This window comes from Gobio gobio, assembly GCF_949357685.1.
Source record: "Gobio gobio genome assembly, chromosome: 11".
Lineage (NCBI taxonomy): Eukaryota > Metazoa > Chordata > Actinopteri > Cypriniformes > Gobionidae > Gobio > Gobio gobio.
In genome coordinates this window covers 22284860-22400165 of record NC_137104.1, presented here as the reverse complement: position 1 = coordinate 22400165, position 115306 = coordinate 22284860, and the positions used below count along the sequence as shown (strand labels likewise).

The 115306-nt window shown below is 38.6% G+C and overlaps 3 protein-coding genes and 1 long non-coding RNA gene across 6 annotated transcripts; 1 reads left to right on the top strand and 3 right to left on the bottom strand.

Annotated features, from left to right (window-relative positions):
- Nucleotides 1-15119: 15119 nt before the first annotated feature.
- xkr8.3 (XK related 8, tandem duplicate 3) lies at nt 15120-26957 on the bottom strand. 2 transcript variants are annotated; one of them, XM_079828486.1, is made up of 4 exons: nt 26376-26912; nt 21521-21708; nt 17135-17491; nt 15184-16987 (listed from the first exon to the last, which is right to left on the bottom strand). In XM_079828486.1, exons 1-4 carry the CDS (start codon nt 26705-26707, stop codon nt 16692-16694), a joined length of 1173 nt encoding a protein of 390 aa, XP_079684612.1. In that variant the 5' UTR covers nt 26708-26912; the 3' UTR covers nt 15184-16691. The 2 variants fall into 2 exon arrangements, with proteins under 2 accessions (XP_079684611.1, XP_079684612.1); XM_079828485.1 differs by having other exon boundaries at nt 15120-17491; nt 26376-26957.
- A 10876-nt stretch (nt 26958-37833) lies between these two features.
- On the bottom strand, nt 37834-49941 carry ptp4a3a (protein tyrosine phosphatase 4A3a). The gene is made up of 5 exons (XM_079828782.1): nt 49572-49941; nt 49003-49095; nt 42085-42215; nt 39258-39332; nt 37834-38884 (listed from the first exon to the last, which is right to left on the bottom strand). Exons 1-5 carry the CDS (start codon nt 49674-49676, stop codon nt 38767-38769), a joined length of 522 nt encoding a protein of 173 aa, XP_079684908.1. The 5' UTR covers nt 49677-49941; the 3' UTR covers nt 37834-38766.
- LOC307133640 lies at nt 49929-92087 on the top strand. Of its 2 annotated transcripts, XR_013817461.1 has the most exons (4): nt 49929-50087; nt 50773-50852; nt 90140-90245; nt 90327-92087. It is a non-coding gene; the product is annotated as an uncharacterized lncRNA (long non-coding RNA). The 2 variants fall into 2 exon arrangements; XR_013817460.1 differs by lacking the exon at nt 90140-90245.
- An 8137-nt stretch (nt 92088-100224) lies between these two features.
- Nucleotides 100225-107077, bottom strand: rims3 (regulating synaptic membrane exocytosis 3; the record flags this gene model as incomplete). The annotated part of the gene is made up of 6 exons (XM_079828517.1): nt 100225-100999; nt 102562-102701; nt 102806-102907; nt 103508-103620; nt 106456-106597; nt 107026-107077. The coding sequence occupies 6 exons, from the start codon at nt 107075-107077 to the stop codon at nt 100787-100789; spliced, it is 762 nt and encodes a 253-aa protein (XP_079684643.1). The 3' UTR covers nt 100225-100786.
- Between the last annotated feature and the right edge of the window lie 8229 nt (nt 107078-115306).

Sequence of the window (115306 nt, the reverse complement as noted above, 5' to 3'; positions counted from 1 at the left end):
GCTAGTGAACAAAATGGAGGAGATTCGACTCAGCATCACACACAGCAAGAAACTTTTGAACTGTAACGTCCTAATCTTCACGGAAACCTGGTTAAATAGCGGAATACCGGACACCGCTATTGAGCTAGCGGGATGCCACATGCTCCGGGCGGATAGAACATTAGATGGCTCCGGTAAGACCAGAGGTGGTGGATTGTGATATACAATATCACAATCCACTAGTCCACAATCCACAATACAAAAGTTAAGTTGCGCATAACCTCCATTTTGAAGAATGTTGGTGGCCAAAAAGTTTTGGAAAATGGGCAAAAACACAGACATTTCTCAGAATATCCTTTTAAGTTCCACAGAAGAAACAGACATACAGTTTTGGAATGCCATGAGGGTGAGTAATGACTTGCTGTTGAACATGAACATTGAATGACTTGCTCCTTTTAACAGTCAAAGACAGGGTGGTTTCACTTTCATTATACAGTAGTCTTGATTCTTAGAGGATTTTTGTCTGATCCCATTGATTGACTCTAAATTATGACACAGATTCCATTAACATTCTGTAAACACTTTTGACAATTTTCAAAAAACTCGATGACAAACCTTATTACAATTGAACACAGATATACATGTACAAAAGATAGAAATAGTTTTGGCAAGATGACGAAGGATCAGTCGTTGCACATATTTCTATTCTACATCAAAGAACTGAAAGAACATTCACTGAATCATATTCCACAATAGTTGTGCTTCATGCGAGTACCTATACTACAACTTGAGTGAAATAAACAAAAAAATACACTTCAATTTAGGTTTGTTCCTTACACATAGCCATAACTTTATATGATTTGGAATAGAGTTCATATGACGTAACAAACCACCTTAATGACTCTTATGTTGTTTTGTCCTTTTTGGAGCTTGTCATCCCACCATCATCTTTTGTGTTCAGTGGAAGAAACAGAAATGTCATGTGGGTGTGAAAAGTCATGACGATTTTAGTTTTGGGTGAGCTATTCCTTCAATACAAACAACGAAATTAATTCAACTGTAATATCCAAAAACCGTTTGTAACAACAGTTCCCATTCAGTCGGTCACGTTCGACGTACATCGGACGTACCGACGAATTGGGATCACTTCAGGGAGCCCCTATCAGCTTCGAGATATAGGGAACAGGCCAATGGGCCATTGGCGTGCGAGATTTGCATCTCGCGCTCCGCCCCGCGCTGCGGGTATAAACAGGAAGCGAGAGCGAATGCACGCTGTCATTCACTTCGGAGCCGAACGGCGTTGATGAAGCAAGACTGCTTTTCTAAAAGAGAGCCTATCTGCAAGAGAGATGCTCCAGAGAACGAAAAGGACGCTCTGTGTTGGCGAAAAGGCACAATCAGCGCGACCGCATGTTCACCGCTGCATCAGCATAACAAACTGCTGTTCTCACAGCAACTGTCGGTTTGGTGAGGGCGTTTGTTTCAGTGAGTGCACCACAGGACTGCACTTACCACCTGTGTGTTGCCGCGGTCTTCCCCTGGGTGCTTCAGCACTGTTTAAAGAGCGCTCTCTCATGAGAGCAGAGCCATGTCGGCGCGCTGTTCGTCTTGCCTTTTTCATAAGGGCTTGAGTGTTCAGCGCGCCGTGTGCCGTCTCACGGCCACGCCCACTGTCTCACGTGTCTGCTGGTAGCTTACAGATGGGATTGCTGGTCCTTGAAAGGGGACCTAGCGTTTCATTTGGGGCTCTAGCAGAGGACAGATGTCAATCGCTGCATCGGAGAGAGGGCTGTTATGTGTTGAAAATGAAGATGATGCTGAGATTCCCATCGTAATAGTGGGCGCTCGTGCTGAATCAGATTCATACTTGACAGCCATGCTTTCCCGGATGGCTGAGGCATAGTGCAACGCGTAAATCGCCTTGCCTGCCCCTTGCCTTTTTTCGGATGTGCATTGGAAGGCTTTGGCATTGTGGAACTATTGGTGCCAAAATATGGAACACCAATAGGGCCATAATCTGTATAAAGTTTTCCTCTCTCTCACTACCCTCATCGGTGGGGTGGCAGTGCCACTGGCAGGCCACCTCCGCCCTGCTTAGTGCACGAGGGTAGTTCTGAGCCGAGGTTGAGCTGCGCACAGCGCTGGCCCTTGGCTAGACGATGTCCACCCTGGTCCAGAAACACAATTGACCCGGATTTGGTCTGGAACTGTTCTTCCCCGGAGGAGGGCCGGGTGGAAAACCATTAGTAATTCTGTTTCGCCACTGATGTTAAAAACAGCCAGTGGTACCCAAAAAAAAAAAAAAAAAAGAGCAGTTCCAATACCTCTGGGTCTCGGGAGTTCAGGAATGGCAGCGTGTGACGCTACAGAGCCTCGCCGCTTTCATTCCCCTCCCCACAAGAGGGCGAGAATGGCAGTGTGTGACGCTACAAAGCCTCGCCACTCTCATTCCCCTCTTCTCAGCGGTGCGTGGACAACAGTGCGCGACGCTATGCCTCGCCACTCTTGTTCCCCGCTGAGGAAGGAGGTGAGGCAGACCGTGCACAACGCCACAAAGCCTTGCCACGCTCAGCCCCTCCTTCATTTGGGAGCGTGCTTGGCGGTGGTCGACACTCCCATGCCTCGCCACCCTCAGACGCCTCTCCCTTCGCCAGCAGGGGGCGCCGGCTGTGGGAACGCACTCAAGCGGCCTCCCCACACTCGCCGACCCCCCGGGCGGACGCAGGTAAGTGTTGCACAGCACGCTCAGATCCCACTTCGGGCCGCTCCATGCCGTCTGAGTCGGATCCCTGCATTCCGCGTCGCTGCCCCGCTGCGGGTACGTCTGTGGTTAATCCCCTTGCTCGGTGTCTGGAAGCCTGGCTAGAGCTTCCCAGCCCGTCTCGGGGCCATATCATCAGACTCGGCTATGCGATTCAGTTCGCCAGGCGTCCCCCTAAGTTTGGGGGCGTTCACTTCCCAGTAGCGAAGGAGAACGCCCCCGTGCTCCGGGCGGAGATCGCAGTCCTACTGGCGAAGGACGCGATGGAGCCGGTCCCTCCAGCCGATATGAGGTCCGGGTTCTACAGCCCGTACTTCATTGTACCCAAGAAAGGCGGCGGGTTATGGCCGGTCTTGGACCTGCGATTCTTGAACCGGTCCCTTCACAGGCTGCCGTTCAGAATGCTAACGCAGAAGCACATCTTCAGGTGCGTCCCCCCCCCAAGATTGGTTTGCAGCGATCGGCCTGAAGGACGCGTACTTTCATTCTCGTTTCCCCTCGACCGGCCCTTTCTGCGCTTCGCGTTCGAGGGACGGGCATGTCAGTACCGCGTCTTGCCCTTCGGCCTGTCCCTGTCGCCCGCGTCTTTACGAAGGTTGCGGAGGTGGCCATTGCCCCCATGAGAGAGCATGGTGTTCGCATTCTCAACTACCTCGACGACTGGCTGATCCTTGCCCAGTCGTGAGAGCAGTTGTGCGAACACAGGGACAAGGTGCTCAGTCACCTCAGCCAGTTGGGACTTCGGGTCAACTGGGAGAAGAGCAAACTCTGTCCCACACAGAGGATCTCTTTTCTCGGTATGGAGATAGACTCGGTCGCCATGACAGCACGCCTCACCGAGGAGCGCGTCCAGTCAGTGTTGAACTGCTTGAATTCGTTCAAAGGCAGGACAGCGGTACCACTGAAACATTTTCAGAGGCTCCTGGGGCATATGGCATCCGCAGCCGCAGTAACGCCGCTCGGATTGCTTCATATGAGACCGCTTCAATGCTGGCTACACGATCGAGTCCCGAGATGGGCTTGGCACAGCGGTTCCCTCCGTGTCCAAGTGACTCCTAGGTGCCGCCAAACCTTCGGCCCATGGTCGGACCCTTTGTTTCTACGGGCGGGAGTTCCCTTAGAACAAGTGTCCAGGCACTACGTTGTCTCCACGGATGCCTCATCCACGGGTTGGGGTGCCACGTACAACGGGCTTGCAGTTTCGGGTCTGTGGACGGGGCCTCAACTGCAATGGCATATCAATTGCCTCGAGTTGTTAGCAGTTCGTCTTGCACTCAGCCGCTTCAAAGTTCCGCTCAGAGACAAGCACGTTCCGGTCCGTACGGACAACACTGCGACCGTTGCGTACGTCAAAAAACAGGGTGGTCTACGCTCTCGTCGCATATCACAACTCGCCCGCCATCTCCCCTTATGGAGTCAGAAGCATCTGAGGTCGCTTCGTGCCATTCACATTCCGGGCCTGCTCAATCGTGCAGCCGACGAGCTGTCACGTCAGCCGGTGCTTCCGGGAGAATGGCGACTCCATCCCCAGGCGGTCCAGCTAATCTGGAGTCGTTTCGGGGCCGCACAGGTAGACCTGTTTGCCTCCCCAGAGACGACCCACTGTCAGTGGTTTTATTCCTTGACAGAGGGAACCCTCGGGTCGGATGCCCTGGCCCACAGCTGGCCCCGGGAAGAACGCAAGTATGCGTTTCCCCCAGTGAGCCTTCTTGCGCAGACACTGTGCAAAGTCAGGGAGGACGAGGAGCAAGTACTGTTGGTCGCTCTATATTGGCCCAACCGGACTTGGTTCCCGGAACTAGTGCTCCTTGCGACAGCACCTCCCTGGCCCATTCCTCTGAGAAAGGACCTCCTGACTCAGAGACGGGGCACCCTATGGCACCTGCGTCCAGACCTCTGGAAATTCCATGTCTGGTCCCTGGATGGGACGCAGAGGTTCTAGGTGACCTACCGCAAGCGGTAGTTGACACCATCACTTCCGCTAGAGCCCCCTCTACGAGGCGCCTCTATGCGTTGAAGTGGAACCTGTTCGTCGATTGGTGCTCTTCTCGCCGAGAAGACCCCCGAAGATGTTCGATCGGTTCTGTGCTTGCCTTTCTACAAGATGGGTTGGAGCGAAGGCTGTCTCCCTCCACCCTCAAAGTCTATGTTGCCGCTATCGCCGCTAATCATGAGCTAGTAGATGGAAAATCTCTAGGTAAGCACGATCTGGTCGACAGGTTCCTTAGGGGGGCGAGGAGGTTAAATCCGCCTCGTCCTCCCTCCATACCCTCTTGGGACTTAACTCTGGTGCTAACTGCACTACAGAGAGAACCCTTTGAGCCTCTGCAGTCAGCTGAGTTGAAAATTCTGTCGTTAAAGACAATACTCCTGACTGCGTTGGCCTCCATCAAGAGGGTAGGGGACCTGCAGGCATTTTCGGTTGACGAATCGTGCCTGGAATTCGGGCCCGGTAACTCTCATGTGATCATGAGACCCCGGCCTGGATATGTGCCCAAGGTTCCCACTACTCCCTTCCGGGACCAAGTGGTGAGCCTGCAAACGCTGCCTTCGGAGGAGGCAGACCCAGCCCTAGCTTTTCTCTGTCCCGTCCGTGCTCTCCGGACTTACGTGGATAGAACGCAAAGCTTCAGGACCTCAGAGCAGCTCTTCGTCTGTTACGGAGGACAGCAGAAGGGAAAGGCTGTCTCCAAGCAGAGGATGGCCCACTGGATAGTGGATGCCATCGTCTTGGCTTATCAGTCCCAAGACGTGCCCTGCCCGCTCGGGTTAAGAGCCCACTCCACTAGGGGTGTTGCCTCTTCCTGGGCGCTGGCTCGTGGCGCCTCGCTGACAGATATTTGTAGAGCTGCGGGCTGGGCGACACCTAACACGTTCGCTAGATTCTATAGCCTCTGTGTACAGAGGTGTCAAAAGTATTCGCTTTCATTACTCAAGTAGAAGTATAGATACTGGGGTTTAAAAAGACTTCTGTAGAAGTTGAAGTATCAACTCAAGCTTTTTACTCAAGTAAAAGTGTAAAAGTACTGGTTTCAAAACTACTTAAAGTATAAAAGTAAAAGTAATGTAAGGGGAAAAAATTCCATTAAAGGGGTAGTTCACCCAAAAATGAAAATTCTGTCATCATTTACTCACCCTCAAGTTGTTCCAACCTGTATGAGTTTCTTTGTTCTGAAGATTGAAGAATGTTTGTAACCAAGCAGATTATATGCAACCATTGACTGCCATAGTATTTTCCCCTACTATGGCAGTCAATGGTTGCTCTATCTGCTTGGTTACAAATATTCTTCAAAATATCTTCAGAACAAAGAAACTCATACAGGTTTGGAACAACTTGAGGGTGAGTAAATGATGACAGAATTTTAATTTTTGGGTGAATTATCCCTTTAAGGACAAAAGACTAGGCCGCGCCACAGTGCATACCCCACCTCCTCAAAAAAAATTTTTTCTAAAGGCCATAATGACTATAATGTTATATTAAGAAGTTAATGTTGAACATTTTTAGATGCACTTGGCTACGCGTTTCAGCCGCATATATTCCCATTAAAAATGAACGCATTTTAGGACAATGCAAATACATTAAAGAACCATATACTACTGAGCATTAACGTGTTTCATGGAGCGGAAGATTTGATGACTAGTTGCCTATAAATATTGTAAAGGTGCAAAAAGTCAAAATTCAGAGGCATGTCATCAATAACCATTTTTTGAATCTGTGATCAGTGTGGCCAGATTGGGTCAAAGATTTCCAGCCCAAAAACCTCACCAAATGTACATTTATATTAAAAAAAATGGTTATTGATAACATGCCTGGTTATTGATAACAATTTTGACTTTTTGCACCTTTACAATAGGCTACTTATAGGCAACTAGTCACAAAAAAAACTTTAACTGCCAAAATAATGTATTATTTTATTGCCATACCAATCAATGTTGATAAGTAAGTTACCATTTTATCTCCTTAAAACAACATTGATGATTAAAAAAATTAAAAAAATAAATCCCAGTAAAACGGATCAAATATGACTATATGTCCAGGTAGAAACTGTCAAAACGGCTATCCCTCAGAAAAACACATACATAATTTTCAATGTCAACAGTAAGAAGCCAATTTACGTGCAAAAAGTGCCCAATATAGAGATTGGAAAAAGCAATGTAATAAACAGGCATTTCACACGTTAATGGATACACCACTGTCAAAATGCGTAATTCATTGATACTGTGTACAATAATCTGCCAACAAAAAATTACAACAATGCGCTTACCTTTGTGTTGCACTTTGCTTTGACAAAACTACAGTATGTCTTTCGTGAAGTACATGGCACATGCACTTAGCACAGTCAAAACGGATTAATCGTTGATTTTAACATCTTTCATTTTCAGCATCTGTCGGGGTTGCTAGTTGCAGATGTCCTGAGTGTATATGATGATGAACAGGAGTCACGGTTATATTTATAAAGAGTCTTCGAGTCACAGGTGTAATTCACGTTTGAGAGTTGAGTCACTCTCCCACTCTTTACTGTAGATACAATTTACTGTATATTTATGCCTCTGGCATAGCGATCACTGGAATATACAGCTACGAGTTATCGCGCTAAAACCCCGGCTAAAGTCATGAATGTGCACGTCTGCCTGCTGATCGCTGATTGGCTGAAAGTGCGTGCTCGTCGCGAGATCCCGCCCTATCTGGCAACATGGTGTGTGATTTGTGCAGGTGCAGGCGTGATTGATCGCCTACAACCCAATAGGGTGTCGGAATGGTTTGTGTTTATCCTTCTCATCCAACCACAATCAAATTCACTCTGTCCGGATGGAGCGATTTATCTGGATACAGTGGATAGTTTTTTTTTTTATGACAAGCCGGAATGAAAACATGCCGATATGGAATAGGAGTAACGAGGCTATTATTAAAATGTAAGGAGTAGAAAGTACAGATAATTGCTTGAAAATGTAAGGAGTAGAAGTAAAAAGTAGGCTGAAAAATATTTACTCCAGTAAAGTATAGATACTCAAAATTTCTACTTAAGTAAGGTAACGAAGTATTTGTACTTCGTTACTTGACACCTCTGTCTGTGTAGAGCCGGTTTCTTCCTGTGTGCTCACTTCCCATAGTCAGTAACACCGAAGTGCCCGTTCTAGTGTCGGCTTGCTGCGCCATTCCCTCCCCTATGGTAGACGGATGCGTGCGCTTATTCTGCTCCAGTCGAGTTCCCCGGATCGGCGAACCCTGTTGAGTCCTCCGCAACCCGCGGCAGTCGGACGTGGCGGAGCGTTCGACGCCAGGTCTAACACTCGTATGCATTGGTGGAACTTGTGTTAGGCTGGGTTCCATATGTAGTGACCCCCACGGCGGTCCCATATGTGTATTCTTCCACGGTACGGCTCCCTACGGCGAGCCCGTGTCTTTCCCTCGGCAGAGTCTCCTCTGCCGTCCCAGGTACGTGTTGTCCCCCTCCACGAATTGGCCGGGGCCACCCCTGGGACTTCCGTATGTTGTGCTGCCCACGGCCAGCCCATACGTGTATTCTCCACATGTTAACTCCCTCTGGGCATGATGTGGCTTCCGTAGCTGCCTTCACAGGCAGCTATCATAAACATGCTATCTGTCTCTGATGCAGAAAAGTTAGTTCATGCATTTATGACCTCTAGACTAGATAACTGTAATGCACTACTAGCTGGCTGTCTTGCCTCCTCAATAAACAAGCTACAATTAGTCCAAAATGCAGCTGCTAGAGTTCTTACTAGGTCAAGAAAATATGATCACATAACACCAATTCTAACATCTCTACACTGGTTACCTGTTAATTTTCGTATCAATTATAAAGTATTGCTACTGACCTATAAGGCCCTAAATGGTTTAGCTCCTGTGTATTGAACTGATCTTCTATCGCCTTATAACCCATTACGATCTTTAAGATCACTAAACTCTGGGCTTCTGGTAATACCGAGGATATCTAAGTCAACTAAAGGAGGAAGAATGTTTTCATATTTGGCACCTAAACTATGGAATAGCCTTCCTAATAATGTTCGGGGCTCAGACTCACTCCTCCAGTTTAAATCGAGATTAAAGACGCATCTCTTTAGCCAGGCATTCACATGATGCTTCTCCTAACCTTGTACTCTATAGTTATATCAATGCACATGATCGTCTTTGCTTAATGCCTTGAACAGCAGCTACGCTAATTATTTTTCTGTTCTGTTTTATCTCGGGACGCCCATCCCGAGGTAACTAGACAGTCCGTCAGCTCCAGTCTGGATCCAGCTTCTCGGAAAGACTTCAGATTACCAACACCTGTGAAGAGTCGACTCAACTCCTGCGAGGACTTCAGATGACGCAGCTGTGCATCAACACGCACTCATGCTCATCTCTATATACCATATTCATTGACAACATGTATTCTTATTTCTGTGCCATAGTTATTATATTAATTAATAATAGATAGTTAGCTAATCTGTGTGCTTTGTACATGTGCATTTCTGAAATGCATAACATGTACAAATCAATTTAAATTGTAATGTAGATGCATTTTCTGTGAAGCTGCTTTGAAACGATATGTATCGTGAAAAGCACTATACAAATAAATTTGAATTGAAATTTGAATTATTGAATATATAATATAATGTAATTTTCTCCCCTAGAGGTCGCTTATTCAAAACAAAGGCGTAACTTGATGACGCCTTCAGTTCCCAGAATTATGCAAGTTGTCGTCTTCACCTCTACAGCTGGTGGAAAAGAATCTGACGGGACTCGGGCAGAAATCATATTCATGGATGAGCTAATGTATTAAAGATTTATTAACTGTAGTATGAAGCAAGGTGGGGCTAAGAGCCGTTGGAGCAGAATGAGGCCGCTGGAGCGATTGCTAATGAGAGACAAGCACGACACACAGCTCGAGAGCTGGAGCTTTTATTATGCCACAGACGACCGTTTCTGCTTCTTCTGCTCATGCCTATGTGGGGTAACACAGCACTGTTTTATCATATAAGATACATTTATTATATTATGTGGGGTAACGCAGCACTGTTTATATACATTAGATAGGTAATTTGCCCTGGAATTTTTTTTACAAAGGTTGTGTAAGAAAAACACTGACTTGGCAGATTCAGACAGATATTTGTTTTGTGGACAAATGTTTTTTTCTAAAAAATAATAATAAAAGAATCTGTCAAACTACTTAATGTTTTCGTTTTTAAGAATTTAATTCTTGTATTGACGCTTTTTTCTTCATTATGATATTAAGATATATTATAACCTTGGCATTTTTGACTTAATGCACCCCTAACTCTACATAAGGAAGTTTAGTACTGCTTTGAATGTCCAATGTAAAATCATAAACCTGTTGATGTCTATGTAGGAAGATCAGATTTCTGCACTTCCATGTTAAGGCTCAAGTTTCTCAAATCTAACTAGATAAGAGGAAATTCTTTTTACCACAAACCGACAAGAGGTAATGGAGCATAAATTGGAGGAAGTGTTGTTTGGAGGTTTTAATGTAAATTAAAGCATTTACTAATAATGGGTGAATCTCATGTGGATGGTCATCCCTCGAGCTGATTGGATGTCATAAGTTTTATAGTGAAGTAGTTATTAGCATCATTAAAGCAGAAGCATAGTGGTTACCCACATTGTACCATCCTTGCGTGGTTGTTGCGTAGAATGATGTACATCATGAGGGTGAGCTGGGGAGCGCTCTCGCAGAACGTCTCAATGAGACGCAGCATGCTGAGGTCATGGGTCAGATAAACTGCATACTCAGACCCACGCCCCCCTTGCCACCACACACGAAAGCCCTGGCAGATAGCTGATACGTGCCTAAGGAAAAAAAAAGAGTATATTATGAACTAAACACTATGGAAAAAAGGAGACAAATAACTTTTTTTGTATATGACCATGTTTTGTAGACAATACTGTAGAATCCAGTCGTCTATGATAGCTTGGACTTTTATACTTACTTCCATTACATCCAAAACACATTACAAAACTCTGAACATACAGCATCAACAACATTCAAATCCACACACACACCATCAAGTGCTGAACTACTACCAAAGAAAACTGAATGCCACAAAAACACAGTGAGTTATTAAGCAGTAGTTTTGTCACCGTCTTAAATGAGATGACCCAACAGTGTGACAAACAACAAATGAGGAAATGTCAACATGACTCTGCAGTCACTTGGTTCAGGACGTGCTACCATAGTAATACTGTGTTTTTACACTGTCCATTTTAGTATCATATGAAGGTCTATGGATATAGATCTATACAGTTATCATCATGATATTATTATATCATGAATTATGATATAATTGCTTACTGATTTTGATGGCATTACACTGTATACTTGTCTCTCATATATTAAGGCTTGTTTTGAGGAAAATTATGTTGCAGCTCGTTGTCTACGTTAAAGAGGTGTCATTTGTGTTTTAACAACGTTTTTAGCTCACGAGCACAACTACTGAACTCCGAAGCACTGACTGTATTTATTTATACTTAAGTCCAAGTTCAAAATAACTCTAACAGCTCCATTAATGGATACAATATTGTTAACGTAGCCTACTGAGCTGTTTGAAACGGCCCGTGGGACATCTATCTTTGCGAGGGAACGCATATATGTTTGCGAGGGAACGCAAAGTTTTGCGTGGGAACGCAAATATCTTTGCGAGGGAACGCAAATATCTTTGCGAGGGAACGCAAAACTTTTGTGTGGGAACGCAAAGTTTCTCGGGGGAATGCAAATATCTTTGCGAGGGAATGCAAAGTTTCTCGGGGGAACGCAAAAGTTTTGCGAGGGAACGCAAACGATTTGGAAAAAAAATATCCTTCCATCCTAATTTTTTTCCACCACCACGTCCCTGTAGGGGCTCCGTAATAGGGCTGTTTCCAATCAAATTAAAAAGTTTCTACTGAAAAATTACAACTGTATTAAATAATGTTATGAGAAAGTTGTAAAGAATGTTTCAACATGAAACTAAACCGCCAGTAGGTGGCAGCAGGAGACCGTCTTAATGAGCGAGTCAATTGAGTCAATTCGTTCAAACGGCTGATTCATTCAAGAATTAGGTGGTCGTTTAGGGCCCTGTCCCAAATGGCACCCTTCATGTGCACTTTCGGTCTTGTGAACTTACAATGGTCACTGCGTGCGCGTGTCCGTTAAGTCCACGAGACCACAGGGACAGGGTGTCCCATTTGTCATTTTAGGTCTCAGAAGGGTGCTCGCGAGCGCCCCCTTTGAGGTCGATATGCGCACTTCTGCCGAGAACGCACTGGTGTGAGCTACGCAGCGGACTTCTTCCCGGCAGTCAAAGCGACATTACGGCGTGAAAGTGCGGACTCAGAGGAAGACTGTGAGGGTTTAGGGTGCCATTTGGGACAGGGCCTATGAATAGGTCATTGAATCTTTGATTCAACTGATTTGTTCAAAACACTGAATCATTCAGTAACACACTGCTGCTGTGAGATGCAACATGGTTCTGCTGTGATCTTTGTTTGGAACTATTTTCGCTGCTTAAATAGAACAAAAACAGTCAATATCGCATCTAAAATGTAAGTGACTTGATATTAATTAATTGTTTATGGAACTGTCATATGAAATCAGTGTCACATTTTCAGTCGTGATGGTATTCAGGAAAACAGCACTCTTGGCCGTGTGATGTTTTTAAACTGTATTTTTAGGTTATAAATATAAAAACTTCACATTTGGAATTTTTACCGCAGTATATTAACTGAGTTTCTCTGTTTGAGCGGCTGATTTGTTTTGATTTCTCCTCATGAGGCTGTGCTAGCCTCAACAGCGCAACCTTGTTACCTTCAGTACATTATACATTATATATTATTATCCACTATTGATCTAGGCTACTATCGATCACCACTTACACTAATTTAATGCAGAATCATTCTTGCATTTTGGTGATTCCCTAGATATTTTGTTTTGTTTTGGACGTTTTAATCAGGATACTTGTCCGGTCGGGCAAGTAAAATTATCTTTCACTTGCCCCTTCAAAAAATCCACTTGTTAAGCGTTAATGTCGAGCCCTGCATATATATATATATATATATAAACTGCTTTTGACTGAATCACTTTTGTATCTTTAAAGGAATAGTTCACCCAAAAATGAAAATTCTGTCATCATTTACACTGAAGTTGTTCCAAACCTGTATGAGTTTCTTTGTTCTGCTGAACACAAAAGAAGATAATTTGAAGAATGTTTGTAACAAAGCAGAGAGAGCAACCATTGACTACCATAGTATTTTCCCCCCTACTATGGTAGTCAATAGTTGCTCTATCTGCTTGGTTACAAACATTCTTCAAATGATCTTCTTTTGTGTTCAGGTTTGGAACAACTTGAGGGTGAGCAAATGATGACAGAATTTTCCTTTTTGGGTGAACTATTCCTTTAATATGCATCAATTTATGTCCAATTTATTCAGTTAAGAAGATTACACAATGTTTTATTTGTCAATGTGTTATTATTAAATCTATGAAGTATTTCTTACTACATGTTAAATAAACCTATAGGCTACTGAAAAACTAAAGTTGATTTAATTTGTATATTTTTTTATTGTAATTTTCTTATTGTTTGTAATTTGCTCCTTTGTTCCTATTTTTAATATTAAAAATAAAATAAAATTGCCTGCCTTGCTTTATTACAGGAGACTGCCAGTCAGTCATGTGTGTAATGGTCAGCTTAATGGCATTTGTATATAATTGGGTTGACTAAAATGGGAAGGTTAACATTTAATTTAGTAGTCAAATCGGAAAAGTAACACAAAACAGTAAACAACAATCAAATGTATGATATTTGAATCCAAATGCGATTCAAAATCGAGAATCAATTTTAATTTAAATCGTGACCTCAAGAATCAGTTTGAATCGAGAGATTTCCACCCTTATAAATCAATAAAATATTAGATTAAATAAACATTTTATATTTAATAAATAATTAAAAAAACAAACGTTAAATAAATAGAAAATACATAATGAAAATTTGATTAAACAAATACATATTAAATACACAGTACAGTAGAATAGTGAGTAGAACAAATATTTTGTTCTGTTTCACACATTTATTTTTCAGTTAACACATTACAAATTCTAACCTTGAAATAAAATTCTAACCCTGATCTAATACGTCACTGAATTTTGGTAATGCCACAATACTTTTTTGTTAGCAGCTCAAGATCTAAGGGTCTACTTTAAGGAAGGATGTAAATCTATGGTTTTTCATGTTTTGAAGAAAATTCCTTCAAAGGAAAGAGTCAACTCACTGACTAGGTTCATATAACAAAAGTCACTAGGCCATACACCACAAGCTGTTACTTGCCGTTATCAAGAAACGATTGCATGTCTGTTACACAATCGGAATGTGACAGATTTAGCCATAGAAAAAGCACAAATAATACAATTATATTATCAATAATTTATGACATGTATTTTTACATTGCTTTAACTCGTCAAATAAGTTAAGCAATTTTTTGGAATATTTCATGCTGGTGGCAGAGCACATAAATCGGGGCTGGGGTTAAAGTTGTTGTAAGCAGTGCTCGAATTGAAGGGGGTGGGGGTGGGGGGGTGGTATTGGGGGGATCCAGGACCCCCATAAGGGACGTCCATAAGGCATATCCACTCCCTGTCAGGCTATTACATTCCTTAAATTGCTAAATAAATTGAACACATTTAGGCTTACTCGTTTTTCATTATTACTATTTTAACATTTTGTAATTATTGGAAAGTCATCAAAACTGACTCATCGTGCATGACATTCTTTTACTACAAAGCAACCCTAATTGTCAAGATCTGTATTATTTCCCTTGTATAACAAGCTTGTCTTAATGCTTTAAATTATATTATAGGGTCTTTTGGGTGATTTTTTACTGGCCCAGAAATGTCAACTGCTGTGTCTAGATGATTTGATATTATGGTCTCAAACCCTCCTTCAGTGTAGATCTATGATATTGTTTGGCTCATTTGATCATCCACCAGGGAAAATCCTCATCTCCACAATAAGCCACAGAATTTGAGGTCTCATTCATGTCTGTAGCACAAACAAGTTAAGCAACTGAAGTTTAATACTTAAAATCCACAACCTTAAATAACAACAGTAATAGTGACACTTTCCTCAGAAAACACCACTAATAATTAAAAAGGCACATACCGGTATTCTCTATACTAAATGCTCAGTTATGGTTAGTGATACCAGAAGTACCAGTCATAATTTGAATTCTTTTAACCACCGCATAAGATTCAAGCCTACAGTAGCTGGAAAATGCCATTCCCAGCTGTGCTTCCCATCAAGCAATCCAACAGGATGTACTAGGCAATAGTTACTTGCAAACAACAAACAGTAAACAGACATTGATGCACAATAGAAGACATTGAATAGTCATAATGGCTGAGTTTATTTAATACATAGACAAAACATTCAACGGAGAACTGACTCAATATCATAACCCATGATTTATTAGATGGCACGGCATTCCACATGGCATGACAAGAGGACACATGTTTGAAAGAGCTTACCAATATCGAATCCTACAGGTTTGTGACCATGCATATGACATCCAACTCTAATGAAACTACAACCACAAACACCAAGTAGCCTACAGGAACCTACAGTAGGGAATATTCACTATTGGGTAATGTTACAATACTACAAGAACTTCTACTGTCAGACATTTGTGCTGAGTAATTGAATGTATTGAAAAATATATTGAAAGTGTAGGCCATAATCATTAACATTCAGATCATTCCAAAGTGAAACATTTTCACAAGATATAATAAAAGAGATAATAGAAGCTAGCAGGATGCTAGGATGATTTACGTACATTCAGATCCACGTTCATGTCTCTGAGGATTTACAGACCAGGCAAATTTGGGTGTAGTCTTCAACAAGTACCAACATGCTTTAGTCAAGAAATCCTGAGGAAATGCTACATGGAAATGATTTTTTTTTTTTTTTTTTTTATTTGTCAATCCTAATGAGATCAAACCCAGTTCATTGAAATTCTGACATTTCAATGAACAGTATAATTCTATATAATTCTGACAGTTTTACACAATACGAAAGTTAAGTTGCGCATAACCTCCATTTTGAAGAATGTTGGTGGCCAAAAAAGTTTTGGAAAAAGGGGAAAAAACACAGACATTTCTCAAAATATCCTTTTAAGTTCCACAGAAGAAACAGACATACAGTTTTGGAATGCCATGAGGGTGAGTAATGACTTGCTGTTGAACATGAACATTGAATGACTTGCTCCTTTTAACAGTCAAAGACAGGGTGGTTTCACTTTCATTATACAGTAGTCTTGATTCTTAGAGGATTTTTGTCTGATCCCATTGATTGACTCTAAATTATGACACAGATTCCATTAACATTCTGTAAACACTTTTGACAATTTTCAAAAAACTCGATGACAAACCTTATTACAATTGAACACAGATATACATGTACAAAAGATAGAAATAGTTTTGGCAAGATGACGAAGGATCAGTCGTTGCACATATTTCTATTCTACATCAAAGAACTGAAAGAACATTCACTGAATCATATTCCACAATAGTTGTGCTTCATGAGTGAAATAAACAAAAAAATACACATTAATTCAGGTCTGTTCCTTACACAAAGCCATAACTTTATATGATTTGGAATAGAGTTCATATGACGTAACAAACCACCTTAATGACTCTTATGTTGTTTTGTCCTTTTTGGAGCTTGTCATCCCACCATCATCTTTTGTGTTCAGTGGAAGAAACAGAAATGTCATGTGGGTGTGAAAAGTCATGACGATTTTAGTTTTGGCTATTGGATATTCCTCCAATACAAACAACAAAATGAATTCAACTGTAATATACAAAACCCATTTGTAACAACAACACTATGTACAGAGAATTCACAATTATAATAAAATATGTAACTGTCAAATTATGTTTTACAGTACCAATACATTATTTGCTTAACATTCATTTGTTTTAATTGCAGAGGAGGTGTTTGTTTTGTAAAAGTTAGCAGCATGTTGGTTCATCCTCTTGTTAAATCTTTGAGAAGCACCACCAATGGCCTGGACAACACTGTGTGGTTCCCCTCCATCCGAAGAACCATCGGCCTGAATAACGCTGTGCCTCTCCCCTCCATCCGAAGCGCCATCGGCCTGAATAAAGATGTGTGGCTCCCTTCCATCCGCAGGTTTTCCAAAATCCACAGGCCGCCACAATTTAGGGTGAAAACAGCAATAGTAGAAAACTTTTATCACTAAGCCCAAGACATAACCAAGAGGGATGGAGATAATCAGACTAATGGCATACGGCTGGGTCGTCTCTGCATCGCGGTAAAACCACCATGTGGCCAACAGGATGCCAGTGTCTGTGATCATAAATGTGTGGTAGATGAGACTCCTACCTCTGGTGTGTCCTTCAGCCACATTAAACCAGCTGAAGTACCAGATTAGACCTATGGTGGCCCGGTAGAGCCATTCTCCCTCTTTGCTGTCCATGAAATCGGTGCCCTGCTTCCAGGCCCAAATCACAAAGAAAGGCCACAAAAACAAGAAGTGAGCAGCAATGTAGGAGGGCAACACGGAGGCAAAGAGAGCAACCGCAGCTACACGTGGGCAAATTAGAAAGAGGTTCCAGAAGAAGTAGACCACAGAGGACAACCAACCCTGCTTGTCCTTGTCAGGCAGAAATGAACGAAGCGACCGATGATAGTCCACCACCATCCAGGCTATAGAAGTAGTGGAGGCGACCACACTCACACCTGTGGAACAGAAACACCAGTGTCAAATTTCAGTGTCTATTTACATCAGTTGTTCACTAATGCTGGGTCATAGACAGAAAGGATAAAAACAATGTGAAATGCATTTAATAAAATCTAACTAATATAAAATGTGCATAGCAGTGCATTATTATTATTAACTAAAACTATTAAGAATCATTTCAGTTCATTGAGCTAAAATATTATATGAAAATATGAAGTTAATATTAAGAAACTTAAACGAAAATTGCAAATGCCACCTTGGCAACTAACTGAAAAGTTAAAGTACTAAAATCACTAAAATTAAAAGTGAAATAAATATGAAATATAACTAAATAGAAATCTTAAAAAAAAAAGCACATCAAAATTATTAAAACTGAAAAATAAATTCAACATTAATAAATACTATAATAGTTTAATTAAATAATACTAGGATATAAAGAAAAATAAGCTCAGCAATATTTGAAAGATATGGTATAACCATCAAGAAAAAAAGAAAAAAAAAAACCTTTTAAAAATGTTAATACACAAGTTTACTTTACTCTAAAAAAAACAAAAAAAAAAACAAATGTAAAAGTTTTTTTTTAATATATATAAATATCTTAATTTTGGGGAGGTGCACCAAATTAAATATTACAACCTGAAATAACCTTAACACCGTGTCTACAGCAGATTCGACAGTTGTTCCGAACCGCACCAAAAAAAAGGCTGTCTACACTGGCGACAATTGCAAATCCACTTCGTATTTTCCTATTAGAAGTAGCGCGAGTACTCGGAGTATGTCAGAAATAGAACAAGCAATCAGTTTGATGTCAGGGATTTGTCGTGTCGCACTGCATCCAGTGTAGACAGCATCATTGATTATAATGGGTTCTATGAGCTTGTGTCACATCGCACTGCTCGCATCTGGTGTAGACACAGTCTGATATATTAAGAGATGATATACAGGGTCAATATAAGGTATAGAGGGTCAACAGGGGTCCTCTCTAAAGCCCTATTCGGACGGGACTAGTTTGAGTTACAATTCTTAACACTCAACGTCTGTGATTTAATGTACCGATTCGGACGGGACTGACATCTCTGATTATTACAGAGGTGGGAGTGTGTGTTTTCTAGAGATGGGCGTTAAAGGTGGTCATGTGCTGTGCTTGCGTGCATCCCGTATGACGTATATGTCTTTTAATTTATTATTTGCCAATATAAATTTAATATATAATGTAATGTAATTTTCACCCCTAGAGGTCACTTATTCAAAACAAAGGCGTAGCTTGATGACGCCTTCAGTTCCCGGAATTATGCAAGTTGTCGTCTTCACCTCTACAGCTGGTGGAAAAGTATCCGATGGGACTCGGGCAGAAATCATATTCATGGATGAGCTAATGTATTAAAGATTTATTAACAGTAGTATAAAGCAAGGTGGGGCTAAGAGCCGTTGGAGCAGAACGAGGCCGCTGGAGTGATTGCTAATGAGAGACAAGCACGACACACAGCTCGAGAGCTGGAGCTTTTATTATGCCACAGACGACCGTTTCTGCTTCTTCCGCTCATGCGTATGTGGGGTAACACAGCACTGTTTTATCATATTAGATACATTTGAGTGTAGAGGTCGACCGATTCATCGGTTTTGCCGATTTATCGGCACCGATAGATGATTGGTGGAGCAATCGGTTATCGGCAAAAATCAATACCGATAGTTTTTCCGGGTTGTGTCCGTTGCTGGAGCGGCTGAGAAGGGTGCGCTGTCATTACACAGTACGAGAGCTCTGAGAAGGGTCTGCTGGCATTATATAGCACGACAGCGGCTGTGCACTGAACGGAGAGCACGCGCTGCACAGAGCGCTGACACACCAGATGTGCGTTTAAAACACAGACAGCGAAACGGTATGAATACAGAACACTTCAGTACATGTTTCCAAATCATTATAAAGTAATTAATTTGTTGACTAGATGCTGCATTAGCATTGAAAGAACAGCAGTATGTATGTACTTTGTAGTCGAGGCTGAGAGGACGTTAGCAGTAGCCCGAACAGTTAAAACAATGTAACAACTCGTGACTAGAGAAAGCAAACTGTATCGTCAAGCATCCGACAGAAATATAAACAAATCAGAAACGTATTGGATTTCAAAACATATTTTGTTGTTTTGATTAAGATAATTGCCAAATGTTCTAAAAAGCTGACTGTTTGGATTTATGAAATGGTAACACTTTATAGAAATATTCCATTTGTAACATTAAGTATTGTTCATTGTTAGTTTTATCTATTAACCTTAGTTAATGCAATATGAACTAAAATGAATTATCAAGGTACAATTGCATTGATCAAATATTAATACATGCTGTAAAATGTATATTGCATAATGCATATAGTTCATGTGAGCTAGCTAAATAAGCTAATACCTCCTTGTTAACAAATGGGACTTGCTGTCTGTTACCGATGACATTTACATTAATTTTTCTATTATAGTTAAAGGAACATGCATTTCTAATATTTTTTTAATGTTAAAATTATTTTCTGTAGAATTTGTTCTGTTAGAACTTTTTTAAATGTATCCATATTTACATTTATAATTTAGCAATTTTCATGGTTTAGTACTATTTTTTTTTTAATTTCTTGTAATAAAGTTCAGCGCTGTTTTACTTAGAGTGTTATGTTTATTTATTTATTTATTGATTGATTGATTCATTTATTTTTATCCAGTACACATTTTAAAAACTATCGGTTGATTAATCGGTTATCGGTAAGTGTGGTCCAACCTAATTATCGGTAAAATCCACTATCGGTCTACCTCTATTTGAGTGTGTTGAAAGTTACGTTATAATGCTCTGTGTGTTTGCTCTGTGGCTACTATAAGACACTTGTTGCACACTGCAGTAGGCTAGATCGATATTAAGCATGGTAAAACATGGAACTCGCGGTAAATCAAGAAACCAAGATTTAAACAGTAAGACTAACTGTGTTGAGCTATATAACAATCATTCGCTTTCTGTTGATGAATGTATCCAAACAGTTGCTCACCTGTCTAATAAAACACATAATATCTTAAAGCGTCTTTGGCGTTTCCATGGGTTTTTACAAAATAAAATCAGAAATTGTGGGTAACGCAGGTATGATGAAATTGATAGGTGCCGTTTCTCTGGATTTAAACATTCTTGGAAACTTTGGGATAATGTATAACACAAATCAACAAAATATATAACATTCACGAGTTTATAGCAGTGGCAGTTTATGATAAACTTGCATAAGTGAGCAGAGGAATCTAGACAAGTATCTTATTCTTACCTGACACTGATATTAAAATGGGCAGTCTTCGCAGTTTCAGCTAATACAACATCAGCAATCAGAGACATTCGCATTCAGACAGGCTTACATTTCTCAGAGGATAGAGTTTGCTGAAAAACAGTAGGTCATTTGCCCTGGAATTTTTTTACAAAGGTTGTGTATGAAAAACACTGACTTGGCAGATTCAGACAGAAATATTTATTTATTTATTTTATTTTTTTGTGGACATTTTAAGTAGTGCACCACTAATTAAAAAGTTTTTTTCTAAAAAATAATAATAGAATCTGTCAAACTACTTAATGTTTTCGTTTTTAAGAATTTCATTCTTGTATTGACGCTTTTTTCTTCATTATGATATTAAGATGTATTATAACCTTGGCATTTCATGCACCCCTAACTCTACATAAGGAAGTTTAGTACTGCATTGAATGTCCAATGTAAAATCATAAACCTGTTGATGTCTATGTAGGAAGATCAGATTTCTGCACTTCCATGTTAAGGCTCAAGTTTCTCAAATCAAACTAGATGAACTAAGAGGAAATTCTTTTTACCACAAACCGACAAGAGGAAATGGAGCATAAATTGGAGGAAGTGTTTTTTTCAATTAAGAGGTTTTAATGTAAATTACAGCATTTACTAATAATGGGTGAATCTCATGTGGATGGTCATCCCTCGAGCTGATTGGATGTCATAAGTTTTATAGTGAAGTAGTTATTAGCATCATTAAAGCAGAAGCATAGTGGTTACCCACATTGTACCATCCTTGCGTGGTTGTTGCGTAGAATGATGTACATCATGAGGGTGAGCTGGGGAGCGCTCTCGCAGAACGTCTCAATGAGACGCAGCATGCTGAGGTCATGGGTCAGATAAACTGCATACTCAGACCCACGCCCCCCTTGCCACCACACACGAAAGCCCTGGCAGATAGCTGATACGTGCCTAAGGAAAAAAAAGAGAGTATATTATGAACTAAACACTATGGAAAAAGGAGACAAATAACTTTTTTTGTATATGACCATGTTTTGTAGACAATAGTGTAGAATCCAGCCGTCTATGATAGCTTGGACTTTTATACTTACTTCCATTACATCCAAAACACATTACAAAACTCTGAACATACAGCATCAACAACATTCAAATCCACACACACACACACACACACACACACACACACACACACACACACACACACACACACACACACACACACACACACACACACACACACACACACACACACACACACACACACACACACACACACACACACACACACACACACACACACACACACACACACACACACACACACACACACAATCAAGTGCTGAACTACTACCAAAGAAAAGTGAATGTCACACAAACACAGTGAGTTATTAAGCAGTAGTTTTGTCATCGTCTTAAATGAGATGACCCAACAGTGACAAACAACTCAAGTATTAGGAAATGAGGAAATGTCAACATGACTCTGCAGTCACTTGGTTCAGGACGTGCTACCATAGAAATACTGTGTTTTTACACTGTCCATTTTAGTATCATGTATCATATGAAGGTTTATGGATATAGATCTATTCAGTTATCATCATGATATTATCATCTAATACACATACATACACTCACCTAAAGGATTATTAGGAACACCTGTTCAATGTCTCATTAATGCAATTATCTAATCAACCAATCACATGGCAGTTGCTTCAATGCATTTAGGAGTGTGGTCCTGGTCAAGACAATCTCCTGAACTCCAAACGGAATGTCGGAATGGGAAAGAAAGGTGATTTAAGCAATTTTGAGCGTGGCATGGTTGTTGGTGCCAGACGGGCCGGTCTGAGTATTTCACAATCTGCTCAGTTACTGGGATTTTCACGCACAACCATTTCTAGGGTTTACAAAGAATGGTGTGAAAAGGGAAAAACATCCAGTATGCGGCAGTCCTGTGGGCGAAAATGCATTGTTGATGCTAGAGGTCTGAGGACAATGGGCCGAATGATTCAAGCTGATAGAAGAGCAACTTTGACTGAAATAACAACTCGTTACAACCGAGGTATGCAGCAAAGCATTTGTGAAGCCACAACACGCACAACCTTGAGGTGGATGGGCTACAACAGCAGAAGACCCCACCGGGTACCACTCATCTCCACTACAAATAGGAAAAAGAGGCTACAATTTGCACGAGCTCACCAAAATTGGACAGTTGAAGACTGGAAAAATGTTGCCTGGTCTGATGAGTCTCGATTTCTGTTGAGACATTCAGATGGTAGAGTCAGAATTTGGCGTAAACAGAATGAGAACATGGATCCATGCCTTGTTACCACTGTGCAGGCTGGTGGTGGTGGTGTAATGGTGTGGGGGATGTTTTCTTGGCACACTTTAGGCCCCTTAGTGCCAATTGGGCATCGTTTAAATGCCACGGCCTACCTGAGCATTGTTTCTGACCATGTCCATCCCTTTATGACCACCATGTCCCCATCCTCTGATGGCTACTTCCAGCAGGATAATGCACCATGTCACAAAGCTCGAATCATTTCAAATTGGTTTGTTGAACATGACAATGAGTTCACTGTACTAAAATGGCCCCCACAGTCACCAGATCTCAACCCAATAGAGCATCTTTGGGATGTGGTGGAACGGGAGCTTCGTGCCCTGGATGTGAATCCCACAAATCTCCATCAACTGCAAGATGCTATCCTATCAATATGGGCCAACATTTCTGAAGAATGCTTTCAGCACCTTGTTGAATCAATGCCACGTAGAATTAAGGCAGTTCTGAAGGCGAAAGGGGGTCAAACACAGTATTAGTATGGTGTTCCTAATAATCCTTTAGGTGAGTGTATATATAAATAATTAAACAGTGGAATTCCAAGAGCAATTCTTATTCTAAAAATTAAAATGAATAAAAAAAAAGATATTAAATCTGTCATTCACTTGTCAGAATAAAAACTGTGCTTGTCCGGAAATTTTTATTTTCGTGTGTGTGTGTAATTTATTCTGAAGCAATATTCTCACCAGTGTTTAATCAACTTTGACATATTTAAATTTTTTTACAACATTTTTAAACATTTTTTCCCATAATCTTATTAAATATAGGCTATGCTTCAGATTTAATTTTATATTCTTAAATTTGATCTATAAATTAAACTAGAGTAAGACACAATAGGGCTGTTTCCAATCAATTTAAATAATTTATACTGAAAAATTACAATTGTATTAAATAATGTTATGAGATTGTTGTAAATATTTTTTTAATATACAAATAAGTTGTAAAGAATGAAACAACTTATAAAAAAAAATCGTGTTTAAACATGAAACTAAACCGCCAGTAGGTGGCGACAGGAGACCGTCTTAATGAGTGAGTCATTGAGTCGATTCATTCGAACGGCTGATTCATTCTACTATCCCTTTAATATGCATCAATTTATGTCCAATTTATTCAGTTAAGAAGATTATACAATGTTTTTTGTTTTTATTTTTCCATTTGATTATTAAATCTATGTAGTGTTTCTTACTACATGTTAAATAGGCTACTGTACCTGAAAAACTGAAGTTGTTTTAATTTGTATATTTTTTTTAATTGTATTTCTTATTGTTTGTAATTTGCTTCTGTTCCTATTTTTAATATCAAAAACAAAATAAAATTGCCTGCCTTGCTTTATAACAGGAGACTGCCAGTCAGTCATGTGTGTAATGGTCATCTTAATGGCATTTGCATATAATTGGATTGACTAAAATGGGAAAGCTAACATTTAATTCAGTGAGAGTTTTTTCTTCAAGACCTATTAAACTGTCTACCGCAGTCAAATAGGAAAAGTAACAAAACAGTAAACAACAATCAAATGTATGATATTTAAATCCAAATGTGATTCAAAATCGAGAATAATTTTTTATTTAAATCATGACCTCAAGAATCGATTTGAATCAAATCATAAAAGATACCAAGAGATTCCCACCCCTATAAATTAATAAAATATTAGATTAAACAAATTTGATATTAATAAAATAAAAAAATTAAAAAATCTAACGTTAAATAAAAAAAAATAGATAATGAAAATTAGATTAAACAAATACATTTTAAATACGCAGTACAGTAGTATAGTGAGTAGAAAAAATATTTTGCTGCTTATTTTCAAGAATTTTGGTAATGCCACAGTTTTTTGTTAGCAGATCAAGATCTAAGGGTTTACTTTTAAGGAAGGATGTAAATATATCGTTTTGCATGTTTTGAATAAAATTCATTCAAAGGAAAGAGTCAGCTCACTGACTAGGTTCATATAACAAAAGTCACTAGGATATACACCACAAGCTGTTACTTGCCGTTATCAAGAAACGATTGCATGTCTGTTACACAATCGGAATGTGACAGATTTAGCCATAGAAAAAGCACAAATAATACAATTACATTATCAATAATTTATGAAAACATGTATTGCTTTAACTCAAATAAGTTAAGCTATTTTCAACTCAAGTTTAAGTCATACAATATTCAACTAATTTTTAAAAATTAGTTTAATGTAATTTAAGTTGAAATAACTTAAACATCCAAGTTGATTGTAAATAATTTAAGGCGGTATTTTTTATTTAATTTCGGAGTGCCTTGTTGGCAAGCGCTATTTACACTACCTCCACCCAACAATGCCTGGTTGGGCCACACAAGCTTAAAAAAGACGCATGCGTTTCAACGTCTTCAGTGGCGTAGTCAGCAGAGCGTAAGGCTCATGGAGCTGGCTCTTCTCCCTTTTCCCATCACATCACATAGGAAAGGCATTTACTTTGAATAAAAATGAAGAAAGTGTTCTAAAAGTGGATAAAGTGCCAAACGAAATGTATAATAATAATAAAATATGTAGGCTATTGGGTAGCGTTAGGGGGGTAGGTGTAGGGAGGGCTTTTATTGTCCCATTAAGGCATCCATTTAATAATTTTAATACATATAATCATTTACACTGTTATTATTGCATCCTGTTTACGTACAACAATTCTGAGGTGAAAATAATGTGTATCTGCCAAAAAGTATAAATAGCCTCTAATTACCATTTACACATATTGCAAAGAACTGCTACTTTTACATGGTGTTAAATAGAATATATATCACCATTTTCACTTAGTGTAAATAGCATTACTAAGAAAATGCATTAACTTGGATACATATATAACTATTTTCACTCTACTTTTCAATTTATTTCAAGTTTTTTTTAATAAAACAAATAAAAAAAAGATGCATATGAAAATAAAATAACGTGACGTTGCAAATTCTTATTAAACTATTTTAGATTTATTTAAAGTCAAGTAGGCTACACTGTAAAAAATGCTAAGTGTTAATAATAGCTTAGCATCTATCGCTATTTACACAGTGTAAATAGCAATTATCGCTATTTTCACTTAGTGTAAATAGAATCTAGTAGCTATTTACACAGCTTTTTTACAGTGTAGCCTACTTAACTTTAAATCTAAAATAAACATGAGTTTGTTAAGTTGCAAAGACCATGTTATTTTATTTTTTTGTGTGTTTTTTATTCATGTTTTATATATTTTTTTAAAAACTTGAAATAAATTGAAATGTTGAGCATCTGAAAATAAACAGCGACTGATTGAAGTAGCTGCAGTCTCACCTGATGAAGAAGCCCAGCTGACACACATGCAGGAGGAGCAACAATTTGACTCTTTTCGCTTCACTGAAGAGAACGGTGTTCCCAGAGGACGCTTGAGACTCAAACTCCTCCAAAGGACGATCATACTGAAGCCAAAACCAGCTAAACAGCTGAATTACGACAGATGACATCAGCATGAAGCCCACCAAGACCCCGAACCACATGAAATCTCCATGTGTGTAGAACTCCTTCGCCACCCACAGATCCGAGCCCACGTCAAACAGAAACGTGCACACGCCGATAACAGTAAAAACAAAATCCAGACAGGAATACTTGGGAAAACTCGACTCCATGATAGGATGAGCTTCAAAACAGAAGCAGCTGATTGAAGTTCAGCCACAGCATGCATTTAGCCGTGAACCGTTAGCATTCTTGAGGTAACAGGCAAAACACACAGCAGTTCCGTATCTTAGGTTAATCCTCATTATTTACGTAAACGACAAATCGGCGAGTAAATACTTCTCTTCAGAGCCATTTCTATTGCAGCAGATAGACGATGACATTTTTGAACAACCCACAAGTCACCCATACTTTCAGTGGTATAATTTAAGTCACGCCCACGTGACGTCACACTGCAACTTGGGTGGTAAATGTTTTATAACAACGGTAAAATGTTCACATACACAGATCAAATGTTTTTGCACATAATTGGTACATTTTAAATCAATGGCTTGTAAAAATTATGATGTATCAATTAAATTTCATGACTTTTATTCAGAAATGGCAAACCAATTTTTGTAGAAAATGCAATAATAATAGTTATTATTTATTAATTTTGTTTTCATTATTATTATAATTAATAAATACAAGTCTGGATGTTACAATTATTTTAGTAGTTACGTGAAACAAGTTTCAAATATTTTAATGAAATATATATTTCTTTTTGACCATCAGAGAGCAGTGTTGCACTGTAGTCCTTTAAAATTGACTGATCAACAACACATACAATAAATAAATAAATAAATAGTTACGATAGAGATATATAAATATAATATAATATAATATAATATATATTATATATATTATAAATTATAATATATATATATATATATATATATATATATATATATATATATATATATATATATATATATATATATATATATATATATATATATATATATATATATATATATATATTACATATATTATATTACATTGTATTATATATATATTATATTATATATATATATATTATACTAATTATATATAAATATAATATATATATATATATATATATAATATATATATAAATAATATAATATATATAAATAATATAATATATTATATTATTTATATATATTATATTTATATATATTATATTAATTTGATTATATATATATATATATATATATATATATATATATATATATATATATATATATATATATATATATATATATATATATATATATATATATATATATATATATATATATATTAAACACAATGGCACGAAAAAGTATGTGAACCACTTGCAGAATCTGTGAAAATGGGAATAATTTTAACTAAGAGGGATCATACAAAATGCATGTTATTTTTTATTTAGTACTGTCCTGAATAAGATATTTTACATAAAAAAATGTTTACATATAGTCCGCAAGACAAAAAAAATAGCTGAATTTATTAAAATAACCCTGATAAAAAGTTCATGAACCATTGATTCTCAGTGCTGTGTGTCGTTCCCTGGATGATCCACGGCTTTTTTTTTTTTTGTGATGGTTGTTCATGAGCCCCTTGTTTGTCCTGAGCAGTAAAACTTCCCAATGTTCTTCAGAAAAATCCTGCAGGTCCTGCACATTCTTCAGTTTTCCAGCCTCTTTTTCATATTTGAACCCTCTACAGCAATGACTGTATGATTTTAAGATCCATCTTTTCACACTGAGGACAATTGAGGGACTCAAACACAACTACTAAAAAAGGTTCAAACATTCACTGATGCTCCAGAAGGAAACACAATGCATTAAGAGCCAGGGGGTGAAAACCTATTGAATTTGAAAATCAAGGTAAATTGTACTTAATTAATTTGTCTTCCGGGAAACATGCAAGTATCTTCTGTTGCTTCTGAAGGGCAGTACTAAATGAAATTTTTTTTTAAAAACAAAATAAGAAAAATTTGGACATCTTCCTCCTGTTCAAAAGTTGTCAAAGTGAGGCCAAAATGAATGGGAGTCAATGGAATGCTAACAGCAGGTGATGGCTTGGTTAGCAATGGCTACCCCTATGGAAGGTACGCTTTCCGGGGGCTAGATTACCCCCTTGCTTTCACTTTGATATTTTAGCGCCGATATATACCTAGCCGAATTGCACTGTAGGGGGCAAGAGAGAACAAGTCTTCGAACCTGTGTGTATGCCTATTGCCTACTAGTGTTGTCGGTTGTGTGACCGGTCTGAATTTCGCGTGGGGTTGCACATAACGTTAATTCTATTAATTCCCGCAGATTTCATGCTCGCATCTGAAGCGCACACACACATACCGCAATAAAGCCGGCTCTGACATACAAGTGCAAAAATGAGCTCCTTTTTCCAGTTTATTAATGGTCAAATACACTCAAAAATGTCTCAATGCCCATCTTGGTGAGTTAAGTCGTAACCAGCTCACAGGAACAGTGTTTGGGATGTGCGTCAGGTTTTAAAGGGACAGAAGTTATTTATTATTCAAACTACAAAAAGACAAACGATCACTTACGAGCACACATATTCTGAATGCCTTCGGCAGAATTCAAATGAGCCATTTTAATCTAGATTAATTCCAAGATTACAGTGAGATTAATCTAGATTAAAAAAATGTATCTATGCCCACCACTAATATATATATATATATATAAATAAAATGTAACATAATATATATAATAAAATATAATATATATATAATTAAATGTAATTATATATATATATATATATATATATATATATATATATATATATATATATATATATATATATATATATATATATTTATATTTATATAATAAAATGTAATATATATATAATAATATGTAATATAATATATATATATATATATATATATATATATATATATATATATATATATATATATATATATATATATATATATATATATATATATATATATATATATATATATATATATATATATATATATATATAATAAAATGTAATATAAAATGTAATATATATATATATATATATATATATATTAGGGCTGTCAAAAGATTAATCGCGATTAATCGCATCCAAAATAAAAGTTTGTGTTTACATAATATATGTGTGTGTACTCTGTTAATTATTATTTATATATAAATACACACATTCATGTATATATTTAAGAAATATTTGCATGTATATACTGTATATACATTTATATAATCTATAATATATATATAAATATAAATGTTTTATATATAAAAATAATATTTTTTTCTTAAATATATACATGCTTGTGTGTGTATTTATATATAAATAATAATTAACAGAGTACACACACATATATTATGTAAACACAAACTTTTATTTTGGATGCGATTAATCGCGATTAATCTTTTGTCAGCCCTAATAAAAATGTAATTATATATATATATATATATATATATATATATATATATATATATATATATATATATATATATATATATTACATTGTAATTATATATATATGTGTGTGTAATTATATATATATGTGTGTGTGTGTAATTATATATATATATATATATATATAATTACATTTATATATATATAATTACATTTATATATATATATATAATTACACACACACACATATATATAATTACACACACACACATATATATATAATTACACACACATATATATATAATTACACACACACACATATATATATATATAATTACACACACATATATATATATACTACTGTTTAGCTTTCTGTTGTCAATACATTTGATAATTTCTTGTCCTGGCCTTTGCGCATATATATATATATATATATATATATATATATATATATATATATATATATATATATATATATATACTCCTCCTTGAACTGCCACCTTAACGTGGTGGAGGGGTTTGAGTACCCGAATTAACCTAGGGGCTATGTTGTCCGGGGCTATATGCCCCTGGTAGGGTCTCCCAAGGCAAACAGGTCCTAGGTGACGGGTCAGACTAAGAGCAGTTCAAAAAACCCTTATGATGACAAAAAAAAAGAGGACCGTGACGTCGCCCGGTACGGCGCAGCCGGGGCCCCACCCTGGAGCCAGGCCTGGGGTTGGGGCTCGTATGCGAGCGCCTGGTGGCCGGGCCTTCCCCCACGGGGTCCGGCCGGGCTCAGCCCAAAGGAGCGACGTGGGGACACCTTCCCGTGGGCCCACCACTCACGGGAGGGACCGTAAGGGGCCGGTGCAGAGAAGATCGGGCAGCAGTCGAAGGCAGGAGCCTAGACAACCCGATCCCTGGACACGGAAACTGGCTCTTGGGACATGGAATGTCACCTCACTGGCGGGGAAGGAGCCTGAGATTGTGCGTGAGGTTGAGAGGTTCCGACTAGAGATAGTCGGAATCACCTCTACACACGGCTTGGGCTCTGGAACCACACTCCTCTAGAGAGGATGGACTCTTCACCACTCCGGAGTTGCCCATGGTGAGAGGCGGCGGGCTGGTGTGGGTTTGCTTATAGCCCCCCAGCTCTGCCGCCATGTGTTGGAGTTCACCCCGGTGAACGAGAGGGTCGTTTCCCTGCGGCTTCGGCTCAGGGATAGGTCTCTCACTGTTGTTTGTGCCTACGGGCCGAACGGCAGTGCAGAGTACCCGGCCTTCTTGGTGTCCCTGGGAGGGGTGCTGGAAAGTGCTCCGACTGGGGACTCCGTCGTTCTACTGGGGGACTTCAACGCCCACATGGGCAATGACAGTGACACCTGGAGGGGCGTGATTGGGAGGAACGGCCCCCCTGATCTGAACCCGAGTGGTGTTCAGTTATTGGACTTCTGTGCTAGTTACGGTTTGTCCATAACGAACACCATGTTCAGGCATAAGAGTGTCCATCAGTGCACATGGCACCAGGACACTCTAGGTCGTAGGTCAATGATCGACTTTGTGGTCGTTTCATCTGACCTGCGGCCGTATGTCTTGGACACTCGGGTGAAGAGAGGGGCGGAGCTGTCAACTGATCACCACCTGGTGGTGAGTTGGATCCGATGGCGGTGGAGGAAGCTGGACAGACCCGGCAGACCCAAACGTACTGTGAGGGTCTGCTGGGAACGTTTGGCCGAGTCTCCTGTCAGAGAGATCTTCAACTCCTACCTCCGGCAGAACTTCGACCGGATCCCGAGGGAGGCTGGAGATATTGAGTCCGAATGGACCATGTTCTCCACCTCCATTGTCAAAGCGGCCGCTCGGAGCTGTGGCCGTAAGGTCTCTGGTGCATGTCGAGGCGGCAATCCCCGAACCCGGTGGTGGACACCGGAAGTAAGGGATGCCGTCAAGCTGAAGAAGGAGTCCTATCGGGCCTGGCTGGCTTGTGGGACTCCTGAGGCAGCTGACATGTACCGGCAGGCTAAGTGGACTGCAGCCCGGGTGGTTGTGGAGGCAAAAACTCGGGCCTGGGAGGAGTTCGGTGAGGCCATGGAAAAGGACTATCGGCTGGCCTCGAAGAGATTCTGGCAAACCGGCCGGCGCCTCAGGAGGGGGAAGCAGTGCCCTACCAACGCTGTTTACAGTGGCGATGGGCGGCTGTTGACCTCAACTGGGGATGTCGTCGGACGGTGGAAGGAATACTTCGAGGATCTCCTCAATCCCGCCATCACGCCTGCCATTGAGGAAGCAGAGGCTGGGGGCTCAGAGGAGGACTCGTCCATCACCCAAGCTGAAGTCACCGAGGTGGTCAAGAAACTCCTCGGTGGCAAGGCACCGGGGGTGGATGAGATCCGCCCTGAGTACCTCAAGTCTCTGGATGTTGTGGGGCTGTCTTGGCTGACACGCCTCTGCAACATCGCGTGACGGTCGGGGACAGTGCCTCTGGGATGGCAGACCGGGGTGGTGGTCCCTCTTTTTAAGAAGGGGGACCGGAGGGTGTGTTCCAACTACAGGGGGATCACACTTCTCAGCCTCCCTGGGAAAGTCTATGCCAGGGTACTGGAGAGGAGAATACAGCCGATAGTAGAACCTCGGATTCAGGAGGAACAGTCTGGTTTTCGTCCCGGTCGTGGAACACTGGACCAGCTCTATACCCTCTACAGGGTGCTGGAGGGTTCATGGGAGTTTGCCCAACCAGTCCACATGTGTTTTGTGGATTTGGAGAAGGCATTCGACTGTGTCCCTCGCGGCATCCTGTGGAGGGTGCTCGGGGAGTATGGGGTCCGGGGTCCTTTGCTGAGGGCTGTCCGGTCCCTGTATGACCGAAGCAGGAGTTTGGTCCGCATTGCCGGCAGTAAGTCAGACTTGTTCCCGGTGCATGTTGGACTCCGGCAGGGCTGCCCTTTGTCGCCGGTTCTGTTCATAATTTTTATGGACAGAATTTCTAGGCGCAGCCAGGGGCCGGAGGGTGTCAGGTTTGGGGACCACGCGGTTTCGTCTCTGCTCTTTGCGGATGACGTTGTCGTGTTGGCCCCTTCTAACCAGAACCTTCAGCATGCACTGGGACGGTTTGCAGCCGAGTGTGAAGCGGCTGGGATGAGGATCAGCACCTCCAAATCCGAGGCCATGGTCCTCAGTCGGAAAAGGGTGGTTTGCCCTCTTCAGGTTGGTGGAGAGTTCCTGCCTCAAGTGGAGGAGTTCAAGTATCTAGGGGTCTTGTTCACGAGTGAGGATGGAACGGGAGATTGACAGACGGATCGGTGCAGCTTCTGCAGTAATGCGGTCGATGTACCGGTCTGTTGTGGTGAAGAAAGAGCTAAGCCGTAAGGCGAAGCTCTCGATTTACCGGTCAATCTACGTTCCTACTCTCACCTATGGTCATGAGCTTTGGGTCATGACCGAAAGGACAAGATCCCGGATACAGGCGGCCGAAATGAGTTTTCTCCGCAGGGTGGCTGGGCGCTCCCTTAGAGATAGGGTGAGGAGCTCAGTCACTCGGGAGGAACTCAGAGTAGAGCCGCTGCTCCTCCACATCGAGAGGGGTCAGCTGAGGTGGCTCGGGCATATGTTCCGGATGCCTCCTGAACGTCTTCCCGGGAAGGTGTTTCGGGCATGTCCAACCGGGAGGAGGCCCCGGGGAAGACCTAGGACACGCTGGAGGGACTATGTCTTCCGGCTGGCCTGGGAACGCCTCGGTGTACCCCCGGAAGAGCTAGAGGAAGTGTCTAGGGAGAGGGAAGTCTGGGCATCTCTGCTTAGACTGCTGCCCCCGCGACCCGGCCCTGGATAAAGCGGAAGAAGATGGATGGATGGATGTGTATATATATATATATATATATATATATATATATATATATATATATATATATATATATATATAAAGGCCAGGACAAGAAATTAACAAATGTATTGACAACAGAAAGCTACAAAAAACTAAAAGATATAAACCTTAAAGTAAGGACTGGTGAGCAAACTAATCTAACCTCAGAGGAAAAACCTTCCTTAACTACACAGAAAAATAAATAAATAAATAAACACAAAAGAATCTTCCGGGTCAGCTTACTTATATGCTTTCCCTCGATTCTAACGTAACTAAACAAAGCTCTGGTGGGAAAAGGGAAAGTAGGCCAAACATGTGAGGTAGGCCAAACATGAAGTGCCATATTTTATGTGAAATATCTTTCTTTATATACATGGGTCAATGACAACTAAGATAATAAAACTGAGAAATCAAAATTAAGTTTAAAACATCTCCCAAGTAGAAATGTGAAGTTAATGTTGGTTTCATACATTTTGGAAAAATATTTATACCATTTGCCACAAGATCTTACATTTAATAAGTCCAAAAATGTCAAGTGATAATCAATTAAAAAGTAATTGAATACAAGTGTATACAAAATGTTTGTCGATTTTTATTTATTTATTTACAGATGGGCCTATCATGTCATGTTTGGGTCATGGATTATTATAATATATATTTATTATTATTATATTATGTTCAGTTTCAGGTAAGAAAAAGTTAATATTTTTAGGTTTTAGGTAGGGCGCACTTACCTATAATTATAGTATCTGGTATCATTATAAGGGGAAAAAAGCTGTTTCTTTGCCATTTCAAGTTTATTTCTTAATACTCTGATTGTAGAACTGATCGTCTTCATCCAATCAGCTTCTATGAATCACGTTGTCATTACAACAAATTGGCTCTTGCTGCTGCCCTCTGTGGTTTTCTCAGTGTGAAATTAATGACCAAACGAGAGTTTTCAATCATTAATTTGAAAGAAGTCGATTAATTTCTTTGCGAAACACGTGAAAATGCAAGTCAAGTTTAAGTTTTTTTTTTTTAAACCGTCACTCCAGCTTTTAATTTCCCATCGACCACAGAGGTGAATAGGATGACATTCGATCAGCTAAGACACTCTCACATTGTAAAATCACTTGACTATTCAGTGTTATACATATTTCGTTTTAAAATTATTTGAAATGTGTCTTGAAGTGAAGTTTTGAGTGTGTGTAGTTTCATGAGTGTAGGCTACGTTTGCATAACACCGATTCCCTAGTAGTCCAACTATATAGTATTAACATTCATTTTATATTTTATATAATCGTTTGTTTGTTTGTTTGTTTTTTGTAGACATGCGAGTAAGAAAAATACACGTGAGCAAGACAACGGCAAGCATGACGTGGAAAACTGATGTTCAGGTAAACAACAAAAGATCATCATAGGTGTCATAGAACACTTTCCGTTAGAACGTTGAAGGTGGAAAGATGAAGGAGATTTGAATCTTTCATGAGACCAGGGGCCTATACCATGAAGCCGGTTTAGCTGGCTAGCAAGATATGTTGAAGCTTAGTTTGTGCTAAGGCTGGGTTTTGGGTACCATTAAAATGGTTTGGCTTTTAGCAGTGTTCATCTCCATAGTAACTTAAGCTCCATGGCTAACCTGCTCCAGAGCAGGTTATGTTCTGGATAAGAGATCAAACTGAAATTGGACCAATCAGCTGTGAGCAAAGTGACACATTTATGATGCAATAAAGTCACTCCCCCTGTTTCTACTCCATATTAAAAGTCACTACATAGCAAATGGCTATTAAAGACTAAAGCGTCTGGCTTTTACAATGATTATTTATAATAATAATAATAATTTTGAATGTTTTAGATATCATTTATGTAATTATTATACCCATAATCAATTACACATGTATCATTTTAGTTAATCAATCATTAATAGGCACTTATTTGTATGACCTTTATATAGGCTATTTATATTAATTTCAACTAAGCTTTAAAATCAATAAATAAAGCTATGCAAATTACTACATGCAAGCTTTAATGTTCAATTCTCTATATATCAACTAAACTAACTTCATAACTTTTACTTGCATTGACGTAGTGAATATTTTCTTTAAGTTGTACTCTTTCATAGACAGCTCTTTTCTTCTTGCTGTGTAAATTTGTTTAAATTCTTAATATTTTTCAATAATGTAATATTCTGCAGAAGAGAGAAATGAATCTCGCTGCTTCTCTCGCGAGAAGTGAAACTCAGTTTTACTGATCCACAGCGTGTGATTGGCTGTTCACTACTGATGTCACAGCTAAACTGAGGATCAAAGCCTGAGTTGACAGAGAAAGCTGATGATCAGCATCATGGGACCAACAAAGCCTGAATAGATTGGTTTGGTTTTGTCAACTCTAAACTAATCCTGTAACTTTGAGTTTGTTAAACTACCATCATGGTACAGGCCCCAGGAATTAGGATGATGCTCAATTTCAGGTAAATAAAAGAGTACCTATTTTTTTAGGTTGTGCACTTATCAGGACTCATAATTAACTTTTTTTGTATTGAAACAAACTGCAAAACTTGGATGAACTCGAAAGGTGAAAAAGGCTTGAAAATAAATGTTCAGGTTATTCGTAGAACTAATAATTAACACTATTTTTTCTTTTGTAATTGATATGTTTCAACTTCTTCAAACTTCAACATTTGGTGAAATGTGGGAGGTGGAAAGTTGAGGCTTGAATCGTTCTTCAATTTCAACTACAGATACAAGATACAGTAAGTACAAATAATTGTAAGGAATTGAGCAAATGCACTTTGATTCTCATCTGATGAAATAGTCGGTTAAATTTAGAGTTTTATAAGGAGGATTTTCAATTTCAGGTAAGAAAAAATTATCTATTTGAAGGTTGAATATTTTTTTTTTGCACTGAAACAATAAACTGAAACACTTGGATGAACGTAGGAAGAGCGAGGTCTGAATCTTTCTTGGGATGATGAGTTTCAGGTAAGAAAACAGTCGCATTATGAAAAAAAGGTTTTTCTCCAAAACACGTTGGGAACAATCATTTGCCCCCTTTTATTAAACACTTGTTGCAACCTCCTTTTTCCAAGATAACAGCTCTGAGTCTTCTCCTATAATGCCTAATGAGTTTGGAGAACACCTGACCAGAGATCAGAGACCATTCCTCCATACAGAATCTCTCCAGATCCTTCAGATTCCCAGATCCATGTTGGCGCTTCTTCTCTTTAGTTCAGCCCACTCATTCTCTATAGGGTTCAGGTCATTTTTGTTTTGATTTTGATGTTTGTTTTTGGATCACTGTCCTGTTGGAAGATCCAAACATGGCCCATTATAAGATTTCTAGCACAGGCTGTCAGGTTTTGATTTTTGTTATCCGTTGGTATTTTATCGAATCCATGATGCCATGTATCTGAACACGATGTCCAGGACCTCTGGCAGAAAATTAGGACCATATATATACATATCAAGTGTATACCAAACCCATATCAAGTGTTTGCTGCCAAAAAGCAGCTATTTTCATCTGTCCCATAGAACGTTTGAAAAGTAACTGACACTACTGGAACTTCAAACGAGACGGGTTCTATGGTCAGATGAAACAAAAATAGTTTTTTTTGGCACAACATATTTTACAGGTTGAGGTTACCCATGTAAAAAGAAAAGAAAAATGCAGCCAAATACAAAAAAGGTAGAACATTTTCTGCGAGATCACTAGGTTACACTTTATATTTCAATGGTCAACTCTCATTAGAGTATTAGTAGACGGTTAGGTTAGGTGTTAGGGTTCGGGTTAGAATAAGTTGATATGTAGTTGCAAAGTTCATAGTGACTAGAATGTTGGAGGAGCATCAAAATAAAGTGTTAGCCAATATTAAGCAGACAGTCTACTAATACTCAGATGACAGCTAGTTGACTCACAGTTAGTAGAATGCCTAAAATGGACAATCGAAATAAAGTGTTACCGATCACCATTTAATCATGCGAGTCTTTGTCCTGCAGAGGGCAGTATGGCAATATTTTGACGGGCAGTGAACTTGCTACACATTATGAGGTCACCTCACTCACGACAAAACACTAACAGTCCTGATTCATTGCAACAGCCTTTATTTGTATTATGTAGCTGGAGGTGTGTTCTTAAAAAAACAGAAAAAACATCTTTAAACCACCGTCTTGTCTGGTAATTCATTCATATAGGGCCATTTTTTACCATCTGATCTCTGTTGACCTGAATGGACAAGTATCATAGACAGACCGCCTCCAGGGAGCCCTGAAGTCCTACCACATAAAAATTACTCCAACAAACACAAGGTTTGATTTTAAGCACATAAACACGCATAAGCATTTTCGCAGTTAAATTCATTGGCCTTCGCAGGTCTTCATATGTAGCTTTCAGAAACCCTTTCTTGTCTGGCACTCACCCTAATAGAAATAGCAAAGAGTTGCTTAATGAAACAGAAATATCTTTCACGTAAGCCCTTCATTAATCCACTTTAACTGTTGTTTGCTCATAATACAAAAGCATCATGGAAAAGGTCACCAGTAAAAAGATTTGTGCTGAAAACTGAAAGCGTTAAAGGAACCGTAGTCGTCTAAAAATCGGACTCTTGGCAGAGAAGAGAAGGAAAGCTGTAGAAAGAAAAGGAAGTAGTAGTAGAGGGAGTGAGAAAGAGCACACATTTTGTCCATGATTCACATTATCACACCGCCTGGCTCTTTCAGACAATTACAATCATTTGAGGCATGATTAGGGTGTCAGTCCTGGTGCAGGATCAAAGGTTGCCTTCGTCGTATCTCATTCACCTCAGAGATACGTCAGCCTTTCAGACCTCTCAGTCTTAGGTCTCGGAAAAGCCATGGCAGTATCCGCACCGCCATCAGAGTGAGGAGGATTTTAGGCACCAGTGGGGTTTTCATCCAGACCGAATCAGTTCATATTTTTATAGCAAATCAGCAAAGTGCATCAGTTGTGGCCCAGTCCATCAGGTTCAGCTCAGTTCAGAACAGCAGGGTGAGGGTGCAGTCACATGATGCAGCACTTGTTCTTGAAAATGTGCGGGTGCTTGTAGCGCAGTCTCTGTTTGGGCCGGTATTTCTCTAGATACGTCAGCTGCTTGCTGTTTATTGCACCCCTGCGTTTCCTGTGAAGGCAAAAAATGGCCATTAGCGTGTGGATTTACAATTTCATCGTGGTACAATTACATGACTTCTTTCAAGAAACACGGCAGATAAAAATGGCTGGCAAACTCATGTTTCACACCAGCCCACACTGGACTGAAAATAGCATTGAAAACGCAAGGAACAGTAACTGAGGGGGCCGAGCTTAAAAAAGGATCAATTGCGAATCTTTTTCTTATTGAAAGCTTTAAGCTTGGCCTTGCTATCAAAAGGCACTCTGGCAAGCGTAGCAACCGAGAACTAGCGTTTAAGATCCTCTTGCATGAATCTAGCAGTTGACGTCAAGCACTCGAGGTCTTTTGTCCTTGAGAGAAGTCAAGAGAGAGATGTACGTACTGTCGGATGAACTGGATGGCATCTTCGTACTTCATCCCACTTTCTATCAGTGCCACGGCCACAAGTACTGGAGCTCTACAGAAAAAAACACACACATTGAGAGAGATGGGGCATTAATTCAAACAGATTGATATACATGGGCGACCAATGTCAAAAGTATTTTTGTATTCTTGTGTTTTATAAGAAATATATTTGTATTTTGCATTTGATTACTTTTTTCCAGTTTTTCAACCAGTTCGGGAAAACCAGTGCAATTATAATGGGCAATTTTGGCAATATTGCAACTAAACTTTACCTAATGTAAACGCAATACTTCGATCAAACTAATGCGATGAAGCTCATAATCGTAGTAATCATATTCGCATTAAACTAGGTGGAGTACGCAGGTTTTAAATCGCAATGAACAGGCATGTAAACACCTTCATCGCATTATTACCGCTCTGACTAAAGTGTGCATGTGCTCGGTTCTACACGGATGCCATGTGTTGTTCACACAACTTCATGAAAGAACATTATTCTGAAGTTTCCTTTTTTTTTCAAATCGCTAAACTCTGTCAACAGAACTCGCTGCGCAGTCTCTGCTCCCTATCTTCATCCAGACATCGCAAAGAACGTGATGGCAGCATGGGCAGAAGCAGCATCGTGATGTTCAAAATAATATCCAGTGCGTCCATAAAAATGTGTTTTGAATTTGATGCGAGTATATTAAAACAATAGCCGGTAACAAACATACTGTATGCATATCTGAGTGTGGTACAACCATACTTGGCGCATAATCAGAAAAATGAAAATTGACTTCTGCTCGTGTCATGTTAACATCTTACTGTGGCATGTTAAGACCTTGCTCTGATTATTAGAAATAATCACATTTTTGGTGCACATGTAAACGTAGCCAATGTTTACTTAACTTTCCATTTTTAACAAAGATAAATTAAGAATTCAGTTATTGAAGTTCTATTGTGTTTATTTGCTATTTGTATAAGTTTTTTTTTATTCTTTATTTTATGACTGACTATTTTCTTGAATAATCACTTGAAAACAACACAAAACCTACATTGTTTCACTGGTAATGGTATGACTGCAGAACTTCTGTTATCGGAACACACACACACACACACACACACACACACACACACACACACACACACACACACACACACACACACACACACACACACACACACACACACACACACACACACACACACACACACACACACACACACACACACACACACACACACACACACACACACACACACACACACACACACACACACACACACACACACACACACACACACACACACAGGATTATTAGAGCAGCTCAATTGTTCCATGAGTTGTTTCTTAGATAGAAATGACTGTAGCTGTGCAGTGCACAACAGATTGAGCAATGCCTCATTAAATACAGTGGAAAAGAGGCATTACAATTAGTTAATCCATCATACAATAATTCATGTTTTACAATCCTAAAGGTCAAGATTCGGGAAAAGCAACAAAAAACAATTTCCAGAAAAGGTGAGTGGTGGAAAACAACTGTTGCTAGGTGGATACCTAGTCATATAAAAAGAGCCCACCCCCAAGACTCTACGATAATCTGGTCTTTGCATATCACTGGGGTCACATCCTTAATGTCCATGTAATCTTTTCTCTCTCTTTAGCGCCTGCCAAGTGGAAAATCTGATCTCTTACAAAAGTAACAGCACACCTCTCCTTAACAAGCAGCGACTGTGGTATCATTCATGTCTGTAGGGACAGCAGAGCAAATTTTAATACTTAACCCTCAATGCTTCACTTTCAAACATAGACTGTACAGTGAAGACAGTGAAATCTTACGCCATAGCCCCAGCTCTAAACAGTGTTGCCATCTGAAAATAAACGAGTCGGGCCAAAAAAACACTGGCACTCTTTCAAGATTTGAGGCCGATTCCCTTTGGAAGTGGATGAAGTGCGTCAGAGATGGAGTTTTACCGCCCAAAAGACGAAAGCAGCGAGGCCAGACTACCTCCTACTCCTCTTAAAGTCACTTGCTGTTTTATAGCCATCTATTGGGGTATTTTGTTTCTCTGTACGTGTACCAACCGAGAGCATAAATACATCATCTGTAAGAGATCCTTATGAGACACATACTGTTCAATATTTAGAACTTCAATAGTACATTGTTGTGCAATATTGCCGTTACCACGAAACTATATACCTATTGAACTTCAATGTAAAAAAAACAGCTAAGTGAGTTCCCATTCATGAATTAAATTCAACCACAAGGTAACTGGGAGCATCATGTATAGCTAAAAAAAAATCCCTGTCATGTGGGATAGACTGTCTGGCATAAAGGTCATGGATAGAGCACACGTTTGAGGACAATAATAACAAATGGTCGTAAAAAGCAACTTCCTGTTTTGTCTTCGGCCCTCACCCCGATGCCTCTAAAAACAGAGAGGGACTGCAGCAGAGTCAGTGCACTTTGGGGACTGTTGACTTTGGCGGAGCACTCTGTCCACTTTAAAGCCTCTGAAGAGGTACCTCTTGCTCGCTATGTACGTAGTATGGTTTCAGTCCACTGGGGACTATCAACTTCATCCAGAGTTAATAGAGGAGAAGGGGTCTCCTGGGAGACCAGAGGTGCATTATGTTCTATAGGGCACACAGTACACATTCTTTTCCAGATTAAGGTCTAGGGGCACCAAAGGTGGTCCTACTTATGGGCCACCAGACGAGAAATGAACCCATTTGCCCCCAGAGTTCCCAGGACTGAGCACAACCCAGCTAGTTAAAGATATGTTCTGGTCAGTACAATTCTCTATCTGTAAAGACATTTACTGACCTTCCTAAACCGGCCACGCAGTGCACAGCCACGCAGCAGCCGGGGTCTTCTATGAAGCGTCTCTTCAGGAGAGTCAACCAGTCCTCCACGACCTTAGAGGGAGGAGGAGCGCCGTCATCAAATGGCCAGTCCTAGGGAGAGAAGAACAAGATACCCCTTAACGTGAGCACATTAAATGTCTTCACACTGAAAGACAAGCTTTGGCTTTGAAACAATCCATTAATTCGGACTTCACATGATAAACTATTCAAATTTGTTGCATCTAACGGTTGCTTTTGGTCATGTTGCCGCAAGTTGGTGAAAATGAATAACATCCAGTCAGTTTGTTGCTGCTGCAAATCATGGTCAATGTGAATGTGCCTTTAAGGAATCAAAAGGCAAATGTAGTAAACACTTAAATGTATGGATGTTATTGCATTATACATCTACATATCAAACCAAGTGGCATTTATATGAAAGAAATATAGTACAAACTAGGGCTGCAACAACGAATCGATAAAATGGATAAAATTCGATAATTAAAGAGTTGCCAACAAATTTCATTATCGATTCGTTGTGTCACGCGACTATTATGCCCCTCAGATGTTTGAGTATAAAAAAAAACACGGTTGAACGCAGAGTGGAAGCGGGCGAGCCGTGCTGTACCCGTCGTACCACGCAGTGGAAAAGCAAACCGAGCCGAGCCGTACCAGTCGAAAAGCGCCATTAATAAATCGAAAAAGTGTGTTAATTGCAGTAAAAGTGACGCAACATGGCATGGCACAGGAGCACCATGGTGGTGATTCAGCACCTAAAACGAAAACATCTTGGAGTCCTTGATGAGGAGGAAGGGAGTTCAACAGCAGGGTAACATTAAGTCACTACAAAATCCCACTTTTGTTCCGTTTCGAAGTGAGGAGCGTGACGTCCCTCCAGTAGCTCTTCTGGTGCTTGTTTACTCTTTATCCAGCTTGACAAGCATGACAAGTTAGCGTTAGCTTGTTAATAACAGAAGTAAAGCAGGGGTGGTATAGTTTGTCAGACTAAAGACACGTTTTTATTCACTTGCCTTTTTTGGCCCATTCATTTTTCCATCTGTTGCTATGTTAATTTCGTTGACAAATAATTTTTCAATATTTTAATCAGCAACATTTTTCACAGACAAAAACAAGACGAAAATCAAAACCAGCTTTGAATGACAAAAACTATGACTAATATCTATTGTCATTTTCGGTCAGCATTCGGTCTTAAAGTGACAGCAGTCCATTAACCTGCTTCCATTTGTGCTCTTAATATTAATCAAACAACAAAAGACAGAGAAAATAACCTCTTTAGTTTTAATAAGGATTCATTATATTTATTATACATGAATTATTGAATCCATATTTAATCTATAAGGAATGTTGTATGCAAGTTGTTATAAAGAATGCGTATAATTCATTGAAAATAAGACGTGTTCTTCTTTAGGAGGAGTAGTTTTATTTAATTGTTACATAATATTTGTTATCACAGCAGTTAAATCTGTGTCTGTGTTGCATGTAAACTTTAATATCATTCATATTAATAGGTTAATACAGTAGATGTTTTCTCCAGGAGTATATAATGGGTTTGGACATTTTAGAGAAATTCTTAATGCATTACAATTTAACTAAACCCATCAAATTTTGTTTGTGAGTGTGTGCGTCTGAGTGTAGTGTAGAGAACAAGTTCTAACTTTCCTGTTAAGTTTTCTGATTAGTATTTTTCTTTATAAAAAAAAAAAGATTTATAGATTTATTGTAGCAACCTGTGCACTTTCGTAAGATTTTTTGCACTGTGAATTTGTAGTCAGTTCTGTTTTTGAATAAAGGATTGGAAATGAATGCTTTTTTAAATCGGATTCATCAAATAATCGAAAAAAAGAATCGACAGATTAATCAATTATTTAAATAATCGTTAGTTGCAGCCCTAGTACAAACTTTTAAACATTTCACAAAAAGAGCTTCAAAATGAAAGTACTGAAACACTCTGTGGTTGTCCAACGTTAGTGTTTCGTTCAAAGTTATTGTGATGAACACCTGTGGTTACTGCGAGTGGACACCTGGGTGAATTGCAAAAATGGCTCAGAAAGTGAAGTTACTTCTGAGAAGAGCTAGTACAGAATTTGTTTACAGATGCCACCAGATTTGCATTTAATGCAAACACTTCTTTTTAAATGTGACCTAAGTGTCCAAATAATGGTCGAGGCCACTGTATTAGATTTCACAGTCTAAGAGAGATCTGCTGGCTGTTGCTAAATGTTTATACACTGTGAAAGTGGGTTATCCAAATGGTGAAGGGACTGGGTTAGTGAGGACCTTTCAGAAATAACCATCCACGGGTGCATTTCCCGTACAATGGCGTAACTGGCTGCATTGTATGACGCATTGTTGGAGAAATGAAGTCCCGAATGTTTCCTGAAACCAAAGTAACTTTGACGCACATCTGTTGTTCAAGCCAAGTTGGTTCAACAACATAGAACTTTTGCTAATGATGTTGTCACGCACGTGGGAGTAATAACTTCTGCTAATTAATCGGTTCAAGATGTCAGATTATTGTCGTCCGAAGACTACTTCACCTTTTTGTTTGTCCGTTGTTTTGTTGTATTTCCAGATGTTTGATTCAATCATGGTTTCCTTCTTATGTCAAGGTATTCCTTCTTAAGGTATCTCATCAAAAATGGCGTTTTTGTGATCTTGACGAACTAAGTAGAGTAAAATATGTATATATATATATATATATATAAGTTTGTGAGACTGTGCCACAGTTCACTCCGACTCAACCAGAAAAATCAAGATTAACCAATACTCAACATGACATACAATCCATTCTTCTCTGAGGTGAATCTCTTTGAGGATTACTATGAATTGTATTTTATGTTGCATATTTATTCATCTTGATTTTTCACAACTTGTGTGCTTTTTCTGGCCGAGACGAAGTAAACTGCAGTGCTAATAGTCTCACGAATGCGCACATCATGTATTCGTGCACCAAAGACCAATGGCCAAGGTCAGGATTTTCGTTAAATAATAGGCCAACATTAAATTTCGGTTTGTTTAATCACGAAACCTTGGAATATATGACAAGTGTTGCATTCTGTGATACTTTTGCATCTTTTTTAAAAAGCTTGATGCTGGTCGCTTTTCACTGCCATTATATGGATGAACACAAACGGGACATTTTTTCAAATAATTCTGCTTTTGTGGTCCAAGAAATAAAGAAGGGCATACAGCATTAGAACACCAGGTTGAGTAAATGATGACTCTATTTTCATTTTTGGGTCTTTAACTATCCCTTTAAGGTCAGCGTTTTTAAAATAAAAACGATTCTCTTCTATAGTGACGTTTCTTTGTCTACACAGTACGACCGAAAACGCATGTCACATGACTGTTCATGCATGTATAAGTGTAAACAGTTGCCTCTTGCACATGTAGACAGCTGCAGTATTATAAAATATAGAGTTTAATAGCACAACCGCTGCTAAAAAGGACCACAAAGTCAGCAAAGCATGCCGTTCCGTCTCCGTGTTATTGTTTACACGGACGTCGAGGCTGGTATGTTACAGTGCCGTTGAGAGAGACGGCTCTGGGCTGCATTTCCCAAAAGCATTGTAACAATAGCTACCAACTACGATCAACTTAGGCGTACAATGCTTTTGGGAAACGCAGCCCTGGTCTGATATTGTAGTGTTCAGGTAGCGTAATGTGGGAAGCCACGCCATAATTTTCAAAAGTGTCCGAGTCTGCAGCGTTTTGAAATGTATCCGTTTTCGAGGTTTGAAAACGCCGGAGTAGTGTAGATGACAGGTGTAACGTAGCAAATGTTATGCATTTTAAGACGAAAATGCACTAGTGTAAACAGGGCCACATGTCGTTTTAACAAAAAATATGCTTCTAACTACAAGGCGAGAGCTGTAGTTCCAACCCAACAACTTTGCATTGCTGTTTGCAAATGTTCATTGGAACTATATTTTGGGAAACACCAAATTGTTGGAATGTCGGAACTTGTGAACAGTTGGCTAGCAATGCTTTTGGGAAACTTGTTCCAGAGCAAAAAAATTGCACTACAGAATCTGAGCTCACTGCTAAACACATGCATGGAGCCAAGGGGTCTCCTATCAACTGAGATTTTTTTTGGTACAATATGATTTGGGACTTTCATACTCTGATATAAACCCTTCAGCTTACTAACAATGTGTAAGTTCAAGGTTTGACATAAATATCAGTGATGCCACTAAAGTCATCCGCTACTGTTCAGGCGGTTTGTAAAAGCGGTCCACGCTTCTGTGTCAGTAAGGCAAAGCGTGAGGCCCGAGAGGCATGTGGAACACGACATAAATTTAGCATCCATGTGTATCTTTCCTGTGCTCTCGTGACCTCAAGGTGAGCGGTGAATCACAATCATGCTTAACAGGAGATCGGGAAAAATCCCACCCCATCTCTTCCGTTTTCCCGCCTAAACCACCACTGGGGGACTTTGATGCGGTTCAGATGCCGAGGGACGCGGCTCACATAGACAGCACGCTAACTGGCATGTCTTCACAGGCACAGATGCCCACACAAACACATACTCATGTGATCCAGAGAGGCTTGGCAGGGCAGGCCTTAATTATAAAGAGCTTTCTCACAGTACAGACACACAAGTCAGCATTCAGATGCCTCAAAATATCGCTTATCACATGGGACCAACGAGTGATATGCAGTCACACAACAGCCCCAGGGACAGGACGCTCAACACTAGCAGGTGTGAGTCTTTTCAAGTAAACAAGTCAGACCAGCAAGGCCTTTAGGAGGCCGGCTTTACAGAAAAGCCTTTGAAGCATGAATGACGCGCGACAATCGCTTCCTCTACTTCCCTCCAGCCCATCCTATTGATTTCCTGGGCAAACACACCTCAGAAACCTTTCGGGAGCGGATGGAAGGACACTGATGTAATGCAGGTTGGGTAAACAGCCGTGGCCTACTTTGGGAATCCAGAATTAGGTAGCGGGGTCACTTGCTCAAGCCTGCAGTCTTGCAGATCTCTGTACAGTTGTTCTGAGTGGGAAGGGTGTGGAATGGCACGTGCGCGAGTCGTTTACTCCCTTGTTGCAGGTGCTCACACACATACATGAGGCGAACAAAACTATTGATTGTTCCCACTGGGGTTTTTTGCAAAGTTTCTCAGCAACTTGTGCTGCGGACAACAACAAACATACGTCTTAAGACTGTGTATGACACCAACACAAGCAACTAATGTCCAATGCGTCATACATGTTGCAGTCTTTTGAATGCATCTTGAAAAAGAAGTCTTATTCACTGCAGGTGATCAACTTCTCTGAAGGACAAAATAAAAAACATCATGTTTGCGTAAATTATCAGGTTTGGCAAGCTGTCTGTGGGAAGGAAGAGGTGTATCGAGCTTCCAGCATATCCTTTATATTCACAGACGTCAATAAAAACAGGACTTATGCAACAGTTCGCCTTGGGTTCTCTTTACAGTTTTGCTGTGAGAAAGTCAAGAAGAAAAAGTATAAAAGAAAGGTTGGGTGGTGGGGGAAGGTAGGCGGGGACCGATCCGAGGCCACACGGAGAGACCAGGCTCTGCCGCTGCCATAGCAACAGTGAAACGTTGACGTCGGTAATAAGAAACACGTGTGGCTGCTTGGAAGAGAACATTTTCTATAATGAATTTAGTGTGTGTGTGTGTGTGTTAGAGAGAGAGAGAGCGCGAGTATACGGGGGTCAAGGGGGTCTGTGGGGAGCTGTTTCACTTTTCACTTCTAACGCAGAACACTTTCAATGACTGCCTACGTGCACCAGACGCTCTTACCTCTCCATCGTTTTCACCATCTGGCCCTTTAAATGTGAAATAAACAAGATTTTTTTTTGAATACTCTAGACTCTAGAATAGTTGATTCTGATTGGGTGATGGTTGCATTCTGGGGTCATATATTTTTGTATATTGACCACTAAACCGTATATCTGAACATTGTCCTGGCTAATCCATTTTCTAAAAAAGCAGTCCTAGTTTCATGCCACTCATATCACTCTGCTGTCTTTTTTTTCTCCATATGATAAAATTATTTTAAATCAAACCAATATTTTATGTCCCTTTAAGGTCTATCCGGTAAGCAGCGATGTATACTGCCAAAAATGGCTTCTTCATAAATGTATAATTATTCTTTTGGTTGTCTGGTTAAAATGCCTATAAATCCTTGAAACAAAACAAATTTACTTGAGAAGCAACTGCATATATTTTAAGACTTTCACATTTTGCATATGTTTTCTAGTGTATCTTGTCTTATTGCACTGGCAGATTTTTAAAAAAACTGGTTATAACTTGTTTACAAGTAATCTGCTAGTGCAATAAGACAAAATACACTTCTTTGTCAACAAGTCTTAATGTCTTATGAAGTGTTTCTTCTCACGTAAATGTATCTTGTTTTAAGGATTTGTAGATATTATAACAGGAAAATCAAGACAAAAATACTTATTAAGAACACTTTTGCTGTGCATTAAAGGGTTAGTTCTCCCAAAAAAGAAAATTATGTTATTAATTACTCACCCTCATGACGTTCCAAACGACATCCTGTAAGGCCTTTCTGGGCCTTGAAAGTGTTAATTACATTGCTGTATATGGAGGGGTCAGAGAGCTCTCGGATTTCATCAAAAATATCTTAATTTGTGTTCCGAAGAGGAACGAAAATCTTACGGAGTTGGAACGACATGAGGGCGAGTGATTAAAGACAATTTTTATTTTTGGGTGAACTAATCTTTTAAGTGAGATAACCTTCAGACGGTCAACATCGCAAAATAAACCCCTTCAGGGTGACAAGACCTTTCATATCTGGGTTCTGATCAACCTGTTGTTGTTGTTTTTGTTATGTTCAGCTGACAGTACATTATGGCTTACAAGGGCATCAAGAAGATGTGAACTTACCACGACAGTGATCCCATCCTTCTCCAGTGGGGTTTTGTCGTAGGTTATCTCACAAACTCTGACCACCGTTGTGGCACCATACTTCTTAAGATCCTAAAGTGTGATGTGAATATAAATACAGATGATAAAAAAAACCTCAATTCAGTACAATGACAAAAACAATCACCATTTGTTCAGACATAATTGTTCCACGATAAAATACAAACAATCATTTTAATGGGGTAAGAGCTAAGGTAAGCTGTCCATGAACACACTCTGTCCCTCATCCCTGCCATGTGACAGAGCACTGGGATCTGGGTTTCCATGGAAATGGAGGCTTTGTGGACGTGCTGTTATCATTAGAGGCTCTATGGTTCATGCACACTTTCCCAGCAAGATAAGAATGAGTGGGCCATGTGACATGGAGTTGTCTTAAGATAGACCATGTGAGCTGAAACGGGACGTGTTGCTAAAATGAGTGCGCGTTCAAGCGAGGGATAAAAGTAGAAGTGGAGGGTGGGAGGAAACAGACGACACAAATACATGCAGAGAGGGGACACACAGGGGAAAGACGGTGTACAAATGCTCACCTCTATGAAGCTGCTCAGAGTGGAGTTTGTTGGGTTGTGTGTGATTAAGAACCTCATGTTCTTGTAGCACACCTCCACAGGGGCTGGCCGGTTCATCCGAGCCATTGTGCTTCCTCCAAGTCACTGTCCAAATCGTTCACAAGCAAATTCACCCAATGGATGCCCTTCACTGTTTTGTTCAGCCTCTGATCTTTCTTTGTGAATAAAACGCAGCAAAACTCCTTGATGTTCAAAGTCCCCAATATCTTGTATTCTCTCTCTAATGGCTTGCTGTAGCCAGAGAGGTCAGATCACCCCATTAGATTTGGGAGGAGTTTTGGGTGGCAGGACCACAAGTAGTAGAAGGAAGAGCGTCTCAGTGCATCCAGAAATAAGTGGAAAGAGCGCAGCACATTCTCCCCGGGTTTAGACGTGCAGATGTTGTGCGTGGCAGTAGTCTCCAGTCCTCTGCAAGAACGCCATGGACAAAGCCACTACTGAAGGACAGAGCTGTTGGAAAGAGAATCGGAAAAAAAGGTAAGTGAGTTTTCTTCTCTGAAATAACCTGACATGCAGAACCAGGGCAGTCCGTTGAAGACAAACATGACGCACACATGACAGCGCAGCTCATGTTAACTATGATTGTGTGACCGCAGATTACATACAGTGTCCCCGAACCCACCCACACACAATCCCACTCACTCACACGCACTCAAAACATTGCGCAACATAGAGGCTGATAGGGACTTGATGTTTTACAGACAGCAGAAAATGAGAGTAAATACATATCCCAGGCTTCCCCTCCCCCCCCAGACATTTTAGGTACAAACATTTTAGGTTCCTTTTTGAAAAAGTGCTGAACTTGAAATTGTATTAAAACATTTGTTAAAAACATGTTTTAATGCATGCACTGCCTCTTTAAATGTTATATAGATTTTTTTCTTTAAAAGTTAGAAAATTGTTACAATCACTCAAATTAGCAGTGGGAAAAAAAAACTACAAAATTAAGGTATCATACTCTAAAGTGACATTCACACACAAAAATAAATAAATTCACATCTGAATGCAGCAATTCAGATAAAAAAAAGTGTTACTTACCCGTGCTATTGCTCTAAATACGTTTTTAGCATTATGGATTACAATTCAAACTGGTCAGACTCAGATGCACAGGCGAACTGTGAGAGATTCTGATGTATGAATGCTGCACTCTTGCGCTCTACAGTTTTACTGAGCGCTCCCCACAGATCTGCGACTGCAGGGACCTACACGAGTCTTCAGCAGTGGCATCTACAGCAGTTAAAGGTACAGAGACTCCCGAAAACAAATGTTCTGATTTGGCCGAAACTCTTGGAGTGCCGTAATCACTGACTGTTCAGACCAAAGCGGAAAAACTTTGTTTTGAACACTCTCTTGTCACAGAGAAGAAAACAATTCAAACAATATTTACACGATTTCTAAAAGGCATTCAACATCAAATCCTTAAACACTTTATATATATTTTCAAACATTTGTTTACACTGACTTGAGTTGACTAACGCATGCCAGCCTAGAAAAAAATATCTATATTACAATTGGAAATATTCCGATTCTTTATATTGTAAAGCGGTGTTGTTTTGCACTTTAATCTTTTTAAAACATTTGTTTACTTCATACATTTTAAGTGTATTACTTTATTGTATTTAAATGTTATTTATTAAAAACCTTATGAAAGGACAATATTGAATAAAATACTGTTTATCTATCTTTTAAACCTGTTTTTTTATAATGCAGTTCAATATTGTGATTCAATACCATGACAATATGAAAATTGTATAGTCACACTGAGTCATCACACTTTTTTCCATTTTTGTGCGTGTTGATTTTGGCATTAAGCGGAATACAGCACTTATTCGTAGCTGAAAGCCATATCAATAGCCAATGTTTTTTTTACATTTCCTTACCATTTATTCAAAATTACAATTTCAATACAAAAAAATGTTTTCGTTTCTGCAGTATTGAGTAAATGCTTCAAAATCAGGCACATAAAGACTTCATTTGGAAAGTTGTACTAAGCCTATAACTGCAATCCTAATACCCCATTTATGACTTGTAATTAATTGAAACAGAAGCTTAACCTAATTTGCCATTTCCTCTCTTCAAAATAAACATACTTTTTCTAAATGTAATCCACACTTCCAAAATTCCTAGTTGCTTAGACCCAAACTAATCATTTCATTCATTCACTTTGTGGAGCAACAGAAAGAACAAAACAATGACAACCAAACAACAATGACCTACTTAATTTAGTTAATATAAGCCTACTTTTGAACAACTTGACTGAGGACAAAATGTTTATATAGTAAGTCATTTCATATAATAAAATATGCTGAGCTAGATACTTTGGTTGGTTGGTGTTGCCATGCCAGCTTCCTTGTCTATTTTCAAGACGAGTAACAAATTACCTATATAAGGTTTTTACATTTTTCAGGGTTGACTCTTAAAACCTTCTTCAAAAGTGTCTGTGGAGTAAAAATTTTCTTAAGAGAGCTTAAACCAGCACCAGTGGATCTTGGTTTGATATTAAAGTGCCCCTATTATGCTATTTTAAAAGTTCCTAATTTTGTTTTGGAGGTCTCCTATAACGTATCAAAGGTATAAAAAAAGAAAGAAAGAAAGAAGAAAACACTTTCATTTTCTCATAATATACATTGCACATCACATTCAATGATCCTCAAACAACTCGTCAGTAGAGCTGCAACTAACGATTATTTTTTCTGTCGACTAATCTGACGATTATTTTTTCGATTAGTCGGCTAATCTAACGATTATTTTTCCGGGTTGATTTTATGATTCTTTTTTACTGATTATTGTATTTCAAAGAGGGTAGTGAATTTGTATATTATTTTAACATGAAATCAATGAATGATGACAATATTAATTGTATTTCAGGAAGGGTAGTGTACATAGTATGCCATTTTATAATGAAATATATGGACACAAGAAGCATTTTAAACATCATGTATAATGATACTATTCATCATAAAATGTAAACAGAGTAGGCCTAATTAGGAAAAGTTGTTTACTATAGTAGTTGAGTATGATTTACTTATTGATTTGTGTCAATAGTAAACGAAAATGCACTTGTATTTATCTGCAAAAGGTTCACATAAAGGAGCTTTCATCATAGTTTTAATGTATAACTAGTCGTCTATTTTGAAGATACATGTGCATAAACAACGACTAAAGCTGGCAGAAGTTTTTGGCCAAATTTCAAAGACATATTTAAATGATTAAAGCTAGAGGCATATCTTAACTTTAAAGTTACTTTAATCATGTAAACTACCTATATACAGCATGTTATTATGCATATGTGTTTGGGACAGAGGGGAACCAGGTCGCATTTACAGCAGATGCAGCCCATTATAAATAAAGGCACGAGACGTACTGGGGTCGCCGGGTCGGAGAAGAGTCTGTTGGAATACACGCGCCACAGACCGGTTCAGCTGCGCGAGAGAACACTGGCAGCAGGGTTGCCAGGTTTTGACAACAAAACCCACCCATTCGTTACTCAAAACTAGCCCAAAACAAGCCCAATCGCGTTTCGGGGAGGTTCTCCGGTAAACATCGCGTTCAGGGGGTTAAATATGTGGTTTTTTTTGCAGGGCTGCCTGCTAAAATTCTCATTCCCGGGGATAAATATCACATAATTGGGATCGCTTCAACCCGCGGACATGAGACAACAGTGTAGCAACAGTGTAGAAGTAGCCCAATTCCGCTGAAAAAACGCGGACTTGGCAACACTGACTGGCAGTGTGAAAGCTCTCGCTCTCCACGAGCACAGCTCCTGCTCTGCCACCGCGCGCAGTGTGAAACCGGCGTTACAGAGCGAACAAAGCACAGTTTTAAGGCCTGTACACACCGGGACGAATATCGCGCGCTTATCGCCAGCGTTTTTCGTGCCGTTTTTCGGCGCGTCTTGAGTGTTCACACCCAAGCGATTTTCACTGGCGCTGCGCGGAGTGAACGTGTACATTCTGTCTATGCGCTCCCGGTACACAAGATGGTGCTGCGGCACTTTAAGCCTCTGACACTCGCTTGTCACACAGAAGGAGAAGAGAGACAGTATTTACGTGCTTGCCAAAACCATAGACATATTATGTATATGGACAAAACCATTCACACACTTTTTGCTAACTGGCAAGCAGCATTAGCAGTTCATCTTCTTCTTTGTCTACTTACTACTTCTTCGTCGTATCAATGTGTGCTCGGCAAGACCGTTTTGTGCTTGAGCGCCACCAAGTCGTGTTTTACTGTCACTTCAGCAGCTCCAGGCACGTGAACAAAAGCGCCGATCTCATTGGTCGGACAGTTTTTTACGCGCCGCGTCAAAATAAAAAAACGAACCCGAGGCGTTTTTTTAAAAAATGACGCTTTTACGCCTGGCGTTTTGCGCGTCGGTGTGAACACTCACATTGGCGCCCATTGTTTAGTCCCGAGGCGTTAAACGTCGGCGATAAACGCGTGTGAAAATCGCCCCGGTGTGAACAGGCCTTTACTCGGCTTCTGTTTAAAGTACTCCCACACTTTTGAATGTCGCGGTCTGGCTTTATATGATAAATGATCATTTTCACTATGTCCGGGAGCAGAAGCTGCCATTATTCTAGATCTTCTGTTCTATTCTAGAACGTAAATAATGTGCCGCCGACGCATCGACGCATTTAACGCACGTCGACGTATTTTCGATGACGTCGACGCGTCGTTGCAGCCCTACTCGTCAGATGATTCAGTCCCTCCTTTCCATGAGCCTACTCTGCTCTGATTGGCCAGATGGCCCAGTTTGTTGTGATTGGTCTACCACGTACAGCGCATATTTTGGAAGCTAAATACCATTACCATAACTGAACTTCAGCTCCGTCCGGAGGCTTCCTTAAACTCAGCGATTGTACACACAGCAAAGACAATAACGATGACGTCGATTTTACCATATCAATCTCCGATGATGAAACATTGAAAGAACTAGTTATTCAAAACGAAACTCCATTGCAAGGACGACTTGAGCTGGATGTTTCTCAGTGATACGCTACTCAGTTTGAGGTAAATTGAGATGTTACAACTGTAATTCCTCACCATCAGTATTAACAAGTGTATGCCCATCAACAACCTCAAGTGTATATTTCTAATTTACAGCGGGGACTGTATCAATAACGGTGCATACGTTAGCCGAGCACTAGTGTGAATGACTGATTTAACATTAAAGTTTGCAAAACAAATCTTGCTCCATCCTTTATCTTTCCTCAAAGTAGTAAGAACGACAGACAATCTGCATTAATAGACACAGTTTTGGGTAGTAGTGTTTAGTCACACAGCTAGTTAGCACTGGTATTTAAGTAAGACAGTAATAACTTGAGTTAGCCGGAGACCTACACAATGTAAAACACAAAACTACGTATATTGAAAAAATATATATATCAATAACTATACTTACAGGTTGTGATTCTGAGAAGCAAGCTGGTCCAAATAAACTGGGTACTGTCCCATCTTTCAAGAGCAAACGGTTCAAATCCCGCGTTGAAGGGCGGGTCAAGTTGTTTGCGAGCGGCAAATGTAGAACATAGACGGGCATTTTGCAAATGTGTTAGTTTGTGATATGTAGCCATAACTGATTGGGATTCGAATTTCCGACGACTCGTTTATGCGCTTCAGAGTCTATTCTTTCTTTTGGGAGACAATAACTATATTGTGCACTTTTGACATTACAACTTTGCAGACCGTTTACATTCACAGACGGCTATACTACACGCTGCATGAAAGGACATATTTGAAAAACCATAATAGGGGCACTTTAAGAACTTTGTGTGTGTGTGTGTGTGTGATTATGGAATGTCCTATTCAGCATCATGTACATATGATCTGATCCCAGTGATTATTGAAAGTAAAGACACAACTTTCACCCACAGAAGGGTTATTTTCATACAGTTTGTTGCTTGTACACTGATCCCATTAATTTCAAATTTTTTGATAATGCAAGATTAAGATTTGATTCCTGGGATTCCACAGTGTCCAGGTACCCTACAAAAAAAGATAAAGTTCCCTGTTTCTAGTTCCGACAATATGGAAAAGATTTGTCTGAGCTGGATATAAATCTATGTCTGTGTGGAGCAATGAGCTATGAACTTCAACATGAAGACCAGCATGTAAAACAAACAGAAGAATACTTCTGACACCAAGTCCACTGGGGGTCTGACCCTGAGGTACTGTACTCGTTTACTCCATGCAGAGTAAGGTTAATTGGGTGATTCTGTGCTATGTCAACAGCACACAGGGGTCACACACATCAACCGATACAAACAGAGACTTGTGAATATCAGTAAACAATTGCTGTCGAGGTAACAACAGCACAACCAGCATTTACTGGTAAATCCGCAGCAGTACCATTAACTTCAGCACTGAGGGTAACCATGACAGTGTTGTGCTCGTCTTCACAGGCCAATTACCAGCCCTTGTCCCTTAAGACCACAAATTCTGGTTAAATATTTGTGCTGACAATTTTAAGTGCTATTGTGGGCATCTGGGACCTCTGTGTGGTGTGGCACTAACAAATAATCTATGGCAAAAACAGGATGGGGAGGAAAGGAGAAAGAAATTACACTTATGTTTGACAGCAAAAGAGGAATTTGTCGAGGACGAAAGGCCCATGGGTTGGAAATAGATGAGGGACCAACTGGGGCTCTTTACACGTGGCCCTCCTCAGTCACGTTGTTGACCCATAAGAAAAAAAACACACAACAACTACTTAGATATTGATTTCTACACATAAACTGGCGCCATGATTCTTCACGTGTTATCCGAACTGGCCCTCAGAAGCTTCTTGGACTTCAATCGGTTGAGTTGCTATATTCAGTCACAGAGTGTATGGACAGTGCCAAAAAAATGGCCTCTTCTGAATGTCAGGCTGTAAACATGGGGACATCTTGAAGCATGCGACTACTAGGGCTGGGTACCGTTCACATATTAACTGGTACCTGAATTTCATTACCGGTACCATTTTTCTGTACTTTAGGGATGTTTACCTCAATAACTGTAAAGAAACTAAGTCATTTATTAAAGTGTTATTGACATTATGCCAGAGCTGCCTTGGTCTCTGTCTGCCATTGTCTGTGATGTTTGTATACGGTAATATTTACCAGTAAATAGTAGGCTACTAGCTACTTAATTTATTTATTTAATTAATTTAATTCATAAAATCAACTATTTTAATTATTTTTTTTATTTCATTTCTTTGAAAAGATTTCCCACAAATTCTGTGATGTGTATTTTCTGGTAATCAAATGAAGACATAAAACATTAAATTTAATCTTTTAATTTAATTAAACAAATTTTTTTTTGTCAAACAAAGTGCTGCACAACTGAGCTTTATACTGTTAAAATTAAAACATGGAAGAACATTTTTGATTTATAACTTCAAGTTTTGATAATTTATTATTATTACCTTAGTGTTATTATTATTATTACATTGAGACATATCTAAATTCTACTGTACAACAGTAACATATTTGTCAAGTTAAACCAAACTTTTATTGTGACGGGTTGCCGTGAAGACCTTTGAGTTTCTGTGTGTTTATGATAGGACGGTAGTTTTGCTCGGTAACTTTAAAGTAAACTTTAAAGTAACTTTAAACGGTAAAATGCTCATGAAGTGACTCTCAGAGCGGCTCTGGAGATGACATTCATGCGTTCATGTCCTCATATGAGACAGCAGAGATAGAAACGTGCAATTATGTGTGAGGTAAACCCTAGCGACTACTTAACTTGTCCTGTTTAATCAGTGAGGTTTTATGGACACGTTTTTTAGCAATATATAGACACTAAGCAAAGATATTCAATAGCATAACTATATATTAAACAATCATATAGCTAAATAAATGCAACGGAATTTCAGCAACCCAAAATATTTCAACAAAAACAAAAAAATATTTTAGACTTTGGTTGAAATAGTTTTGGAAGGCCAAAACCATTAACCGAAACAGTGACGTTTAATTTCTTCATTGATGTGTTTCGACTGTGTAATGTCTATTTTGTGCACACAAACGATAAGCTACAACAAGAAAAGCAGCCGTGTCAACGTACAACCCAATTCCGATTTTTTTCCTCCTGTGGCAGAGAACGGATATGACCCACGAACGTGTAAACAGGAAAAACATGGAAAAAATGCCGTGGCGAATGACGGCAACTACGTCACCAACCAATAGAGGACGAAGGCTCAACCAAATGTTTTGCTGACCTTTAAAGATAATAATTTTGTCTGCGTCCATTGCAACACACACCATTTTTCCTTATTTTTTGGCCAAGTTTTTCCGGGTCTGTACGTCTACCTTGGGTTGTTTCGCCAAGTGTGATTATTGGATATGGGTAACTTTTAAAAGAAGATGTCAGCTGGTCGTTGGATATAGTCAACAAATCGTAATTAGGCATCAAATCCTGCAGTGTAAATACAGCCAAAGAGACAAGCCTAAGTTCTGAATCTATAGATATGCAAGCCAGGCAAATAGTATCTCACAAACAGCTCAGAGTGATGATGTGACTGACCCATGTGCTGCGTGTCACCTGCATGTTATAAATAGGACCGGCAGCTGTTTTCTGATGCATTTAGCCCTGACTGGACTGGGCCACTGGATATGAGATAACAGCAGTTGGGGGTTCGTTTCCAACTCAGTCTAGCTTAGTGAACTGTCTTTGAGAGACCAACCTCTATCCTGAGCGATGGAAAATCTGTAATTAATTATGGATTCATTGGGCTGTTGAACTGGAAAAAACGGCATCATAAAGTTGTTGTGGAAAGTACAAGATGAAGTTATCCAGGAAACATGAGATCAGAACAGAAACGCACAAGCGGACTTATTTAAATGTCCATTAGCTTTTGGTGTGCTACTGAAATTGGTATCAAGAATCGTGAAATTTCTCTGGAATTGACATTAAAATGGGGTTCTGACATATCCTATGATTTTCAGTGATGCGGAAAACGATGACGGAATCACAGAATCCAGTCAAAATTTTGTTGAATAATTCAAAAGATTGCTGTATACATCGCAATATCGACTAATATCTGTGAATATTAAGCACAAAAAGACTGGTGCTGAAAACTATCGTCAGAATCTCAAGGTCTTCATTACAACCTGCCAAAATAAAAGTTTGATTTTATTTTTAAAATAGTGACAGAAATATATTGCTATTGTACAGTGTTTAAAGCTACACTGTGTAACTTTTTTAGTTTATTCTTAGCTACAAACACTTAGTTCTTTCAAAAATATATGTGCTCATTAGACATGTGCCGGTAAACGGTAATACGATATACCGCAATAATGAACATGCACAATATTGTTATCGTGGGCACTTCAAAATACCGTGAATAATTATTTATTACGAATTATTCCGATTTTTAGAATGCATTTTAAGAATACTTTACCCATCAACCGTTTAAAATGAACAACACGTCAAAGAGGAACGCGCACTGATGTAAACAAACCCAACGTGCATGAATGGACTGAGCACATGGCGGAATGGGTGACGCTGAAGTGCACGTTCACTCTTTGACAGCAGAGGGCGCTGACGGAACAGCAGAAATGCAGCCGTTTCCCCGGTAACCCTCATAAACAAAACGATACTGTGAAAAGACTCGAGGCTATTCATTTTCAAACTTAAACATTTTATATTTTAATCTTGACTAAATTACATGCCCTAGATATTGTTTGAATATATTCTGACTGTTGTTCAGTCACACACTTTACAATAAGGCTCCATTATTTAACATTAGTTCATTCATTAATAAACTGACAATGAAAAATACTTCTAAAACATGTATTAATCTTAGTTAAATGTACATTTCAGCATTTAACAACACGTTATTAAAATCAAAAGTTGTAACTGTATTATTTAATGGACCTGAGCTAACACTAACTAACAGTTGCTTTTTTAAATTAACATTATCAAAGAAGAATAACTTCTGTAAAAATGTAGCTATTCATTCTTTGTTAATGTTAATGCATTAACTAGTGAGACATTATTGTAAAGTGTTATCTGTTGTTCTTTATAATACTTTTGCACTTAATCTGTTTTAAATATTTTTTATTTTTTTTTGTTTACTTTATACATTTTTGTGTATTGCTTTATTGTATTTAAATGTTTGGTTCTTTTGTTATAAGAAAGTTATTAAACCTGTTATAGTATGACAACACTTTTTTTGCAACTTATTTCAATATCGTGATAATACCGTATACCGTGATAAAAGCTTCAGCAATTAATCGCAACATGAAAATGTGATACCGGCACATGCCTAGTGCTCATTAATGTATATTTACTTCTTTCAAGTAATAAAGTATTCTCGTAAGTTTATAATATGCCATTGAAAATACATACGGGTAAGGGGTTCGAATGCGGGTCGGCATGTTGCCCCTCCATCTTGAAAGTACATTAGCCAAAGAGGGACATACCCGTAAATTCAAGCTTCGCCTTTCGCGTTTTTACACTCAATGGCACCGTGTCTAATGTGGACGAGGTCAAACTGGAAGCCATGTTAATCTTGGACTAAATCAGCCACCGTAGGAGTTAAAACTAAATTGGAATTGAGAGGAACAGAAACTGAAACTCACTGGATGGTCATATACCTTTTCACCATTAGATGGGGGAAAATAGCACACAGTGTAGCTTTAAGGAATATCACAAAAAAAGCTACATGGTGGCATAACTTCAAAACCCAGATCTGTGGTGATCAACAAATTAGATTTGGAAGAGGTATTGTTTTCTTGTGTTGCAGCAGGTGATTGGCCCTTAGGGGCAAATCGGCACCTCTACATCTATGTACAGAACTATGTACTTCCCACAGGGATAGTGCAGTTGGTCTCCAATAATCTCAGAAGCATGGATCACCCTAGCAGGAATTTGTCCAGCTACGTGCGAGTCATGACTGTGGTGCCATGAAAGCAAGAGGCCCCTTCACTTAGCGCCATTGTGATGTATATCATATACTACCCTGCCTGCATTGGTCTTGAGAATATTGGTTTACATATTTCATCATGTCAGCTTCAAGATCACATTCCTCAGTCTGATTGAACTGGCCAAAATTGACCTTTCACCTCTCAACTAAACCTGCATCGCAGTAGGGTTGTTCATTTAACTTATTAATTCTTTCATGCAAAAGTGGGAATTATGAGCTGTTTTTGTCACTTTAATCATCCTTCTAGTGCTAAGACTACTGTTCAAAGCGTATTAACTTATTCTGGTTATGCATTACTTACATCATCCATGTACATTGTAAATAGACAAGTCACTTTACTTTCTAGCATATAATGTGAAAAGGTGATATATTACGTTAAATGTACTTTTATATTGTTTAGGGCTGCAACAACTAGTCAATAAAATCGATAATGAAAATGATCGACAACGATTCTCATTATCGATTAGTCGGGTCCAGTGTTGGGTACGTTACTTTAAAAAAGTAATTCGTTACAGTTACTAGTTACTTCTTACAAATAGTAACTGAGTTAGTAACCGAGTTACATCATTATAAAAGTAACTAATTACCAGGGAAAGTAACTACTGTGTTACTTTTTTTTCTTCTTCAAATGTTCAAATATTTCAAATAACTTGGATGCCCCCAATATTAAATATGTTAAATGAATGAATTGTTAATGTTGCCGTGGGACAATGTGAGAGACACCTATCAAATTTAATACATTAGGTATTGTAAATATTATCAGTAGGCCTACTATAGTGTAAATATTATCAGTAGCCTGCTATACTACTCCTTTAGTAGTGGATCTCACTTTATCACCTGGGATTTTAGCCACTAATTTTGTGGTGGCATGTGATGATGTGAGGTGCTTCATTAGATTAAAATTACTTTTAACCGACGTGGAGAGACTCTTTCTTCCTCTGCATAAATTGCACGTTACATAAACATTCTTACCTTTCACCTCAACGAGGGAAAAGTAGTGCTTATACTTCCAGTTTACGGAGTCAAGTCAAGTTTCAAGTCATTGGACTTGCCATCGCTCTGACTCCTCCTGGACTGGTCGTTGGTGTGTGTGACTGTGCATACACGTGCGTGTGTGTGTGAACTCAACCTTGTCTCCCACCCACCAATCATCATCAGTAATGTGTACCAAAACACGCATGGCAAGCACGCAGGCCGGCACGTGCACACGCACATGTGCACACACACACACACACACACACACACACACACACACACACACACACACACACACACACACACACACACACACACACACACACACACACACACACACACACACACACACACACACACACACACACACACACACACACACACACACACGGGAAAAAAAACGTTATTCCCATAACTGGTCGGGACAACATGCATCTAAAAATAGTGGAGGAAACAGAATAAAGGAAATGTACGTGATCCAAGCACCCAAAAGTCTTTATTTTAAGCTTCAAGCGAACACAATAGTGTTTAACATACTCTGTCATGCACTTTGACAGATGCGCGTGTGTCCTCAGTGCAAAATGTTAATTTTACTGGTTATATCCTTATTTTTAAATGCTACTAATTCACATGAGTATCTCCATTTTTGCCTAAAAGCGTGTCCTGACAGTCTGTCTGCATTTTAAGCTTCAAACTTCACTGAACGAGCAGCGGTGCGGCGGGCGCGCGCATGCGTGTCATACACACAGAACGCTGTCGAGAGGGAGACAATTAATTTTCAGCGCAAAAACTTTAATTTAGCTGAAATATCTGCTGTTGGACGCTAAAATTAGTTGTAAAAGTCAACATGTAATTCAAGCATTTTATGAGAGTGGTAACTGTAAAGAGATAACAGCGTGTAATGTAAATGTAAGACGTTTCTACAGGATGAAGAAATGACAGCAACAGGTTACTGTATCCATAGCGAATGTGTGTGTGTTCCTGCAGAACATTCCTCTAATCTGGTTATTAATTTTACACTTTAAAATGTACAAAATGAGGGGCAGAGGTCCACCCACCACAGTTTCACAAAATCCTGTGGAAATTACGCTTACATATTGTGAAAAAGGGACATAATAGGTCCCCTTTAATGGCTTTACATGATCATGATAGGAGCTTAAAATATATTGACTTTTTACAGTCAAGGTTGGTAAGTGACAAAATGTATGTTTTGTGGCTATACTGACACATTAGGTGCGTTCAAAATCGCATACTGCCTGCTTAGATATTTCATTTAACGAAAAATACTAAAATAGTATTCTATATAGTACTATATGTGTTCTATATAGTATGAATGTGGATGAAATTCATGCAGACTACATTCATCATCCTGTCATTACCATGTGACTTACGAGTTGCACTCACATAGTACTCTATATGTACAGGTACTATATAGTAGAGAGGAAGGCATATTCAAACACAAGGATTTTGAAATTTAACTTTACAGTTTTATTTTAATTTGTGTGTGTGTTTTGAATATTTTAACTGAGGGACAGAATCGACACTCCTGGCATTTTCCTGCTGCAAGGAAATGGACTCATTCAGATGTACCTACTGGGTCTCGCCGCTAACGGTCTTTAAATGCAGCTGAAGTTGTCGAGTAGGCCCACTTACAGGAAATCAGGAAGAGGCCAACAACCTCCAGGTGCCTTTGAGCAGAGCCGCATGTGTATGTGTATGTGTATGAGATGGGTGATTGGTTTCCTTATGAAAAATACGTTATTTCAGCAATCAACAAGTTAAGAACAGCAGGTAACATCATGCAAACACCAGCTGTAAGCAAGCTGGGCTGTGTTAAGAAAACACATACAAATTATATTTTCCACACCACTCATCTCCTTTTTTGATATGTTAATGTTTACACCATTTTGATGTTTTAGTAAAAGTTCTGATGAAAATGTTGTTTACATTTCAATATTTAATTACGTCATATTTATTCAATTTTAGTCCATTTTGTTCTGATTGAATGTCCTATAATTGCACTACTTAGTGAAAACAACATAATTTAATGAATCTCATACATAGCCTATGAAGTACTGAATTGAGCTTAAGTACTTCATTAAACTGCAAGCAAAGTGTTTCACTGATTTTCAGCTCAAGTGGATAAATACACAACACACCTCTTACGTCAATAGTATGTTTTAATTACAATTACATTGAATCATTTAGCAGACGTGTTTGTCCAAAGTGACTTACAAATGAGGAGAACAATAGAAGCAGTTGAACTATGTAAATATGTACTTTGACTGTGCTGTTCTAGTTAGTCTAGCACAGTACATGTAGCAATGTTTAGTTTTTGTTTATGTTAACAGAAAAATAGATAGAATAGAAATAGAAAGGTCAATTCTCACTATTAACCAACTATTAACTACAACTTTTGCCTCAGACTCCTACTTACTGCTTATTAACAGTTTGTAAGGTAGTTCTTAAATTTTGGTATTGGGTAGGATTAAGGGATGTTCAATATGACCATACAGAATAAGGTATTAATATGTGCAAATAAACAGCCAATATCCTAGTAATATCCATGCTAATAAGCAAAAAGTTGATTAGTGAGAATTGGACCCTAAACTAAAGTGTTACCGAAAGTGTAAGTATTAAAGGGTCAAGTGTTGACAAATTAAAATTGTTTCATTGTCAACACAATATGCGTTTTTCCTTTACAGTTGACAAAACTACTACTACTACTATAAAAAAAGAACTCTTCAACAGACATTTTTGTCAGTAATTTCACTGATGAGATCAACACTTACAAAAGCACTAAGAAAATGTCTAGAGCCCAGTCATTATAACGGAATTTACAGTATAACGTGGAACATCTCAGGATTTGGCAAATTTGTATTAATAAATCAAGAGTAGGACTGTATATTACGAAACAATGTGTTCTCTGTGTGAATCTTTATATAGTAAACTTCTGTTGTGCAGCACTTAAAAAAAAAAAAAAAATGCAATGTTTTGTTGTAAAAGAGTTGTATTTTCATTTGACTACAAGTTTTATAAATGTCTTTTTATTACCAGTTTCAAAGATAAATTTGCATTTATAAAATATATAAAGATGTAAACCAAATTTGTAACAAAAAAATAAATAAATAATAAAAATTATTTATATTTATATATATCTATATATCTATCTATCTATCTATCTATCTATCTATCTATCTATCTATCTATCTATCTATCTATCTATCTATCTATCTATCTATCTATCTATCTATCTATCTATCTATCTATCTATCTATCTATCTATCTATCTATCTATCTATCTATCTATCTATCTATCTATCTATCTATCTATCTATCTATCTATCTATCTATCTATCTATCTATCTATATATATATATATATATATATATATATATATATATATATATATATATATATATATATATATATATATATATATATATATATATATATATATATTATTTATTTATTTATTTATTTATTTTTTCATCAGGGCCTTATTACTGTTAACATTTTAATAAATTATGAAATTGATATTTTCTCATTTTAACTTTTGATTATTAAAATATTATCAAAACATTTATATGAAATCCAGAAATTTAAAATGAAAAACATTACATTTTTGGGGGAAATTAAGTAGAATTTGGTAACAAAAATAAAGCTTAACAAAATGAACAGGGCTTTAACATTTCTCAGTGCTTTGAATTAGCATAATTTTGCATTAAAAACATCACAATCCTCTGAGAGCTTTCACAAGAAGCTGGACCATTTGGCCTTCCTGTAAACCCCTATGAGACCACCAGCGGTCTGGTCTGGAGGTCTGTCTGAATGCAGGAATCTAAATTCTCACAGAACTCTGAAAGGTCAGGACTGCCAAAATTTGGCAGAGCAGGGTAGGGGATCACAACACAGGAAATCCCTCATCCTGTCTCGCAAGTATCAATGAAACACACATACTTGAGTGTGCAATGAACACTGGTCAGCAAGAGGAGAGCATAACCCTGTGTCAGTACATTAACATTCATACACCTGCATTATCATAGTCTTAAAGTTCATAAGAGATTATGAATTTATAAGAGATTATTATTATTATTATTATTAGTACATTATCTAGTCAAAATGAATATTTGGGATTTTTTTCATGGGACATTCCCTTTGTCTGCAGCTGTGAGTTTTCAAACAACACACAAACCGTATGCTGATGTCAGAGGGTTTCCTGTCTGAGAACTGCAGCTGGACCGTCAGTATCATAAAAAAAAAAAAAAGTAAAGACAAACACGGGAGGAAAAAAAAACTGTCAACCAACATGACACAAATACTCAAAACGCTAAATTAAATTTATCAGAAACAATTTTGGGACTTCCCTACAAATTTTCACACTGCATATCCTGTTTGACGTGCAAATACATCACATTACAAATGTAAAATGGGCTGCGAATGCCATTTCATGATGACTTTAAAGTCAAAATAAAATTGAAATCGATCTTACTTTAGCACTAAACATTTCATTCACACACTAAAACTTATGCACTGACATGAAATCAAATCCCAATGGAAAGTTATTTTCAAATCTTTCGAATAGAGCTGCTTAATTCATAGTAGAGCAAAAATCATAATCATGACTATTTGTTATGAATGTCTTTGTTCTTTTTTTTGAACATTTTCCAACTGAGAGTGGTATTCATATAATAGCCTACAACAAAAAATGTAATAATCAAAAAATAACACTTCATAGTCTTACTGTACACAATAAATATAGGTTAATCTTTATTGAAGCTACTTAAGTTATTCAGTGAAGAGCAGTGAGTGAGTGAAGATCAGTGTGATTTTCCTGTCATTTGTTGTTTGATTCTGCAGCAGGTTTATTAGGCTACTGTTACTTTAAGAGAGGATGCCCAGATCCAATATACTGTTGCACAACCGTTTACTTAACTGTGTACACTTAACAAACTAATGGTTTCTATTCTCTGTGGTTTCTATCATTTTAGGTCGTTTTTAATCACACTGATTTAAGTTCAAGCGTCCGTTTTTTAAATAAGTTCGGTTTTAGTTAGTTATTTGATGCTATAAAAACAGCAAGTGTAACGTTATGATTGACAGCTGTGATTGACAGCTTCTCAGAGTGAAGTTGTCACTGAGGCACTAATAGACTTTTTTCTGGATTTTCGGGAGGAGTTTGGAGTTTCAACTAGAGATGCTCCGATCAGCATTTTTGGGGCCGATCACCGATTACCGATCACCAAGATCATGATCTGCCGATTGCCGATCACTGCCGATCACAGAATGGCAGGGGAATGGCAATCTTTTATCTATAATCTTGCAGAGTTTGCACCATTTGTAGAAATGAAACTAACTCTAAATTAACTAGATCAAGATCTTGAAGAACGATTTTAGTGCACATGCGATGCGCGGCTGATGTGAAGCCATTTAAGCATTTTGAAAGGGAGAGAGAGCGCGCGCGCGCTGTTTGTGAACTTGCGTCCCACAGAAAGTTTTCAAATGACTGCGTAAGTTATTTAATATAGAAATATGAATTGTACCTCACCTTCAGCATTATAATTATTTTACCCGCGCTGGAAAGAGAATGAGACGGTGTCGCTGCGTATCATGCCCTAGCTCTCACGGCAGGCACGGGGTTTATGTGTCGTCAGCATGCGATCGGTTCATGAGATCGGCCTTTTTGGAGACCGCCGATCAATCATCCCAAAGCGATTATCGACGATCGAGATCGGTTGCAGATCGATCGGAGCACCCCTAGTTTCAACTTTAATTTGTACATTTCCATAACTGTTTATTTCACACCAACATAATGAGCTGTTCTGCAGTAAACTGTACTAACAGAAACTGCGGGAGTGTGGGCAGCTCTACTTCCTGCTCTCTACTGCACAGACTCGGTCCCAAATGAGCGCAAGATGTCAGCGCCATATTGGGACATTAGCGGCTTCACTTTTCTTCAGTGGAAGAGAGTGAAGGTGCGCCGTTAACGGACTATGATATACACTCACGATATGATGTAATTCTACCAAAAAATTATAATCCTAACCTTTATCTCCACAACGAAATGCCAGATGGCCAGACAGGGATAACTTTTTAATAAATCGTTAAAATATTTGTGTCTATTAGCACGGAGACTGTAGTGTACACCATACGTTTTTAAATGCTTAGCTTATGTGTAATATGAATAAATAGTGTTCATAAACTGCTGTTGAGAAAGTATTCTCAAGTGAAACGAGTAGAGGCTTGGACACGGAATGAGCATTCCTTACGTCATGACCTAACAAGCGGACATTCTCCAAAAAGACATTTTGACATTTTTGTGTGTATGCATTTAGGCGCGTATTCGAAGCCCATTTGCTTATCCGCATTTGGCTCCGACTTGCACTAGGGGTGCACCGATCCGATATTAGGATCGGATATCGGCCGCGATACTGACAAAATAGCTGGATCGGGGATCGGAAAAATTAACAGATCCACAAGCCGATCCAGGTGTTTTTTTCCGTCGCAGCAGAACCTACGTCATTCGCCAGCTTCACGTGTGTCGCATGCTAGAAGGGAGCGAGCCAGAGATTCGGCTGTGTGGAGGAGATATTTCACGCTTGCCACGCCAACTAGTTCGTCGCTGTTTCGAGGGTATTACTGCAAAGTAAGGGTCTTTCCTGCATTGACATTTTTTTGACGGCCAAAGCCTAATTTGATGAGTTATTGTGATTTACGAGTGATGTAGAACAGATGCTGCGCTGACTGAGTGACAGAGAGACCGATCTGAGAGCTCCTCCCCCGCGCGCGCTCTCTGGGTCTTCAAAATAATCAGTGTTCGCTCTCATATTTCACATATTAATCCAAATCAAAAGCTCGGAAGACCGAAACCATGTTGCACGTGACACATTCGGACAATTTTGTCCTTGAATTATCACTGGGTGTGAATTGCGCTCAAAAAACATTGACTCTTCTCTGACCAGCTGACATAAAGCATACTTTCAATAAGCGGGAGACAAATTATATCCAGTTATGAAGTGTTTTCTGTGTGTTGACATCTTTCGCGATGTTCTAACAGACGGGATTCGCACACAACGCGTCTGCTAATGTCCGATTCGTGACCTAATGACTCCTTTGAACCGAATCATTTTAACGACTGGCCAGAACAACTGATCTGTCCAACACTGAACTCATGAACTCAGTTTATTAATTTACTCAGAACGCAACTGAAATGAGAACACAAGTGTGCTTACCCATTTTAGCAAGAGTGGGTAGTAAGAATTATTTTTAATTATCAACAGTATTTCATCTTATTTCTGTTGACAATGTGTAGTAAAATAAATAGGCCTAGCCTACAATCATTTAATCTGGAGTGAGGTGAAACCAGAACAAAGTTGTTATTAGCTAGCTGAAAATTTTTATTAAATTGCATATGGTAGAAAATTAGACTATTTGTTAATTTGTAATGCTACTTTTTAATATTGATATGATTATATACCAAAACAATTATCTGTAGTGTAAAAAATGTTTGGTAACTGTCAGATTACTATTGTATGTTTGACCAATACACTGTTTTTTGTTTCCACTGCTACATTTTATTTATTTAAAGAAGTTAGATTACATTCTATTTTAGATTTGAATGCACAATTGTTTTTTAAATAAATAAGAATTCAACACCTTACATACATCTGTTATTTTGTCTTAGTTATGTTTAGTTAGTAAAGTCTGGTGCCTTTAGTCTCTTCAAGGAAGGTATAAGGTGGAAGATATACAGTTTATTATTAATTCAACAATATATTGGATCGGTATCGGGTATCGACAGATACACAAAGCCCAGGCATCGGTATCGGTATCGGGACTGAAAAAGTCGGATCGGTGCACCCCTAACTTGCACACAGAAAGCCGCATGGGGAACAGTGTTTAATATCAAACCTGTCCTGCAGTTTGGCTACAGTAGACTGAATTTTACAACTCCCACTTATTTGGCTGACTTGGATTTTTTTTTTGGTAGGGACACACAAAATTCACGCCACAGAATTAGCGCTGATAATAGCCGTTTTGAATATCAATCGTGTTGATCACTTTCTTTATTCCACTCCGCTCATGTTCCTATTAAAATATTCGCCCAGGAACACTCACTTGCTGGCTGTTTTGCTGTTATTCTGAACAGCCAATCAGAGTTCTCTGCCTCACCGACGGCCCAACGGCGATTCTACATGTTGAATCGGCCCAAAAAAAACAGACGTGGTTTTCTGACTAAAACCAATGGTGTGTAACACACCGAAAAAACAAGGCTGGTCGACGTTCAAAACGGCCGATCGTCAGCTTGGTGTGTCCCTGGCTTTAGAGAGCATACGAAAGCGCACCGCTGTACAGGAAAGGAAGGTGTGCTGGACTGAATGCGGCAGCGGCACAATAATCGTTTCATATAAAAAATATGTTTTACTAATCTACATTTTCTGCACCTTTAAATGCAATGTGAAGTGAGATGGACACTTCCATCATGATAATGTCTGTGTGTTCAGTTAGTGACCCAGAATCCTCCGTGAAGTAGAGGGGAAGAGAGTCTGGGAAGTCTGTTCAGTTGGCCAGACTACAAATCCTAAATCTCCTTGAAGGAGACAGCTATACCGCATCACACAAATCATATGGTACAGGCCTTACAATTTAGCACCCGACTTGGACATTAACATTCAATTGTGTTTTCACCCCCAAATTTATTTCAGTAGATAGAAACGTTTAATCACAAAACAAAATAAACTGATTGTGGAATATTTCATCATCAGTCAGGGGAAAATTGCAAGTTTGATCAAAGTTGACAAACACTACCATTCAAAACTTCAAGACAAGACAGACGATTTGAGGTCTCATTCATGTCTGTAACACAAATGGTGTGGTATCAAACAAATATGTTTCCCAAACACACGGTACATAAAACTGGGGAAAACGTAACTGGCATTCAAAATGTTACACACTTCACCTTTAAACATAGGCCTCACTTTTTACATTATTGTATGGGATTAAAAACCGCCCAACGCCTATTTTAAATCTTTAATCTCGTAGCATGATGTGAATTGTTTCCTGACTGAACACCACAAGTTTTGCCACTTTTAACAGCCTGACATGGGGGGAATGAGTTTTCCCTCTTTTCCCACTCCATCTCCTTGTGATTAAATCCCAGGTTTGCGTCACAGCAGGCTCGGGCAGCCACCCATGGCCCTCCACTGGATTAATTAAAAGCATTTCTATTATAACCACTTCATGGGATGAGAACAATAAGCCACTGTAAAAGAGCAATACGACATTGGGAGGTAGATCTGTGCAGAGTGATTACTTTCACCAGTGTTTTAAGTTAATGGATGTAAGACGATCAAAAACCACTGGTTACGTTCACTGTTGCGCAACTTCCTGTTGAGATCCCAAGCTTTTTACATAATGTGAGAATATATATCACCAATTTAAGGTGATGTCAGTTGGCATATTCTATTCAATACTAATTGCATGTGACATTGTTGGTTACTAGTTTTAATGTGTCTTACGTAGCCAGACCTTTGACTATCTGACTTGTAGGGGTGTCACGATTCGATACAAATAACCATAGTGAACTCACGATATGATACTATCACAATACTTGAAGAGAGATATTTAAATCACTTTATTATTATTATCAAAATAATATTATTGTTTTATTACTATCAGGACCCAGAGTTATCCCCCCATTGCTTCATTATACATTATATTCAACATCATATATAGTAGTTTGATGTAGTAATGTCACTGAAACCCCGTAAACTTTAATTTTTTCTCTCATGCAGTACTGCTTTCAACGCAGGCATTCACGGGATCTTTTACACAGAATCTCCCGATGATCGCTATGTCCCGCATCTCCCGCCATTAACGCACTATAGCCTACATATATGAATAAACCATCTAAGGCTGTGTTCACACTGCAGGGCTTAATGCTCAATTCCGATTTTTTGAAAAAATGCGATTTTTTTGCAAGGCCGTTCACATTTCCAATTAAATGCGACCTTTTGTGATCTCCTGTGTGAACGTGAAATGACCCAGAAGTGACCCGCATGCGCAGAAGAGTACTCAACGGTCGACGTCACTTGTTGTTTACGGAAGTAGCCAAATATGGGTGTCAGCATTGGAGTTCGTTTAGTGGTGGGATACTGATGTGAGTGGCTTTACTGATACCGAATTCGTCAGTAACTTCAGAATGACCAGATCCACCTTCAATTATGTTTGCGAGCGCCTTCAACTAACTTTGTCACGGGAAGAGACACGTCTGCGGCGGCCCATAACAGTGCAGAAACGCGTTGGAGTTGGAGTGTATTGGCTAGCAACAGGTGCGTACTTCTTCTTTTATTGGCGGTTAGCAACTATTTCTTGTGCATTACCGCCACCACTGGACTGGAGTAAGGAACGGGAGTTACAATGATGACGTTTGTCGCGTATCAACGACGTGCGGGTCGGATACATGTGACCTGGCAGTTCAGACTGAAGACGCATTTCAAAAGATCGGATATGTATCGGATTTGGACCACATACCCAAGTGGCCTGGGTCGCATTTGAAAAGATCGGATCTGTGTCGTTCAGACTGTCATGAAAAGATCAGATACAGGTCGCATAAGGGCAAACAAATCGGAATTGGGTCGTTTCAGCCTGCAGTGTGAACGCAGCCTAAAAGGCTTTGATCATTTAATCCTACTACTAAAACTAAATGAGATATAAATGAAGTTTGTGCTTTCACTTAGAGGAGTGCCGTTCATGCACTTCAGATGATCAATGCTATCAATCACAGTTCTAATTAGGATGTCACTATACCAAAATTCCAATAGTCGGTACCAATACCGTAACAATTTCACGGTTCTCTGTAACAATTTCGGTACCACAGCAAAATGCTTATTTTATTTTATTTAACAATTCAATTCAATGAGTTTATTATTTATGATAATCATTATAAGTAAATAATAGGGATGGGAATTTTTGTCAATTTCTCATTTCGATCATCGATAGGTCTCAAAAAACGAGTACTCAAGTAATTGGGGGCGGGGCTTGTGTGGGGGGCAGGGCGTCTCCGTCATGGAAATATGAAACTATTTTAAGAGTGTTACGAAAATTAATGTTGACAAATACAAACATCACATGTCTATGAAAACATGAACATATGACTAGAAAAAATAACTGCTAGATTATGATGCATAAATGTTTAAAAAAAAAGAAACATCAAAATACAAAATAACCGTCTCAAATAACCCAACCAATCATATCATTGTAATTGAACTGAAACTGTAAATAAACAGCACCCTACATAGCTTTGCTAGCAGGTTAATAAACTCAACCAAACGCACCCTATATTAGATTAACCAGTGCACCTACTTGCATCAGCACAAAAGGACGCGAATGCACATGTGAACTTGATCATGCTAGTTTTTACACATTTTGAATACGCTCTTCCCTTAACAACAACGCCGATACACGGGCAACTAAAGCACAGATAATTTACAACACTATTACAATTCTGTTCTCATTATAATGTTATGTAGGCTACATGACAGATTGGCTCTGGCATCTTGCACTTAATTTTTTTTTTCCTGATCAAAGTGATTACAGACATCACTGCGCATTTTCGAAGGCATAATGAGAAACTAATTTTAAATAAAACATAGGTCTACTGTTAAAAAATATGAGAACGAAATAACGTTGCTGCATTATCATCAATGCTTTCGAAAAAGAAATAGCCTATCTAAAAAGAATATAACCGTCTCAAATAACCTAGAGTCGATAATGCCGGGCATTGCATGTGAGCTGAAACTGAAGAGAATGAACACCAGTTGGTAACGGCAGCGCTTTACTAGCTGGTTATTAACTCAACCAAACGTGTCCATATGAGATTAATCATATATCGACAACATAAAAGTAATCTTACTACTTGCATCTGCAGAAAAGGACGCGGACGCGCACATGAACTTCACCGCGCTTGTATTTCCTTTAACAGCTGATACACAGGGAACTAAAGCACAGATAATTTACAACATTCGATTACAATCTTGTTTTCATTATAATGCGACGTATATGACAGATTAGCGCTGCACATCTTGCACTTAACTGTATTTCATGATCACAGTGATTCCAGGCATCACTGCAGTGCGCGCTTCAGGTTCACTTTATTCCGCCGGTCTGGAAGGCGTGCTGTCTAACGCTAACCAATCAAACCTCAGTTACCGCTAAAAATGCCGCAATAACCAATCAGAAAAATAGACAAATATATTTTTTAAAGTCAGGGCGATCATCGTTTTCATGATCGATCGTCGCTGTCACGTTCGAGTACTCGAGTACTCGATCACGGTTGCCCATCCCTAGTAAATAATACACATTTAAAGGCTACATGCAGTTTAAAAGTAAACATTGTTTATAAAAAAGATCAAGTGAAAAATAAGCAACCATCTAGGCATACTTATTATTATTAGTAGTGGTATTATTATAACAGAGATGTAGCTAAATCTAATGTACAACAGTAGCCGAATATATTTCTGTCAATTTCTTCACCTTAAACCGAACTTGAAGTGACGGTTTATACGCGTTCATGTCCTCATGACACGGCAGAGGCTAAAAAGAGTGTCACGCGTGCGATCTGCAAATGAAACCGCACATCTGCGGCTGCGCCCGTCACAGAGATGCAGAACATGCAGGATTAATATTTAAATAATATTTTGCAGTTGAATATTCACAGACACTAGTATATATCGGCTACAGTCTGGAGCCCTGTGCTTAGATAAACACGGAAGCAACTGAACGCATCTGTGCGTACCGAATATACTCATTACTACCGGTACTACAGAAATGATGGTATCTTCACATTTTTAAAATGTCAGTACCGACTTGGTACCGAAGTACCGGTACTTGTGACATCCCTAGTTCTAATCATAAGAAAGCATGTCAAAATGACTATTCCCAAACTGTAAATGGCTAGTTCATCCAAAAATAATTTATTCTGCATTTACTCACTCATGTTCTTGAACGTCCGTGTTTACTACAGTATGTGCGTCGTTGTAAATCTGTTCATTATATAAAACCATTGTGTCTATTTAGAAGACTCGATTTGGCTTAGACCACTTGATTGATTATATTTATGAGGCCTTTATGACTTAGAGGAATGTACTTTAAATGGAGGGACAGAAATCTCAAGCTTTATAAAAAAAAATATCTTCATTTGTGTTTGGAAGTTGAACGAAAATCTTATAGGTTTGAAACATGAGAGTGAGTACATGATGACGATTTACATTTTTGGGTGAATTATACCTTATAAATACAGAAAGCTGAGTCTATAAAACTAACTGTAGTTATTAAAAAATCATATTGTTTACAACACCGATACATATAGTCGCCTTTTTATATCACAAATATCTCAATATAATGATGTATCGTTATACCCCAATTGACTTGTGCAAAAAACAACAACCAACCACTGTTATGTTCGCTTTTTATGATTTTGACTAAAATCAACATTTTCTCGGTGCAGTCTGTCTTTTCTATGTGGCACAACACTAGAAGTGAAATGAACCGCTTTGACACAATTATGATCAGATACTGTATAACTACATATTCCTAGCAAACTGACAAAAACTGTGCACCTTGCCATTTCAGGACACTCTTTTCATTTTTGTGCGCAATGTCTATGAAAAGGTCTGTGGACAGTTCATGACAGTTCACACACAAAAAGTGACCTAGAAACTAGAACATCATGTTTCATTTTTGCTTTTGATTTGTTGTGATCCAACGCTACAAGCTGACTGATGTCTAAAACTGATGTCTTCTCTACATACCTTTTCACATCTGCCTTTGATTCACTGTTTTGATAGACTATTTCCTGGGCATATTACTTTATTCCATTAACACTAATAATCAAATATTAATTATTATTATAGGACACAAGAGAGTGCCAATGCATTGATTTTCTGGCTACCTTGACCACTAATGGTAAATACACTGGAGTCCAGAATGATTCATCTTTGCATGATAAACTATTAATTAGCCTAACTCTCCATCTCATCACCCTGACAAGCCTAAACCAGAGGAGCCTCTCGAGACATCTGTACGGTGACGCGGTGACAGTCAGAGGCTGTCATGAGAACTGTCATCTTGGTTACTGACCTGAGTTTAATTAAAAGCAGATGCAAAAGAGTTGCTGTTAAGGAAAGCCACTGCGCTCGCAGGTTATTAGATCTGACTCAAAATACAGCCGATGAGTTAGAAATAGGGTTGCACAATATTGAAGGAAAAATGTGATAATGTTTAATAATGCAATACGATAATGTGTGTAAAATTATTTAAGTGGCATTTAAAAACATTAAAAATAATGTAACCAACAAACAATTTTCGCATTCTTTCTGGAAAACAGAGCATCACTGAAACATCTGAAAGTGAACAGAAGTGTTTGACTGTAACATTACATAAAAAGTAATGTAAACAAACAAAATAATTCAAATATCACCAACTCTTTGCTTAAATTGGTAATATTAACCTGAGAACTTAGTATCAAGAACATCATTAACACATTTTTCGATACCACGGGGAAAACTTTTTTTGGAACTCTGTCTGAACTGTAAGCACATTAACAAAATAAGACAAGTAAACAGTCAGTAATAAGAACAAACGGACAAATTGCAAAATAGCACAAATAAATACAATGGAATAAAGAGACAAATTAAGTGTTTCAGGTGGGTCTAAGTAGTATTTAGGCAAGAAATCCGCAAAAATTAAATAAAGTAATCAAATGTAAAATAACACTGGATAGTAGTGTACTGATAGTAGTCAGTAAATACAAATTAATTAAAAGTTACAAAAGTTAGCCTATTCAGTCAAGAGCAAAGATTCTTTGTCTTTTGTTCTCTGATTAACATGACAGACAGCAGCAGGTACACTCACTAGGGATGCCCCGATCAGGATTTTTGCTGCCAATACCGCGTACTGATTTCTTGTCATGGTGATCGGCCGATACCGATTCCAATGCTTCACTCATTTGTAAGCTCTCTGATCACTGTTAACCTTTTTTTCAGAAAAAAAACAAACAAAAAAAACTATAGATGTTGCCTTTATTATATTATTGTTACATTTTTATGGTAATTATGTATGTACTGTAATGTAACTTGTTTTAACAGGGTACTAAATAATAAAAAAAAAAATCATTATACAGTGAACATTTTAATATGCCTTTTAAATGGGGTTTCTGCATAACACTATGCATATCAGGATACTTAATAGGGCTGCATTTTCCACGTTTTTCTATTTGGATAAAAAAAAAAAAATCTGTATTTATTTTAATAATAATTTTATTTCACATCCTGCCCAATGATGTCCTAAAAACAATGTTGATATAGAAGGCTATAAACAAATACAGTGAATGTAATGTAGGCATGTATTAAGAATTTTGTTTTTTAATTCACTGAACTAAAAATGAAAATAAAAACAAAAGCATATTAGCCTATATTTGATTACCCAATTATAATGGTCACTTTCATAAAAATATGTATACTTGTAGGTTTAAAATTCTACATATGGCACATTTATTGTTTATTTATTAACAAATATTTTAGAAATATGTATACCTGAGTCAGAATTATTGCGTTCCTATCCAATAGCTCTCCGTCTGTTTGCCGCGAATCAGTGTTGCCAAGTCCGCAATTTTCCCGCGGAATTGGGCTACTTCAACACTGTTGCCGCGGGCTGTTTTTCATGTCTGCGGGTTGAAGAGACCCCAATTATGTGATTTTTAGCCCCTGGAATACGAATTTTAGTAGGCAACCATGCCAAAAAAACCCTACATATTTTACCCCCCAAATGCGGGGCGGGTTTTGTTGTGAAACCTGGCAACCCTGGCGCGGATGCGTGCGGCGGCGCTCGCGGAAGTCTGAATTTTAGCGGAGATTCAGAAGGCTCGTCCAAAATGGACATATTTGCATGACTTTCTAACATTTACAGATGGAGAATATCCCTGTGAAATGTAAGTTATGCACTGAGGAAAGCACCACATTTCAAACGGATTAAACCCCACAGGTATTTATCTGTCTGTCAGCACAAGTATCTCTCAGAGCGTCTGACAGTGACAGGACAAGCTGCTTTAAACTATAAGTTACGCGTTAACAATATCTTACCAGTTATTTTAAAGCCCTTAATATAAAGCATGTGTCATGTTTAGGAAAAATTGTATCATGCACTTTCCCTGCATCAGCTCACTCTGCGTACTCTGCAATTCTTCTGAACAGCATTCGCCCATCCCTTAGGACCGACTGACCCGTGTTCAACTGCTGTTCACATCGAACCTTTCTCCACTTCTGCCTTCAAAGCTCTCATTTGAATATTTGCTACTACCTACCCCACGAGTCATGTACGCCCTCACGTGATGACGTCATCAACTTGCGATCGGTTCGTGAGATCGGCCAAGTTAGTGAGTACCGATCGAGTCATAAAATATGATTATCAGCCGATACCGATCTCTGGCCGATCGATCGGAGCATCCCTAACACTCACCTAAAGGATTATTAGGAACACCTGTTGAATTTCTCATTAATGCAATTATCTAATCAACCAATCACATGGCAGTTGCTTCAATGCATTTAGGGGTGTGGTCCTTGTCAAGACAATCTCCTGAACTCCAAACTGAATGTCAGAATGGGAAAGAAAGGCGATTTAAGCAATTTTGAGCGTGGCATGGTTGTTGGTGCCAGACGGGCCGGTCTGAGTATTTCACAATCTGCTCAGTTACTGGGATTTTCACGCACAACCATTTCTAGGGTTTACAAAGAATGGTGTGAAAAGGGAAAAACATCCAGTATGCGGCAGTTCTGTGGGCGAAAATGCCTTGATGATGCAAGAGGTCAGAGGAGAATGGGCCGACTGATTCAAGCTGATAGAAGAGCAACTTTGACTAAAATAACCACTCGTTACAACCGAGGTATGCAGCAAAGCATTTGTGAAGCCACAACACGCACAACCTTGAGGCGGATGGGCTACAACAGCAGAAGACCCCACCGGGTACCACTCATCTCCACTACAAATAGGAAAAAGAGGCTACAATTTGCACAAGCTCAAAAAAATTGGACAGTTGAAGACTGGAAAAATGTTGCCTGGTCTGATGAGTCTCGATTTCTGTTGAGACATTCAGATGGTAGAGTCAGAATTTTAGCGTAAACAGAATGAGAACATGGATCCATCATGCCTGTGCAGGCTGGTGGTGGTGGTGTAATGGTGTGGGGAATGTTTTCTTGGCACACTTTAGGCCCCTTAGTGCCAATTGGGCATCGTTTAAATGCCACGGCCTACCTGAGCATTGTTTCTGACCATGTCCATCCCTTTATGACCACCATGTACCCATCCTCTGATGGCTACTTCCAGCAGGAAAATGCACCATGTCACAAAGCTCGAATCATTTCAAATTGGTTTCTTGAACATGACAATGAGTTCACTGTACTAAAATGGCCCCCACAGTCACCAGATCTCAACCCAATAGAGCATCTTTGGGATGTGGTGGAACGGGAGCTTCGTGCCCTGGATGTGCATCCCACAAATCTCCATCAACTGCAAAATGCTATCCAATCAATATGGGCCAACATTTCTGAAGAATGCTTTCAGCACCTTGTTGAATCAATGCCACGTAGAATTAAGGCAGTTCTGAAGGCGAAAGGGGGTCAAACACAGTATTAGTATGATGTTCCTAATACTCCTTTAGGTGAGTGTATATTAGGCTGCTGTCACTTTAAGAGCTTATGCACAGATCCAATATACTGTTACACAATGCGTTTTCGTAACATTCCAAAACAGACTGTGTTTACCTGAATACTCAGCAAGTCTGACATTTTGACAAAATATTGTGTGTATTAGACCGTTTAAGCACAATAACCCACAAAATTATTTTTTTTTTTTTTACTCGCAAGTGGTTTGAGAAGTGGTTTATTGTAGCGCTAGGCATGTGACGGTCTCACAAATTCATGTTGTGATAATTGCTGAAGCTTTTATCATGGTATAAGGTATTATCACAATATTAAAAATAAGTTGTAAAAAAAAAAATTGTGTTACGTCCAGATACATATTCTTTATTGTTATGGGCTGTCAGAAGAGCTGTCTTTTCTTGCATTTGTGCTTTTTCTGTCTTTTTCCTCCTACTCAATCCATCTGAAAGGTAGCAGATTGCCCCCAGAGGCGCCTGCTTACAAGTCAAGAGTGAGACAGCATAAAAGCAAAGAAGAAACTGCCATAGCTTGAGAAGCTTTCCCCCCCACAAGCTTTCTCCAGAGTGCTGTCCTTTTGTCTTGCCCAGCCTGTTGCTGCAGTTAACATTCTTGTTTGATAGCTGCTAAATTTCCTACTCTTTGGTATTGAATTATTTGTATTGATTGTTGTGAGTCTCCAACATTTACACTTGTTGTAGTTTTAAGTGTGGAGATTAATGTTACCATTCACCTTTATCAGTCATTTCTAGGCTTTTTCAGGTTGTGTTCAGCCGCAACACCGGTTACATCACTTGCCCACCGCGCCCCCACTGTTGTTTTGTTCTTTTATAGTAATACAAATTATTTAGTTCAGTTAGAGAACAGACACTACAATATAAAACTGAACGTGTCTGCTCAATTGAGCCGTATAAGAGTTGCAGCACACAGACCAGAGCAGGAGTCAGCTGGGATGACTGAAAAGATGGTGGAAGATTTGGTTTCAAAGCAAAATGTAAAAGTTTTGGCAATATTTTGGATTTAATCCTAATGCTAAAAGGGAACCTGCAAAGGGTTAGTTGTGTTTTTCATTAAGAATAATAATGAACCCACCATTTAAGCAATTGCCACCCCCGAATTTCCGCTAATAATGCACAAGCGGCCGTGCGCATTTTACTATCGCTTTCGGATTATGGATTTAAAAGCGAGGAAATCATGCAATATGAATATCGCGATTTGTACATTTGTGATACATTGATTACTTCAATAATGTATACATTTAAAAAAAAATCTAAATCACCAATTCAAATCGAATTACTGGCTAAAACCAAATTGTAGTATTTATTAAAATGGCAAAAAATATATTTTCCAATTTCCTGGGGAGAAGTAGAGCTGTGACAACCGCATGTTTTACGTGAATATTGAGTGAAGCACAAAGCTTTATTTACAAAATAAATAATAGGTTCGCAGCCATGGAAACATATGGATTCATGTCGAATGAGAGACGTAGGCTTTGTGAGGTGAGCCAAATCTAAGCTTTGCCTGCGTTTTTTGCGATCTGGTCACCCGATTTTCCACGAATTTAACAATAGGTTACTCCATTTTATTCTACTGGACATGGAATCTCTTATTTATTTTCCCAAATCTTCATTTACGTCTCTCACAGGGGATTATAAACGTTTCTTCCTTTTGTTTGCTTTTAATAAGGAGTATATTCGCATACTTTACTGTGGTAAAGTAGAAAACAGTGTAGGACAGATGCATTTTACTTCAAATTCTATTTAGCACAGTTTGTGCTTGTTATTAGACTTAAGGTGCGTCAAGTTTATGTGTGTAGCGTATTTCATACACACCGGAGATTTTTAGTTTCTCTCGCAGCACATAATCAAACAAAGCCTAAATAAAGCATAAATTAGCTCTTCACACCTTTTACCACAAGTGTCAGTTTTGGAACATCAGGAGAAAACATGAAGATATTAGAAAAGTGATGCTCTCTTTCCTACTTGTGTGCCACATCCCTTTCAGCGCAAAGTGGCGACGCACCTCTGTGGGGAAATATAACACAAATATTTTTTATATTATATTCTTATATTATTTATATTACTATTATTTACTGATATGTATTTAAATGTTTTACAGGCTGTAGTATGTTGTTACACTGACGGAAGTACTAAAATAAACAGGCATGCTTAAATTGATGTTTGAACCTCGTTTATGTGTGTGCGTGTGTGCGTGTGTGTGTACCCGCCCCGCCCCCAACCAGCGCGCCACCGCTGGTAGTTGGTCCATTACCACCGTGGTGGTAAATAAAAAACTGCCACCGTCACAGCCCTAGGGAGAAGGATCATGGGAAACACTGACAAGTGCTACAAGTCACAAAGCGTTCTAGTTCTCTGTGAGGACAGAACACAACTAAGGTAGGCACGGAGTTGTCAGAGCAACACTAAACACTTTTAACACAAGTAAGAGCGCATCAGTAGGAGCTCTGAAGCGCACGGCTTAACTCCCCTGCTGTGAGAAACGAAACAAAAGTTATGTTTACTTGGCAACAGCTGAAATGTTGTTGACAGCTGCATGTTTGAGAGTTTACAATTTAATACGTTTGTTACATAAGGGACGTGGGAGGTTCTTACAGTTATCTTAGAAGAAATTGAATTAGGTTTATGCACGTTGTAATTTCACATCTGTGTGTGCACACATCTTCACACAGAAAATCTTAAAGGATGATAATGTAAAACGGCTACATCAGTGGTCAAAAAAATTATATTGAGGTTAGAACTGCAATATGATATTATTTAATAATGAATGAATCATTTTATAACTTATATTTCTGCATTTCTTTAGGTCTTGCTGCATCAAACACTGAAGCCCTAATACAGGGCTCCTCAAATCCGGTCCTGGAGGGCCACCGACCTACAGAGTTTAGTTTAACACACCGGAACAAGCTAATCAGGGTCTTCAGAGTCACTAGATAATTTCAGCCAATCGAGTTTGATCAGGGTTTGAGATAAACCAAAGACATTAGATATACAAAGACGGTGCACTCATAGTACTTTGAGTGGTAAAAAGTGCAATGCGCAATATGGCTGAATATTCTTCAGAATATTAGCCCCACCATCTAAATAAAAGAGTCATTGCTCCAGCTGCAGCTATAGAAACGGTCACCCCGCGTCCCAATGTCCATACTGTATAGTATGTGAGATTAGAATAAGTGTGTCTCAAAGCAGTATGTTGAAAAGAGTATGTCCAAAGTCCATGGATGGTCTACTTTTTCCGATAGATTTTCCGATAGAAGTGTGGATCCGTGCACACTATAAAGGCTAATATTGCCCACTACCAGTGATGCCCGGGTTGATCCAAAATGAGCGGGTGCCCGCGGCCACCCGCGGTTACCCGCGGTTACGAGTCATCCAAAAATATTTTTAATGATATTCGGGTCACGGTCGGTCGGATCGTCAATAAATCCTTATTTACCTTTTGAATGTTGAGCGTTATTAACTTTTGAATAAATGCTGACGCGGGACAAAATGCCCGATTTCCCAAAACGTTGAACTGAGCAATGCCATTGTACCATTTTAATAGGCTACTTTTAAGCGCATTTAAAGTCAGTTTTATGTATTTTCTGAGAGGGGGCGGGATTTTTGTTGGGAAAGTCGGGGGAGAGACGCACACTTCGATTAGACTGGATAAACACATGCAGCATCTTAATTGTTAAGAAAATTAAACGAAATAAATGAATAAATCAAGCCTGTATTACATAACACTAGGCTATATCATACAGCATTCAGAAAAATAACAGTTTGCGCTCCTAAGGGCTTTCACACTTTTCCAAATGTTTTCCAAATGTGGGCTGATGAATTCTTCAAGCCGGGTCGAAACATAAACATCGCGTTCATCAATAATATACATCTGGAGCTGAAATGGAAAATGATGGGCCGCCGCAAGAACTTCCTGCTCTCGCTGCTGCACCTCTGAGCGCACCACGCCAGGGCCTGAAACATTTTCTCAATGGCCCAATGAGCTACGATGAGCATTTACTACTTTTAAAAAATGCGGGTCAGGAAGCGGGTCGGGTACAATATTTTCTTTTTTTTTTGCGGTCCGAGTTGCGGGCGGGTTAGTTGAAAACGTCGGTCGGGTGCGGGTTGTTTATACATTGACCCGCGCATCACTGCCCACTACCCATTGTGCTTTGGAGCAGGATTTGGTTCAGAACTACAAACATGAGTAAAAAGGGATAAAAACTACAAAACATGGCGGTTATGTGCGACCGACAGTGAGAGGTTTAGATAAAGTTTTAGTGACTAATAGGCCTAATCAAATTGAACCGGTTACATTTTTTTTTTGTTATCCGTGTTATATTTCATCTGCAATAACAATGTGGACTTTTATTAAGATCAGTTTGGCCATTAACTTTTAAATGCATAATTTCGCATTAATATGAGGAGAGTTCTCCGCATGAAAGACCTGCGACTGCAGATCAACGTGCTACTGCATTTCTCGCTGATATGGTAAGAAAATTAACAATATGTGACTGACAACATGATTGACAGTCCAGTTTACGGTGACAGGATGCGTGTCAGGATTTTGCTACACACAAAAAAACAAAAAACATAGGACATAGTTTAAAGGGTACATAACACACACAGTTTCTGCCAATGTCATGTTAATCTTCAGTACCTATAGAGTACTCTCAACTCAACTCAGCTTTATTTATATAGCACCATTAAAAACAACAATTGTTGAAAAAGGTGCTGTACATTATATCAAATATCAGCAACATCATGTAAAAACATAAATTAGGTCACAAAACAGACCAGGCATAAATCAGCTACAATTAGAGGGGCTATATGCAACTTTTTCCCCAAAATAAACATAACAATAGCTTTTTTATTTTACCATTTATGACTCAAACATCTCCTGATGAGCATACTGACACCTTGTCCGCTCACAGTGGGTGCACCTATAAGCCTGTATCCTATTTTTCCTATTTTCTGGCGGGTCGTTTTTTTCCCGCGCTGTCTGCGGATGTGACGTCACCACCGCTGCGAGAGCGAGCAGAAAATAAGAGCAGTTCTGTTTTTTGGCCACAGGTGTCAGTCGCGAGTTTAAATTTCAGAAAAACGCATATAGCCCCTTTAAAAGCCAGAGAAAAAAGATAGGTTTTGAGTTTTGCTTTAAACTCATGCAATGTAGAGGCAAGTTTCGGTGCAGCAATGACAAAGGCATGGTCTCCTCTCAGTTTCAGCCTAGACCGGGGAACCTTTAACAGTCTCTGGGTGTTGACCTAAGAGACCTTACAGAATTTTGAATGGATAATACATCAGAAATATATACTGGAGCTGATCCATTCAAGGATTTAAAAACCAGCAGCAAAACTTTAAAATCAATTCTATAACGAATTGGGAGCCAATGCAGGGATTTCAGAATTGGAGTAATATAGTATTGCATCCTTCATAAGGAATAGGAAAAATATCAAAACTCTTTGGTCATTTTTTGAGCAAGATGCTAACGGTCTAATCAAATTCAATGATCTATGCTAAGCTATGCAAAAAATTGCTACCGCCAGACCCGGAGATTGGCTGAATGGATTAGAAAATGGTAAAGCTCAAACTGTTTAACTCTAGGGCAGTGGTTCTCAAACTTTTTATACCAAGTACCGCCTCAGAAAATATTTGGCTCTCCAAGTACTACTATTATGACCAACATTAAAATACAGTAGCGTGGTAGGCCTAACTATTCAACTACATCTTTGCACAGTTAAAAAATGAGGCAGTTTATTCCAAATAAGAATATTTATTGTTGTTAACCACTTTAACATTGTAAATACACAGTTTGTACATTAACACTGCACTGTGCTTACATACAGGTAAATAAAATAATTAAATAATGATTAAATTAAAATGCGTTGTACCTAAAAGTTAAATTAAAACTATTGTACTTAAATGTAAAAAAAAAATGATTGTGTTTTAACATTACTTTATTTAGTGATTCCTCTGCGTACCACTAGAGGCAGCCTGAGTACCACTAGTGGTACTCGTACCACACTTTGAGAACCACTGCTCTAAGGGATTTGGACAATTAGCCTATTTTCAAAAATAGTGGCATGTTCCTTTAAAAGAAAATTAAGTCAAAATGCCTGCGTGCTGTTTTCTGTGCGCACAAAAATGTATTCGGCGTTCACGTGATCTCGACTTAAAAAACACAAGAAAACATGAAACTTTCACTCTATTATGGTTAAACTTTGCAATTAATCCGCGAATAACATATCGTTCTGAACCGGGCCGCAGCTGCCTGTACACATCACGGATCAACTACGATCCCCATACTTGGCTGCGCATATTGCGATATCGATGCTAAAGCGATATATCCTGCAGCCCTAAAACCATCTAGTTTTCTGAATAATATTTTTCATTCTATGTTTTTATTTAAGGAATGTTAGCAGAAACGTATTCTTTCTGGATGGGCAGATGACCAATAATTTGCATTAAATGCACAATGGAATTCCATCATTTGACATGATGAATAAAGTTACAGTCGGCTGTAGAGTTTTTTTTATTGATTTGTGTGATGTTATGTGTTTGTGTGAAATTAGATGCACCCCCCAGTTCAATACAGCTGTGTGTGTTGCGCTCATGTGCACCTGCAAGAATCCTTGCATCATTGAACTAAGAGAGTTCTCACACACAAATGAACAGCAGAAAACCACCTGGACCACCAAACCCACTTCAGCTTTGAGTCAGCAACTAAACCTAAGAAAACAGACCTATCAATCGAGTCTTTTGCCCAATAATGCAATATGAGCTCAAATTAATAAAGAAATATTTCTAGTCTGTCCAATTTAATAAATTAATGGAATTTTTCAAGATTATTTGAATTATGATGCACATTAAATGTTCTGCTCTAAAATTTGCACCACAAAGATCCACAAGTCACATCTAATCAGCACATAAAAGAGGAACATCTGGAACATAAATGAGCCTAAATCACCTACGGCTAAATTCACGTTGGCACACACCCTGGCACACTGTGTGTGGCTAACAACTGTTTATCAAACAGATAATTGCATGACCCGTATCCGGTTTAGGTCAAGTGCTGGCTAATGCTCATCAACTTTGGCACATACTTCAAAGGCGGAGATAGGAGCATGTTTATTCATTTTCATTCTGCAGGGGCTGCTAACTATCAAAGTCCCAAACCTAGAGAGAATACACAAAGATTTTTCGGATACGATTAGGCTTAAAGAGCTCCGTGACCCCTACCATCGACAAACACCGACCCTGACGCTTTAGGAAGGAGCTCAATGTGATTTTTATTTCATGTAAGGTGTTAATGCTTGGTAATAGTCATCCAGCTTGGCAGATGCGATCTAAATTTCACTGGCACCCTACAACCTCACGATCAAGTTATATAGACCACAGCCCAGGGCAAGTAAAATTCCCAAGGAATTGAACACAAGAGGAGCCCCATATAGCTAGAAACCGCACTGCAAAAAAGAGCAGTCGGCTGACATCTCAAGGAATCCTGTACGTCACTGAGAGTGCAGAAACAGCTCTTTCTGGCACACGGACTGAAGGTCATGTGGAAGTATTTATTTGAGGCTCGGGACCCTCTTGGGGAAAGCTCTGCAGAATTCTTGGTCCTGAGAATTTGCTGGTCTTTCTCTTACCACAAAATAAATCCAATGTAGAGGATGAAAAACAATGAGCAAAGCAGACAAAAAATACTATGGGCTTGGAGCTTAAATGTGATGCATTTCTGATGAAAACAGCTGATTTGCACTGCTAAAACATTTTCTTCTGTAGAAAACAGCTTTGCCTCCAGTCTTATTAGGTAAAACTTCAGAGAGGGCAGTGTGAATTAAAAACAACTCTACAAAAGTCATTTTTAATTGCAACATTATAGCAAACAAAGTTCACAAGAAATACCTGAAATGAAATTATAGCCAAAGTGCAACCATAGCAGTAAAATGTGTGAGATAACTTAAAAAGTCGTCTGAATTGTGAATGACCTATTGGAGGGGTGTCTTTTTGCTATTAATCATGCCAGGTCTACCGAACACAAACACAATGTCAATGCATACAACCAACATGTCAACACATAAAAAAAGGAATTACCTTGTTCAGCATCCCTCTAAAGTCAAAAAGACTTATGTAACTGGCACAAATCCTAACTATGATTCTGTGATGTGGGTGACCTGGCTGAATTACTCATGTTTCTAACCAGATGCTGCTATAGTCTACATATGGTATATGGGTAAAAAGACATGTTACTCTCCTATTTACAATAAAGCTAAAATATCTTAAGGGTTCTTATCATCATTGAAAAAAAGTTACACGACCAATTATTTTCTGTCTTGCATATTTTTTCCTCAGAAGTAACGTTACTTCAACAATAGCTTTCAATCGGGAGCTTTAACGACTCATATACGTGGACAGAAAAATGACAAGATGTCGTCCTAAACCGTGGAAAATGGCCTATAACTGACAATACAAAATTATTAAACATCATTTTAAAACGAAAATCGTGTATATTCTTTGTTATTTTATTAAAATTCTGTGACATTTAGTTTACGCTGGTCCCCCCGGACATTTGTCTCGACATATCCCACAAACATCACGTTAAGCACATTAACACCATAGACAGCTTTTTATGCAAACATTTCTTTACAGCTACTCTAATTCAAGAAAAACAGCCGAAAACTACACTGATAACTCTGCCAACCATGATTTCCAACAGAAAGCCGGTTTGGGCAACACCCTCAGCCACACAATCCGCTTAAATGCTCATCATACATGGCGCTCTGGTCGCCCATCAAGTCTATTTTCGTTCGTTTTTAACATCTAATACGCATTTATTCAAATAGATTGCGAAAGAGTGTGGCTTAATTCTACTTACCGAAAGGTTCCAGCAAATAATCTACAATGTCTCAGTGATTCAAGCCTCGCCATGCGATCGTAGTGTTGTCCGATTCGCGATTCAATCGTTCTGTTCGACATGTCCCTTCCAATGAATCAGACGAACCGATTCGCAAAACTAAACGGTTCAACCAAATCAATTTCAATTTGATCAATTTTAGTTATATAGACTTTGGTTATAACAAGCCTTGATAATGTTTAATTCATCAAATTAATGAAACAACACAGTGTCACAAAAACATGATAAATGTGTTTGTTAAAGCTACTGTTAATAATGGACGAACAGCATAATGTGTGGAGTTTTATGATTTAATATATGCTTGGACAAATATCCAGACAATTATTATTATTTTAGTTTTTTTTGCACTATTTCTAATTTAGCCACACACGAATTAAAAAAAAAAAAGTGTGTGTGTGGCTATATTACAAATAGTGCAAATTAAAAAAGACAATAAATATAATAATAATTATTGGGATTACGTTTATTTGCTTTATATAATTGTAAGAATCGTGTTCCAAATGACCATTAAAACTGTGAATGTTGCACAATTAGTTTTAGCACAATATAGCCATTGTTGGCCTTAATTATATGATATAGTAGGCTAATCAACAATATGATAAAGAATAGCCTACCATATTTTAAATAAATAAACTAAATATAGGGACATTAAAATATAAGATTTTGGGGGATACCCTTTCCCTATAACATGCATCAGCATGTTCTCGGTGAATCTTGAGTCGGTTGTTGTAGGCTATATGACTTATTAAAATGATGTGTTCAAAGGAATCGATTCGGTAAAATGAATTGAACTACCTAGCACGTTCTCGATTATTTGGTCCTCCCACACTATCATTCTGCGTCATGACCCGCCACATGACGACAGCGCCAGGTTAAAATCTAAAGCGGGATTTCAAATCTTTGTCACATGAGTTCATGTTTTTTTTTTGCATTTTTAAATATTCATACATGATTAAATAGACTAGGCTATAATGCTGGTGATTTTAGAAGATGTTTTATAATCTAAAATAACCATTAAGACGTCTCAAAACGTTGAAATGGCAGGACGAAACAAGACGTTTTGTCTGAGAAGATGCATTTAGGCTACCACAATATTACTTCAAGTATCCTACAAACATAAACCCTGCCCTTATTGCGGTTAGTCAATATTTAAATTCGATTTAATTGAGAATAGGCTACAGCGTTAATTTAAGTAGGCTGTAAATTAGTAGGCTGTTGTGAATGTATCAAGACTAAAAACACTGGAATGTTGGGAATTCGAAGTTTTGATACAGAATTAATCAAAATGGTCTGCTTAATAAGCGAGAGAAAAACCTGTAGCATATTGCTTGGTTTATGCTACAAATTTGTCCTCGTGTTGTGTTTTCCCAATATGGACCCCATTCTTATGTATTTATTCAGATAATATTAACAAAGAAATGTTATAGCCGATATTAGTTTAAATATGCCTATAGGCCTTTTGAAACAACCTAATTAATCAAATGTGTATTTGGATGTTATTGGTAGGCTATTTGGGATTTTTTTGCATTTATTCTCAATGTTCAAACTTACAAAGCTGTAGTTACAATATTAAACATCTACAGCTAATAGGACTGTGATGCCCACATGTTAACGCATCCATCAATTAAACTATAAAAGACACATTAATGAGGAATGGCCATACTAGCCAACGTGCTTCATAGGCCGACACATTCCACGACACGCTCAACAACACTCACTTCAGATGTTCTCAGAGATGCAGCGAGAGCGCGCAGATCATGCTGGTCAGAAGAAAATAAAACTAAACTATGATTGGTTGAATTTATTAACAGTTGACAACCGTAACATGCCTAAGGGCTAGTCACGACAATTTAATTAGATAGCCTAGACAGACATCTTTTTTATCTCCTCGTTTATTATATTGATAGTGGTGCTGTTTTAAAAGGTTAAGTCACTCGACGTTTTGCGTTACTTCGCTAAAAACTAATTTGGTGGCTTGCTGCTTTAATAGATGCAATGATGTTTGTGTTTTATTGTAGGCTAGCCTTTAAACAGTTAATGAACGCGGTGACGACACATTTGGATGGGGATAGAAAAAGCCTTGAAAATAATATTAGAGTCTGTTTACACGACTGTTTTGTAAAGGTATTAATATTATTACTATTAGTATTATTATTACTGTTGTTGTCCTTTTTAATTAAGAATGTTTTCCCTTCGTATTCGCAGGTGCCTAAATCCGGAGTTCCCAAATGCAAATCGCAACTTTTGGAAAGTGGATGCTAGTAAAATCACCCCAAAGACACTTCCGTGGTTTGCGTGAAGTTTTCCCTGACCTTTGTGGAAACATGGAAATTCCCTCTCTAAAGAATGCGACGGAAAACAGGGCAACCTGCAAACGCCCTGATGCAGAAAAGAAGTTCACGAGCCCGTTTTCCATTGAGTCACTTTTGCAGCGGGAAAGCAGCGCCTCCGTGCGGCACAGACCTGCACACTGTGCAACCACCAGGAACTTTGAAAACCAGTTTGCAAACTGAGACATTGGTGTGGCCGTGGCGTGCAAGAGGAAGAAATGGGACTGGCCCAATTAAATGGGATATGCCAATTTCAGTGGAGTATATTCACACTTTTGTTTTCCTACTTACACTCCGGGCCAAATGAATGATGGATGCAGTCCCCCTAGTGGACCCTCCAAGAGGATGTAGGCCTACATGTAAAACCTCACTAAACTGTTGTTAAGACATTTAACATTTTTAGGAGTATACATGCATTAAACATCTTTAGTGATGTAGTGCTGTCAAATGTTTGATAACTTTATATTTGTGCCAAATAAAGTGATATTGTGTTTTCTAAACCTCTATGGCCATCTTTTGGGAAATATCCCATGTGGTCAACCAGATTATATATTTTTTCCAATAGGACATGTTCCTGCGTAAATATGCTTGTAGGTCCTGAAACGTGTAGTAAAAGCAGAACTTTTTTTAGTCACAAGAAATTGAAAATACCATCGAAATAACCATATAACATGCTTAAGAATTATTTAACAGAGTAAGACATTTTAATAGTCAAACAGGCAGAACAAAATCATTGTTTGCTGTGTATGCTGAATTTCATTATATCCCTGCTTGAATTATAAACCAAGGACAGACTGTATCAGAAACTAAACTCTTAAAGCTTTGAGATGATTAGAACATATAGCTCAATTAAAGAGCTGTATGTTTTCAGTTCAATGTGACAACTGTTGAAAATATTGCAATTTGCATTTTGGAACTTTGTTCAGATTGAATTATATTAATTTGATACACCTGCAACTTAAAAAGAGACTGTACATAATGGAGCTGACATTATAAAACCCAAATGTACCTTTTTTCTTACTCTAAGGTTTAATGGACCTTAAAGGGCACTTCATATACTCTATCCTTTTAGGGGTTCATTTTAATTTCATTTTTTTTTAATTAATTTCGCTTTAATTCCATTTTTAAATTAAGCAGCTCGTAAACATACTTTATATAGGAATATGTAAATCTGTTAACATAGCAATCATTTAAGACATTTCTCCTCATAGGCTAACCTTTTCCACATAAAGGGTTCTTTAACACTGTGTCAAGAACCCAGTTACAGCACAACATGATGAAAGACTTTTACACTCACCTGAACCTAACTAAACAGACCTGTACATCATGTTTTCTGTTTTACAAGACATATGTCAAGTCAGTAAATTTAATAAATATCAAAATGTCATACCAATGAAGTTATCTAGTCATATTAAGCAAAGAATAACTTTATTAATAAATAGCCTAAGTTAAGAAAATATTTATTGTAGGCTATTATCTGTTCATTTGTTTTGTAATTTAAATACAGTTGACATTTTAAGAGGTTGCGAACAAGTCGGTTTAATGGACTCATTGCCACTTATGAAGTATTTCATTTGCACATGAATGTCACGTGTGAATTGTCTCATGACAATAAACATTGGAATGTTGGGAATTCACAGGTTTGAATCATTGAATTAATTTGTTTCCTTCTTTGTTATAAATGTGTTTTTTTGTTTGTGATTATGCAACAAAGCAACTTTTGGTCTACATTATGTGTCCTTGTAAAAGACATAGAGTTTCAGAAAGGTGCTATATGTACACTCAGAAAAAAAGGTACAGAGGAGGTACAATTTTGTTCCCTGGGGAACAAAACGTATACCTTTAAAGGTACACAATTGTCCCTTAGGGCAGTGATTCTCAAACTTTTTATAAGTACCACCTCAGAAAATATTTGTCTCTCCAAGTACCACCATAATGACCAACTTTAAAATACAGTTTCGTAGTAGGCCTAACTATTTAGCTACAGCTCTGCACAGTTCAAAAACGAGGCAGTTTATTCCTAATAAGAATATTTATTGTTGTCAGCCACTTTAACATTCAACATTAACACGGCACTGTGCTTACATACACAGTTATGATGAATTTAATAAATAATGATTAAATTAAAATGTGTTGTACCTAAAAGTTAAATAAAAACTGTACTGTACTTAAATGTAAAAACTACTCAAGTAAACATTTAAATTAAAATGTATTGGTTTTTTAACATTCATTTATATTTAATTTAGTGATTCATCTGCATACCACTAAAGGGAGCCTGAGCACTAGTGGTACTCGTACCACAATTTGAGAACCACTGCCTTAGGGTAGGTACAATTATACCATTGTTTTCCTCTACTTAGATGTACAAAAATGTACCCTTAAGGGTACCACCCCAGTGATGGACACTTCTACCTTAAAACGTATTTTTATTTTTTGCTCGTTTTTTTTTTTTTAAGAGCAGGTCTGTGTGAAAACAACCATAATAGCCTACTAAACCACTTAAACAATCCCATCATAGCACAAATTGTAATTATGAGTAGGTTTGTTCTTAGGTTTATTTAATTTAAAAAAGATTAGGCTACACACCGTAGCCTAATGATTTATTTAAAACAAATTATATACCGAGACAATTAGGCTATACAAAGTAACTAGGCTATTTGATGAAACGTTTGTTTGATTATTAAGATTTTGTTTGAAAATGGGCTACATAGGCCTACTCTTTATTTCAGGCATGTAACAATATAAAAACATTTACAGCCAATAGAATAGACTGTGGTGGTCCAGGCATGCCCGCCCACGAATTAACACCTCCGTCAATTATGTAAAAGAGACATTAATGAGGAATGTCCATCTTCATCTTCTATAGCCGACGTGCTTCATATATAGTCCGGCAAACTCAGACACTCATCATCACTAGAGGCAGCTCACTTCAGATGTTCTCAGAGATGCAGAGAGAGAGCGCAGACATGCTGGTCAGAAGAAAATACAAGAGATACTCCAAACAGAAAATGACGTACCTGGGTCTGATCGCTTATGTCATACAAAACGCACCTGAGAAAAGATTAACGTTTTACGAGGTAAGTTCTGATAGTTTACCGCTGATGAAGCGCTCACTTTAAAACGGATCATTTTGGCGCTAAATTCTAATAGGCAACTTGGCGGAAAAATAGACCTTATTGAGAGCAGCGCCATGACAGGTGTGCGTGTGTAAGCGAGGCTGTGAGGGACTTACCATGTTTTCAGTGGCACCCGCTGTAAAAAGATGTTATAATTTTCCACAGCTCATGTTGTCTGGAGTATTTTGTCTTCTGAAATGTCTTGGAAATATACTTCTCCAGTGTTTCGTCAACAGAACAATACAACACACAGTAAATAAATAACAGTAAAACCCACTGTCTATCCCTCATTGTCTCGCTTTCATTTCCGTTAAAAATCAAAGATGGCGCTGCTGTGAATTGTGTCCTGACTTCATTTTCTGATGAACTTTTATTGAATATCGTTGACTTTTATAATTTTAAAGTTTTCAGTTTAAAAGCAATGTAACTTTCCAAGTTGATAATAATAAGAAAAAAACTAAATCTGAAAACATGTTGGCTATTACAATGTTTTGATTTTAATTAACCTGTTTTTCTCCCATCAGTTAATGAATGAGGTGACGGTATTTGTGGAGGGGGATAGAAAAGGCCTTGAGAATAATATCAGAGTCTGTTTATCATCAAACAACTGTTTTGTAAAGGTAAGTATTTCTTGTTATTATTATTAGTCTATTATTGTTACTGGACATTTATTAAGGATGTTTTCTCTTCAAATTTGCAGGTGCCTATAAATCCAGAGTGCCCAAATGCAAAACGCAACTTTTGGAAAGTTGATGATAGTAAAATCACCCCAAAGATACTGCGACGACATTTCCGTGGTTTGTGTGACATTTTCCCTGACCTTTATGAAAACATAGAAATTCCCTCTGCAAAGAATGCAACGGAAAACAGGGCAACCTGCAAACGCCCTGATGCAGAAAAGAAGTTCACCAGCCCGTTTTCCATTGAGTCACTTTTGCAGCGGGAAAGCAGCGCCTCCGTGCGGCACAGACCTGCACACTGTGCAACCACCAGGAACTTTGAAAACCAGTCTCTGGGCCGAGCAAACGGAGACATTGGTTTGGCGTGCAAGAGGAAAACATGGATCTGGCCCAATCAATTGGCATATGCCAATTTCAATGGATCATATTCACATTTTTGTTTTCCTACTTACACTCCGGGCCAAATGGATGATGGATGCAGTCCCCCTAGTGGACCCTCCAAGAGGATGCACTCAGTGTCTGAACTGTCCTATTGTACAGCACGCCAGAGCTTCAGACATTTCACTTCAAATGCTTTGAGCTGGGCCTACATGTAAAACCGCACTTACCATACACTTAACTTTCTTAGTGTGCATATTCCTCTTACTGATTTACTTTGCATTGCTGAAAATATCTGCCATCTTCTCATTTGCCAAATAAAACGATTGTTGTTTTTAAAATGTTGCCTATTCAAGTATATTTTGGGAAATAGCTGGTGTGGGAGACCAGGGGGATTTTTTTGCCAAGTAGTAAGCCTATATAGTCCTGGATCATATTAAAAGTAATTTCACTATAAAGATTTCCATTCAGACTCAACAAAAGGGGTGATTCAAATAAAATTTATTGACCTCCATCTTCCAGCAGTCAATATGCATGCAGATACAGGCTTCAGTCAAAATGATTTTTTTTCAAAGTTTCCCATCCTTTTCTTACAAAACTGCGTGCACCTTAAATAATCAATTCTGCAGCGTACAAACCACAAAAATACCAGTTTTACATTATCAAATACTGCACATAGAAAACATTTACAAAGCACAAGTATAAAATTACAGCTTCCCCATACAGCTCTTTACCATCCTGTTATTCCTAAACAGCAGTGCACTTTCAGCTCAAATAATTTTCTAAAAGTTTTGGGGGCTACCCGCCTCTGATAAATCTTTGATCGCGCTCTCCCAAAGTGCAAGACTTAAACCGGAGTGGGTTAAATATAGGATAGATGTATGGATGCCACTGTGCATGGATTTCAAAGTAGCTACATTTCTCATGAAGGTTGAGATCCTCTCTGCGAAGGTGAGCATGTCCTAACAGTGTCTGTGCTGTTAACAATGCCATGAATAATACGAATGGCTGATTATGGCAACAACAAAATAGCTGCTAACAGTTTGCTACATGAATGAGAAAACCCTACAAATGACTGTCGTTGCATTTGTAAAATAAATACATTGCCAATGACAGTCTGACCCAAGAGTACAATACATTTAAAGTTGTAATCATATAATATAAATAAAATAAAATATTATTACTATTTTTTTTTAAATTCAATGTTTTAGTAAAGTGTGATCACAAATAAAATAAGAGCCCATTTTTAAAGACACTGCATGGCTCATTGAGAAAATAGACAAATACACATGCTGCAAAATACAATCCCAGCTTTCTCCATATCATCTCTCTAAAAAAAAGTAGGCCTAAATGTAAATGACTAAACGCAAACACTGAATGTTACAACTGATATCTGATACAATCTTGAGTTTTTCATAAAACCGAATAGTTAAATAAATTGTGATAGATTGAATTGGATACCAGGGGCCTCGATTTTAAAAATAATAATAAAAAAAAGCACTTTTCCACATCAAAGTGATATGTACGTTGGTGTAGATTTTAGTCTTCACACACTCCAAGTTCAAAATCCACGACATCGTTCATATTTCTAGAAACGGTGGTCGACATGGAAAAGTGCTTAGCGCCACGTCAGGGTCTAAGAAGACACTTTTCCTTGTGGCAGAGAGTCGGAGTACTGCACATTTGCACATTTGAGAAATGATCATAAGATCAAATGTAGGACAGTTTCTAAGCAACATTTTATAAATGAGCCCCCTGGGTTCTTGTGCTCATGTTAGCCTTTACACATTAACACATACCGGGAAATGACACTGTAACACAAATAAAACTTGTAATGCAATAAAATTAAATATATATGTACATTCAAGTTAGAGATACTCATGATATCGGAGCAAAACACTCAAGGCTTTCAATAACACATCTAAGCCTTATAATAATTACTCACAAGTAAGGCAATAAACAAGCCTTCACCTTTTATCCAACAGACCACCCTTTAAAATAATTAATTTTACAAAAATAAGATAAATATCACCTCAATAGTCCTTATATTTGATAACAAACGGACAAAAAATCAAACAATATTAGTTTCATAAAAATACTTCACAAGGGTTTAAATGGCCCAGATAGTTGTAAAGGGAGATTATATTCCTATTTGAAAGTAAAACAATCTCTCAACATTTATATACATCATACAGTACCTGACAAAGCAACATCTCATAAAAGAAATGTTCAAAGTCACACATCATTCGCAGTTTTACAATCTACTGTTCATTTCTGACTGCAAATAAGAATGTAAGCATGAATACCAGTTAGACCTCCAACTGTATCGGCTATGATTGTTGGCCATAACATCACATTGATATTAATCTGTATTCAGTGTATTAAGATCATTCCCCAGTCAGGCTGGTGTCACCTACTTACACACATAAACTGTGCATGCCATAAAGCTTAAAAAAAATAAAATAAAATAAAAAACTCTTCGGTCTTTGCCATGTAAATGAACTGAAAAGAATGAAGTGGTCTCGCACACAAAAGCATCAAGTACTCTGATACAACACCAAGCGTTTAAACAAACCAGATGCTAGTGACTTTTCTGGCATCTTATTCAGAAGTTACAACATCATACTCAAAGATTTGTATTTACAGATCATCAACACACCACAGAAGCTTTTGATAGCTGTATCTGATTACTGTCAGAGCAAAACAGATCTGATCGCTCTCATTCCATGTTAAAATATCGAAACGCATCCAGAAATCTGGAAGCGGCAAATCTAGACTTTTTTTTTGTCGTTTGTTGCATTTGGTTTAGCTATGGATTGCAACAAACTACATCCATCCACTACACCTGAAAAAATAGAGCAGTACAGTACAAATTTCCATGCATTCAGACTCTTTTCATTTTGCAAAAATGCAAGATTTTGTAACTACTTCATTGTACAGTAAAGGGACACATATAATCCCATATTCCGATGTACATAAAATCACATAGAAAAAATATCAATATCTAATAGTCATTTCATAGTGTTTACCAAGGACAAACATTCAGCTGCAAGTACAATTTGTTTTCAGTACAGTAAAACAATTTAATCTTTAGCTAGTATCTAATTTAATTTACAGACATTTGTCTGCTAGTGGAAAAGAGAAAGGTGCAACACATTCAAACTTGTGCAAATACATAAGAAGCAAGAAATGTATGTGAGAATCAGCAGAGACTCGTTTTGTATGTTTAAAGACAAAACCTCTGATATTTTAAAATGTCAAATCAGCCATGACTGACATGGGTAAAATAGTTTCGACTTGAATGTACATTTGCCATTTTAGATGATAATAAGAAAGAGCAAAGTACTGTAATGAAGTTATTCCCTGTTTTTGTTCTTACTATTACACGTTATAACTGCATTGCCCAGAATGAAGGAATTCACTGGCAACTAATCTGATCTCATTTTGCGGTCAGAGTTGGGGGTCCAACGTATACATTTGGCGACACAGAAATAATTAAAATGCAAATATATTTAGTGTGCATGACATTTGTCTTGTGGTTCAGAACTTTTTGTAATCATGTACAATTTGAAATTGTCCTAAAAGATACTTTGTGAAGCAAAGACATCTAAATGAATGGAGAAAGCATTGTAAATGTCATTTAAAGACACAAACTATGACCAAATGTTTCTCAAGATTTAATGATAAATCTCTCAATCTCACAAAGAATGTATGGTAAAGAAGAGTTCTACATCTTCCCAAATGCATTGAAACGTGCATGTGAAGTGCATGGATGGAACGGCTAGGAATATTAAAAGCAATTAAGAAAGAAAAATACGATTTTTTTAGTATGGAATGTGAGGCACACTTTCCTACGAACATCCAGGGAAATGGTTCAAATATTTTGCGCTGTACATCTTGATCAGAGTAGCGGTGACATTGGCAGAAAGAAAACACAGCTGTAGAGACAGCAAAACACAACACTAAAATACTTCAAACAAATCATTATGATAAATCAGATGAAACGGTTTGCTGATCTCATAGTCTGCCTTTGAAAGCAGATCATGCATTTCATGATGCAAACCAGAAAATCTAACAACAACACAAGCGTCTTTAATGATTTGGCTAATGATCCATATGGGAACTTAGAAATGAATAATGTTCTGGTTCTTATCCAGCAAGCAATTTTGCGTTTAAAAGACGTCTAATAGCCGTCCAAACACTGCCCTGACGTCTCTAGGCTAAAACAAGGCAAAATTGAATTGTCAGTGAAAATTCAATAGACCATAGCCCAAGAACTAGAACTAGACTAGTCATATAGAACATGAACTTATCAAAGAAATGAAACCAAACACCTTGTAATCACTGTTGACGTCGCTTACATGATGGAATAGCATACATCTCGCAAGTTATTTGGGCAAAAAACGACATTTAAAGGTTGTTTTGGCTAGAAGTGGGTTACTCATAGCCGGACTATATCGAGATGGTGAAATGACGGCTATTGCTTGCTGGGTATTGATACTGTCACATATGAATCACATATATGTGTTACCATCATCTTTGCAGAAGATGTGACTGAAAGACTGAAATCTCATCAATCTGATATGTATGGTATCTACTTTCAATCTGATATATCTTCAGAAGAACTATGAAAACAAATCTAGATGTGCAGAGGAGGCTGACAGGAGTGGGATGAACACACTTTGTATTTTACCTACAGTGCTGCTTTCCTTCCACAAGTCTCCGAAACACCAAAGACTGACGGATGAAGCCATCTAGAGCCACTCAGCTTCCGAGACGAAGCTAAAGAAGACTGCTGATTGGACAGGGATAGTCACAATGGCAAAGTTCAAAGACAAAAACAAAAAGTGTCCAGAAGTTTACAGAATACCATTTGTTCTGGGCTTCAAGATCCTGTTGAGCGAGCGACTCCATCACCAGTCCTCATATAGTTGTGTATGTGGTTTTTGTTCAGCGTGACCTCCTGAGTGTAACAGGAAATGGAAAAGACCTTTAATAGTTCAGATCCGTATGCTGGTAGAAAGAAAACTACTTGAGGCGGTAAAGTATAATGCGGCTCTAACTTTCCAGAAATCTTCGCTACTTGCTACAAGAACAGTTTTCTTGCTTGCCATGCGGACGACGTTCGGCATATCCCACAATGCAGCAGCTGTGTATGAGGGTTGCTGGTTTAACAGGACAGTTGGTTCTCCTTCAGAGGGTTCGAGTCCCTCTGACTACGTCTGCAGCTCGGTGCAGATTGTGTTGTTCAGACAAAAAGTGAGATTAAAACATTAGCAAAATAAATATCCTACCATCTATAAGTCTAGATAATTTTAAAGGCAAGCTTAAAATAGCACTTTACATATTTTGCTCAACAAGGGTTGCGAGTTAACGTGCAGAATGCAGTCGATTAATACATAAACACAAATATATCGATCTATATAGTTATTTATTGAGCTCTCCGAAAAGGAAAAAAAAAAGAATACGCTACTTTATGCGACAGGAACGGTGTGCATTTCTAATAAATAACCTGACATGTGGAGTAAAGCCCTGCCCTTTAAAAGTTTAATTGTGAATGTAGTCTAGTGATTTTTTCTAACACTTCTTTAGTTTTTTTGCATCTCATCTAAGTCATTGACTCTGCTACATATCCATACTCTATAATATAGCACTACAGATAATAAGAATTGCTTTGGTTTTTAAAAAATAAAACTTCGGGTTTGGCATAGAGAAATGATTGACCCTTGAGGGTCTGGAACTGCTAGTCTTGTAGAACCCATTCTGCTCCCTGTGTGACATGACGTCAACACAAATGCTACATTGTCAGGAACATTTCTCAGCAGATTTATTAAATGCCCCTATAGATTGACCTGCGAACAATGGATCTGCATGTAACTAGCCATGACTAATTCCGGACGCCCCTACAACCGCATGTTGCTGGTTACACCCATATCCATCTGTGTGGGTGTGTGTGTTAAATGTGTCATGCCTGATTTGTATCCAACTCTTAATATCTGTATCGGTAAAGAGGAGCGTTCCAGCCCCGGGCGAGTTGGCTGTATCTATCAGAGTGTGTGTTCATGCTTTTGGGGTCGGTGGCGGGGTATATTGAACGAAGATACACACGTAGAGATAGAGAACACAGGCATATTTAGACGGGGATGGGGACATGGATGTGTCTAGGTGCACGAGGGGCTGGTGGCACTCTCGAGCGAGGACTGGGAGAGGCGGCGTGTCAGAGGGCCGATGCTGGGGTCCGCCAGAGAGGAGGTGGGGAAGAGCTTGTACCAGCCGCCCACCATTGACGACAGATCGAGATCATCCAGGAGGATCTGAGCCATTCCCATGAAACACTTGCTGTCCATGCGGCCGTAATCACCCCACACGATCACCTGTTCAGGTTAAATGGACACATTTAATATGCAGTTGCCTCAAATATGGCATTTGCACTTGGTGTGAAAGTTTCTTATGTCATGACATTTATAAATTTGCAAGCTCTAGATGCAATATGAATATGAACAATATGATAGTCTTAAAGGGATAGTTCACCCAAAAATTAAAATGATCCCATGATTTACTCACCCTCAAGCCATTCTAGGTGTATATGACTTTCTTCTTTCAGACAAACTTAATCAAAGTTATATCAAAGTCCCCCTGAACTGGAATTTGCAACTGACCTTTACTTGAGTGTTGTATTTCCAAGGGAAACGGAATATTGACTAGAGGGTGGGGTTTTACTGTAGCGCACATCCTCTCCATCTCTTGCTCATAGCAGACTGACGGTTGGAGGGGAGTGGTTAAGAATTTTCAAATCCAAGCCGTCAAACTGATGTCATCAGAGAAGGAACGCCATTCCAGAGCGGAAGTACATTTTCAGATTTTTAAATAAAGATATTATACATTTTTTTCTTTGTATTAACTTGCACGGATTAATTGTTCAATACAAGACTAGTAGTAATGTGCACTTACAAAGTAAATAGGGTTAATTTTGATTTTATGACGACTTCCAAGCTACTGGTAGTGAATGGCGCTCCTGAGTTTTTTGTCCAAAAAACTTCAAAAAAGTGCATCCATCCATCATAAAAAAAAATCCATACGACTCCAGGGGGTTAATAAAGGCCTTCTGAAGGGAAGCGATGGGTTTTTGTAAAAAAAATACCCATATCTAAAAAATGAAAATAACTAGCTTCGGGCAGACGGCCTACACAAGTCGACTTGTGCCAAAAGAGTAACTTCTGATGCAATGTATCTTTTATGAGGGATGGATGCAATTTTTGGGACATTCATTATCATTATAAAGCTTGGAGGAGCTAGGATATTTTTTAATATAAGTCCGATTGTGTTTGGCTGGCTGTAAGAACAAAGTCATATATACCTAGGACGGCTTGAGGGTGTGTGAACGGCCATTTGAATGGTAGTGTATGTCTTTAAAATAAATGTCCAAATTTAAGAATTTTATTGCAAGTATTAAAAATAAATTAATAATAAATAATCATCTAACCAAACAAAAGACAAAAAAGATTAAATGTAAGGTTAACACTTCATCAATTACACTACATTCTGTGTAAATAGTAAGTAGACTTATGAATATAATTATGAATTATGATTACGAATATTAATCGAAATAATACATGTTATTTGGTTAGCCACTGATGCTATTCAATATTCTAAGATTTCTTAAAGGGGTGTTTAGCATATAAATAATAATTATTATTATTAATATAATAATAATTATTATTATACTGCATAGACTGTACAGAATATGAACCGTGTAAATACCACAAAATGAGCCCCGTGAACTCTAAACAGCGTCTCCTATCTTTCCATCAACAAATTTAAGATGTTTTACTCCATTAAATGCTTTTTGGGACCGCTGGATATTTAGATGTTAGTATGCTGTTTTCTGAAGAATGTGTGTGTGAGGGATAGCTGGTGTGATTTGGATTTGTAATACCTGTAGCACTTTCCCCTGCGGGCTCTCGTCAAACATCAGGGATTGCTGGAAGGTTGGATCCAGGGTTTTCTTCACCACTTTGGTTTTCTTCTTAGCGAGACACATTCCATTCTCCAGGACATAAACCTTTATATATGTTGCTGATAGAGAAGGAAACATCCAATTATGAAACAGTGTTCTGTGGCCTTACCCAACAAGTAATGTAGATACAATTATTCAACAGTCATGATTAATCGTGGGTTACCTGAAATGGTCTTTGAGCCTGGTTTAGGGGTCAGACCTCGGGCCTGCGTGATCTCAACCTCTAACTGACCCCCTCTATCCACCACACCAATGTAAACATCACCTGCACAAAGAAAACCATATGGCTAATCAAAACTTTTGTTTCTGTGCAGACATCTTGCAACAGGATCATTCAACAGCAGGTGGAGACAAAGAACAATATATAACCTTTGCCTTGAAAGGAAAAGCCTTGATATTTGATTTGAAACAGAAATTAGACATAGGCTATTATTAAATCTAACACGTCTGTAACTCCAGTCCAGTAAACATTCAAAAATTTACTTTTATTAGATCTGCTCAAATTCAGCTGAGTTCCTCTGAGTGCTAAAGGATAGCATAGTACCATACAATTTCTACTGTATATACTATGTATGCCATGCTCAGTATGCAAATTTACTGTACACACACGTACCCTGATGACCTACTATACAACAGCACACGGAAGACTGTGTCCCAATATGCAATATGCAATATGCTCGACTTGACCATCCATTTCCAGTGTGACGAAAAAAGCTAACGTTTTGCCACAATAACTCTTCACACATTAATTGACTGCCAAGCGTCTAGGCGTTTTTTAATATGAAATTAGAATAAAAATGCAAATTAACCCGTTTTTATTAACACATTTGTAACTGCTGTATTCAGTGTATACTGCAACTCTTACCCATTGGTGGTGTGGCTAATGTCTGACGTCCCACTATCTGTGCGGGACCAAGGCCATCCAGGAAGTCACTGAATTGGCTCTCAGGGCCCAGGCGAGTGGTGGGGAAGATGAACCTAAAATACACCCGTTGAGATGTGTGTTGTGAAATGTGTGATCTATCAAACTCATCAATACAAATCAGGCTTGTTTCCAATGAATAAAATATTATATATATATAGTCCCGCCTGATATATAGTGCTGAGAAACCAACTACTTTCATCATTTATAATCTGAAAATACCTCATATTACGATTAGGGCTGCAACTAACAATTATTTTGATAACTGATTAATCTGCAGATTTTTTTTTATTAATCAATTAATCAGATTAACAAGTTATAACACTTTACTTACCAATTTAATCAATTGTTGCAGCCCTAATCATGTTACACCACATTTGAATTATTTTCATGACAATTAAAAACATTTCATCGTCAAATTGTCATTAATGTAATGTAAAAATGTATATTATTAAAATCGCAAAGTACTGTTGCACTGCCTTTATTTTAATCTAAACTAACTGTGGTCCTACAACAGGCATTACTTAACACTTTACTTAAAGCCCTTATGTATAATACATTATAAAAGTATTCATAATGTACGTTATAATGCATTATATATTTTCATAAATAACTGCAACCAAAATTAAAATGCATAATAATATTAGTAGATTCTGAGATTATTCATGAGATCATCCAATGCATTATATGACCCATTACATAAATTAAAAATACTTTTATAATGCATTATACATAAAGGCTTCAAGTAAAGTGTTACCAAATAGATCACAAATCATTGCATCCAAATGGATTTATATCTGAGTGAATGAAAAACAAAATGACCCCCCCCCCCCCTTATAAATGCACTTTTGGATGCAGTGATTTGTGATTTATATATCGAGGTTAAAGGAACACGCCGACTTTGAGACTTTATCTTATTAACCGTATCCCCCAGAGTTAGATAAGTCCATACGTACCATTCTCATCTCCATGCGTGCACAACTCTGTCTGACACACCCAACGGTAACCTAGCTTAGCACAAAGGCTGGAGGTAAACGGCTTCAGATAGCCTACTGCTCAATAAGTGACAAAATAATGCCAACATTTTCCTATTTACATGTTGTTACGTGTATAGTTACATCGTGTAGCTACTAAGACCGACGGAAAATGAACAGTCCCTCCAGAAAAACGCGATTATGCGATCGCGTGATTTAACGCATAATCAGCCAAAGTCCGCATATTCATGCGGGGGCCGCATTTTTTCAAATACGCCGCACTTTCGCCGCATAAATTGCCTATTTCCGCGTGCAAAATATGCGGGGCTGTCATGATTTCATAATCCCCGCATTTTCGTTGCAAAAAAAGTCATATATATTAGCAGAAAGTTGAAAATTTTTCGATTTCTCTCAGGGCCAGTCGATTCAGCGGTTTGAAGCGTTATGAATCAATGAGTCGATTCAGCGGGTTGGATCGCCAAAGTCACGTATTTCAGCAGTTTGACACGCGATCCGAATCATGAATCGACTCGATGATTCATAGCATCATGATGCTGTGTTTTGAAATCAGTCATCACTATATAAGTCGTTATTTAGTTTTTTTTGCACACAATAACTATTATCGTCGCTTCATAAAGTTATTGTAGAACCACTGTAGTGAGATGGACTTTGTAACGACGTCTTTACCTTTTATGGGTCTTGAGAGTGTACATTGTGCCAATGGAGGCCTTTCTGAGCCATCGGAATTCAACTAAAATATCTTAATTTGTGTCCAACAACATAAAGGGAAGTCATTAATGACAGAATTTTCATTTTTAGGTGAACTAACCCTTTAAGAGATTGCACTTTGTGCATTGGAAGCACTCAAATGTCTGTTTTGTATAGCAACATCTGTAAAACAGGAAGTTATTTATTAATTTTTTCAGAAGTTGTAGCATATTCCTTTTGTAAAGCTACAGAACTTGATTTACTAAATGTTTTGTAAATTTGAGCCATTATTAAGGTCTTCAATAAAACAAGATGAGAACTTAAATATTCCAGCACTTTCTGTGATGTAGTGCTTTTTTTCTCTTTCTCATCAAACCGCAGTTTTTGCAAGTTCCCGCAATTTTATCGCATAAAATTGCATAAATATCCCGCATTTTTCATCGCATTTTTTAAGAAAACGTGCCGCATAATCAAGGATTTTTGCCCGCAACAATCACAAAAAAAAGCCGCATTTTTCTGGAAGGACTGAATGAAAAGTTGCGATTTTCTAGACCAATATGGCTAGGAACTATACTCTCATTCCTGCATAATAATCAAGGAACTTTGCTGCCGTACCATGGATGCAGCGGCGCAGTGATATTAAGCAGCCCCTGAAAATAGGCTAACTTCCGTCAACATAACCAGCATGACAACCCGCTTGCATAGAGAGCGTGCTGGGGACTATTTTCAGGCGCTGTGTAATATCATTGCGCCGCTGCATCCATGGTACGGCTCAAAGTTCCTTGATTATTACGCAGGAATGAGAGTATAGTTCCTAGCCATATCGGTCTAGAAAATCGCAACTTTTCATTTTCCGTCGGTCTTAGTAGCTACACGATGTAACTATACACATCACAACATGTAAATAGGAAAACGTTGGTGTTATTTTGTCACTTATTGAGCAGTAGGCTAGCTGGAACCATTTACCTCCAGTCTTTGTGCTAAGCTAGGCTAACGGTGGGTGTGTCAGACAGAGTTATGGCACGCACCGAGATGAGAATGGTATGTATGGACTTATCAAACTCTGGGGGATACGGTGAATAAGATAAAGTCCCAAAAAGTTGGTGTGTTCCTTTAAATGTCGGTGATGAAGAGTCTGTGTCAATTGACTTTTGTTTAAATAGTGCTTAATAAATAAATAAATACAAAATGAGACACCATGTCACTCACGTTCCATCAGAGCTGTTGCTGTTGGTGCTGCCATCTGTTGAATCCTTACTGCCCTGCCGCGTGACACGGTTCCTCATCTCCACGGCGATACCCGTCTCTGTGCTCCGCCGGATGGTACTGCGTAGCTTCTTTGTTCCACCATCTACAAAAAAAAAAACACGCACACATTTTTAAAACTGGTCACTTTCCATGAATAGAGCACAAAATAAAATGCCCGGAAAAATAAATGAATATATATATATATATAGTTTGACCTCCTAAGGTTGACTACCAGCACCTCGTATCAATAAACACTGAATATTATTTCGGTAAATTACATCAGAATTATTACATTGTATAACACAGTCAGGCAGGTCAAGACCTTTGTACCTTTAATACTTCAAAAAAGTCACAGGACATTGACGTCTAATGGAAAGTGGCACTGATATAAACTCCTAAAATGTAATGCCATGTAAAAACATTGCGTGAACTGCTCAAGTGTTTATGAAAAAGACAGCTGAGCTTATATAGTCCAATCATATTTCATACAAGGAGTCATTTACTTGGGTACTAATGTAAACTAATCTCTACCCATACTCTGCATGACTTCCAGCTGTTTACAGCTGCTGCATTTAGCTGACATGCTTTTCTGCCAAGCAATCAATCCAGGCATAGCAAGAGCTTGACAACTCAAATGTTTTTGCTTTTGTTCTCAAGCACCAAATATGGAAATCAGAACAGTTAAACCACAAGAAAATGAGGGTTAAATTTGTAACAGGGCTTGAAAACACAGTAGGTGATAGTAAGCAATGCCTAATTATAACTTCTAAACATAAAACTCTCATGTTTCATGTGCCCAGAGGCTACTGTGTGGAAGTCACCAGTTATTAACTGCTACATCCATTAGCAAGTACACAGTGGTAAACCATGCTGTTAAGCTCCAAAAACGACAAAAAAACCCCAACTAAATCATACTGACCATGTGATGCAAATTGCACACAAAAACTGGAAAGCACTTGGGATCGCCATCTCCAATCAGCCCATTCAGAAAATCGCATTTACAAGGTACCGGGTTGATATTATAAGAGCTATTTGCCAAGCTCTTGATTGTAAATCTTTTCAAAAGATATTCAGTTTTATTTGAGGTACTTAGTAGCAAGTTTGTGTCAAAGTTGGCAGCTCTTGGCCAGAATATAGAGTTACAATGGGGCTAAAGGCGCATTTTTATTTTACACAATATGTAAGGATTAAAATATTCAAAAACCACAAGAACAATGTTATAAATTGTGTTGACTTGCACTTACAGTATCCCAAATGTTTCCAAGAATGTTTAAGAAATAAGCCATTTTAACCAGGACACGGTTATTTTGTAGAAACCATGGAAACACCAAAGACGCTTTAATATATGATGTGTTTTATTAGACAGGTGAGCAACTCTTTGGATACATTCATCGACAGAAAACAAATCATTGTTATATACACAATACTCAACACAGTTAGTCTTACTGTTTAAATCTCGTTTTCTTGATTTACCGCGAGTACCATGTTTTACCATGCCTAATATCGATCTAGCTTACTGCAGTGTGCAACAAGTGTCTTATAGTAGCCACCGAGAAAACGCACAGAATAAAATTAACATAACCTTGCTTCAACACATTCAAATGTATCTAATATGATAAAACAGCGCTGCCTTACCCCACATAGGCATGAGCAGAAGAAGCGCAAGCGGTCGTCTACGGCTTAATAAAAGCTTCTGCTCTCGAGCTGTGTGTCGCGCTTGTCTCTCATTAGCAATCGCTCCAGCAGCCTCGTTCCGCTCCAACAGCCTTTAGCCCCATCTTGCTTCATACTACAGTAACGTTAATAAGTCTTTAATACATTAGCTCATGATTTCTGTCTGAGTCCCGTCTGATTCTTTTCCACCGGCTGTAGAGGTGAAAACAACAACTCCCATGATTCCACGAAATCAAGGCGTCATCAAGCTACACTTTTGTTTTGAATAAGAGACTTCTAGTTGCGAAAATTACATATTGTGTCGTTAACCCTCTGGATGGCAAAACTCACAGCAGCGCTTTCCCAAACAGTCGCATTTCGCTATGCAGTATGCACACAGAAAATCTACTCTTGATCTAATGTTGGTGTTAAACGCATAATTGACATAATAAATATCTGGCAGATTTTTCCTTTTGTTGACATGGTTAGATTCAAATGGTCAATATCATTTATTAAGTTGGGTGTCCAGCTTTATGCTGGTACACATTTCACTATTTCATTGGATCGTTGTTCTTCGCAAACTACATAAAATAGCGTAAAGAAATAGCGTAAGATCACGCGTGAGACAGGAGTTCTCGCTCAAGACCGTATTAATGCTTGTTGAAATGATGCATGCAAGAAGCTTGTGATCCAAGTTGCCTGTGTGCCGATTTGAAACGAAAAGGGAAAAAAAAGAATAGGAAGGAGAATAGCAAGGTTGCTTACAGAAGCCACGTTTCCATTACCCTTCAAATTGCGCAAATTGAAATTGCGAATTGAAAATACGCCCAATGGAAACTCGTCAATTTCACAAAAACTCTCATATATCGCAAAAAAGTTTTTACGCACGCATGAGGTGGTTTTTGAGGCAATTCGAAAAAGGACATTTTCGCAAAACTGCAATGGTTTTTTCGCATTTACAGGTCACCTAGCGTACGTAAAAGTCAATCATTATTTACAGAAGACGAGACAGAGCTCTTTATTAAACTCATAAAAGACACTAGAATTACATGAATACTGGATTCTAGACAACAAAGAAATGCCACAAATGATCATGACGACCTTGAAGCAGATATGAGGGAGAAACACCCAGAAACACCTCATATGTGCCGCTCAAGTATAAGATGCTTTCCCTGCCAATAATGCTTGGATAACACGCCTACGTCTCCTTCCATTAAAAATAATGGCTAGTGCGGTGGATGGGATATACATAAACCTACCAACATACGTGGCATAATTTTTGGAATTACTTGTCGCACAAGGAAAACAAATAGTTTTAGTCGCATAACATTGGTTAATGGAAACACCGTTATTTCACATTAAGTTTTTTATTGACATTTAGAAAATGTTGCCATAAATCCTTTAATGGAAACGTGGCTTATGACTCCTCCCCCTGAACTTTCCTTTGCCCTGTATCTTGCGCTCTCATTGGCTGTAGGTCGCCGCCGATGTAATTTCCAGTCAAAACATATTTCACACTGCAGGACTTTGAGTCACAGGCATGTCCATATATTTAGCATTCTAAATATTTCACGGGCATCTGCGACACATAGGCACTCTGCGACACAGAGCGCACTAAAGAGGCACTCTGACTTCAGGCATTTGTCGGTGATTTCCCCAAAACTGTTAGTGACTGTTAATTGGGGGTAAAATCGTGTGTGTACCGAGATAATCACCATATTTATAAAGAAACCATCTTATTTATGAATATGATATTGATCATATCATTAAAATATAATTTATTCTTACTACTGTAAAGCCATTTTAAGTTATTGAGGAATCTCCTTCTTCAAATCTTTTATAATATTTTTCTGTATTACAAAAAAAAAACATTTTAATGACAGCATATTTATTAATCAAAACCAAATAATTGTATTTATCAAAATAAACAGAAACATTACTGGGTGTTTTTTGTCCCATGCTGGTGAGCCTTTTACCTCAAGTGTGGGCCACCTCATACATTATATAAGATAAACAAAACAAACATCTTTTATGATTTATTTCCTCACAAAACATGTTGATCCATAAAAATAAAAAAAAGATTTCTGCAATAATACACTATGGGAGGGGAGCAGTGAAAAGCACATTTCCCTCAAGGTGTGCCTTTAGCCCTGTTGTATTCTGCCATAAATCAAAGGTCTGGCTAGGTGAGACTCTGGGGTGTTTTTCTGTCGACTGTGCCTTTAAATCTTTCAGATGTCCACGAGTTTGTAGAATGATGGCAGGCGACTCACAAACCTGGAAGATGCACAAGACAAGTGCACCCAGCAATCTGTTACAACCAAGCAATGACGGCCAAGCTGCTGACCTCACCATATAAAGTGAGAGAGGGGAAGGAAGAGAGAGGGAGAAACAGGCTGCAGCTCAGCTGATGTTAAGAAAGAGATAAAGAGAAAAAAACATGGCGCTCTATTCTGTGCCAAAAGATGACATCTCAGAGGTAATGTAAGGTGTAGCGCAACAGAGAGTGATGACTTCATAACTACCTCCTGGATCAGATAAGAGCCGATAAGACCATGAGCCACTCTGATATATGAATACTACTGTTCATAGTGTTTAAAGGGATAGTACCCCATATCAAAATTCCGTCACAGCAACACTTTGTAACAACTTTCATTAAATCATTAACAAACATTATTCAATGCTTAATGGATCATTAGTTCAGTTATTCGTGTTGGGCAGTTCTTTGCCTCCACGTCAAGCATCAAAATCGTTTAATGCATAGCTAGCCGAAGGTCATTTGCCAGCATTTACAACTTAAAGCTTTTATTGATGTCTGCAGTGCAATATTTCACCGGAAGGGTAAAATTGACTATTTTTGTCAGTTACCGCTTGTAAGATCTATCATTCTGCCCGCTTTAGATCAGACACAGAGATAAAGTAGTGCGTTAGATTACATTTATTTGAATAGATGAATTATAGCATTAATTTGAATTAATGACAGAGAGAGAGACAGAGAGGGAGAAAGAGATGAGAGATGCATACCTTCATCTTTTCAGTCTTTTCATCTTTTTTTTTGGTGATATTTAGGTGGGATACGGGTAAGATTTAAGGTTGGTTAAGGGGTCAACATACAGTTCCAACTGTTTGTATTACTTAGTTTTTCATAAACTCTGAAGTGAATAATGAAGTATTGTGAAAAATATATATGATTTGCTTTCTCCTGTTGATGTATGGTTCAAGGAATACCATCTATTTAAGGATATACTGTAGTTGTAACGTGTATGTTCTGTTTTGATTTAGTTTTCATTGTGTTCTTGTTCTGTTGGCCTGTTTAAATAGTTTGATTGATTATCCCATTCTCCTTTTGTCTTATTAATTAAGTCATTAGCTCTTTTGTTTGGTCTGTGTATTATAGCCCTCAGTTTGAGTTAGTTCCCTGTCTGGTATTGTTTGTATGAATTATAGTTGTCACTCTGTTTCTCCTGTGTGGTTCCCATTGGTGATTAAAGTCCCCCTGAATTCAAAATGAAGTTTTTTGGCTTTTAGCATGAATATGTTAGTCTACTGTTTCTGTTGTTGTTGTTTTTGTTATGTATTTAGCATTTAGCTAAACTTAACTAACCACCCTTAACACATAGCTAAAAGTCCAATGCCTATAAAGGTACTAAATTAATAATAGTAAACATTTATACAGAGTTACAAAAGATGTGTAAATAGGGTGAATTCAGGCCATCTGAGACACTTTTTGCCAATGAGACGACAGCGATAAAGTGTCCTGAGTCCAATGTCTATAAAAGATTAGTAAATGATTAGAAAACATTCATAAACATTTACAAATAATGAACAGTTTCAACATTAGATTGGGTACTGCAAAAACATGAACAAACAATTAATACATTGTTTGTAAAGATGTATAAACTCACACGCCGCACCTGTCAATCAGTGCGAGTGTATGTGTGTGTGTGTGTGTGTGTGTGTGTGTGTGTGTGTGTGTGTGTGTGTGTGTGCGTGCGTGCGTGGGTCATTCAATTTTACCTGCAATAAAATTATATAGAAGTCTTCATACACACCACAACAAACAGAGACCAAATGTGTGACCTTTACAGACTGTGGTTAAGAGTTAATGAATAATGTGTTAAAATGAACAGTGTGCAAAGTGCTTAAAATGACTAATTAATTTTTTTTTTACAACATGTGTAAGTGTAAAAAAGTGCATTAGGTAGTATAAATTGAAGTATAATGACATTTGATAGCATTCAAATGTACATTAACAAATACGCTTTGAATCGATGTATAACGTTAAAATCATTTGTCAATTTTTTAAGTTCTTGATCATATGAATTGAAAGTTTAATGACATTTGTAAGCATCAATTTACATTAAATAATGATCTGTTAATCATTATGTATGTTTAATAAGTAAATAAGTAAACACCAAGAAGCACATTATCCCATATTTCTAGCTTTTCAATTAATGTATGTAAAAAAAGAAAAGAAAAGCAATAACGCTATATGTTCTAAACTGATATGATAGTGTTGTTTGTGAAGAAGAATATGTACAGACAGGCTGCAGAACTGCAGGTATTACATTCCCAGCAGACACATGTATACTGTCAGGGTGCTCATAGTCTTTAAAAAATAAAATAACTGCAAGAGTGAGTGCAAGACAGAGAGAACGAGAACAGCTTTCTAAAAATACAGACAGAACATGAACAGTGTGGGCCACAGGAACACAGAGCAATAAGATTGCAGTCAGATGTACACAATTCACTGAGGTTGTAATTTAAAAATGAACTATGTCTGATGTGGAAAGACAGTTGATGCTAAAATATCAGACTCAATGGCAAGCAAATGCTTGGGAAACATTACATGACATTTCAGAACATTTACTTTGTGGAACAGAACAACTACATGTTGTCGTCTTAAATAAACATGTTTTTTTTTTTTACAAGAATAACTGGCTGGCTGTGAGGTAGTGAAAGGGAACTGTGCATTAAGTTGACACTATGTTCTTTGTTGCTAATGCGACTGAGGCAAGTTGAACCCTCGGGCAGGGCTGTATGTGATGGTGTTGAATTTATGTTTGTAGTGGAATAAAGTGGCCACCAAGCTCAGAGACATTGATTCTATAGAGAAAAGGAACAGTCTGTCTTTGTTTAAAGATGCAGTGCATAATTAATTTCCACTGTTGTGTCTAAATTATTTCTGCAGGTTCCCCAAGTACTCTCCCATCTGCCATTGGTTGACCAAACAGTCCCGCCCCAAACTCACGCCATTGATTGGTTGCTATATCAGGCAGGGGTGCGTTTCCCGTACAATGACGTAACTCATTGCTTAACTACTGTAGTATGATGCATCGTTGAAGAAATCAACTTGCTACTGACGACTGTTTCCCAAAACCGCATTGCCGCAAATTTGTCATTCAACCACGTTGGTTAAAGGGATAGTTCACCCAAAAATGAAAATTAGCCCATCATTTACTCACCCTCAAGTCATCCTAGGTGTATATGACATTCTTCTTTCAGACGAATAAAATCGGAGTTATGTTACAAAAGTCCAGGCTAATCCAAGCATTAGAATTGGATTCATAGTTGCTCTGTTTTTGAAGTCCATAAAAAGTGCATCTGCCCATCAAATAATGTGCTCCACGCGGCTCTGGGGTGTTAATAAAGGCCTTCTGAAGCGAATCGATGTTACACAGGAGTTTCCTGTGTCACCTCCACATTCACAGAGGGATCCATCTCCAGAGTATTGACTATGGCCATGCAAACTACATTTCCCATAATGCTGCTCTCCTGGACTGATCACACACCTGCTCTTCATTGATTACACTCACACCTGCACTTCATTTCCACATGTATAAGAATCCCTCTCTCACACCCATTCAGTGCGAAGTCTTGTTTTGCCCTGGCATACATACTGAGCGATTGTCTACTGATTCTGTTTATTCTGGTTTAGATCTTGGACTGTTTTTGGAACTCTTTGACCACTCTCTGGCTACCTCGACCTTGGACTGTTTCCTGGCTAACTGAACATACTCTGGCTCCCACGACCCTGCACTGTTACCCGTGTTTGAAACCTTGCTGCCTGCCCCGATCATCAGCACTAGCTTACCTGAGTATTCTTTGCCTTGCCCATACCATTCCTGTCTACCTATCAATACCCTGTCTGTCTGACTTTGTCACTAATTAAAGCTGCAAATGGATCTCTATGACTCTGTGGATTCGTTACAGAAGACTTCGCCACCTCAAGGTCCAGCAGCCGTCTCACAGCTCACCACTGAGATCTCTGCACAGGCTGCCCAGCTAGCTCAACACCAGCTACAGTTGAATCGCCTCACGTCACTCACCAAGGAGCTCGTAACAGCCCTGCAAGGGCTTCAAGCCTCAGCGATCAGCGCCCCCGTCGATCAGGCCTCAGGGGTATCACCGCCCTCGGCAAGCACCTCAGTCAATCCTCGTCTCGCTCTTCCAGAGAAGTATGATGGTGCTTCAGCTAAATGCAAAGGCTTCCTGCTCCAATGCCACCTCTACTTTGATCAACAGCCAGCACTCCATCCCACAGATTCAGGGAAAATTGCTTTCATGTGTTCGCTCCTCACCGGAAAGGCGCTGGAATGGGTAACTGCCATCTGGAGGCCGGATGGATCTCCTTTCTCCACATTTGCATCATTTACCCAGCAGTTCCGCAGCGTTTTCGAGCACTCCACTGAGCTCGGTGATGCCGGTGAACGCCTTCTCAGTCATACTCAGGGGAGAAGAACCGCCGCCGATTATGCCCTCACGTTTCGCACCCTTGCTGCACAGACCAATTGGGTTGAGGACACCCTGAAAACCCTGTTCAGAAAAGGTCTCACCAATGAACTTCAGTCTGAGTTAGCTTGCCGCGATGAGGGGAGAACGCTGAACGAATACATCAACCTGGCCATTCAGATCGACAACCTTATTCGTTCTCGGCGCACACCTCGAGTTCCCTATCGTGCTCGTCCCGACGACACGGATGCACCAGAGCCCATGCAGCTGGGTTTTACTCCTCTCACTCCTGAGGAACGCGAGCGTCGCCTGCAGCAGCATCTCTGTCTCTACTGCGGACAGTCTGGTCATCGCAGACTCTCCTGCCCAGTTCGTCCGTCTCTTCAGGCTCAACCGGTGAGTACCCTGGCGGACTCCAACAATCGGT

Bases quoted from the DNA above. Each gene is read 5' to 3' on its own strand.
- xkr8.3 (XM_079828485.1), bottom strand. From the start codon at position 26,707: ATGGAGTCGAGTTTTCCCAAGTATTCCTGTCTGGATTTTGTTTTTACT. The intron at 21,709-26,375 runs GTGAGACTGCAG...TTTTTTCCTTAG, and splicing joins CAGCTGGGCTTCTTCATCAG to GCACGTATCAGCTATCTGCC. The intron at 17,492-21,520 runs GTGGGTAACCAC...TCTGTTCCACAG, and splicing joins CCACGCAAGGATGGTACAAT to GTGTGAGTGTGGTCGCCTCC.
- ptp4a3a (XM_079828782.1), bottom strand. From the start codon at position 49,676: ATGGCTCGGATGAACCGGCCAGCCCCTGTGGAGGTGTGCTACAAGAAC. The intron at 39,333-42,084 runs GTCAGTAAATGT...TTTTTTCTGTAG, and splicing joins TGCGTGGCCGGTTTAGGAAG to AGCTCCAGTACTTGTGGCCG. The intron at 38,885-39,257 runs GTACGTACATCT...TTGCCTTCACAG, and splicing joins GCCATCCAGTTCATCCGACA to GAAACGCAGGGGTGCAATAA.